This window comes from Aquarana catesbeiana, linkage group LG02 (assembly GCF_042186555.1).
Source record: "Aquarana catesbeiana isolate 2022-GZ linkage group LG02, ASM4218655v1, whole genome shotgun sequence".
In the NCBI taxonomy this organism is placed as follows: Eukaryota; Metazoa; Chordata; class Amphibia; order Anura; family Ranidae; genus Aquarana; species Aquarana catesbeiana.
In genome coordinates, this window is record NC_133325.1 from 37309120 (window position 1) to 37437137 (window position 128018).

The window sequence follows — 128018 nt, forward strand, 5'->3', positions numbered from 1 at the left end:
GGATATTCCCGTTACTGACCACCAATGTTGGGGGGGGGGGGGGGATCCTTACTACTGGCCTCCATAGAATTGGTTTTAGCAGGGGTAAAACAAAAGATGAGAGGCTGCTTTTAAAGGATATCTTGTGTATTAATAAGGTGCGCTCACACATCGGATTCTAAAATACGGACCTCAAGTGGTGATATCTGTTAGTATGCTGAGGCTGGCCAGTCCTTGTACACTGCCCAGCCAAGGGTAGGCTGCAGAGGTCTGTACAGGCATCAGTCTGATTCTGAGGTCTGGTGTTTGAGAAGATAAAGAGGGTAATTTAGTGTAGTTGTCCTTTAAATTGCTGCCTCTTCTCTGTTGCAGGGGGTGAGGCTGGGGTCTGCTGTAAAGGAGATCTACCCAGTTGGGGTATCTTCCTGTGCAATAACAAGCACCTTTTGAACCCCCTGAAAACATTCTTTATTGCCACCTAGAAATTCAGCATTTATCTATACATCATATATAGCAATATTTCACCATTATTGTGTCCACTGGTTTTGTAAGACTACGAGTCACCAGTGTGCCACTGTTGCTTATAGTGCTACAAGTCCAAGCTTCAGACTGGCATCTCTGTTGTCTCCATAAAGCTGCAAAATGCCTCTGTGGCATCCCTATGGTCTCTTTAGAACTACAAGTCCAAGCATACTACCAGGGATATGCAATTAGCGGACCTCCAGCTGTTGCAGAACTACAAGTCCCATGAGGCATAGCAAGACTCTGACAGCCACAAGCATGACACCCAGAGGCAGAGGCATTATGAGACTTGTAGTTTTGCAACAGCTGGAGGTCCGCTAATTGCATATCCCTGCTATACACTATTGCAATATTCTGTCTGTGTAGAATTACAGGTCCATGCATGGCCACTCACTGATGTCTCTCCTGACAATGTACCCTATAGACGTGTGCACTGACAAAAAAAAAAATTGTTCGTTTTTGTTTCATTCGGTTTTTTTTTTTTTTTGCTTTTTTTTGGAAATTCGGAATTTTCGAATTTCGGAAATTCAGAAATGTGAAAATCTAAAAAAAAAGAAAGAAAATCAGTAAAATTTGAAATAATAACTAACTATTAAATTATAGGTATTGGAATTTCCTTTCAAATTTGGCTGTTTGTGAACGCAACGAATACAAATTTATCTCAGGTTACGAATTATCCGAAATAACGAATGCCGCATCTAAACAAATGGAATAAAACAAATTAATAATAATAATAAAAAGGTTTTATTATTATTATTTATTATTATTAGATCGTTACGTTCCATTCGTTTAGAGACGGCATTCGTTATTTTAGATAATTTGTTCAAATACGTTCACTAACAGCCAAATTTGAAAGGAAATTCTAATACCTATAATTTAATATTTATTTTTAGTTAGTTACTATTTCAGATTTTCGAATTTTCAGATTTTCATTCTTCTGAATGTTCAGATTTTCATTCTTATTTTTGGATTTTGGAATTTCGGAATTTCCGAATTCGGACATTTCCAGTTTTGGAAATTTCCAAAATTCGGAAATGAATGAATTTGTCAATTTTGTTAAAAAACTAATTCGGAACTAAACGAATTGCACATCTAGTAACCTACTCACTGACAAGCACACTATGAATGAAGAAAATATACAGTATTTTATTCCCAAATAGAGCTTTCCATTTGGGCAAAGTCAGGCTTGCAGTATATGACTCGTGATGTATGGAGTCATTTTTGACAGTTGTAATGGAACCTGAGTACCCTGCTTCCCTTCCCATATGCCTCCTCAAAGTATATCTGTCTCTAGTCACACTTGGCGTTTCTGGAACTTGCTACAAAGTGCACAAAAAAAATGAGTGTTTTTCGGGAATGCTGCAAACAACGCATCCTGCTTGCGGTGCCATTAATGGTAAATGGTGCCCCAAGCGCGCTTAGCAGACACATGTTTTGCTGTGTGGTAAACCACGTGGTGAAAAGACGTGCCACACCTGAAAAGGTTCTGGAGCTTCTTTGGCGTGTTTGTCATGCGTAGGGCACCCCATTTCAGTGAATGCGCAAAATGCAAGGGGGAACACAAGTGTGAATGCGGCTAAAGACCAAACTTTTTTTGTATTAAGTAGGAAATGGTTAAAACCTGTCAACACAATAGGAAGTATGAGGAAATCTCTATAAAATGGCCATCTAAGCTGGCTGTACATTATACAATGTTCTTCCTTTTAGAATTACCTTCAACTATGTAGTGCAGGGGCCTGCCTGATTGCATGCACATTCAAATTGTTTAGGTTTGACCTCATATTATATGGTTTTGGTAAATCTAAAGCAAAATTGTACACGGAAAATTGTATGGCTAACCTTAGTTTTTAATAAGATTTCCCCTCTATTCCTGTTCTGGTGGTAAATGAATGTTGGAATTTTTCTTACTGTCCTGGTGCGATAAATAGGACAGAGTGGGTAATTTGCAGGGACACAGCAATAAAAACCTAATAGGTTCTAACCCTTCCCCACTACATCTAAAACTTCAAAAAGGAAAAACAAATATTTCTAGCGTTTTGCACAGTGATAGGTCCCCTTTCTAACCCTTTCCCATATCCACTGATACATTTGCCAAGTTCTCCTGCCAATCAATTTTCCTGTTAAATTCATGGGAATTCGTACTTTCAGGTATGGGGTTAGCATGTGATCTCCCCACCCTCCCATCACCCAGCCAGAGCACTGTCATGTTGGGGTGAGGGGAAGGGCATTAACTCTGTGTAAGCTCTGACCCAGTCTAAACAGGGGCAACGGAAAGGTAAGAGAACCTGTCATTCTGTCCATTATTGACTCGGTGATAACTGCTCCCTTTATTGTGTGGCTGTCAAAGGAACACAAAGTTAGGGAAAATTTCCACAATGGGATCATAGACAAACATTTAACAGAATTTCTGATTTTCCAATTCTTTTGAAAAAAAATGGATAAGGCTTTAAAGCCCAACTTTCTCACTTCTCTAACTTTATCTCAGAGGCCCTCCAAAGATATCAGAGCCCCTATTCATATCAGAGGTCCCCCAAACAAATCAGAGCCCTCCTTTATATCAGAGGTCCCTCAAACACATCAGAGCTCTCATTCATATCAGAGGTTCCCCAAACACATCAATGCCCCCCCTTCATATCAGAGGATCCCATCTTCACACCAGAGGTCCCTCAAACACACCAGAACCCCCTTCTTATCAGAGATTCACATCAGAGGTCCCCCAAACACATCAGAGCCCCCTTCTTATCAGGTTCCCATTTTCATATCAGCGTTCCCCCCTTCATATCGGAGGTTCCCATCTTCACATCAGAGGTCACCCAAACACATCAGAGCCCCCTTCTTATCAGAGATTCACATCAGAGGTCCCCCAAACACATCAATGCCCCCCTTCTTATCAGAGGTTCCCATTTTCATACCAGTAGTCCCCCCTTCATATCAGAGATTCCCATATTCAGATTCCCCTTATCAGAGGTCTCTCAAACACATCAGAGCCCTCCTTTATATCAGAGGTCCCTCAAACACATCCGAGCTCTCATTCATATCAGAGATTCCCATCTTCACATTAGAGGTCCCCCAAACACATCAGAGCCCCCTTCTTATCAGAGATTCACATCAGAGGTCCCCAAAACACATCAGAGCCCTCCTTTATATCAGAGGTCCCTCAAACACATCAGAGCCCTCATTCATATCAGAGATTCCCATCTTCACATCAGAGGTCCCCCAAACACATCAGAGCCCCCTTTATATCAGAGGTTCCCATTTTCATATCATATTTTCATATCGGAGGTTCACATCAAAGCCCCCCCCCCCCCCCCCCTTCATATCAGAAGTCCCTCCATCACAGGAGGTTTCCCTTTCATCACAGAGGTCCCCCAAACACATCAGAGCCCTCATTCATATCAGAGATTCCATTGTCATATCAGAGGTCCTTCAAACACATCAGAGCCCCCCTTCATACCAGAGGCTCCCATTTTCATATCAGAGGTCCCCCAAACATCAGAGGTTCACAACCGAGCCCCCCCCCCCCCCCTTCATATCAGTAGTCCCTCCTTCACATGATGTTTCCCCTTCATCTCAGAGGTCCCCCAAACACATCAGAGCCCTCTTTCATATCAGAGATTCCCATCTTCACATCAGGAGGTCCCCCAAACACATCAGAGCCCCCTCTTCATCTCAGAGGTTCCCATTTTCATATCAAAGGTCACCCAAACACATCAATGGCTGTCATCCCAGAAATAAGCCTCTTCTAAAGATGATGCACAAGAAAGCCCGCAAACTGTTTTCTGAAGACAAGAAGACTAAGGACATCAATTACTGGAACCATGTCCTGTGGTCTGATGAGACCAAGATTTGGTTCAGATGGTGTCAAATGTGTGCGACGGCAACCAGGTGAGGAGTACAAAGACAAGTGTGTCTTGCCTACAGTCAAAGCATGATGGTGGGAGTGTCATGGTCTGGGGCTGCATGAGTGCTGCCGGCACTGGGGAGCTACAGTTCATTGAGGGAACCATAAATGCCAACATGTACTGTGACATACTGAAGCAGAGCATGATCCCCTTCCTTCAGAGACTGGGCCGCAGGGCAGTATTCCAACATGATAAAGCCCCCAAACACACCTCCAAGACGACCACTGCCTTGCTAAAGAAGCTGAGGGTAAAGGTGATGGACTGGACAAGCATGTCTCCAGACCTAAACCCTATTGAGCATCTGTGGGGCATCCTCAAACGGAAGGTGGAGGAGCGCAAGGTCTCTAACATCCACCAGCTCTGTGATGTCGTCATGGAGGAGTGGAAGAGGACTCCGGTGGAATCCTGTGAAGCTCTGGTGAACTCCATGCCCAAGAGGGTTAAGGAAGTGCTGGAAAATAATGGTGGCCACACAAAATATTGACACTTTGAGCCCAATTTGGACATTTTCACTTAGGGGTGTACTCACGTTTGTTGCCAGCAGTTTAGACATTAATGGCTGTGTGTTGAGTTTTTTTGAGGGGACAGTAAATTTACACTGTTATACAAGCTGTACACTTACTACTTTACATTGCAGCAAAGTGTAATTTCTTCAGTGTTGTCACATGAAAAGATAAAATAAAATATTTACAAAAATGTGAGGGGTGTACTCACTTTTGTGAGATACTGTATCTCTGTTGCTTGCCTGGTGTCCCGCTGTTACTGAGTTACGACTTTTTCCCTTCCATTATAAGCTAATAAAAAGATCAGTCTGTCCCATTTATGCTTCATATAAATCATCAGCAAACCACAATATAGTAGGCTGAAACATAGCTTGACCTTGCCTTAAGTTTATTACCAGCCCTTTAAGAGGATCTTAAAGGGGCATTCCACCTTTGATCCAAAAATAAATTTAATTCCCAACCCTCCCCTCTCTATCCCCCCCCCCCCCTGTTGATCCTGCCAGAATTTTCTTAGCTGTCCTGTGTCCTCTGCACACTCCCTGCGTGACATCAGAGACCCCCCCGCCCCCTAGTTCTTATCTTATGGATTCAGCTGCCAATTTCTGTACTCCAGGAGCTTCAGTGTAGAGCAGGTGAGACATCAGGGATCTAAAAGACTGCTGATGATATCTCATTACAGAGAACCTGTCACAGCAAAATAGCACATAGGCGACTCTTGGAGGGGTGATGATGTGGGTGCCAAGGGCTGTGTGCCTACAGGGTCCAGTGTCTGGATTTTGCAGTCCAGAGGGTACCAGACTTTGACCCCACTGCACTCCAAACCCTAACAGAGCTGGTCAGATGTGCCCTCCCTTCTTCTCAAGTCTTTGTGATGACCCTTGTGTTGATGGACGTGGTCACTACTCATCTAGTTTAGCTTGGAGCAGGGGTCTGCAAAGTACGGCCCTCGGGCCACATCCAGCCTACTGGGACTTTTTCCAGCCCACAGCTTGAGCCCTCACTCTACTCTGCCGACCTACTCAAGCAATGTTGGGTAGCAGGACCTGGCTGTATACTCACCCCTGGCACTATGCAGAGCAGGTCCTGCAACCTGACAAAGCCCGCCAACCCGGCACCTCACTAGGTTGTTCATTGTTAGGACCGCCAGCAAGGACCCGCTGCACCTCCAGGCTTGCTGTTAGCATCGGTGTCCTTTACCGCTGTCATTTCACATATCACTTGCCTGTGTAACAGCCAGGCGGGAGCCAGGAGATGCAGCAGAACCGCACTGAAGCCAGACACCGATGTAAGTGGGACACAAATCTGACTGGAGCTTCAGGGGGCTTTGATGGGGACACAAATATGCAGGGGGCTCTGATGGGAACACAAATATGTGGGGGGGGTCTGATGGGGACACATATGCAGGGGGCTCTGATGGGGACACAAATATGTGGGGGGGTCTGATGGGGACACAAATATGTGGGGGGGTCTGATGGGAACACAAATATGTGGGGGGGGGGGGTCTGATGGGGACACATATGCAGGGGGCTCTGATGGGGACACAAATATGTGGGGGGGGGTCTGATGGGGACACAAATATGTGGGGGGGGGGGTCTGATGGGGACACATATGCAGGGGGCTCTGATGGGGACACAAATATGTGGGGGGTCTGATGGGGACACATATGCAGGGGGCTCTGATGGGGACACAAATATGTGGGGGGGTCTGATGGGGACACAAATATGTGGGGGGGGTCTGATGGGAACACAGATATGCAGGGAACTCTGATGGGGACACAGATATGTGGGGGGTCTGATTGGAACACAGATATGCAGGGGGCTCTAATGGGGACACAAATGTGTGTGGGGGCTCTAAGCAGGACACAGATAGGTGGGAGTCTGTGATAGGGACAAAAATATTCAGGGGGTCTTTGATGGGGACACAAATGTGCGGCAGGGGGTCTGATAAGGTACACAAGTGGGTGGGGGGGGGGGGGGTGTGTGATGGTAACACAGATGTAAGGCCCTGTGCATGAGGATATGGCATTTAGGTGTGGGCGGAGGATACAGGTGCGTCATTCAGCACTGCTGGCAGCCTCTCAAATTCTATTATGTTTCTGCAGATTCATTTATAAATAACAGTTTGTTTTTTTCGGCCTGAGAATATGTGAAAAAACACAAAACACAAAAAACACACAAAAAAAACACACATTGTGTACAATGTGGTCCTTGAAGTGAAAAGTTTGGAGACCCCTGGCTTAGAGCACTAGAGTTACAAGGTATCAGCACCTTCCAGCATCTAGATCAGAGTTTCTCAACCAGGGTTTCATGGAACCCAAGGGTTCCCTCAGAGGTTGCTAGGGGTTCTTGAACCAATTTCTGCCTCTCAGATAAGTTCCCACTGACACCATTGATCTGTAAGAGGGGAATTCTTCCCAATAACCACAAGATGTAAGGAGCATTCTTCCCACTGACCCTCACACTAATGTATCGTGAGTTGTAGATATAGGAATTTTAGCAGGGGTTCCCTGAGACCGGAAAGTTCTCAAGGGTTCTTCTGTGTTGAAAAGGTTGAGAAAGGCCGATTTAGAAAGTCACAATGGCAGCTTATATACTACCTCAGTAACTACTCCTTTGTGAAGGATTGAGTTAAGCTGAAAACTGTGTGGTTTATTTCCTTCATGTGTACATGTTTTACTCTTTTTATTCCTTATGTTTTCCAGCAGAATGCCAGCGTGCATCGTAAATGGTTGCCATTTTCATTGGTGCGGAAGGGATCCTGACGTCACCCTGCACGTTTCCTTGCAACTCAGAAATGGTAAAGAAATGGCTCCTATAGATATACCATAAGGAGGAAGGCCTTGATGAGTTTGTGAGGAAGATCCAGACCAGCAAAAAAGCAGTCTACCGAATCTGTTCCAAACATTTTGCCCCGGAGTGCAATGAACGTAGAAAATTTGTGAAGATTTTCAGAAAGGATGCCATACCCACAATTTTCCTTTGGATCAATCCGTACCCTTTGGAAAAGGAATGTGAGGACCATCCTTATGCCAAAAAAGCAAAACTTCGTACGAGCCTGGAAGAAGAATATACTGACACCATGTCAAGTGAAGATACAGTGCAACTGTCTACACCGTCTACCTCGAGATCCACACCCACGCCTCAGGAATTTGTCCATCGGTAACTGAAAGAAGTCGCACTAAATAAAAATCTACTCAAAGACTGTCCCAGATCTGTCAGGATGAAGAGCGGAGGAAGGAGCCGGTAAATATGTCATTAACCGGCTCCTTCCTTTTCTGAATGCACACAGTGATCACTGACTGTCCATTCATAACTGTGTTTACGATGCTTCCATTTTATGAAGGGAGAGGAGCCCTGACATCTCACCAAAGCCCCCCCCCCCCCCCAACAGGGTTGATTAAAAAAAAAATAAACATTGTAATTAATATTTAAAAGTAAAATTGTAAAATAATTAAAAATAAAAAACCACTGACACCATACACTCCCCACACCCCCCCCCCCCCAAAAAGAAAGCATTATAAAATAAATATATATATATATATATATTGTAAAAAAATTAATTGTAAAAAATAAAATTGTAAAACAAAATAAAATAAAAATAAAAAACAACTGACACAGTCCACGCCTCATCAGTACTGCATATTAGTGCCACTGTCACATGACATTAAAAAAAGTATTGGTAATCGGTATTGGCCAGTACTTGGAAAAAGTATCGGCACTTGTATTCCATTTTAGAAAAGTAGTATCGGTGCAACCCTAATTCATACTATGCAATGTAATGAGCTGGGCTTGCACCTGAGCGGGATGTGAGCAGGATCTTGGTGAACAGGCCAGCCTGGAGCAGTGTCACTTTGTTTATAGGATAAAGTGTAAGCTCACCTTCTCAAACAACATGAAAACTGTGAACTAAAGGCTCGTACACACGCTTAGATTTTCGGACGACCGAACGTTCGTTTTTTTGTGGCATGCTAGTCTTATGTCAAAAGTGAAGTTACTCACCATACGAAAATTCTTATACCACAGAATACAACGTCAGAAGTGACGTAACGCGTTGAATAGTTTTGTATGTATTCTTTCATTTCTAAACATGCGTAGTCTTGCTCTTAGGATTTTTTTCGTATGAAGACCGTACTAATGAAACGAAAATCAGACGTTGAGATCACATCCGACAAAAATCTTATAGTCTGCACATCCAGCTTTTGTCTGACGAAAAAGTGAAATCGGCTGTCGAAAGCACCGAACTAACGATCTGAAAATCGGCAGACAGCTTGTTGTATGAATTTTTCCATCGATTTTCGTATCGTGTGTACGGGCGCTTAACACTGTACACCCTTCCCCACTCCACCAGTCCCTGCCTTACTTACCTCCAGGGACGATGAGCTGTCAGTGCCTATGCAGCCTGTGCAATGGTCCGGGGGTTTGAAATACTCCCTCTTCTTTCTGCAGCACTTCCAGGACAGAGTATTGCTGTGATCTGTCCCAGAAGCTCTGCAGAGAGAGTAGCAAGGATTTCAAATCCCTGGACCGCTACACCAGCTGCATGGGCACTGACAGCTTAGCACCCACAGAGGTAAGTTTAGAGGGGACCGGGTGGTGGGGGAGGTGTATGGTGTTAGATCACTTTTTTATTTTTTTCTAAAAAAGTGAACTAACCCTTTAAATATAGGCATTTACACTGCTTGCATTTGTAGCGCCCTGATGTTTAGGCAGGGTTGCAATTAAATTTAGTTGCCAGGTATAGTTGCCTTGGCCAATTGTTAGGAGATCACTTGATTTCCCCCTAATTCTGGAATTGCTACACTTCTCTCTTCTGTCACTAGGTGGCCGGGTATCTGGTGACATTGGATAAGACAAGGGCATAGCAAGGACAGATTATGAATGAATGGGGTGTCTCAGCAAGTGGGCAGGGATTTTCTTGGGTCCCTTGGCCTGCTGGGAGAACCTATATATTTGGGTGGAGTCAGGTGATCGGGATTCTGTGCCACCAGGACGGCTATCTGGGTGGACATGTGTCGTATTGCCCTGGATTTCTAGGCCAGAAGCCTGAGGCCTATCCCGGGGACATCTGACTGCTAGGCTGTCTGAAGGCCTATCCAGAAGCAGGAAGAGCAGCGTAGGGTTGGGACTGCGGGCTTGTAGTCCAACCAGAAGTAACGGCTCCGCCGGCCAGGGAACCAGTTGTGGTCGTAGGTAGAGGGGAAGCTGTCGCCATGAAGGGGCCATCCACCTTGTTACCAGAGACCACTGTGAGTAAGCTGAGGCCAGTACCAGAGCAGACTTCTCGCCAGCCAGGGACGGTGAAGAAGTGGGGAAACCTGAGCAAGTGACAAGTCAGGGAGCCAGCGGGACAGCAAAGGTGATGCTTGTGGAGCATCAGTGAGTGCCAAGCCAGGGACCTAGTGTATCAGCAGGGGTGAAGCTTGAAGAGTATGTGTGAGTGCCAAGCCAGGGACCCAGCAGGGAAGCGGGGGTGACGCTTGAGGAAGATACTGAGTGCTACTAGTGGAAGAGCTCAGGGGATCCAGTGGCTAGTGGATCTGAAGTTTAGTGAGAGAAACTGGGAGCTTGTTGAGTGAAGACCCACAATAAATGATGGTGGGGTAAACTAAGAACTGTTCGTGTTACAAATAGTTGACTTCAATTGCCGTTAGTAACAGCTACAAGATTGTTGCCATGGGAGACGGTGGTCCTACCTATACAGAAGTGGTATCCGGCTGGAGGCCTTCACCTGTATAGCTGTCTGTCTACCTATAGACGTCTCGGAGTCTCCCAATTATCTTTGCATCTACCGAAGGGTGTCCTGGCCCTAACTCTCTCTCCCGCAGTCCTGTTTAAGAGACAATAAATCTCTTTGCATTCAAAAAGTGTCTGGCGCCCACCTGTTCATCTTACATTACACCTACCATGCCTTGTAACCCACGCTACACTGAAGGATGTCAGCTGTCCCTAACTCTGGAGGTCACCATTGGGCTTCAGGGGCCCCGGGACTTTTTCTACATTTAAAAAAAAAAATGACATTAATGGATGTATTGATGATGACAGAGCTGCATTCATTTGTGTCTTTTATATCTGCCTGGAGTTCAGCTTTAAAATGAATGAAGAGTGGATTTGTGCTGCACCAATGGGCTACACACAGTGATATTTAGTCTTCCCTTCTTGTTAGGTTGGCCTTCTAGTCTAGTCTGATTGATTTACCATCTGCTGCTTTTACAGCGTGCTTACCCCGTCACTCTGACTGTGTGCCCAGGACGGGCCTTGGCAGGCCCCAGTGTTTACTGAAGTACTTACACAAGGGGACCCAGTGATCACTTTCCCCCACTGACACGATGTAATCCGGAGCACACAACCTCTGAGGGGTGAAGACCTGAATAATATGAAAGTTATCAAAGATCTCCGGGGGGTTCAGCATCCTTATTTAAGAAATTAACCAGCAAGGCCAAACTTAATATTCGGGAAAACTGGGGCCGCTCCGTGTTAACTGCTGTTTTAGTGGTGCTTTTCGGGCGCTAGCGGGGCGTTTTTTAATCCCCAAGAAGGGGTTAAAATGCCTGTGCTGTGGCACATCCAGAGCACTTTTCAGGCACTTTGGAAGTTCTGCCCATTCAATACAATAGGCAGAGGTGGTTTGGGGCGGTGTATACAGGGGAGGTGTATACAGGGGAGGTGTATATAGCGCTCCCAAACTGCCCCAAAGATGCGGCTTGCAGGACTTTTTTCACCATCCCGCAAGCGCACCGCCCCAGTCTGAAAGCACTCAGGATATCACACTGGGGAGGCAAGAGAGGAGCTTTTCAAGAGCTTTACAGACACTACTTTTAGCACTCAAACACCTGAAAACTGCCTCAGTGTGAAAGGGCTCTGAGAGAAGGAATAAAACAAATGACGCTGCAAAAATCTAAACATAGCCCACCTTAGTGGATATTGTCAGTCAGTAGAGCAATGGACACGTCACATCAGAGCCCCCTCCATCACATCAAAGCCCCCATTATCACATCAGAGCCCCCATCATCACATCAGAGCCCCCATCCTCACATCAGAGCCCCCATTATCACATCAGAGCCCCCTCCATCGCATCAGAGCCCCCTCCATCACATCAGAGCCCCCTCCATCGCATCAGAGCCCCCTCCATCGCATCAGAGCCCCCTCCATCACATCAGAGCCCCCTCCATCGCATCAGAGCCCCCATTACCACATCAGAGCCCCCATTACCACATCAGAGCCCCCATCATCACATCAGAGCCCCCATCCTCACATCAGAGCCCCCATTATCACATCAGAGCCCCCTCCATCACATCAGAGCCCCCTCCATCACATCAGAGCCCCCATTACCACATCAGAGCCCCCATTACCACATCAGAGCCCCCATCATCACATCAGAGCCCCCATCCTCACATCAGAGCCCCCATTATCACATCAGAGCCCCCATCCTCACATCAGAGCCCCCATCCTCACATCAGAGCCCCCATTATCACATCAGAGCCCCCTCCATCACATCAGAGCCCCCTCCATCACATCAGAGCCCCCATTACCACATCAGAGCCCCCATTACCACATCAGAGCCCCCATCATCACATCAGAGCCCCCATCCTCACATCAGAGCCCCCATCATCACATCAGAGCCCCCATCCTCACATCAGAGCCCCCATTATCACATCAGAGCCCCCTCCATCACATTAGAGCCCCCTCCATCGCATCAGAGCCCGCTCCATCACATCAGAGCCCCCTCCATCACATTAGAGCCCCCTCCATCACATCAGAGCCCCCTCCATCACATCAGAGCCCCCATTATCACATCAGAGCCCCCTCCATCGCATCAGAGCCCCCATTACCACATCAGAGCCCCCTCCATCACATCAGAGCCCCCATTATCACATCAGAGCCCCCTCCATCGCATCAGAGCCCCCTCCATCACATCAGAGCCCCCATTATCACATCAGAGCCCCCTCCATCGCATCAGAGCCCCCATTACCACATCAGAGCACCCATTATCACATCAGAGCCCCCTCCATCGCATCACAGCCTCCATTATCACATCAGAGCCCCCATTATCACATCAGAGCCCTCTCCATCGCATCACAGCCCCCATTACCACATCAGAGCACCCATTATCACATCAGAGCCCCCATTATCACATCAGAGCCCCCATTACCACATCAGAGCCCCCTCCATCACCACATCGAGTCCCCATTATCATATCAGAGTCCCCTCCATTACCACATCAGAGCCCCCTCCATTACATCAGAGTCCCCTCCATCACATCAGAGCCCCCTCCATCACATCAGAGCCCCCTCCATCACATCAGGGTCCCCTCCGTTACATCAGAGCCCCCTCCATCACATCAGAGTCCCCTCCATCACATCAGAGTCCCCTCCATCACATCAGAGTACCTCTCAACATCAGTCCCCATTTCAGGTTGGTGGGGGGAGGGGACCCCTCAGGAGGTGTTAGGATCATTTACATTACAAAACTTTCCTGTCTGTGCTGGCAGGCCAGGTGCAGTGTCAGTGTCAGTGTCAGTGTCAGTGTTCCTGTCCTAATCTGTGCCCACATCAGAGAACTCTCCCACACAGCAGTGTGTCTCTTGGGTTAGGGGCTGCTAATTAACTCAGACTTCTCGCCTCCAGCCAATGAGAACAAGGGAGGGGTGGGGTCTGGGAAGAAGGCAAACTAGAAGCTCTGGACTGGATTACAGAGCTCAGCTGGGGCCCTGGGAGACACAAGGCGGATCGGACCTGGATTCTGTTTCCAGGATTTTGTGTTTGGAAAAAACAGCGTGTACAAAGAGAGCCGCAGGCCTCCTGTAGCTAAATACGGGGTCGCCATGGCAACTCCTGCACCCCTTCACGCTACGCCAGTGGTCGGCATCATCTGTGTGCTGGCGGTACGTATATTCATAGTCATACAGTACAAAGGTTCATGGGATCTCCTCCCACTTCCATAATTATTACTCAATTCCCCACAGTCCTATTGCTTCCACAGTATATACACTAATCAGCCATAACATTTTGACCACTGACAGGTAAAGTGAATAACACTGGTTATCTCATTATAATGGCATTTGAATGTGGGTGGGATATAATAGGCAGCAAGTGAACATGTTGTCCCTGAAGTTGATGTGTCGAAAGCAGAACAAATGGGCAAGTGTAAGGATTTTAGGGACTATGACAAGGAAAAAATTGTAATGGGTAGATGACTGGGTAAGAGCAACTCCAAAACTGCATCTCTTGTGGGATGTTCCCGGTTCCGTAGTGGTCAGGACCGACCAAAAGTGGTCCATGGAAGGAAAACTGACGACAGGGTCATGGGTGGCCAAGGCCCATTGATGTAGGTGGTTAGGGTAGGCTGGTTCATGTAGTCCGATCCAATAGAAGAGGTGATGTAGATCGAATTGCTGAAGAAGTGAATGCTGGTTCCTATAGAAAGGTGTCAGAACACACAGAGCATCGCAGTGTGTTCTGTACGGGGCTGTGCAGCTGCAGAGTCCATGCTGACCCGTATCCACAGCCAAAAGTGCCTACAATGGGCACAGGAGCATCAGAACTGGACCACTGAGTGATGGAAGAAGGTGGCATGGTCTGATGAATTCAAGAATAGTTTAAGGAACCCATCAACGACTTTGAGGTGTTGACTTGGCCTCATAATTCTCCAGCTATCGATCCAGTTTAGCATCTGTGGGATGTGTCCTGGGAAAACAAGTCCAATCCATGGAGGCCCCACCTCACAACTTGCAGGACCTAAAGATCTGCTACTGACAGCTTGGTGCCTACCACACTATACCTTCAAAGGTCTAGTGGAGTCCATGACTTGACAGGTTATGGAGGGTGGCCAAGTTATGGCTGATTGGTATGTACTGTATATTTCCCAAACAAATTGGTATAATTACTATATCAGCACCACACTATCAGCACCATGTATGAACCCCATGCACACTGGGCTGGAGGGTTCCTTGAGTTCCTGGCATTTGTACCTAAAGTTCATAGCGCCAGGTCCACCATCCAACAGCAATAGCTGTCAGCCTCCCATAAAGTTTGACAGGCTGCCGGCAGTGAGGCTGGATGTTGCACCCGTACCCTCCACTGGCGTACCTCCCAACTTTTTGAGATGGGAATGAGGGACACCTATCAGCAAAAGTATGCAGGAATAGGGCACACCCCTTGCCACGCCCCCTTAAAGGAGAATTGTACAAAAAAACAAGATTGGTTAAACCCACGAGGGCTTTTTTTTACCACTACTATTCCTTTATATTGGCTTTTGGAATTTACAAATGCAGCAATTTAGAAATCAGATGAAAGGTTTAGCGCTTTTTGAAAGATAAAAAGTGCATTTTATATAGATCTATACAGATCAGACCCTAATGAGGGACAAATGAGGAGGAATGAGGGACAGAGGGACATTGCTCCAAATCAGGGACAGTCCCTTAAAATCAGGGGTAATTGGGAGCTATGGCACCTACATGCCGGAGCTTTATATGAAATGCAGTGTACATGGGCCATACTCTGGCAGTGTATAGTACAGGTGGGGAAGCCATCTTCTCCCTAAAGAAAAGCCAGGGCTTGCTCACGCTATGGGAGGTGACCGGCAGTTCTTTGCACAGCCTTGCAGCATCAGTCATCTCAGGGGCACACAGACATGGCAAACAGATGTGCGTTTTTTTGCAAGAAAACGTTAAAATGTTAAAAAAAAAAAAACACGCAAAGCTCAAAAAGGTTCATGTGATACTTTGCCGCATCTGTTGTGTATAGGACAGCTCATTAAAATGAATGCGTGTAGCGCAACAACTCCAAAAAAACACGCATATGCGCAGGTGTGGCTAAAATGAATAAACACTCGATGATCCTGCCAGTAACTGCTACCCCTGAGACTTGCCTACCGGGCACTTTCACCCCCTTCCTGCACAGGCCAATTTTCAGCTTTCAGCGCTGTCACACTTTGAATGACAATTGCGCGGTCATGCAACGCTGTACCTGAATTACATTTTTTAAATTTTTTCACACAAATAGAGCTTTCTTTTGGTGCTATTTAATTGCCACTGGGGTTTTATGTTTTGATAAATTAACGAATGAAGACTGAAAATTTTGAAAAAAAAAAACAAAAACGTTTTCATAGTTTGTTATTAAATTTTGCAAACAGGTAATTTTTCTCCTTTACTGATGGACACTGATGAGGCAGCACTGATGGACACTGATGAGGCGGCACTGATGAAGAGGCACTGATGGGTACTGATGAGGTGGCACTGGTGGGCACTAATGAAGAGGCACTGATGAGGCGGCACTGGTGGGCACTAATGAAGAGGCACTGATGGGCACTGATAGGCCGCACTGATGGGCACTGATGAGACAGCACTGGTGGGCACTGATGAAGAGGCACTGATAAAGCGGCACTGATGAAGAGGAACCGATGGGCACTGATGAGGCGGCACTGGTGGGTACTGATGAAGAGGCAATGATGGGCACTGATAGGTGGCACTGATGAAGAGGCAAGGATGGGCACTGATAGGCAGAACTTATGAAGAGGCACCAATGGGCACTGATGAGGCGGCACTGGTGGGCACTAATGAAGAGGCAATGATGGGCACTGATAGGCGGCACTGATGGGCACTGATGAAGAGGCAATGATGGGCACTGATAGGCAGCACTGATGGACAATGATAGGCGGCACTGATGGGCAGCACTGATGGGCACTATTAGGCGACACTGATGGGCACTGATAGGAATCACTGATGGACACTGATAGGCAGCACTGATGGGTAATGCTAGGCGACACTGATGGGTAATGGTAGGCGACACTGATGGGCACTGGCAGGTGGCACTGATGGACACTGATAGGCGGCATTGATGGGCACTGATAGGCAGCACTGATGGACACTGATAGGCGGCATTGATGGGCACTGATAGGCAGCACTGATGGGCACTGATAGGCAGCACTGATGGGCACTGGTAGGCGGCACTGATAGGTGACATTGATGAGGAAACACTGGTCGGCACTGATTGGCATCACTTTTTCTAGAAGCCAATTATCGGCTCTTTTCTCCTCTTCTCCACACGCCGATAGCGTGAGACGGAGCCGTGAAGAGAGCCAGTAACCGACTTCTGTTGTCATCGTGATCAGCTGTGATTGGACACAGCTGATTACATGGTAGAGAGCCGCTGATTGGCTCTTTACCTCAGTTTTTGTTCAGGCAAACAGAGCGAGCTGCCCGCTGCTGCGATCATGGGAGGCCGTCATATGATGGACATCCATTGGCAGGCACCCGCTAATCGGCTTCCGCTGTGACAAATCTTCCCCCCTACCCGGAAGTGCAGAATCCTGTATATATACGTGATTCTGCACATAATGGCCGCCCTGTAGCAGTATATCTGCTATGAGGAGTTGGGAAGTAGTTAAAGTGATTCTAAATGTAATTTTTTTTACTTTAAAATAACAAACATGTTATACTTACCTGCTCTGTGTAGTAGTTTTGCACAGAGCAGCCCAGATCCTCCTCTTCTGGGATCCCCCACCGGCACTCCTGGCCATAAGACACACAGAGCGCAGCTCAGCAGCCCCCCCCCCACACACACACACACACACTTCCTCCTCACTGGCTGTGATTGACAGTAGCTGCTGCCTCATGTCCAATGAGGAGAGAGAGAGACCGGACAAAGCCTCTGCTTTCGTACACATCGCTGGATCCAGGTCATGCTGAAGCAATAAAAGCCTGGCAGAGGTTCTAAACCCTCCTCGTTGTGTTCAAAATGGCCCTAAATCCCCGATGCCCAACATGTGGCCCGCTGGCTCCTCTTCTACACTCCCCTGTGTCCTGGGCTGGGTCCACCACCTGATGGGTACCTGCTGCCTTTGCAGAGCTGCAGCTTAATAAAACACTGCCGCTGACCACAAATGGAGGGGGGGAGGGGGGTATTTAAAAAACACTGCCACTGACCACTTACCACCAATGCAATTGCCCACAAAAAAAAAAAAAAACATTTAAAGGGCACGTCCACTCAAAAGTGAAATTTTTGTTAAAGGTGGAGCTGGTTACGCTTAGTCATATCTTTGATACTCCACCAATGAGATCTCTGTAGTACCATTTTATTGTTAACGGCATCCCAAACGTGGCAAACAGACACGCGCTTTTTTTTCTTAGAAGAAAACGCGCATTAAGCACACCGGAACATGCCATTAAAAACACACACAAAGCCCATAAAGGTGCATGGGACACTTTTCCGCATTTGTTGGGTGTAGGACGTCTCATTGAAATAAATGGGATGTCTTAGGTATGTAGCGCAGCAACAGCCAAAAATGTGTAGATGTGCAATTCCATTTCCACACGATCATCAGATCGATTGGAGTGACTGCAGCCTAATGATACTCCCATTGACATCAGTTGTAGTTCGTTTTCTGTGATATTTTTTTTTTAATTGGGAAGTCAGACTTTATTAATTAAAGACAGACAAGTAAACATCAAACATTTGACATGTACAAATGATGCAGGCATAACCTCAAGCAGTACATCTGTATACTGCTCCATTCTTCAAATCAGAATTGCTAACCTTAATAAGCGAATCATTCAGTAAGGTTTACACAGGTATCTTAGGTTACTTTTCCTCCCCTCCTCCCCTCCCGCCCAACATATATATATATATATATATATATATATATATATATATATATATATATATATATATACCATACATATGTATTAGAGTAATCAAAATAGTGTTAACAATATTCCTCTAGCTCTATGTACAAGTCTCCCCGTCTTCCAACCACCTGTCCCATATCCTTGAGTACTTTTGTGTACATCCTCTATGCTTATAGATCAATTGTTTGTATGGAAGAGAATTATTAACATCCCTTTTCCAGCTTGATAATGTAGGAGTAATATTCTGCATCCAGGTTTTAGCTACTACTTTTCTAGCCATAAAGAGAACTTCATAGACAAAAGTGGCTTGAAATTTATCAATATCTGTATCCGGGAGAAGGCCCAGGATTCATAATTTTGGGTCCAGTACTACTGGGGACCCCATTTTGTCATGTAGGAATTTAATCACTTGGATCCAATATACTTGAAGGGTAGAGCATTCCCATATTAAGTGATGAAATTTGCCTCTCCATCACACAGGGGGCATGTTAACCTATGTGCAAGTTGAAACTTGGCCATCCTCTTGGGTGTCAGGTATGCTTGATGAACAATATACAGCTGTGTCAATCTATCCGAAAGTTTAGGTGAAGTTGTTTTAACGTTTTCTAATATTTCATCCCAGTCAGAGTCACCGATAGCTCCCATATCCTTTTCCCATCTTAATTTGGCCTTTTGTACCACTGACGTTATTCTTGGCAGTCTAATGATATAGTATAGGTTTGATATCAGTTTTTGAGATTCTGATCCCATAATTATATCCAGAATTTGGGGGCGTTCCAGAGTAATAGTAATGTCCCTAAATTGAGAGCGCAGCGCATGACGGAGCTGTAGGTACCTAAAAATGAATTGGTGCGGAATAGAGTATTCTTCTTTGAGGGATTGAAATGTTTTAGGTCAAGAATCAGTCATTACTTGATGAAGATAAAGTATCCCATACTTAGCCCATATAGTAGGGTCTGGTATTTGTTTAAGCTCTGGTAGATGGTTATTAAGCCATAAGAGGGTGCGGGAATGTATATGCTCCATTTGAAGCTTCTTTAGAGCTATATTCCATATTTTTTGATGGTGCAAAAGCACACCATCATTGTAGTGAGAAGTTCTTTTACTAATTTGACCTCCCCGAAATATAGCTTGTAGAGGAGACGTTAATGAGCTCCCAGGGTTGTTACACACTAACATTCTATAGAGTTGCATTTCGGTCTTATGGAAATAGTACATATGGGATAACTGTGCCGCTATATAGTATTCTTGTAGGTCTGGAAGTGAGGTTCCTCCCATATTGTGCCAGGCCAATTTGTGTCTTTGGTGTCCCCAAACAAATGGATTTAGTATAGATTCCATCTTTTTAAAAAACTTTAGGGGAATATATAGGGGAGCGTGCCACACCATATAAAGGATCTTGGGTAATATAATCATTTTAATGATATTTATTCGTCCCATTACCCCCAGGGGTAGTTTGGACCAGGCTTGTGTTTTGGCTTTCAGCATGGCGAATAGCGGTTCCACATTGTTGACAATGTAATCCTTTAGTTCCCGTGAGACTAACACCCCGAGGTATTTAATGGTGTTTACCCTAGCTAATGGTAAGACCGTGTGTGTGTGTGTGTGGGGGGATGGTCTATGGGGAGTATCTGGGATTTATCCCAGTTTATACGCAGCCCTGAGAAACTTCCCATTTTGTCAATGATCCCCAGCGCTGCCTGAAGCGACGGGCCTTGATCAGCTAGATACAATATAGTATCGTCCGCATATAATCCTATTTTTTCTGTAAAATTATCTAAGCGTAGACCAACTATCTCTGGTGCCGCCCGGATAGCTATAGCCAGGGGTTCAGCCGCCAATGCATATAGTAGTGGGAAGAGAGGGCACCCCTGCCGTGTGCCTTTCTCAAGGAGGAATTGCCCAGATAACCAACCCATTGACAAAGACCCGTGCTTTTGGTGATTGATATAGTATTTGCACCCACTTAATAAAGTTTGGCGCAAATCCGAATTCTTGTAAACATTCCCATAAAAATGACCATTCCACCGAGTCAAATGCCTTGGCGGTATCCAAGGCCACTACCACTCTAGTACCGTGATTATCATGGTGTGCTTGAAGATTTAAAAATAACCTCCTAATATTAATGGCCGTGTTTTTGCCGGGCATGAAGCCAGTTTGATCAGGGTGTATTAGTGAAAGTATGGCTTTATTAAGGCGGGAGGCAAGTATCTTAGCCAGTAGCTTGATATCCACTTGAAGTAAAGATATGGGACGTTATGACTCGGGATAATGGGGGTCCTTCCCCGGTTTGGTAAAACTATTATTTGTGCCTCCTGCATGGAGGGGGGGAGCGTTCCGTTATCAAATATGTTTTGATAGAGTTGTTTTAATTTAGGGATAAGAATTTCCGAAAATGTATCATAAAATTCTAACGGTAGGCCATCCAGTCCGGGAGCTTTAGATTTAGACAGTTGGGACAAAGCTTCGGAGATATCATCTTGAGTTATAGGGGTTTCAAGCATCCTAACCTGGTCTGGGGTAAGCCTAGGAAATTGAATACTATGTAAGTGGTTTTTGATATCTTGTGGAGAGTGTGTACTTTGTGTTTTATATAGTTCACTATAAAAAGATTGGAATCGAGCGGCTACCTGAGGTGGGTCTGTTATGATGTCCCCCTGAGGTGTAGCCAGGGACACCACAACTGGGGGTTTATCATTTAAATGCACTAGGCACGCCAGCATTTTTCCTGCTTGTTCCCCATGTTCAAATACCCATTGTTTGCGAAAAAACACTTGTTGTTTTTTTCAATATGCATTTGAGATACTACTCTAGTTTGCAATTTTACTTTTTGAAGATTGTCAGAACTGGGATCTAGAGCATAAGCTGTTTCAAGTTCCTGCAGTTTGTCAGTCGTCAGTTGCAAAATAAGTTTAGAAGATTGTTTAAATCTATTTATTCTAGATAAGAGTATTCTGCGGGCTTGATTTTTAAATACAATAATAAGGGAATAAAGACGGCGCTGCCCTCAATATGATTGGGTGAAAAAAAACTAAATAATAAGTGAACCCAAACTATGTGTAAATAGTGCAATCTCACTAATTATGCAAAAGTGACCCAGAAGGATCCAAACAGATCAATAGCACAGTAGATGCCGTGGTCTCAGTGCATACGACACTGCTACTAAAGTGGAAAAAAATAATAAAATAAATATAAATGGAATGCTCCCAGTGAGTTATATATATGAATACTCCCAGTGAATTATATGTAAGAAAAGAAATAAAGTGAAAAATATCATTGATAGGCAAATCAAAAATAAAATATATATTTCCTCAGAACTCAAAAGTTTTGGGACAAAATGGCGCCAAAGTGTTGTGCTATAACATAATTAATTCCATATGTGTATAGTATTAATATGATCTCCGTGTATCATTACCATATGTGTGTGAAATAATTCCTACAATCTCCAAAAATATTAGGACACCATAGCATATGTAAACCCCTGCAACTTATTGTGAACCATACACAACCTTTTAGTGACACCCTGTCGACACCCTTCTACTAAGTTAACTGTCAGTTAGATAAAAGAGCATACATCAGCCAAAAACCACATATGCATTTATCATTAATTCCTAAAAAGTCCATGCATGGGGTCATCCATTAGCGACCAGATAGAGAAGACAAAGTTCAACACTATGTTTACTATTAATTATGTCCTCGGGGACACACTGCAGTGACTTCCGTGCTTTACACTCCAACAGTGACTTTCAGGTGCTCACCCCCCAATGATACCCCACTCACCAGAGATGAACACCCCTGCAGGGGTACCGAGCGACAGAGTGGGTTTCCCGGGGCAGGTGATATTTAGGCGGGGCCACGCTCACACGTCATACCAGGAAGTGCTGCTGGAACGCACGGTGGAACGCACGCGCTGAGTTCGCTGTTGGTCACAACCCTGCATACAGCGGCGCTAGTTTTAAAATTAGCATTTCGGTTTTTGGCTTGTACATCTGTGATTATGTGCAATGGGACTCTTGTTTTAATATACTTTTTGTAATAAATTGGATACAACGTACTTCACCAAGGAGGCCCCCTTGTGTTTTCTTTTCCTCTGGTACACTGGAGAGCTGAAGGTGGTAATACGCTGCAGTATCTTGATCACATGAGAATATTGTGGAATAGCAGTGAGGACTGAAAGCTGCAGAGGAACGCAAGGAGACTTGGAGTGAATATCACCTGCCCCGGGAAACCCACTCTGTCGCTCGGTACCCCTGCAGGGGTGTTCATCTCTGGTGAGTGGGGTATCATTGGGGGGTGAGCACCTGAAAGTCACTGTTGGAGTGTAAAGCACGGAAGTCACTGCAGTGTGTCCCCGAGGACATAATTAATAGTAAACATAGTGTTGAACTTTGTCTTCTCTATCTGGTCGCTAATGGATGACCCCATGCATGGACTTTTTAGGAATTAATGATAAATGCATATGTGGTTTTTGGCTGATGTATGCTCTTTTATCTAACTGACAGTTAACTTAGTAGAAGGGTGTCGACAGGGTGTCACTAAAAGGTTGTGTATGGTTCACAATAAGTTGCAGGGGTTTACATATGCTATGGTGTCCTAATATTTTTGGAGATTGTAGGAATTATTTCACACACATATGGTAATGATACACGGAGATCATATTAATACTATACACATATGGAATTAATTATGTTATAGCACAACACTTTGGCGCCATTTTGTCCCAAAACTTTTGAGTTCTGAGGAAATATATATTTTATTTTTGATTTGCCTATCAATGATATTTTTCACTTTATTTCTTTTCTTACATATAATTCACTGGGAGTATTCATATATATAACTCACTGGGAGCATTCCATTTATATTTATTTTATTATTTTTTTCCACTTTAGTAGCAGTGTCGTATGCACTGAGACCACGGCATCTGCTCTGTGCTATTGATCTGTTTGGATCCTTCTGGGTCACTTTTGCATAATTAGTGAGATTGCACTATTTACACATAGTTTGGGTTCACTTATTATTTAGTTTTTTTTTCACCCAATCATATTGAGGGCAGCGCCGTCTTTATTCCCTTATTATTTTATTCACTCTCTTATTGGACCTCTTTAGGGTACCAATCAGGAATAGGCAGCAGCTCTCACACTGTCCTAAGCGCGGACTCCTCCACTTATATTTGATTTTTAAATACATCCCAGGCCAAAGGAACTGTTTCTGTAGTTTTTGGATTATTTAAAATATAATGCAATTCCCTTGCTATTCCTTCAAGGTCTGGTACAACCGAGAGCCAGAATGGATTGAGTCTCCAAATATGGATGGGTACTACTCGTAATATGGATACCGTTATCCAACGCGGGGAATGATCCGATAGGGCTCTGGGGGCAATACCCGATCCTGTAATCATAGGCAGCAGGGAGTTCGACACCAACACAAAGTCAATTCTTGACATTGTGTTGTAGCTAGTAGAATGACATGTATATGCTCTTGCTGACAGATTTTGCCACCTCCATACATCTGTCCATACATCTGTCATAGCAAACTCTGTTAACATTCGACTTAGTCTGGTATGTTGTGTTGAGCTGCTGGAGGAGCCAGTTTGCATTGGCCTATCCAGTGTCGGATTCATGGTCAAATTAAAATCCCCCATCCACACCGCCGGGATCGCCGGGTTCTCAGCCATAAATGCCAAACCTTTCAGGACTACTTAAGGGACGACGTAAATGGGGGAGGGACATCACTTGCCAACACTAGCAATGGGTTTCCTCCAATGAGAGCATTTAAAAACAAGTATCTTCCCTGCTGGTCCGACTCCAATGCGACCAATTCAAAGGGGACTTTTTTGGCCTATGAGTAGCGATACGCCCCTAGACTGATTTGTGTGCGTGCTATGATATACCCAGCCCACCCATGGTCTTTTTAAAGCCACCTGTAAAAGACCTGTAATGTGGGTTTCCACTAAAGCGATAATATCAGCTTTTTGTGACTTAAGAAGTGCTAGGGCAGCGGTGCGTTTAATTTTGTCCCGCAAGCCCCGCACATTCCACGTTAAAAATTTAAGATCAGTCATGTTGCCCCCAGATTCTTAACATCGTGGTCGGACCAGCAAAGCAAGAAAGAACTAATACCCATCCAGCTTCCCCAATCCTCTGTTTCTGTATATTATATTTGTCAATAGTATGTACAATTTGCATGTCTGTACTTGTATAATCGTCAACAGTGCTGTACTTCCCAGAACAAAACAAAAAAAAACCAGTGAACATATCCCGTCCCTCCCAGCTGCGCATCCCCCCAACTTGATGCGAGCATATATTCCCTAACTATCAACATGATATTAAATATCCAGCGGTTCCGACCCGCTGGAGGCTCACTTCTTATCATAAGTAACGTCATTTCAATATGTTGAATAACCATTGTTAGGGGAGCGAAAAATCCACTGTCAATTGTGGAGCGAGGTGATAAGACGGGGTACTAGACCACCACAGAGCTCCCGCTGTTAAGGATATGATTAAGAGCTTCAATCGAGCCCAAAGGTTATCTGCTGCTGTCTCTAATTGGAAAGTGTGGCTATGCATGCATATCAAAGTAAACACTCTGAGACACGCTCAGCACCGTTACTTTTTACACTTCTGATTTATTCAAGGCGGTGCTAATGTTTTATACACAAAAATACGTCATTGCTATGTCAGTCTAATAGGTACATCTCATTGGTTAAGATAGAAAAGAAGATGGAGAATCTTCATAACGAGGTTTGGCTGTCCTTGGTTTTATCTTCAGTTCCGCGTTCTTCTGATGTGTGGGATGTAGGGGGTACCCGCCATCTTGAGAAAATATAGGAACAGAGCAAACCTGTATACTTATATAATGAGTAAGGAGAAAAATATGTATGTACATAAGAAAATAGACATTTTCAGATTATTATTATCTACATCACATTCCTTCGCAGTCCCCCCTAAAATGACTATTTTCTCTTTCCTGTCCCTAATACTAAAGGTCCTACTTTCACCTGGCCCCTTCTCCTCAGCAACTCTTTTAGGCTGTATATAGAATTGGGCAGCAACTTGTTCACTTCCCTCCTCGATACAGCTGGAGAGGTGCAGTCAGGTGCTATCTATCCCTAAAACCCTATAGGATTGTGAGGTTATGGAGAGGGAGTGACTGTAGAGGAGTGAAGGGTTTGTCATCTTCCATCATAAGGGGGTCCTCTTCTTCTTGGTGGAGAAATGTAGGTGTTATTGTCTACAACCTTGCTCATTAACTTTTTTACAAAAGGTAGAATACAGCATACAATCAGGGCTAAAAGAACCAGGATTATTAATACTGTTACCCCTATCTGGGCGAGCACCTTCTGCCACCCACTCATCCAGCTAAAGTATTGATCCCACGGGTCTGTAATACCTGAGTTCTTCTTCAACTCCAATGACAGATCTTCTAAATTCTTTATAGCTAGAGTAGCCTTACCATTTGGGCCAGTATTATCAGGAATGTAGGTGCAGCAGGTTCCCGTTTTTTCCCATGATTTTACAAAACACCTCCTCAGCTAACACCATGTCTAAGGCCATCCGGTCCTGGAATGTCATATAGGAAGTGGGGGCTAACTGGTCAGAAATTCCCTGAAGGGCATCTTTAGTGTAATTTACAAATCTCTGTTGGCTATAGTATGTGTAGTTAATCCAATCTCTTGTTGACAGTTGTTATGGGGATCAAAGACGTAAAACCAGCTTTTACCTGGTCCCTGGCTTTAAACTCATCAGGGACCCCCCTTGTAACCCCTATGACATCTATGTATACATGAGGGTCAAAGCTTCCGGAGAGAGCTGCTCGCTTCGTCCTCTGACTGTGTGCTGGGTCAGTGTATGTATCAGGGGTATCTTCGGTTAGGATATGGGGGGGCATAATGACCTTTGCAAGGGCACATTCACTGGTCCAGATTCCCTCTAATCTGGTCCTGATTTTCAAATTCCCACAGATCCAATACACATCACCAAGGGACTGGACCCAGTTTAATACCTGTCTTCTGCAAAGTCATTCTGCTTATCAGGGGCTTTCTATTTTCATCTTTTCTTGTCTAATGCACTCTGGGGTCACCCAGTCTGGCCCTGTGTTCCAACCCACTGGCCCCCACTGGAACCACAACTCTGTCCCCAGTAACTGTTTGTGCGGCATACTGTCAGGGATATCACTGTACCAATGGCATCACCATGAAGGGTCAAACGGACAAGATACTATGTCACAGTAATCTAAGGTAAAGGTGGTCACATGTGTACCTGAAGAGTTATACCAAAACGTAATTATGTTATCATTTTTGTGATGGCCTCCTCCAGGTCCCCTCCCCCCCAGATCAAACAGAAAAAGGATATGCAGCTTCCGAAAACATGCTCTCCTGCAGTGGTAAGCGTGCATTCAGGTGTTCTTCCTGGCCAACTTGACTGAGGTGGCTGTGGTCAGCAAAACTTGGAATGGACCATCATATCTTGGATCAAGGATCTCCAGACAGTAGTTGGTGTGTTCCTGTATCTAATTCAGGATCTGTAATGGAAGAAAACACCTGGACATGCATTCGGGTTAATTCTCGTGATAATGTGGTTACATAATTAGTCAACACATCAGACTGCAACTGTAACTGTTGTGGAAAGTAACAACCAAGTCCGGGAGCTGAACCAAACAAAATTTCATAAGGGGATAGGGCATGTTTCCCCCGGGGGTGTGTCTGACACTGAACAGGGCAATGGGCAAACTGTCTGGCCAACTCATGTTAGTCTCTTGGGCCATCTTTAACATCCCGTTTTTTTTTTAGTGTCCCATTCATCCTTTCTACCTTCCCGCTACTTTGAGGGTGGTATGGGGTGTGTAGTGCCAACTGAACCCCCAGTGCTGCCTAAATCTCTTTTGTAAGGGTTGCTGTTAAGGCTGGGCCCTGATCTCTCAATATCACCTCTGGGACCCCAAATCTACATACTATATCACTCAGTAGTTTCTTAGCTGTGGTCCTGGCAGTCATGACCACTTCCACTAGGGCGTATTCGAATCTGCCACTTCTTGGCACTTGAGAATGATCAATTTGCATCCTCTGGAATGGGGTATAGGGCTTTTGCCAGGTGCTTCTTCTGTGTCTTTTCTGTGCATCCTGGGTTACATTTGGTGCAGATAATGCATGATCTGCAGAAGTTGTCAGTCAGTGCAGTAACTCTTGGTGCAACACTTGTTGATAAGAGAGTTCATAAAAGTCTTTGTCAAGTGGGCAGCTCCATGTGCCCATTGCACCACGGCTGGGTACATACTCCTAGGTAGACAAGGCTTCTTGTTGCACTCGAATAGTCCATTTCTGAGAGTTGCTCCTCTCCGTTTCCAGCTTTCCTTCTCATCCGGACTTACTGTTTCCTGTAGTTCTTTTAGATAAACTCTGTCCACTGGGAAAGTCTGTAAGGTAAGCACGGGGTGGTCTTCTTCTACCACCCTGCTGTCCACTTCCCGTGGAGCACTTGCTGTCTGTTTGGCAGCTGAATTGGCTAGATGATTGCCTCGAGCTTCCTTTGAGTTCAGTTTGTCATGTGTGCTTTTACTCAGAATAGTCACTTGGGTTGGGAGAAGCAAGGCATCCATCAAGTTTTCACAGGTGTTCCTGCAGCCGTCAGGAATCCTCTGTCCTAGATAACACCATTATCATGGGCAATGCTGAAAGCATATCTTGAGTCCATATGAATGTTGGCTCTTTTTCCCCCTTTACATGCTGTAGTAAGTGCTTACAGCTCTGCCTCCTGTGCAGACATCACCGGTGGTAAGGCTTCAGCTTGTAGAACAGTGTTTTCAGTGGTGACCGCGTGTCCTGTGTGGTATTTGCCACGTTTATCAGCAAACAATAATTGTTAGGTCTGAATTCTGCAGGGATATTTCACTCACAGGGGGGAGATGCGTGGTTTCCAGCTGTATTAGTTCGATGCAGTCATGGGGTGACAAGTCAAGACTCTACTCCTCCTCGTCCTCCTCCTTTCCCCCCTCGAGAAGTGGAAGAAGGGTGGTAGGGTTCAGTGTTTGACAACTTAATAGAGTAATGCTGTCCAGTAGGAGGGAACACAGGAGTCTCAAGTGTCTGGTAGTGGACAAGTGTTTCGGCTGGATCTTGGTTGAATATGGCAGCAACGTCATGGGGAGCAAGCAGAACGAGGCAGTGTCCGAGGACCAAGTTCAAAGTTTTGTCAAGCAAGGCTTGTGTAGCAAAGCCAGCTCGCAGACACAATAGGCCTCCTCTTGCTACTGCATCCAGCCGACAGGAATAATATCCTATGGGGCGTAGGCTGATGCCGTGTGATTGGGTGAGTACACCTGCAGCATGTCCCAGACGTTTGGATACAAAGAGCTTGAGCGTTTTGTCGTAGTCTGGGAGCCCTAGTGCCCGAGATGGCACACTTGAGGGCCTCAAACTTAGATATTTCTTCAGGAGACATCTGGAAGGGGTCTGATTTCAGAACATCAGTAGGAAGGCTTCTGGAATCCATGCTCTGCACTAGGAAATTAGTCAAAGGAAGGCATGAAGGGATTTCTGGCCTTGTGGCAGTGGGATATCAGAGATTACTTGCACCCTGTCTTCAGTGGGGTGTCTTGTCCCATGGGACAGACAGTGTCCAAGGAAAATGACAGGTGTTGAGCACCGCTGCAATTTGGGCTTTGAGGCTTTGCACCCCTGGTTGGCAAGATAGCACAACAGGCTTTTTGAGGTGACTTCAACAGGGGGTTAGTCAGCTGCACAAAGGAGAAGGTCATCAACATGTTGGAAGAGAATCACTTCTGGGTGTTGCTCTTGTCATGTGTCAAGGATGATAGCCATAGCTTTTGCAAACTGGCTTGGAAAGTTCTGTGCCCCTTGTGGCACAACTGTTTAGGTATGTTGCCGTTTCTTTCCGTGGATGAATGCAAAAAGGTACCATCAGGAGGGGTGTGGGTGGACACTGAAGAAAGCGTTTGTAAGGTCCACCTCTGTGAGGTACTTTGCAGTCAAAGGCATCCACAGCAGGTACCTGGTTCTCTTTTAGGGGTTCTTGTGGTTTCCGGGGCAATGATGTGCCCTCTTTTAGCTTGACTGAAACTGGTGGCACCTTTAAGTGACCGTTGTCTTCCGGTCCTGTGGACCATAGGCACGCAGTGATTCTGTCAAGTACTTCCTGCGGTATTGAACTTGAAGTTATTGCTTCATGAAGTGTCATCAGGAGAGGCAGAGAACACAAAGCAGATAAGTCTTCTAAAGATAGGGGAGTAAGTAACTTCATTCCCCTTCAGGCATGTACATGATTGAGGCCTGTAGTCCGGACAACACATCAGCTCCTAGTAGATTCAAGGGACATGTAGAGGACACCACGAATTTGGCAAGCAAATCAGGAAATGTCCCCCTTGGGGTGGCTCAACAAATGGACTGGAGTGGGCACCCCATCCACTCCCACGCAAGAAACGTGTGTGTCTCTTTTCATAGTGGGAGAAACTCAGATCATCGAAGGCCTGTACGAGTCTAGCATGATACTTCTTCAGACTCCCCTTTATCTTGGGTAATATCTTGGATTGTGGTGGTCTGATTCGTCAATTTCTCCTTTTGCCCAGTCGTGGAGTTGTGCACAGAACTCCACGCCTGAGGTGTAGGAAGTGGCACTTGTCAGGCTGGCATCATTGAAAGCCGTCTGCATGACCAGCCAAAAGACATGTCCTGCTTTGATTTGGCATAGGCTGATCAAGTCTCTCCAGGCAGCTACGTAAATTTCTTGTATCTGCACTATACTGTGGTATAAAGGAATTGGCTGCTTCTCTGGGTCAGGCAGACTTGTCACTAAGGCCGCTGCTTGTGATGGAGTAAAAGCGACATACATCACTGGTGCCCCTTCTGGTAACCGAGACTGTTGTTGGAGCGGGGACTGGGAAGGGGCATACCGACAGAATCCAGCGGTCAACCGAAAGATAAGAAAGTCGTACAGTGGTAAGAATATAAATAACTTACCGTACTGTTAGGGCTGCGCAAACCCCCTCTGTTATCTTACCAGTTAACGCTCGAAACGTTATCGCGGTGTGGCTTCGACTGTAGCCTGAAGCATCCGGGTCACGGCACCAGCTGTTAAGGATATGATTAAGAGCTTCAATTGAGCCCAAAGGTTATCTGCTGCTGTCTCTAATTGGAAAGTGTGGCTATGCATGCATATAAAAGTAAACACTCTGAGACACGCTCAGCACCGTTACTTTTTACACTTCTGATTTATTCAAGGCGGTGCTAATGTTTTATACACAAAAATACATCATTGCTATGTCAGTCTAATAGGTACATCTCATTGGTTAAGATAAAAAAGAAGATGGAGAATCTTCATAACGAGGTTTGGCTGTCCTTGGTTTTATCTTCAGTTCCGCGTTCTTCTGATGTGTGGGATGTAGGGGGTACCCGCCATCTTGAGAAAATATAGGAACAGAGCAAACCTGTATACTTATATAATGAGTAAGGAGTATATTATTTGCATATGACCTACAAATCATAGCACAAGCCATTTACAATTCAGTCCACACCGTGCTAATCTTGTGATGCAGCGATGGCCGTGGATCAACACTTGGGGAATAAGTAGTCCTGAACCATCCATGGGAACCCCATTAAGGTAGGTACAGATAAGCGCATCAGCCCCCACTCCACCCCCTCCCCGCACAGAAGCACTCTCCTCCGCATGGATAGGGCAAAGTCAGGGAAACAGGCTCACTAGCCACCATAGTAGAATGAATGTCAGTAGCCAAACTTAGTCACAGTACTCACTCACTGGGGTTGAAAGACACTGCAGACATCAGGCAGAACGACCTGTCTGATCCAGCCATGATGCAGCCACCGCAGGATCCCCAAAAAACTGAGCTCGGCCATCTTTCTCTACCCGCAATCTGGTGGGGAAGAGCATTGCATATTTGAGGTGTTGGGCTCTCCGGCAACGCTTCACCTCTTGAAATTGAGATCTTTTCCTCTGCACTTCGTTAGAGAAATCCGGGAATACCGCAATCTGGCCATTTCCCAGTTGGATGTTTCCTTTCTCTCGAGTGAGCTTCAGTATTTTGTTTCTTTACCAGAAATTTAAAAACTTTGCTATGAAAGTGCGTGGAGGTGCTCCAGGTGGTGGGGGTCTCACTGGGATGCAGAGCGCCCTCTCCACCGCAAACATCTCCTTTCTGTAGCTTTTGATCAGGAGAGATTCCAGAAATGCTATAGGATCCGTGCCTTCCTCCTTTTCTGGAAGACCTATAAACCGAAGGTTACATCTTCGTAAGCGGTTTTCCATGTCGTCCTGATGGGAGTGTATTTGCTGTATGTGCCGCTGTAGGTCCTCTGCAGTGTGTCTCATAGGATGTAGGATATCTTCCGCGTTGCCCATACGGGTTTCAGCTTCCGTAACCCTGTCTTTCAATTTTGAGAAGTCTTGCCGCATGAGAGATATGTCAATTTTCACCTCATCAATCTTGGCGGTCAGGGTGCCTTGCAAAGCCGCAATAGCGTCCAGCACTTTGGCCGTGTCAGATGCATGGGACTTGGGATCCGAACACGTGTCGACGCCATCTTCTGGCTGCACGTCTTTGTCCTGGCGGCGGTATTGTGCTAGTTTGTCGGCCACCCCAGTCGCCCTTTTCGGAGGAGACATTCTCTCTGTGATCCTGGAGTGTAGGAGATTAATTTGGAATAATTTCTGCCCCGGGTTCAACTGCAGGATCTCTATCAGGAGTTTTTGTGAAGGGAGCTCTTTCTAACCATGTCTCACTCCATTACTTGCCAGGCCAGGCCACGCCCCCGTTTTCTGTGATATTTAATTTTATATAAATGTCGTTGTGTCTGGTTTTTATATATTGGTGTGATTACAATGAATAAAACACCTGATGATCCTGCCAGTCACTGCTACCCCTGAGGCTTTGTTTAATAGTGTGTGACCCCCCCAGCTCCCCAATGTACAGCCTGGTTGTCACCCTCCTGTGTGAAGTCCAGGCAGCTGTGCTTCCCCCGCCTGTAGTCAGCGCCCCCTGCTGGTTGATATACGGTAGCTCTGACCATGTAGCGGGTGGGGGGGCGGGGCAGCCTGTAAAATACAACTGTCACTTCCACTGGACAGCTTCACATGTTACAGGCAAAGGAAAAATAACGTACCTGCTGGCAGGATCAACAGATCATACAACTGGTACAGTGCGGACTCAGAAATACAAACTGCTATGTGAATGTTATTGACAGACAGCACCATACATGTCATTTTTAATTTGGCCCAGAGCTCCACTTTAATACGATTCCTATAGGACACAGCTCCATGTCTGTACATAACAGTGCCTGCAAATGTCTGAGAGGTCAGAATAAGAAAACGGTTTGCTAATTGGCTGCTGTGAGTGTTATAGGATTGCCAGACTTCCATATATATATATATATATATATATATATATATATATAGAGAGAGAGAGAGAGAGAGAGAGAGAGAGAGAGAGAGAGAGAGAGAGAGAGAGAGAGAGAGAGAGAGGTGATTGCTGATTGGCTACTATGAGTGTTATAGGATTGTCAGACTTCCAGATAGATAGATAGATAGATAGATAGATAGATAGATAGATAGATAGATAGATAGATAGATAGATAGACAGGTGATTGCTTATTGGCTGCTATTAGTGTTATAGGATTGTCAAACCTGCAATGTGTAATGATCTAAACTACATGGATATGATAATGCTCATCTATATTCCCACCCTACTCCTTTTATCCCATTTTTTTAATTTTTCTTACCCCACCCCTCTCCCCCTCTTATACCCCCCCCCCCCAATCCTATCTTTTTTTCTTTTCCCTAAAAGCCGAATTACCTATATTCATTGTTACATTGATTTATTCTCCATAATATATCATGCTCTTTTAAAATGTAAACTGACATTTCCCATACTGCTGTTTATATGTGAAATTTCATATGTCTATTACTTATTATGTAAGCTTTCAATAGACTTTGATTGTGAAAAAAAAGGATTGTCTCAGACTTATATATATATACATATATATATATATATATATATATATATATATATATATATATATATATATATATATATACCGTATTTATCTGCGTATAACACGCACTTTTTTCCCCTTAAAACCAGGGGAAAATCGCAGGTGCGTGTTATACGCCGATCCCCTGCAATCCCGACCTGTCACATTACTCGGCTAGGTTCGGATAGCTCCGCTCGGGACTACGAGTGGAGCCGAAAATGAACGAGAGCCGCCGGAAAGAGCCGAGGACCGGCTCTGTGTATTTCGGCGCCGGCGGCGCCATTTTCAAATCGCGGTCGGCGATTTTGAAGCCCAGAATGGCTGGGATCACTGGGGAAGGCTGCACTGGGGAAGTCTGCACTGACAAGGCTGCACTGGGGAAGTCTGCACTGGGGAAGTCTGCACTGGGGAAGTCTGCACTGACAAGGCTGCACTGGGGAAGTCTGCACTGACAAGGCTGCACTGGGGAAGTCTGCACTGACAAGGCTTCACTGGGGAAGTCTGCACTGACAAGGCTGCACTGGGGAAGTCTGCACTGACAAGGCTGCACTGACAAGGCTGCACTGACAAGGCTGCACTGGGGAAGGCTGCACTGACAAGGCTGCACTGGGGAAGTCTGCACTGACAAGGCTGCACTGGGGAAGTCTGCACTGACAAGGCTGCACTGGGGAAGTCTGCACTGACAAGGCTTCACTGGGGAAGTCTGCACTGACAAGGCTGCACTGGGGAAGTCTGCACTGACAAGGCTGCACTGACAAGGCTGCACTGACAAGGCTGCACTGGGGAAGGCTGCACTGACAAGGCTGCACTGACAAGGCTGCACTGGGGAAGGCTGCACTGACAAGGCTGCACTGACAAGGCTGCACTGACAAGGCTGCAATGATGGGCATTTAAATGTAAGTTTTTTTTCCCTTCAACTTCCCTCCTAAATTGGGGTGCGTGTTATACGCCGATAAATACGGTATATATATATATATTTTTTTTATTTATTTATTTTAGATTATATATATAGAGAGGTGATTGCTGATTGGCTGCTTTGAGTGTTTTGGAATGTCAGACTTCCATGTATGTACAGGTGATTGCAGATTGGCTACTATGAATGTATTGGAATGTCAGAATCGCAAGCCATGAATGTAGAAATTGATCCATCATAACATTTAACTAGTAAAATGACATTTCAGTGTTCAATATTTACTGATTATCAAAAGCTAATACATCCTATCACTGCCATCAATAATATGCAAACAATGTATCCATAGATTGTTATTCTGCTGTTTTTGTCAATAAAGTTTTCAATCTATGAATGGAAAAAAAAAAAAAACAGTGTAGGAAGCTGATTGACATTTAGAACAATGATGATGTCATAGTGTGTGCAAAGTTGTAAAAAGTGTGCACATGGCCCTAAATCCCTAATGCCCAACATGCGGCCCGCTGGCTCCTCTTCTACACCCCCTGTGTCCTGGGCTGGGTCCACCACCTGTTGGGTACCTGCTGCCTTTGCAGAGCTGCAGCTTAAGAAAACACTGCCACTGACCACAAATGGAGGAGGGGGGGGGGGGTGTTTAAAAAACACTGCCACTGACCACTTACCACCAATGCAATTGCCCACAAAAATAAATATTTAAAGGGCCAGTCCACTCAAAAGTGAAATTCTTTGGTACTTTGATACTCCACCAATGAGATCTCTGTAATACCTGTAATTAGCGTTATCATCAAAAGTAAAAGTAAAAGAAAGAAAACATTTTGAGTTGTCCCCAGAACAATAACATAGGAGAAATCTTCCAAAGGGGACACTGGCTCTGGTGACCTGGGGAAACCGATGGCTTTGCTTAATTTGCAGGGATTTCCTCTCACTTCCTGTTTTGGCTATGCGACAGGAAGTGAAGGAAAATCTCTACAATGGGACACAGATGGCAAAAATAAAAACTGACAGGGGTTATAACCCTCTTCTTCCCCTTTCAAAATGAAAAAAAAAAAGTTTTGCCTTTGGTTCTACTGTAAGCCTTTTCTCACTCCATCCAAATATAATGGACGTCGTTATCGTCAATTTTCGTCGCTGGACGGCGTTATCGACAATTGATATACCCTGGATGGCTTTATCGACAATTTTTCGTCACTGGACGGCGTTATCGACAATTGATATCGCTGGACGGCGTTATCTCCAAGTTTTCTTGCTGGATGGCGTTATCGAGAATTTACATTACTGGGCGGCGTTATTGACAATTTTCGTCGCTGGACGGCGTTTTCGATAATTGACATCGTTGGACGGAGTTATCGAAAATTTTCGGCGCTGGACAGCGTTATTGACAATTTTCATCACTGGACGGCGTTTGCGATAATTGACATCGCTGGATGGCTTTATCGACAATTTTTCGTCACTGGACGGCGTTATCGAGAATTGACATCGCTGGACTACCACCACCACCCAAGGCCCAAATTTTTTGCCATTGTTTAATAGGGGCATGTAATTACAATTTTTGATATAATATTTCAACGCAGGGCCCGTTCCAGTGCCCAAAAAGAGTAACTGTGAGGGCTTACAGTGTTCTGGTACCACCAACACCTAAGCCCCAATTTTCTGCGGAGTATATAAGGCAGGCCATATAGTATACAGTGGGGACGGAAAGTATTCAGACCCCCTTAAATTTTTCACTCTTTGTTATATTGCAGCCATTTGCTAAAATCATTTAAGTTTATTTTTTTCCATCATTAACGTACACACAGCACCCCATATTGACAGAAAAACACAGAATTGGAGAGCGCATGCACGGAGCTCTGTGGATGGCTGCCTGAGCCGAGAGCTCCGCTCCAGCCTGATATAGCGGCGCCCGTAGCAGACAAACCAGAAGTCACACAGACGGGAAATTTTACAGGCAGACTACCTACCTAAACGGGAACACCCCCCAATAGTCAAATTTTATTTAGGAGGGACTCCAGACCCTAATTTGAGTCCGAGGACTGTGAGGGGAAAAATCCAAAATGGCCGCCGATATGCAGAATACAGAACCCAGCGCATTCTGCCTCACAGAGCAAACGCCAGTATTCACCCCTGAGACCCTGATATCTACCTCAGGGCTCCAGACAGGCACTCCTCATGTATTCATACCTTCTTTGGCAAACATTGAAACCCCTTACTAGCCACTCAATACCTGACCATTCCATAGTCTCCTCAGGGCAAAATTTTTCCTCTCAGAATACCTCAGTCCCCTCAGAGGCTCTTTCAAGGGAGCAGGCATTTATATTCACTGACCTATTTTAAAGGTTTTCAGAACTCCTTGATAGAGGACTAACAAATACAGCGGCTAAAATTACCGGAGACCTGAAAGCGGACTTTCAAAATATAGGAACAAGAATTGACGCTATAGAACACAAATCGGAAGAAACAGTGGCTGCATCGAACCAAAATGCGAAACAGTTATACACTGTCCAGGAACAACTAGATATTGCCATTTCCAGAATCGATAAACTGGAAAACAGATCACGCAGGTATAATATTAGGATCAGAGGGCTACCTGAATCTGTTTTGGACATACCATCAGCAGTCCAGGAAATGATCAGAACCATGATTCCTAATATCCCAAAGCACCGCCTAGAACTGGATAGAGCCCACAGAGCCCTAGGACCTCCTAGAAAGGATGGAAAACCCAGAGATATTATCGCCAAGCCCCATTTTTATGCCGTAAAAGAAGAGGTCGTGAAACAAGCCAGATCTGCTCCGCAAATATTCTGCCATGGCCACCCGATTCAGCTTATTGCTGATCTATCCCCCCCCACGCTTCAACGAAGTAGGCCACGGAAGCCACTTTTACTGATCCTCACTCAGAAAGAAATAAAATACAGATGGACCTTCCCATTCGCAGTCAAGTTTACTGACAAAGGAAGATCCTACTCCTTTTCCAGCTTCCAGGAAGGGGAGAGATTGCCATTACAACTCAAACTCATCTCGCAGGAAACGAAAATGGATACCGCCACTGTCTGTCCCAGCCCGACCAAAAGACCCAACCCGACGAGCTCACAAGGCCCACTTTGGAACAAGGGAAGGGCGAAGAAAAGCAAGGATGACTGACCCTCCTAAATAATGACTCTTACACCACTCTTGTTACTTGTCTCTTAAACGGTTTTAGAGACAGCTCACAGACCTATCTGTGACACTTCTTAGGGGCTTTTACCCTCATTTGCTATTCTAGTCCCTTTGCCTGTTTTATAGTTATTCACGATCCTACAGATTTGTTCTCCTTTTAGCCTATAGGTTCCATTTATATGCTTATAGGCTTTAACAGCATATATCAGTCATAGATGTCTAGGTCTTCATGAAAAAACTTAATTCTCAGAGGACTGTGACAATTCATAAGTGTATAACTCAATTTTGTCGTGCTATTTTTATTAATAATTTTCTCCTGCTGCTGGCGTCCTGTGTGGGGCTGGTCCACATGTGCATCCACCTATTCCTTAGAAACCAGTAGGTCTCTGGGGACTAGGTTGTCTGTACCCTTTCAGTCAGACCTCTATTAATTTTTTTCCAGGCTTCGGAGGGTGTCTCCTCTCCCGAGCCCTTTACACTATATCTTATTATGCTCCCAATAGAGGACAAGCTGTCTTTTTTAAGACTATGATGGACACATTAAACCCTATGCTTGCGGGCACAGTCATTTTTGGGGGAGATTCGAATGTAGCATTCGATCAGACTTTGGATAAATCTAAACCCTTAAAGGATCAACTATCTCGCCCAACCAAAGAAAGTCATAAAATTGCAAGAATAATTTCTACTCATGGATTAGCTGATGCCTGGAGGGAACTAAACCCCACTAAACGTGATTTTACACATTATTCACACCCTCATAATGTTTATGCTAGAATAGACCATATTCTGATCCCAACATACCTAATACCTTCATTTTATAGCGCTCACATTAAAGATACAGCCCTATCTGATCATTCAGTGGTTGTCATAACTTTATGGTCTAGTATGCTAAGTAGAAAGTGAGGTCATTGGAAATTAAATGAGTCAATTCTATCTAACCCACACAATGTAGAGATAATCGATAAAGCACTTAAAGATTATTTCTCTTTTAATGACACAGGGGACATTTCATCTGAAACTCTTTGGGCTGCCCACAAGGCCTTCATTGATGTAAAATTATTCAAATCTCTACCCAAACCAAGAGAGAACAAAGAGCTGAAATAGAGCGTCTAGAAACAGAGTTCTCTACCCTCAGAGCACGCCACAAACTAGATCCATCCTCAGTCTCTACTTTCACTATTGGATCTCAACCTAGCCCACACTACGCAAGCAGAAAAGGTGATAAGATGGAGTAGCAATAAGTTTTATTTACATACAAACAAGATAGGGTCATTACTAGCAACAAAACTCTCCCCCCGAGTCAAAATTCATACAATACCCAAGATCAGAATAGCAGGTCAACCCCCCACGCATTCCAAGATTTTAACTCCTATATACATAAAGACCAAGTGGGCTTTATTCCGGGCAGACAAGGCCCGGACCAAATAAGACAAGCAATTAATTTGATCTCCATTCTACAATCTGGTTGGGGGGGAGGAGTGAGACAGGAGGGGCTTCTTTTATCCCTTGACCTGCAAAAGGCCTTTGATACAATTCCATGGCCATACATTTTCTCCCTTTTAGAACGTTGGGGCTTTGGTAGGCGCTTCATAGGCCTGCTTCAATCCCTGCAACTTAAGGCGCTAATTCGTCTACAAGGACATTATTCGAAACCAATAAATATAGCCAGGGGAACGAGACAGGGATGTCCGCTTTCCCCTATATTATTCGCCCTTGCTATAGAAACTTTGGCAATAGACATTCGCCACAATCCAAACATTAAAGGGGTATCCTGCGGAGATCAAACCCACAAATGTGGACTCTTTGCGGATGATCTTCTCTTATTCGTGACTTCTCCATTGACCTCCCTTCCAAACATATGTCAGACCCTTAATAAGTTCTCTAAAATAACAGGCCTGAAGGTCAGCTATACAAAATCCCAAGCCCTTAATGTTTTGCTCCCCCCACCAACTGTATCTCAGTTAAAACAGTCGTTCAAATTCGATTGGATTGACAGCTCCATCAAATACCTGGTTATCACACTTACTGCCCGCTTTGGAAAATCTCTACACAAACAGCTATCCCCCTTTATATAAGAAATTAGAAAATGACCCTAAAACCTGGTCCAAACATGAACTCTCCTGGTTAGGTAAGATCAATCCGATTAAAACGACCTTACTCCCAAGAATTTTATATTTTTTTAGATCTCTTCCCATTCCAGTTAATAAATCTCATTTGAAAAAACTCCAGAGCAAGATTCTAAAATTCACATGGGGTGCCTCTGGCTATCGAATACCCCAACACACCTTATTTCACCACAAAAGTAAGGGAGGACTAGGTCTTCCTGATCTTCACAAATATTATATAGCCGCTAGACTGGCTCAACTATCCATAATTTACTCAAAGCCTGAAAAACCAGACTGGATCAATATAGAGCAACAGGCAGTACCCCACTTATCCTTGGATTATTTATAATGGTGTCCACCTAAGAAAAGACCTCCCATAATGGCCCCAACTATGTCCCAATCTTGCGCACTTTGGGATAGCCTCAGAAATCACCCGACTCTCATTTCCACAGGATGTCCCCTATCACACTTATTCAATAATCCGGACTTCCCTTTAGGCTTAGATAGAAAAACATTCCAATGGTGGGTGGACAAGGGACTATATTGTATAGGACATTTCTTTAAATCTGGAAAGCCCATAACCCTTACCTATTGCGTCAATACGCTGAAACTTCCAGATTCTGAAAGACTCCATTTCGATCTCATTTCTAAATTCTTACACCAAATTTGGAAGGATAAACCCCTTCCACTCCAATTCACAAAATTTGAGATCTGGTGTGAACAAGCTATGGAATAAAAAGGAGGAATTTCTGTGATTTACTAGTGCCTCACTTACCCTACAGCTAAATCCTCCTATATGGAGGCCTGGGAAAATGATCTACAATTCAGTTGGGACTTAGCAACCTGGTATACGGCTTACTCAAAATCTTTCAGGGGAATTCTTGTTTCCCTGATGGAAGCTAACATTAAGGTTATAACCAGGTGGTATTTAACCCCCACCAGCCTTGCAACCATATATCCAACTGCAGATTCAACTTGTTTCAGAGGTTGTCAATTATTGGGAACGATGGTTCATACTTGGTGGGGATGTCCTAGGATCCGACCATTTCGGGAATAAAGTTTTTAACATGATATTTAAGGTGACTGGTCATCAGATTCCTATGTCCATTCTTGTAGCTCTTCTAAATGCCCACATTCCCAAGCACACACAAAAATGAATTCACTTCATACTCACAGGAGTCAAGCTTATAATAGTGAAAGCTTGGAAGAAACCTAGGCCCTTCTTGTCAGAGGTCAGAAGAAAAGTTTCCTGGATAATGAGCCAAGAAAAATTGGCCAGCATTTTAGCCGACAGGACCCCACAGTTTGAAAAAATCTGGGCTCCTTGGGCTAAATACATAGGGATTTCTATTTCGCATGGTGTCACACCGGCCGTCTCTCCTAAGCATTAGGATAGACCCGTATCCCCTTTCTTTCTCTCCTTTTCTTTTCCTTCTCTTTTTCTGTCCTTTTATCTATATGTTTTGAGGTCACCTGGAAATGACATTTGAGGATTCTTATCTCTAATTTTAATTTATGACATCAACATTTATAGATAAGTTTATCTTATCTTCCTTCATGTTAGACTGGAACATTTTTTGACCGGGGGTGGGGTCCCTGGGGAGGTGGAGGGTTTGCTCCTTCGGCACAGTATGATCCCGTTAGGGGTGCTGGGGGTTGGGAATCCCTGTATTTCCTTAGTGCTCTCCACCAGACCGGGTTACCTGTTAAGCTGGCCTAACAGGATTGGAATATCCATTTTTATTTTATCCCCATTGGTTAATAGCTTACTGTCGTGAACTCGTCATTTTCCAGGATTTAATGTTAATGAACCTTTAAAATAATTATTAAATGTATCGTATTGTATTCTATGTTTTTTAAAAATAAAATATTTTGAAAGTGAAAAACACAGAATTGTTAACATTTTTGCAGATTGATTAAAAAAGAAAAACTTAAATATCACATGGTCCTAAGTATTCAGACCCTTTGCTCAGTATTTAGTAGAAGCCCCTTTTGATCTAATACAGCCATGAGTTTTTTTTGGGAAAGATGCAACAAGTTTTTCACACCTGGATTTGGGGATCCTCTGCCATTCCTCCTTGCAGATCCTCTCCAGTTCTGTCAGGTTGGATGGTAAACGTTGGTGGACAGCCATTTTTAGGTCTCTCCAGCGATGCTCAATTGGGTTTAAGTCAGGGCTCTGGCTGGGCCATTCAAGAACAGTCACGGAGTTGTTGTGCAGCCACTCCTTCGTTATTTTAGCTGTGTGCTTAGAGTCATCTTGTTGGAAGGTAAACCTTCGGCCCAGTCTGAGGTCCTGAACACTCTGGAGAAGGTTTTAGTCCAGGATATCCCTGTACTTGGCCGCATTCATCTTTCCCTCAATTGCAACCAATTGCAGTCCTGTCCCTGCAGCTGAAAAACACTCCCACAGCATGATGCTGCCACCACCATGCTTCACTGTTGGGACTGTATTGGACAGATGATGAGCAGTGGCTGGTTTTCTCCACACATACCACTTAGAATTAAGGCCAAAAAGTTCTATCTTGGTCTCATCAGACCAGAGAATCTTATTTCTCACCATCTTGGAGTCCTTCAGGTGTTTTTTTGCAAAATCCATGTGGGCTTTCATGTGTCTTGCACTGAGGAGAGGCTTCCGTCGGGCCACTCTGCCATAAAGCCTCGACTGGTGGAGGGCTGCAGTGAAGGTTGACTTTCTACAACTTTCTCCCATCTCCCGACTGCTTCTCTGGAGCTCAGCCACAGTGATCTTTGGGTTCTTCTTTACCTCTCTCACTAAGGCTCCTCTTTGCTCAGTTTGGCCGGACGACCAGCTCTAGGAAAGGGTTCTGGTCATCCCAAACGTCTTCCATTTAAGGATTATGGAGGCCACTGTGCTCTTAGGAACTTTAAGTGCAGCAGAATTTTTTTTGTAACCTTGGCCAGATCTGTGCCTTGCTTCAATTCTATGTCTGAGCTCTTCAGGCAGTTCCTTTGACCTCATGATTCTCATTTGCTCTGACATGCACTGTGAGCTGTAAGGTCTTATATAGACAGGTGTATGGCTTTCCTAATCAAGTCCAATCAGTATAATCAAACACAGCTGGACTCAAATGAAGGTGTAGAATCATCTCAAGGATGATCAGAAGAAATGGACAGCACCTGAGTTAAATATATGAGTGTCACAGCAAAGGGTCTGAATACTTAGGACCATGTAATATTTCAGTTTTTCTTTTTTGATAAATCTGCAAAAATGTCAACAATTCTGTGTTTTTCTGTCAATATGGGGTGCTGTGTGTACATTAATGAGAAAAAAAATGAACTTAAATGATTTTAGAAAATGGCTGCAATATAACAAAGAGTGAAAAATTTAAGGGGGTCTGAATACTTTCCGTTCCCACTGTATATACTGCTGTTCAGAGTATATAGTGCCTGGTGGCCTGGGTGACCCCAACGCCATTTTTTTTTAAATGTGGGTGCTGGGTTCCCCTTAATATCCATACCAGACCTGAAGGGCCTGGTATGGATTTTGGGGGTGACCTCCACGCCATTTTATTTTTGGTATTTTTATCTATATTGCTGGGACCCGACAATATATTACAGCTGCAAGCAGTTTTGAATTAAATTTTTTCCTTTAGAAATGTAATTTTGCTGTGGCCTGTTATAAACATGGGTAAGATGCGCTACCTTACAGGCATACTAAGGACACCCCCCAGGCACGATATTTAAAGGAATATTTCATTTTTTTTGTTTCACTTTAAGCATTATTAAAATCACTGCTCCCGAAAAAAACAGCCATTTTTGAAACTTTTTTATGCATTGATCCATGTCCCCTGGGGCAGGACCCGGGTCCCCAAACACTTTTTATGGCAATAACTTGCATATAAGCCTTTAACCGCTTCAATACAGGCCATTTTCACCCCATCCGTGCCCAGGCCAATTTTCAGCTTTCAGAGGTGTAACATTTTGAATGACAATTGCACGGTCATGCTACGCTGTACCCATATGACATTTTTATTATTTTTTTCCCCCACAAATAGAGCTTTCTTTTGGTGGTATTTGATCACCTCTGTGTTTTTTTTTTTTTTTTTATGCTATAAACAAAAGAAGAGCAACAAGTTTGAAAAAATTGAAAAAAACACAATATCTTTTACTTTTTACTATAATAAATATCGCAATTTAAAAAAACAAACAAAACAAATTTTTTCCTCAGTTTAAGGGGTTGTAAAGCTTCGTGTTTTTTCACCTTAATGCATTCTATGCATTAAGGTGAAAAAACACCTTGCACTTTCCGCCCCCTTACCTGAGCCCCGAATCTCCGTGGGCGCGATCCCGCGTTGCTTTCCCCCAGCTCTTGTGGGCTCTTCATTGGATGATTGATAGCAGCGCAGCCATTGGCTCCTGCTGCTGTCAGTCAAATCAATAACGCAGTGTGCCAGGGGGCAGGGCCGAGTGATACACTCGGCGGCTATGGCCGCGGACTGTATCACACAGGAGCGCGCCCGCAAGCTAACCCCCTTGGGAGAATGCTTCCCAGAGGAGGGTTAGCTCTTGCGGAGAGGAGCCGAGACAGCCTTCGAGGGACCCCAGAAGACTAGGATTGGGGCCACTCTGTGCAAAACGAACTGCACAGTGGAGGTAAGTATGATATGTTTGTTATTTTAGAAAAAAAAAAATTAAACCTTTACAACCCCTTTAGGTCGATACGTATTCTTCTACATATTTTTGGTAATAAAAATCGCAATAAGTGTATATTGATTGGTTTGCGCAAAAGTTATAGCGTCTACAAAATAGGGGATAGATTTATGGCTTTTTTATTATTATTATTTTTTTTTACTAGTAATGGCGGCAATCTGAGAAAGGAGCACGCATGCTCCACACGGGCTTCGCGCATGCTCTGAAACGCGTTGTTTTTCCCCTGATCCCGCTGACGTCACACGCTGTTCCAGGAGCAGACTGTCACCATCTCCTCTGAAGGAAACAACTGGCTTCCTCTCTGGCTCCTTGTGGCTTTCATAGCCTGGACTTGGGACACCTCTGGACACCAGCAAAACCATCATGAGATGTTAATCTCCTACAAGCACATCTGTACTTACCTACATGCAGGGCCGTCTTTAGCGCAGGGCAAACGGGGCACTTGCCCTGGGCCCAATCTTTGTTGGGGGGCCCGCGCTAGCCGTGAATTGGGGCCCCGATTACAGCTTTGCAGAGCGCACAGAGGACACGGGAGGATGTATTCCTCGCTAGCCAGCTGAGAGGGGGCGGGGCCGGGAGCTCCACTGACTCTCTGACCCCGCCCACGTGCAGCCTGTGTACTCGGAAAAAAGCTTCTGTAGTGAGAGCCAGTGATCGGAGTAGGAGTGTCAGTGGAGCTTCCGGCCCCGCCCCCTCTATACTGGCTGCTGAATACAGAGGTCCGGGGGCGGGCCGGGAGCTCCAATGACACTCCCACTCCGATCACTGGCTCTCACTACAGGCGCTCTATTCCCAGTACACAGGCTGCACGTGGGCAGGGACAGAGCGTCAGTGGAGCTCCCGGCCCCGCCCCTCTCAGCTGGCTAGCGCGGAATACATCCTCCCATGTCCTCTGTGCGCTCTGCAAAGCTGTCATCGGAGCGACCATTCACGGGTGATGTGGGCCACCCAACAAAGCATCAGTGGAGCTCCCAGCTGCTTTAGTGAGAGCAGAGACTGGAAGCCCCGCCCACAGTCCTGAATGTATGTAGTAAGTTTGGCTGGCCAGGTATGTCCTTACAACCATAGAATGCCTGCATGTTTAAACCCTGAGCTGTGTTATTTAACTGTAAAGCTGTGCATTGCTGAAAGTTCTCTGACTATCCCCTGTATAATGTCTGCAGTCTCTGATTGTCTCCTGCAGTATGTCCACAGTCTCTGATTGTCTCCTGCAGTATGTCTGCAGTCTCTGATTGTCTCCTGCAGTATGTCCGCAGTCTCTGATTGTCTCCTGCAGTATGTCCGCAGTCTCTGATTGTCTCCTGCAGTATGTCCGCAGTCTCTGTTAATCTCCTGCAGTATGTCTGCAGTCTCTGATTGTCTCCTGCAGTATTTCCGCAGTCTCTGATTGTCTCCTGCAGTATGTCCACAGTCTCTGATTGTCTCCTGCAGTATGTCCGCAGTCTCTGATTGTCTCCTGCAGTATGTCTGCAGTCTCTGATTGTCTCCTGCAGTATTTCCGCAGTCTCCGATTGTCTCCTGCAGTATGTCCGCAGTCTCTGATTGTCTCCTGCAGTATGTCCGCAGTCTCTGATTGTCTCCTGCAGTATGTCCGCAGTCTCTGATTGTCTCCTGCAGTATGTCCGCAGTCTCTGATTGTCTCCTGCAGTATGTCCGCAGTCTCTGTTAATCTCCTGCAGTATGTCTGCAGTCTCTGATTGTCTCCTGCTGTATTTCCGCAGTCTCTGATTGTCTCCTGCAGTATGTCCGCAGTCTCTGATTGTCTCCTGCAGTATGTCCGCAGTCTCTGATTGTCTCCTGCAGTATGTCCGCAGTCTCTGATTGTCTCCTGCAGTATGTCCGCAGTCTCTGATTGTCTCCTGCAGTATGTCCGCAGTCTCTGATTGTCTCCTGCAGTATGTCCGCAGTCTCTGATCCCAGTACACAGGCTGCACATGGGCGGGGTCAGAGCGTCAGTGGAGCTCCCGGCCCCGCCCCTCTCAGCTGGCTAGCACGGAATACATCCTCCCATGTCCTCTGTGCGCTCTGCAAAGCTGTCATCGGAGCGACCATTCACGGGTGATGTGGGCCCCTCAACAAAGCATCAGTGGAGCTCCCAGCTGCTTTAGTGAGAGCAGAGAGTGGAAGCCCCTTCCACACACATGAATGTATGTAGTAAGTTTGGCTGGCCAGGTATGTCCTTACAACCATAGAATGCCTGACTGTTTAAACCCTGAGCTGTGTTATTTAACTGTAAAGCTGTGCATTGCTGAAAGTTCTCTGACCATCCCCTGTATAATGTCTGCAGTCTCTGATTGTCTCCTGCAGTATGTCCACAGTCTCTGATTGTCTCCTGCAGTATGTCCACAGTCTCTGATTGTCTCCTGCAGTATGTCCGCAGTCTCTGATTGTCTCCTGCAGTATGTCCGCAGTCTCTGTTAATCTCCTGTAGTATGTCCGCAGTCTCTGATTGTCTCCTGCAGTATTTCCGCAGTCTCTGATTGTCTCCTGCAGTATGTCCGCAGTCTCTGATTGTCTCCTGCAGTATGTCCGCAGTCTCTGATTGTCTCCTGCAGTATGTCCGCAGTCTCTGTTAATCTCCTGCAGTATGTCTGCAGTCTCTGATTGTCTCCTGCAGTATTTCCGCAGTCTCTGATTGTCTCCTGCAGTATGTCCGCAGTCTCTGATTGTCTCCTGCAGTATGTCCGCAGTCTCTGGTAATCTTGTGCAGTATGTACGCAGTCTCTGATTGTCTCCTGCAGTATGTCCACAGTCTCTTGATTGTCTCCTGCAGTATGTCCGCAGTCTCTGGTAATCTCCTGCAGTATGTCCGCAGTCTCTGATTGTCTCCTGCAGTATGTGTATTAATGTGCCCCTTTACTTGCTCAATTATTTGGGATTGCTCCACTGCTCAGTGAGAGGTAATGATGTGCATGAACCTCTAGCAACCAATCAGCAAACAGTAGTGATCTGCTTTAATCTCTAGCAACCAATCAGTAAGTGCTAATGATGTGCTGTAACCCCTAGCAACCAATTAGTGAGCGCTAATAATGTACATTAACCTCTAGCAACCAATCGGCAAGCAGAAATTATGTGTTGTAACCTCTAGAAACCAGCCATTGAGCAGTAATGATAGGCTGTAACCTCTGGCAAACAATTGCAATCGCTGCGTGATCTGCTGCAGTAAACTGATTTTGAGTCTACCTGCTATTTTTTGTATGTCTCAGAATGGAGGGGGGGCCCCAAGAAAATGTTTGCCCAGGGCCCAATCAAAATTAAAGACGGCCCTGCCTACATGTAAGTGTTGGATACTTCTATTGTATTTTATTAAACATTGCACTGAGGTGCTTTTCTGTACTTTTTTCCATGTTGATATCCTGAGTTGGCTTCACTCTTGAGAAGAGCTGCCCTTAGTGTTTGTTACCTAAAAGACTCCGCCATCATTATCAGCTTTCAAGATCCACTATCTTCCATAAATGTTTGGACTTTCTAAACTTACCTGTGGACTTTGATTTGATTTTATATCCATGCTTTTATTTATTCGCTTTTATTGAATCCAATTGATTGCGAGCCACTATACCGGTATCCTGAGCGCTAGCATTTGCTGTTTTTGTTCATACGATTTTTATCGTGACTGTGACATTGTGGCGGACAGATCGGACATCTTTTGACACTATTTTGGGACCAGTGACATTATTACAGCGATTAGTTCTATAAATATGCACTGATTACTGTATAAATGTCACTGGTAAAGAAGGGGTTAACACTAGTGGGGCAATCAAGGGGTTAAATGTATTACCCAGGGAGTGATTCTAACTGTGGGGGGGAGGGGACTGACTTGGGGAGGAGACCGATCGGTGTTCCTATGGACTAGGAACACACGATCTGTCTCTCCTCTCCCCTTGACAGGGCGTGGATCTGTGTTTACATTTGTTTGGGTACTACACCTACCTAAACAAATTTTGTTCGGGTACAGCTTCGCACAACTGTGTAATTGTCAGTTAAAGCGACGCAGTGCCATATCGCAAAAAAATGGCCTGGTCATTAGGGGGTAAATCCTTCTGGGCCTGAAGTGATTGAACATGTATTGCAATGCATGCAAACCAAAAATCCCTGTTTCGTGCAATGTTTGGTAGAATTGTGTAAGGGTGTATAGCAGCGTGTAGAGAACCCAATTAGAATTTGTAGTGTTAACATGTGGGCACACTCCTTTAACACCTGATAGCTTATACATATATATAAAACCTATTTGGAGTTGAGCACAGGTATAACTTTTTTCTGATGTCAGTGACCAGACCTGAACCTGTAGCTCTCCTACAACTTGTGTATATCTGCCCCATATTGGCACTATAGCCACTGGAGGATTTGCATTTTGCAGAGTAGAGTAGGGACTGGCCAGAGAGGGATTACTTTGACGCAGTTGGCCAGCTTAAACATGTATTGCAATGTATGTGAACCACAAATCCCTGTTTTTGTGCCACGTTTGTTAGAAATGTGTAAGGGTACATAGCATTGTGCAGAGGGTCCATTCAGAATTTCTAGTCTCCGTGTCTGACACACTTGTGCATGATGGTGGGACCTAGACCCTAGTCACTCCATCTCCTGATCCACATCTATGTCGGCATCTTGGATGCCTGGAGCACACTCATGCTGGGTCCTGTGGTTTAATCGTGATAAAGCTGGGCTGAAGTGGGCTGAATGAACAAAAAGAAAAAAACAAAACAAATGGAGGTGGGTGGATCAATCCCAAATCTGAAACGTTGTATTCTTACATCAGAATTCACTGAGCAGCAGCTGCCGATCCACAAAAGTTTTCCAACATTCCCATTAGGCTTGTTTGTATGAAACAAAGTATTAACACCCGACTTAGAAAGGGGGAGAAAGCCTGCTTGAGAAATGGCAGTGAAATGAAGGCCAAACGGGAAGTTTTCGCCCGGTCTTCAATTCACGCAGACAGGATGGTACAAATAAGCACGGCATCTGATGTTGTTAAAAAGCCTCTCTGTGTCCAGGAATATAACCTTAACATATATAGTTACATAGTAGGTGAGGTTGAAAAAAGACACAAGTCCATCAAGTCCAACCTATGTGTGTGATTATATGTCAGTATTGCATTGTATATCCCTGTATGTTGTGGTCATTCAGGTGCTTATCTAATAGTTTCTTGAAGCTATCAATGCTCCCCGCTGAGACCACCGCCTGTGGAAGGGAATTCCAAATCCTTGCTGCTCTTACAGTAAAGAACCCTCTACGTAGTTTAAGATTAAACCTCTTTTCTTCTAATTGTAATGAGTGGCCACGAGTCTTATTAAACTCTCTTCTGCGAAAAAGTTTTATCCCTATTGAGGGGTCACCAGTCCGGTATTTGTAAATTGAAATCATATCCCCTCTCAAGCGTCTCTTCTCCAGAGAGAATAAGTTCAGCGCTCGCAACCTTTCCTCATAACTAATATCCTCCAGACCCTTTATTAGCTTTGTTGCCCTTCTTTGTACTCGCTCCATTTCCAGTACATCCTTCCTGAGGACTGGTGCCCAGAACTGGACCGCATACTCTAGGTGCGGCCGGACCTAGAGTATGCGGTGGGAGACATGGGAGAGGTGGACTTTAAAATCCAAATGATGAAGCCGTACTTCGTTTCCGGCAGAGTTCGGCACTGGTACAAAAAGGTGTCTACTTATTTCAATTGGTTCTATATAATGCTTTTGTAATTTACAAAGCAGCAGGAAGAAGTGGATCCTTCCTAAAATTTCAGGAAGCGATCATCTGTGGCCCAACCCCCAAATGCAGATGCATGAGTGGCATTTTCTGGATGTCCTTCCTGGTACCCTGACCCAAAAGTCACCCCAAAAAAGAGGTGGTGTCTGTAACAGACAAGGAAAAAGACGAGACACCTGATATTTCTGTCCCTCCTGTCCTTCCATCCTGGTCTCTGCATCAAGGACTGCTTCTGTCGCTACCACACACTAGTGGAATATAGGTATAGGGTACAGCATGGCACAGTCTAGGACACACAAGGGTCTCGAAAGATGCTAGTCAAGAAACTGTCTATCACATTGTGAGAGACTCTAAACTCTAAGGCTGGAAAGTTTACTGTTATGGTTGCCATTTCCTTCTCTTATCTCCCCCCCCCTTTTTTTTATTCATACCAACTTTCTTTCCCCCCTGTCAGTCCTTCTCTGAGCTGGCCGCTTAGCTGTCGGCTAATTGCCAGCCCCCATCTCTCCACAGTGACTCACCTGTTGATGATATCCTGCTCGTCAGTCCTGCCTACTTAAGCCGTCCAACTTAGATGATCTCTGCCTTCGCCTTGGTCAACATCACAGAGACTGCATTCCTGTTAAAGACTTGCTTAGCTAACATTCCTTCTGGCTCCAGATCCTGCTTGCTGTACCACTACGCTGATTCCTGGATTCCTGACTTCCTGGCTTGTCAAACTGTTCCGGTTACCGAACTTTGACTACGTTTGTTTTATTTACTTTTATTATTTAACAAGTGTGATTTAACTGCACCTCTGTCTCGGTCTGATTCATGGTTCCTGATTGTAGGCGAAGGCCATGAATTCAGAAGATGCAGTCAATCCGCTTGTTGGTAATATTTTTTCCAGATTGGATGAGCAGGTTTACCGTATGGATGTTTGCCATGGCGTTACAAACGCTCCTGAGTCGCACGGCTCACCTGGGATCTTCCACTGTGGCTGCATCCGTTACAACCTGAGTTGCAGGCCGTCCCTGCTGCTGCTCCAGTCTCTGTGCAGGCCTCTATAAGAGGTATAAAAAAATTGGTGTGTACTCCACGCCTAATTCTAAAAAAAACAAGTGAAGCTGCTCCCCTTAATGGGTATTATTAATACTCAAGAATGTGATTATAAAATGTGAAGAGGGCGCTGTTTATAATATTATGTGATAATATAAATGTGTATAAACCAATATAAATACCGTTCAATAATATGCAAAAAAGACATTTTTACAATATAGTAAAGGTAAATAAAATTCATGCATGTGATATAAATATTTGCTCATGACAATGTAATGGCAATATAGTCTAATGGAATTCCTTTTATATAAATAGTCCCAAACAAATGTTAATTTAGTGAAAAAATTCTTCTGTGCAAATAGTCTTCCAGAGAAATAGTGAGTATTCCTTCACCAGACACTGTAAAAACACTCCACGTGCTCTAGGAAAATATTCTGCTTACCAGAAGGATTTGAGTTCTTTAATTAAAGCGGAGTTCCACACAAAAATGGAACTTCCGCTTTTCGGAACCCTCCCCCCCTCCGGTGTCACATTTGGCACCTTTCAGGGGGGAGGGGGGTGCAGATACCTGTCTAAGACAGGTATTTGCACCCACTTCCGGCATAGACTCCCATGGGAGTCTACGCCTCTTCCCGTCCCCACCACGCTGTCTCCTGGGAAACGCACAGCTCCCAGGAGAGAGCGGGGACCACTTGGGACGCGCAGCGCGACTCGCGCATGCGCAGTAGGAAACCGGGAAGTGAAGCCACAACGCTTCACTTCCTGATTCCCCCACCTAGGATGGCAGCGGCGGCTGCCGAGAACCGAGCAGGTTCTCGGCGTCGCCTGCCGACATCGCTGGACCCTGGGACAGGTAAGTGGCCATGTATTAAAAGTCAGCAGCTGCAGTATTTGTAGCTGCTGGCTTTTAATATTTTTTTTTTTTGGTGGTGTGGGTGGACCCCCGCTTTAAAAAGAAAGTCACAAGAAGCTTTGGCAGGATAATGCCGGCTACATTTGTGTAACCTGGCTATATATGAGGTGGTACTTGGTCACGTTACTCCACCTATTTCCGGTCCCTCTGGTTATTTCCGGTCAGGTTGGTGGAACGCACGCCAATCACGGAGGTGGAAGTGAGGCTCCATCCAGCACAGACAAGCCAGCAGCCCCAGTGCCGGGTAAGCGGCCACTCGGCTTTTGTATTTTTTTACTACATTTTAATAAATAGGATTAGGCTAATGGTTTCCATCATTTCTTTTACATATCCCATGCTTAATTTCTGAGGAGGAAGAGTTCCATATATCTCCAGGTCAGGGTCATCTTTTCGCATGGGCACACTGGGCAGTTGCCCGGTGGCCCCACCTGCCCAGCAACCCCAGCCAAGCATCATTCAGATGTCACAAAGTTCGCTGCCGCTTTGTGCCAGTGCTGTGCAATGGCGTCACCAGCGTGGAGCCCCATGTGCCCCCCCAAATTAAGTGCTGTACTGTTTTGGTATAACCGAAACAATGGCCGCGCCGCGCCCGCTGAATGACTCATTATTGAGTGGCAGTCTGTCAGGTGACAACGCGTGACGGCTGCCACTGTTGTTCATGGAAGTTGTAGTCCGCGGCGGCGGCTGCGTGCTCAAGCTCCCTGCTCCCGGGGGTCAGAGTCAGTCTGAGGAGAGCAGCGCAGCCAGCCTACCGCGTGCTACAACTCCCATCGCCGCGGTCGAAATCCAGGATATTTTGCCTGCCCCAGTGCCACTGCTTGGCTAGACACTGTGTAAAAACACCACGTGATGTGGCTGGCCTGGGTGCGCCACTTCTGGCTGGTGGTACAGTAACAGTACTGTGGAGTAGATGTGACCCCCGGCCAGGAGCAACATCATCACCCACCCCTCAGGACTGGAGGAAGCCGTGGAGAAGGAGGAAGAGAGGACCTGTCTTGCTGCTGCTGAGCACTGAGTCTGCCGAGCGAGCTGAGGTGAGAGACCCTGACACCCCCACAGGATCAATCATCCCATCGATCTGCCCCCCATACACCTCATATACCTTGACCATGGCCTGTGAATCCTGCTGGGAGCTGCCCACGGCCAGCAGGACTCACATGCCATGGTCGGCTGCCAGCAGGACCCACAGATCATGGCCAGAAGGACCCATAGGCTATTGTCCGCTCCCAGCAGGACCCACATGTCAGTGGCCAGCAGGACTCACAGGTTAGTGGCCAGCTCCCAGCAGGACCCACAGGTCCGCAGCCAGCTCCCAGCAGGACCCACAGGTCAGTGGCCAGCAGGACCCACAGGTCCGCAGCTTGTGGGTCCTGCTGGGATCTGGCCACTGATCTGTGGGTCCTGCTGGCCACTGACATGTGGGTCCTGCTGGCTACTGACCTGTGGGCCATGCTGGCCACTAGCCTAGGGTGACCAGAAGTCCCCAGCACCGCCAGATTACAAATATCTCCCACTTACACGGTTACACATAATTTGTGCTTTTGTACTGTCCCATTTCAATCTGTAATTTCTTGTTTTTCAATTCCTTGCTTTTCAAGTTCGTGTTATATTGTCCAAACGTTGTGTTAATGTTTAAACACTGTAAAGTACCAATAAATATAGTCTTATTGATAATTTGCATTTTTATTCTCGTGCGTGATTGTGTAGACAGGGCCCCAGTGCACTGTATTGCCCGGGGGCCTATCATGCTCTTAAGATGGCACTACCTGGCCGAACAGGAAGTGGGTCCTGAGACTCGATTGGCCGGGAGTCCCAAGACTGTGATATTGGCAGAAGGCACATGATCAGATAGCTCCTGATTGCAAGTATGCATCGGGAGCTTTCTGGTACCTGCTGGAAAATTCTTTCTGTGTACATTATGCATAGCTCCCAACTGTCAATGATTTCGAGGGACTGTCCCAGATTTGGAGGGACTGTCCCAGATTTGGAGCAATGTCCCTCTGTCCCTCTTTCCTCCTCATTTGTCCCTCATTTTGGTCTGATCTATCTAGTTGTATATAAAATGCACTTTTTATCTATTAAAAAGTGTTTCCCAGTGCTAAACCTTTCATCTGATTCCTAAATTGCTGCATTTATAAATTCCAAAAGACAATATAAAGAAATAGTAGTAGTAAAAAAAAAGCACTTGTGGGTTTTACCAATCTTGTTTTTTTGTACAATTCTCCTTTAAGGGGGCGTGGCAAGGGGTGTGTCCTATGCCTGCATACTTTTTCTGATAGGTGTCCCTCATTCCCATCTCAAAATGTTGGGAGGTATGCATTATGGCACCTGCCAGTGGCGGCCGGTGGGTTTTTCTTTTGGGGGGGGGGCGGCGAACAACCCCCCCCACAGTCGGTCGGTGGCAACACACCCCCGGCCCCCCCAGGAGGACGGTCGGGGCATCAAAGCCCCCCGCACTTACCCCATCTAGGAAGCGGGCGCATAGTGTGTCCGGAGAGCGGCAGTTGTCTTTCTTCCTCCTGTGCATTATGGCGGCTTCCGCCGTGCATCTCCTTCCTCCTAGGCATCCAATAGGATCGCCTGTCCTTTCAGCCAATCGGAAAACGTGTTTAGACCCGCGCTTCCTGATTGGTGGAGAGGCGATTCAGTGTTAGAATAGCGAATGAATATTCACTATTCTAACACACCTGGGTGGGCTCCGAGCGTAATGCTCTGCAACCAGAGCCCATCCTATTTTGAAGCCTATTAGAGCATCAGGCTCTAATCAGGTGCTTAAAAAAAAAAAAAAAACACCCCCCCCGCCGCTGTAATTCATGTGACCCGGCGTCCTGAAAGGGGCCGGACGCATGAATAGGGGGCGCCCACACTGGGGGTCCCAGAACAATGACACGCCAACACTGGGGATCCCAGAACAATGACACGCCGATACTGGGGGTCCCAGAACAATGACACGCCGATACTGGGGGTCCCAGAACAATGACACACCGACACTGGGGGTCCCAGAACGGGGATCCCAGAACAATGACACGCTGACACTGGGGGTCCCAGAACAATGACACACCGACACTGGGGGTCCCAGAACAATGACACGCCGACACTGGGGGTCCCAGAACAATGACACACCGACACTGGGGGTCCCAGAACAATGACACGCCGACACTGGGGGTCCCAGAACAAGGACACTGGGGGTCCCAGAACAAGGACACGCCGACACTGGGGGTCCCAGAACAATGACACGCCGACACTGGGGGTCCCAGAATGGGGATCCCAGAACAATGACACGCTGACACTGGGGGTCCCAGAACAATGACACACCGACACTGGGGGTCCCAGAACAATGACACGCCGACACTGGGGGTCCCAGAACAATGACACGCCGACACTGGGGGTCCCAGAACAATGACACGCCGACACTGGGGGTCCCAGAACAATGACACGCCGACACTGGGGGTCCCAGAAAAATGACACACCCACACTGGGGGTCCCAGAACAATGACACGCCGACACTGGGGGTCCCAGAACAATGACACGCCGACACTGGGGGTCCCAGAACGGGGATCCCAGAACAATGACACGCTGACACTGGGGGTCCCAGAACAATGACACACCGACACTGGGGGTCCCAGAACAATGACACACCGACACTGGGGGTCCCAGAACGGGGATCCCAGAACAATGACACGCTGACACTGGGGGTCCCAGAACAATGACACACCGACACTGGGGGTCCCAGAACAATGACACGCCGACACTGGGGGTCCCAGAACAATGACACGCCGACACTGGGGGTCCCAGAACAATGACACGCCGACACTGGGGGTCCCAGAACAATGACACACCGACACTGGGGGTCCCAGAACGGGGATCCCAGAACAATGACACGCTGACACTGGGGGTCCCAGAACAATGACACGCCGACACTGGGGGTCCCAGAATGGGGATCCCAGAACAATGACACGCTGACACTGGGGGTCCCAGAACAATGACACACCGACACTGGGGGTCCCAGAACAATGACACGCTGACACTGGGGGTCCCAGAACAATGACACGCCGACACTGGGGGTCCCAGAACAATGACACGCTGACACTAGGGGTCCCAGAACAATGACACGCTGACACTAGGGGTCCCAGAACAATGACATGCTAACACTGGGGGTCCCAGAACAATGACACGCCGATACTGGGGGTCCCAGAACAATGACATGCCAACACTGGGGATCCCAGAACGGGGATCCCAGAACAATGACACGCTGACACTGGGGGTCCCAGAACAAGGACACACTGACACTGGGGGTCCCAGAACAATGACACACCGACACTGGGGGTCCCAGAACAATGACACGCCGACACTGGGGGTCCCAGAACAATGACACACCCACACTGGGGGTCAAAGAACAATGACACGCCCACACTGGGGGTCCCAGAACAATGACACGCCGACACTGGGGGTCCCAGAACAATGACACGCTGACACTAGGGGTCCCAGAACAATGACACGCTGACACTAGGGGTCCCAGAACAATGACACGCCAACACTGGGGATCCCAGAACAATGACACGCCGATACTGGGGGTCCCAGAACAATGACACACCGACACTGGGGGTCCCAGAACGGGGATCCCAGAACAATGACACGCTGACACTGGGGGTCCCAGAACAATGACACACCGACACTGGGGGTCCCAGAACAATGACACGCCGACACTGGGGGTCCCAGAACAATGACACGCCGACACTGGGGGTCCCAGAACAATGACACGCCGACACTGGGGGTCCCAGAACAATGACACACCGACACTGGGGGTCCCAGAACGGGGATCCCAGAACAATGACACGCTGACACTGGGGGTCCCAGAACAATGACACACCGACACTGGGGGTCCCAGAACAATGACACGCCGACACTGGGGGTCCCAGAATGGGGATCCCAGAACAATGACACGCTGACACTGGGGGTCCCAGAACAATGACACACCGACACTGGGGGTCCCAGAACAATGACACGCCGACACTGGGGGTCCCAGAACAATGACACGCCGACACTGGGGGTTCCAGAACAATGACACGCCGACACTGGGGGTCCCAGAACAATGACACGCTGACACTGGGGGTCCCAGAACAATGACACACCGACACTGGGGGTCCCAGAACAATGACACGCCGACACTGGGGGTCCCAGAACAATGACACGCTGACACTGGGGGTCCCAGAACAATGACACGCTGACACTGGGGGTCCCAGAACAATGACACGCCGACACTGGGGGTCCCAGAACAATGACACGCCGACACTGGGGGTCCCAGAACAATGACACACCGACACTGGGGGTCCCAGAACGGGGATCCCAGAACAATGACACGCTGACACTGGGGGTCCCAGAACAATGACACACCGACACTGGGGGTCCCAGAACAATGACACGCCGACACTGGGGGTCCCAGAACAATGACACGCCGACACTGGGGGTCCCAGAACAATGACACGCTGACACTGGGGGTCCCAGAACAATGACACGCCGACACTGGGGGTCCCAGAACAATGACACGCCGACACTGGGGGTCCCAGAACAATGACACGCTGACACTAGGGGTCCCAGAACAATGACACGCCGACACTAGGGGTCCCAGAACAATGACACGCCAACACTGGGGGTCCCAGAACAATGACACGCCGATACTGGGGGTCCCAGAACAATGACACGCCGATACTGGGGGTCCCAGAACAATGACATGCCAACACTGGGGATCCCAGAACAATGACACGCTGACACTGGGGGTCCCAGAACAATGACACGCTGACACTGGGGGTCCCAGAACAATGACACACCGACACTGGGGGTCCCAGAACAATGACACGCTGACACTGGGGGTCCCAGAACAAGGACACACTGACACTGGGGGTCCCAGAACAATGACACACCGACACTGGGGGTCCCAGAACAAGGACACACTGACACTGGGGGTCCCAGAACAATGACACGCTGACACTGGGGGTCCCAGAACAATGACACGCCGACACTGGGGGTCCCAGAACAATGACACACCCACACTGGGGGTCCCAGAACAATGACACGCCCACACTGGGGGTCCCAGAACAATGACACGCCGACACTGGGGGTCCCAGAACAATGACACACCCACACTGGGGGTCCCAGAACAATGACACGCTGACACTAGGGGTCCCAGAACAATGACACACCCACACTGGAGGTCCCAGAACAAGGACACGCCGATTTTATTCTATGTATTAAACAATGTGGATGATCAGTATTGTGATACTTAGAGGGACATCGTCTCTATGTGTCTCTATGTATACAGTGATAGGATATGTATAGAGATCCTCTCAGTCATTGCAAGTCACATACTGAAGTTCGCCTTCTGTCCTGCTGCCACCTTCAGGCGGACGGTGGAAGTACAATGCCAAGGGGCGTGGACATCATACAGTCACCTCCTCCTACCCCCGGCCTTGGTCGCTATGGTAACGGCAGAGCGTTCTTCCCAACAGGCAGTGCGGCGTCCCTGGTAACCCGGCGAGAACAGACATGGGGCAGGATTACTACTCGGTGCTGGAGATCCCCCGCAGTGCTACCGACACCGACATCAAAAGGGCGTGAGTGTGACCCGATCCTACCAACCACCCCGATATATCCCGCCCCGGTCACCTACATATGTCATAGTAATGGGGTGCAGCCAATAATAACTTCCCTCATCCCAATAAATAATATAGCAAGTGGGTCCAAGCTAGAGTATCTTCCCTCAGTCTGGGGGTGCAACTTCTAATGTCTTCCCTCTCCCCAATACATATAGCCAGGGGGTTCAACCTACAATATCTTCCCCCAGTATGGGGGTTCGACTTGTATTATCTTCCCCCTATCACCCGAATATAAAATGACAGCCTATGGATCCCATCTGTAATATCTTCCCCATCACAGTCAATGGGTGCAACCCATAACATCTTCCCCCAGTCACCCCAAGATTTTATACAACCAATAGTGCAACCCATAACGTCTTCCCCAAGTTACCCCAATATTTAATATGGCTTATGGGTGCAACCCATAACATCTTCCCCTAGTCACCCCAATATTTAATACAGCTTATGGGTGCAACCCATAACATCTTCCCCTAGTCACCCCAATATTTAATACAGCTTATGGGTGCAACCCATAACATCTTCCCTAGTCACCCCAATATTTAATATAGCTTATAGGTGCAACCCATAACGTCTTCCCCTAGTCACCCCAATATTTAATATAGCTTATAGGTGCAACCCATAACATCTTCCCCTAGTCACCCCAATATTTAATACGGCTTATGGGTGCAACCCATAACATCTTCCCCCAGTCACCCCAGGATTTAATACAGCCAATAGTGCAACCCATAACATCTTCCCCCAGTCACCCCAATATTTAATACGGCTTATAGGTGCAACCCATGACATCTTCCCCCAGTCACCCCAATATTTAATACAGCTTATGGGTACAACCCATAACATCTTCCCCCAGTCACCCCAAGATTTTATACAACCAACAGTGCAACCCATAACGTCTTCCCCAAGTTACCCCAATATTTAATATGGCTTATGGGTGCAACCCATAACATCTTCCCATAGTCACCCCAATATTTAATACAGCTTATGGGTGCAACCCATAACATCTTCCCCTAGTCACCCCAATATTTAATACAGCTTATGGGTGCAACCCATAACATCTTCCCTAGTCACCCCAATATTTAATATAGCTTATAGGTGCAACCCATAACGTCTTCCCCTAGTCACCCCAATATTTAATATAGCTTATAGGTGCAACCCATAACATCTTCCCCTAGTCACCCCAATATTTAATACGGCTTATGGGTGCAACCCATAACATCTTCCCCCAGTCACCCCAGGATTTAATACAGCCAATAGTGCAACCCATAACATCTTCCCCTAGTCACCCCAATATTTAATACATCTCATGGGTGCAACCCATAAATCCTGGGGTGACTGGGGGAAAAGTTATGGGTTGCACCTATAAGCTGTATTAAATATTAGGGTGACCAGGGGAAGATGTTATGGGTTGCGCTATTGGCTGTATTAAATCCTGGGGTGACTGGGGGGAAAAGTTAATACAGCCAATAGTGCAACCTTTAACATCGACCCCCTAGTCACCCCAAGATTTAATACGGCTTATAGGTGCAACCTATAACTTTTCCCCCAGTCTCCTCAATATTTAATACAGCCAATAGGTGCAACCTATAATGTCTTTCCCTCAAATCACCACTTTAAAAAAAAAAAAAACAGCTTATGGGTGCCACCCTTAATATCCTCCCCCCCCCCCCCAATCACCCCAATATTGAATACAGTTTATGGGTGCAACTGTAAAATCTTTTCCCTGTCATCCCAAATTATAATACAGCCTATGGGTACAACCGAAAACATCCTCCCCATGACTGTACTACAGCCTGGAGTGCAACCCTTAATATCTTCCCCACACTCAGAACAATATATAATACAGGCTATGGGAGCAATAGATAACATAGCCTGTGGATGTAACCTGTACTATATTCCCCCGGTCACTGCAATATGTAATACAGCCTAAAATACCTTACCCCGATAGTCACCAACAATATAGAATAAGACTCTGGGTGCATACTGTAATACTTTCCCTCACCCCATTTTGTATCATCCAAGGGTGCAATCTAAAATATCGTCCCCCGAAGATGTAATACAGCCCAGGGATGCAAGCAATAAGAAATGCACTATTTTGCCAAAAGTATTGGGACGCCTGCCTTTACACACACATGAACTTTAATGGCATCCCAGTCTTAGTCTGTAGGGTTCAACATTGAGTTGGCCCGCCCTTTGCAGCTATAACAGCTTCAACTCTTCTGGGAAGGCTGTCCACAAGGTTTAGGAGTGTGTTTATGGGAATGTTTGACCATTATTCCAGAAGCCCATTTGTGAGGTCAGGCACTGATGTTGGACAAGAAGTCCTGGCTCGCAGTCTCCGCTCTAATTCATCCCAAAGGTGTTCTGTTTGGTTGAGGTCAGGACTCTGTGTAGGCCAGTGAAGTTCCTCCACCCCAAACTCGCTCATCCATGTCTTTATGGACCTTGCTTTGGTCCGCAGTCATGTTGGAACAGGAAGGGGCCGTCCCCAAACTGTTCCCACAAAGTTGGGAGCATAAAATTGTCCAAAATGTCTTGGTATGCTGACGCCTTAAGAGTTCCCTTCACTGGAAATAAGGGGCCAAACCCAACCCCTGAAAAACAACCCCACACCATAATAATCCCCCCTCCACCAAATGATTAGGACCAATGCAGTCAGGTAAGTACCGTTCTCCTGGCAACCGCCAAACCCAGACACGTCCATTGGATTGCCAGACAGAGAAGCGTGATTGGTCACTCCACTTGGATGCAGCTGCTCGGCCATGGAAACCCATTCCATGAAGCTCTCCACGCATTGTTGTTGTGCTAATCTGAGGGCCACACAAAGTTTGGAGGTCTGTAGTTATTGACTGCAGACAGTTGGTGACTTCTGTGCACGGTGAGCTTCAACATGCGCTGACCCCTCTCTGTCATACGTGGACTACCACTTCATGGCTGAGTTGCTGCTGTTCCTAGTTGCTTTCACTTTGTTGTAATACCACTAACAGTTGACTGTGGAATACTTCACACTCTGGCTGGTACTGGCACAGGCACTTTCCTTCATCTGTTGGAATCTCTCCTCATTCTCACACTTTTCTCTGAACACACCGCTGCTCTCCTTCAGAGAGGCGACCAACTTCTCCTGCTTTTTCAATGCCTCTTCCAGAGACTTCAGCTTGGAGACTTCCCTCTTACTGTTTCCAGACTTACTATGCAGGGATTTCTTTTTCCTGAGATCCTCTTTCATGACAGCAAGTTTCTGTTCCTCTTTAGCAATGCGGTAAAGTCTGTTCACCACTTTATCCTGGAGGACTGGTAAGGATTCCTCTTGCATAGGGACAGGCCCAGGATCCATTGCGGCTTGAGCACACGGAGTAGGCCTCAGTGCCTCTGGAGAGCCTCCACCTTCGTCTTCATGGTCCATGCTTGCCTGGGAAAAGCCTGCATGAGAGGCCCCAGGCTTGCTGCTTCCCTCAGCTGAGAACACAGCAGAGTGAGCCAACAGAACGCTGCAGAATAACACCTGGTGGAGAAGCTCCTCTGGTGCAAAGATTGATGTGACTGGCTCAGTATTCTCTGTACAGCACTGTGGTATATGTCAGAGTTATATAAATGTATACTAATAATAGTGTGTGGCTGTGGGGGGACATTTGAGTGTAAGCTCCTCTGGTGCAGAGACTGATGAGACTAGCTCAGTGTTCTCTGTACAGCACTGTGGTATATGTCAGAGCCATATAAATGTAAAATAATGTGTGACTGGGGGGACATTGGAGTGTAAGCTCCTCTGGTGCAGTGTACAGTGCTATGGATTATGTCGGTGACTCGTTTATTCATTGTCTTTCAGGTACAGAAAGTTGGCACTGAAATACCACCCGCTAAAAAATAAGGAGCCTTCGGTCCCACATCGGTTCAAGCAGATTGCTGAGGCGTACGACGTCCTGAGTGACTGTAAGTTGCCGCGGTCATTAGTGATAGGTGTGCGCTTTATGGGTGATTCCTAGTAGCTCAGTCATGCTATTATTATTAAACAAGATTTATATAGCGCCAACAGTTTGCGCAGCACTTTACAACATGAGGGCAGACAGTACACTTACAATACAAATCAATACAGGAGGGATCAGAGGGCCCTGCTTGTTAGAGCTTACAATCTAGAAGGGAGGGCCAAGTGGAAACAAAAGGTAATAACTGTGGGGGATGAGCTGATGGAGAAAATGAAAATACAATTGTTAGGTGTGGGTAGGAAAGGCTTCTCTGAAGAGGAGAGTTTTCAGGGATCGTCTAAAAGCTAATAGAGTAGGAGATAAGCGGACAGATTGGGGTAAGGAGTTCCATAGGATTGGAGAGGCTTGGGAAAAGTCCTGGAGGTGAGCATGGGAGGAGGTGATGAGGGAGCTAGAGAGCAGGAGGTCTTTAGAGGAACGAAGAGAGCGAGTAGGCTGGTATTTAGAGACTAGGCTAGTGATGTAGCTGGGGGCTAAATTGTGGATGACTTTGTACGTAGTTGTTAGTATTTTGAATTTAATTCTGTGGCCGTCTGGAAGTCAGTGGAGGGATTGACAGAGAGGGGTAGCAGAGACAGAGCGATTGGTAAGGTGGATGAGTCTGGCAGCAGCATTCATGATGGATTGAAGAGGTGATAGACTATGTAGAGGTAAACAAACCAATGAGAAGGGAGTTGCTATTGCTATTAACCAGTGGCGGCCCGTGCATTGTGGGCGCATGGGCGCCGCCCCCCCTATCCCTGCTGCCGCCTCCCTATCCATGCACCTGGCCCCTTTCAGGACCGGACACATGGACTCCTATGGCGGAGGCAGGAGGGGGTGTATTTTTTTGAAGCATGTGATTAGAACCAGAGGCTCTAATAGGCTTCAAAAAAGGGTGGGCTCTGGGCGCAGAGAGTGCGCCCTGATCCCACCCAATTGTGTGACCATAGCGAATGAATATTCGCTATTTTCACACCGCCTTGCCTCCCTGCCAATCAGTAGTGAGACCTGTTTCCTGATTGCCCAAAGCGCCAGGTGTCCCTATTGGATGCTCAGCGCTTTGGCGGAAGTGGGACAGAGCGGAGGAAGCTCACTGGAGAGGAGACCTGGAGAAAAGGACACCTTACCAAGGTAAGTGCCTCCTGCACAGTGGTGTCCCGCGATCCATCCGCGGGGTGGGGTAGTAGGGGGGGTGTCTTGCGATCCATCCGCAGGGGGGCGGTTTGTGAGCGGGGTGTCAGCATGTGATGGGCACACTGGCAGCATGTGATGGGCACAGTGGCAGCGTTTGATGGGCACAGTGCCTGCAATTAATGGCACAGTGGCAGCATTTGGAGGGCACAGTGGCAAAGTTTGATGGCACAGTGGCTGCAATTGATTTTTTTCAATTTTTTTTGCGCCCCCCCCCCAAAAAATTTTGAGCACCAGCCACCACTGCTATTAACATTCCATATATTTAAAGTGACCCTGTCATGACTATAGAAACAACCAAAACTCGTACTTGTAAGAGAGGACTGTGTCCTGTGGAGGTCAGCGGGAGGACTGAGGAGGAGGATACCCCTGGCAGACTTCAGAGGACGATTTCTTAGCATTATAAAGCTGAATGTCAGGATAAGTGATGAAATATGTATATGAGAGCTGTTTTGCCTACAAACATATTTGTATAGCCATCCATCCACACAGCACAGTCCTGTTTGACACAGTAGGATACCTAGGATACGTGATCTTTCTCTGCTGCAGTTTTACTTTCACTCACAGGTCCCCTCCCAACCCCCACCCCATGGCTGGACAGTGGAGAATAAGCAGACTGATGAGCTCATCATTTGTCATTCTGCTCTTTCCTCCTATCAGCATGCTCCTTACACTGCAGAACAACTGATTCGATCCTCGTGCAACTTCTGCCTCGCCCAGTCTGAGCTCTGCTGTGCAGGGACTAAAGTCACATTCAGGTAGTTACACTGTTTGCAATTAAACAATACACTTATGGCCTGTTTACACTATTGCATTGTGGTAATGCACAGCAATGCACCTTGCCTGTTTTGGTGCCCCAGAGCACCTTGTCAACAGATGTGCATTGCTGTATGCCATCCCTGTGCTGTGTACACCTGCTGTGCCCATTATGAGGGGTTCCCACCATCCCTGTGCTGAGTTCCCGGGTCTGTACACCTGCTGTGTCCTTTATGAGGGGTTCCCACCATCCCTGTGCTGAGGTCCCGGGTCTGTACACCTGCTGTGCCCATTATGAGGAGTTCTCACCATCCCTGGTGGACGATATACTGGATTTATATTGTGGAGAATACAACAGATGGAGCTCCTACAAGTGGACAGGAGCAGAGCTGGGAAGTTGATCACAGAGATCCTATGAGCATTGTAATCTATTCCCCGCAGTGAGGAAGAAGGCCACCTATGACAAATTTGGAGAGGAGGGTCTGAAGGGTGGAATCCCAGCCGAATTTGGAGGTGAAGAGGCCTGGACCTCGGTTTACACTTATCATGGGAATCCAGAGAAGACATTCAAAGACTTTTTCGGAGGAGATAATCCGTTTGCAGGTAAGAGCAGAAATGTGTTAAACGAAATCTTCCTATTTTCATGAAATACCTTGTTTTAGACCCAGTAATGTCATCCCTGGGTCTCTGTGCAATGCAGGCAGAGTATGGCTGGTAGGAGGGGCTGTCAGGGTGCAGTGCTTAGCTTCCCGAAAACATCAAAGCACCCCACCTCTGTATTCCTCTCAAGAGCCCTCAGCTCTGGTGCAAGAAATGGGCTGGTTCTTGGGAATTATGCAAATATGAAAATACCCTGATGGGTGGGTGTCGGCCTGGAGAAGTAGGCGTTCCTTAGCATGCTATATTTGCATGCCAACCACCCTAGGTAACACCTATTAGTGATACCGAGCCTCCATGATTGACATTACTGAAATCGAATGAATAAAAGGGGCGGGCCAGGGACAATCAGGCTGGGGAGGAAAGTGCTAGATGATGCTGGACATCCCACAGCCAGGAAATGAGGCTCTGTCTGAGTTGCTGCAGCTTCTAACACACATAATGAGAAGCTCACAGTGTGCAGTGAAATCGGAGTAAGCCGTTTCAGTTCAAGACTGTGCAAGACTGAAGGGGAGTCTGGAGGTCAGATTTAACATTAGAGGTGAATTGGCTGCAGTGTCTTTAGTAAGCAGAACAATCCTTAGTAGATCGGGCCCAATGGCTCCCTTAGTTGGGGTATCACAGACAGTACACACAGCAGCATCCAATCATTTTCTTGTCCTTTTATCCTCATATAAGACTTCTTCACGCCGGATGGCTCGGAGGCGAACACGGGGTTCGGAGGGCTGCGGGGAAGAGGGGTGAAGAAACAAGACCCGCCCATCGAGAGAGACCTCTACCTGTCATTGGAGGACTTGTATTTCGGCTGCACGAAGAAGATTAAAATTTCACGCAGGGTGAGAAGGGTTACTAAGGGATTTGGGGGGGGGGGATTTGGGCTCACACAGGGTTCATTTCCACCCCATCACTGCCTATTCCATTCAACAGACTGGAAATCTTCCCATCCAGAGTACAGACTAAAGTAACAACCCAGGAGAGGGTAAGGAGAATGCAATAGCAGGAGTGAGACTCCCTGACTGATGGAGATTGGGAGATAGATATCACTCTTTGGTAGATGCTGGAGAGTTAACCCCTTCCTCCCCAACAGTTACTTCCAATTCTCTATTTGAGGGGTTCCCACCATCCCTGTGCTGAGGTCCTGGGTCGGTACACCTGCTGTGCCCATTATGAGGGGTTCTCACCATCCCTGTGCTGAGTTCCTGGGTCTGTACACCTGCTGTGCCCATTATGAGGGGTTCTCACCATCCCTGTGCTGAGTTCCTGGGTCTGTACACCTGCTGTGCCCATTATGAGGGGTTCTCACCATCCCTGTGCTGAGTTCCCGGGTCTGTACGCCTGCTGTGCCCATTATGAGGGTATATGTATATCCCAGGTGGAAGAAGCAGAGCCAAGACTTCTACCATTGTTGGAGAACCTCAGCTATGTAGAATCCAGGAGCGTACTCAGCCCATCAGACTCCAACTATAACTGGGAATTAATTTAAAGATGGGTTGAACCTTCAGCCTTTATGTACAAGGTATATGCTGTATGTGTGCAGACAGACATTTGCTGTGTACAGGTGACTACTCGTTCGATGTCTGTTTGGGATCACATGACTCCTTCCTGTCCTCCGCAGGTCATGAATGAAGACGGTCACACATCCAGCATACGGGACAAAATTCTTTCCATCGATGTCCAGTGTGGCTGGAAGCCTGGAACCAGGATCACCTTCCCCAATGAGGGAGATCAGGTGAGGGCCACTTACTGCATCCATCATTTGCTGCTCACAGTGCATTTGCTAAGCAATACTTTCATCTGAACCAGCTACATAAAACACGACCCAAGGTCCAGTAATGGGTATATGGACCCCATATCTCCAAAAGTCATACACCTGTGGAGGAAGGTTTTTGACCCTTTTTTATATTCTAATAAATATCCCATCAAAGTGTCATCTTTATCGACACAACTTTATAGTGAGACACCTAGGGTTATACTGCCACCTACAGGAGAAATGGATGCTAGGCACATAAACTGAAGGCTATAGCCTCACACCTGTCCATTTTCACTTCATGTCCTCAGATGGAAGTCTCTTCTCTGCTGGATTTTTTTTTGTTTGGAATTGAAAGGTTTTCTACTATTAACAGCCACTTGTAGATTAATATCATATTTCCATATATCTGTACAATCCAGTGAGCCAATACATCTCTCTGTTCTCTGCCTTTTGCTGACTTTTTTTTTATTAGTTATTATTGTTCCCCCTGAAGCTTGGTGGACTACAGAACACCTTCACCCCTTGTTATGGAGAAGAGAAGAGGGAGAGTTGCTCTGTAGTCCTGTCCTAGGGTGACAACGCTGCTCCTCCATACATAGAGTCATGGGTGTTGTCACCCTAGGACAGGAAGTGTGTTACTGGCAGGAAAAGATGACCAGTTGAAAACAAAGGGAAAAAGAGAATGTGTGTGTGTGTGTGTGTGTGTGTGTGTGTGTGTGTGTGTGTGTGTGTGTGTGTGTATATATATATATATATATATATATATATATATATATATATATATATACACAGCGAGGTGAAAAAAGTATTTGATCCCCTGCTGATTTTGTATGTTTGCCCACTGATAAAGAAACGATCAGTCTATAATTTTAATGGTCGGTTTATTTTAACAGTGAGAGACAGAATAACAACAAAAATATCCAGAGAAACGCATTTCAAAAAAGTTATAAATTGATTTGCATTTTAACCACTTGCCTACCGGGCACCTACACCCCCTTCCTGCTCAGGCCATTTTTCAGCTTTCAGCGCTGTCGCACTTTGAATGACAATTGTGCGGTCATGCTACAGTGTACTCAATCAAATTTTTTATCATTTTCTTCACACAAATAGAGCTTTATTTTGGTGGTATTTAATCACTGTGGGCTATTTTATTTTTTACAAAAAAAAGACCAAAAATTTTGAAAAAAAATGTTTTTTACTTCTTTCATACTTCTGTTATTTTCTGTCAGTAAATTTTGTAACTAAGTAATTTTTTGCCTTCACTGATGTGTGCTGATGAGGTGGCACTTATGGGCACTGATGAGGTGGTACTGATGAGGAGGCACTAATATTCCACACTGATAGGTAGCACTGATAGGTGGCACTGGTGGGCACGGGTAGGCGGTACAGATGGGCATTGATGGGTGGCACTGATAGGCGACACTGATGGGCATTGATGGGCAGCACTGATAGGCGGCACTGATTGCCAGCACTGACTGGCATTGCTAATGGGCACTGATTGGTAGCACTTGTGGGCATTGGTGGGCACTGATTGCTGGCATTGGTGGGCAATGGTTTGCACTGTTTGTGACACTGTATTTTTTTTTAATCAGAAAAGTTTTTATTTGTCATGAAAAAAAATAAAGAATTACAGAGGTACATTGTGCACAAATACATTGTAAAATCTGCAGGTTATACATTAGCAAGAGTATTATGCCAGTTTGTTGGGCCTTGCACGGAACAAAGTTGTGATAGTTCTAACAATGTATTTGAATCAGGTATGTTCTGTCAAAGCTTATTACATTAAATGCAGATTTATTGAGGATTAACAAAAAATAAAGACAGGAAATAAAAGGAGTATGGTGTACCCTGTGAGAACCATAAAGAGTAACAGTATTTTTTCCAAAACATATAAGTAGAGTTTTATTCAATACTTTAACCCATGTCTCGGCTCTTTTTTCCTTTTGGTTACCTTCTTACCCATGGTGTGCCTGTAAAGCCATTCTGTCTTATTGTGCTAATTTGGCTTGATCGTGTTGTAGTATCTTAGCATACGTGGTCGGGGGGGGGGGGGGGGGGGACCCAGCCCCCGGGCTACCCTGTCACCCAATTTGTTTTTAAGTACAGGTGTCAGGTGACTGTGTCCACCTGTCCCATATTTGCTCATATTTTAGGGGGCAACCTCTGTGTATGTAGATCAGTTTTTTATAGGGTAGTGTATTGTTGACCTCAGCTAGCCAGTGTGGGAACTCCGGAGGATTAGGTCTCATCCAGGCCCTAGCGATGACTTTTCGAGCTGAAAAGAGTGTTTCGTGCACAAAGACCTTTTGGAATTTATTTATTTCGGGATCTGATAAAATACCCAATAGGCAGAGTTTGGGCTGCAGTGTTACAGGGGAGCCCATTGTGTCGTGGAGGAATCTCACCACTTGTACCCAGTATGCCTGGATTTGGGGGCACTGCCACAATAAATGAAAAAAGGTTCCGGTAGCTTGGTTACAAATTATGCACATTGTGGATTGACCCTCCCTGTATTTGGACAATCTTAATGGCGTGAGGTATGCTCTGTGGATCATGAAAAGTTGGGTCAAGCGGTCTGACAGTCTGGGGGACACTAGTTTGCATGCGTCTAGAGCATCACTCCATTCGTCGTCTGCCAGTGTGCCTACCTCTCCTTCCCACCTTGTTTTCAGGGCGTAGGCTGATGAAGTAGCCTGTGGTATCGTTAGCATTGAGTAGAACTGGGAGATTAGTTTTTTTGGGTCAGGGCATTTCACTGCTTCCATTAATGGGTTGCCTACCATGTGACATTCCCCCGAAGGGAACTGCGCGTAAAAAGCATGACGCAATTGCATGTACCTGAAAAGCATTTGGTTTGGGAGCATGTATTCTGTTTTTAGCCTATCAAACGTTTTTAGCCTGTCGTGGTGTACAATATGTAGTAGATAAATGATTCCTCTGGAGCTCCATAGTTCGCTGTCTGGTAGCATATCAAACTCAGGGAGGTTCGAATTGTGCCACAGAGGAGTGAACTCGTTAATCGTTGGTAGTTGGAGTCTATGCATGGACAGATTCCATATTTTGGTATAGTGATAAGGTAGTGTTTTACGGTTGGTGTTCCTGTCTGCCCCTGTGGCTTTCCCCGCTATCGCAGTTAGTGGGTCCTGTGACACCTGGGACCACCCCGGGCACACTAAGTGTAGGTATCTTTTCCTGTCTGTCTTATCCACATGGAATAGCTGGGATAGCTGCGCTGCGATGTAATAAATATTAAAGTCCGGCACAGCCATTCCCGCCAGGTCCGTGGGGTTTTTAAGTTTCTGCCATGCTATTTTATGTCTTTTATTGCCCCATACGAATGGCTTTATGATGGCTTCCATCAGCTTGAAATGCCTAAGCACCAGGTATATTGGCGAGTGCCAGATCATGTAGAGAATTTTAGGTAGGAGGACCATTTTGGTCAAATTTATTCGTCCCATTACTCCCAGTGGAAGGCGGGCCCACACCTGTGTTTTGTGCTTAAGCATTGCAAACAGTGGGGTTATGTTGAGTGTCTCGTAGTCTGCTGGGTCTTTTGTGGTTTTTATACCCAAGTATTTTATAGTGTCTACTCTCTGCAGGGGTAGTTCGGCCCTGTCCCTGGGTTGCGGGAAGCTGTCAAGAGGTAATATCTGGGATTTGTCCCAGTTGATCCGGAGGCCGGAGAACCTGCCGAATCGTTCTATAAGGTCCAGTGCTAGGGGTAAGGAACTCTCAGAGTCATCCAGGTATAGCAGGGTGTCGTCTGCGTAGGTGCTGATTTTTTCGGTCACATCTCCCCTGCTAAGTCCTTTAATTTCGGGGTGTGCCCGGATGGCCTCGGCCAAGGGCTCTGCCGCCAGTGCATACAGTAGAGGCGACAGAGGGCACCCCTGCCTCGTGCCCCTAGATAACAGGAATTGGTCAGATGGTAGTCCGTTCGCCAATACCCTTGCTGATGGAGATTGGTACAAGAGTTGTACCCATTTTATAAAATTAGGGCCAAATCCGAATCTGCCCAGGCACCTCCACAGGTATTCCCATTCTACTGAATCGAACGCCTTGGCTGTATCCAAGGCGACGATTATTCTGGACCCTATATTGTCATGTGTGGCTTGTAGGTTTATGAACAGTCTTCTAAGATTGAAGGATGTATTTCTGCCCGGCATAAACCCCGCTTGATCACTATGAATTAAGGAAAGGATTACTTTATTGAGGCGGATGGCTAGAATTTTTGCAAGGATTTTTATGTCTACTTGAAGTAGAGATATGGGGCGGTAGGACTCGGGAATAAGTGGGTCCTTCCCAGGTTTGGGGATTAATACTATGGTGGCCTCTCTCATGGATACTGGTAGTCTAGAGTCCTTGAATATGGCCTCATATAGCTGTAGCAGTCTGGGGATCAGTACTTCCGAGTATGTGGAGTAGAACTCCGCTGGTAGGCCGTCCGAGCCCGGGGACTTCGAGGCCGGGAATTCCGCCAGGGCTCCCGATACCTCGTCTATTGTCAGTGGGGCTTCTAGTTCCTCAACTTGTTCCGCAGAGAGCTGGGGGATTGTCAGCTCTCCTAGGAATGTTTCTATTGGGGTGGTGTCGGGTGAGGCTGTTGTTGTGTAGAGTTTGTGGAAGAATTTTTTAAAGATATCTGTAACTCTATGTGGTTCTGTTTCTATAGCTCCACTGGATGAACGCAGTGAGATTACCACTGGGGGTCTATCCTCGCTATGTATCAAATATGCAAGGAGTTTTCCCGCCCGTTCCCCATGCTCGAATGACCTTTGCCTATGGAAAAAAAGTTTTCTTTTGGACTTTTCGTAGTGTAGCTGGGTCAACACCCTTGAACAAAGTTTGAGGTTGTCAGCTCTGTCTGCAGTGGGGGCCTCGAGAAATGTCTTTTCAGCATCCCGGAGGCTCTCCTCCGCCTTAATTATAGCCGATTCTGACCCTCTTTTAAGATTGTTAATTCTGTTGGTTAGTATCATACGTGCGTGTTTCTTGAATGCCTCCCACACTACCTGAACCGAGGCGGACCCCTCGTTGATGTGAAAGTAGTTTCCCCACTCCGTCGAGAGGTCATCCTCCTCCGGCAACAGTGTCAGCCAGAAGGGGTTTAACCTCCACGACGTCGGAGGACGGTTGTGGGGGACGGAAAGCATGGCCCAGTAAGGGCAGTGATCCGATAGGGACCTAGGAGAGAAGCCCGCGTCCAACAGTCTAGGGAGGAGCACTTTAGATACCAATATTAGGTCTATTCGGGACATGGCTCGGTGGGACGTGGAGAAGCAGGAAAACCGCTTGTCTGCAGGGTTCCCGGTCCTCCACGTATCCACCAGGTTAAAATCAGATAGGAGTCTGGCAAATCTTGTGGGGTGTGACGCCATTGGTTCTGTAGTCGACGTGTTGAGTCTGTCTATGGCTGGATCTAGAACGTTATTGAAGTCACCGAGCCATACAGCAGGGGTGCCAGGATGCAAAGCCATGAAGTCGAACCCAGCAGCAATGACACCCGCGCTGAACGGCGGTGGTACATAGAACGCCATAAGGAGAAGCGTATCCCCGTGTATCTTAGCTTTCAGTAAAACATACCTGCCCAATGAGTCGACCACTGAGTCCTGGAGCTCAAAATGAGTACTTTTAGCGATTAAAATTGAGACTCCCCTAGATAGTGTAGTGTGCGTTGAATGGTACGCCCATCCAATCCACGGTCTCTTAAGCACTCTATGTGCGAGGCCTTCAGCGTGTGTTTCTACCAGAGCCACCACGTCAGCTCTCTGTTTTTTTAGTATTGAAAACACTGCCGACCTTTTAATTGGCTCCCTGAGCCCACGGATATTCCATGTAATAAATTTTAAGTTAGTCATTTGGATGTGTGCATGTAGTATTGAGCCCCAGGACTCAGATCCCCCCCCCACCCCCCAAATTGCCCAGCACATACACCGAAAAATGTGACCGGTAACAAGAACACCATGAGGTTATTGTGATAGCAATCAAATGGTTTGGACTTTGGGTAGAATAGTAGAACATTCGGAAATCTGAAAACCCCTTCCCCCCTCCCCGCTCTGCACCTTCCAAACCTGGTGCGAGCTTCAATCCCGAACTGCCAACTGGGCATAAACATTGTCCCACCTGTGGAAAAAAGGTTAGAACATGAACATGTGTGAATGGCAGTTGCTATACTAGGGTTACCAATATTCTTGGAAGTCCCAATTCGCATGCGTAGCGTTGCCGGAGATGGTTTGCTCCATTTCAGGTGGTAAACTGTATTGCGTGGGGCGAAAATACGCTGCGTGTCGTTGCGCATTTTAGGACTTTACTCGCCATTCTTGGTGAGTACTTTGTAGACGTTGTCAAGCTCCGTCGGTTGCCTATGTGGACCCAGTTAGGGTGAGTATGGGTAAGTAGCTGAGGTATGTCTTGGTGGCGTGGGGCTGCAAAACGCCCATTGAACAGTTGCTCTAGGTGGTATGTGGTATAAGATCTCATTGTTTGTTGTCATCTGGGTGCTCTTGAAGGGATATATTGCTGCGGTGTTGGTTAAAGTCCGGTCGTAGTCCATGATGTGTAAGGGTATATCCAGTCCCTGTAGAGGTGAAAAGAGGTTATCCGTCCCCGGAGAATAGGAGGGGGAATAAGAAAGGAGTGTAGGGACGGGCAATCCATCCCATGATTTTTTGCGTGAAGGTTCAAACTTAAATTCAATCCGTAGAGAGGGACTGAGTGCAGGAGAGTGGAAGATCCCCAGGGACCACAGGGGCATATAGGTGAGCAAAAGTGAGGCTGAGACTTATCCGTGGTTTTCCCTCTGTTCCAGCCAGGCGATGGCGGCTTCTGGGTCCTCAAAAAAGTGTGCTCTGTCCTCTCCCTCTACCCGGAGGCGGGCCGGGAAAAGCATGGCGTATTTGATGTTTTTGATGCGGAGGCGCCTTTTTACCTCCATAAATGTGCGCCTTTTCCGCTGCACCTCTGCAGAAAAGTCTGGATAAATCGCTATCATTTTGTTTCCCAAAGGGATGTTCCCTTTCAGTCTGCTGAGGCGAAGTATGGCATCCCTATCCCTGTAGTTCAGGAACTTCGCAATAAAGGTGCGTGGGGGGGCTCCAGGTGGTGGTAGTCTGCCCGACATGCGGTGTGCCCGCTCTACTACAAATGTAGGGGAAAAGGAATCTCTGCCGTATGTATCGCAGAGCAGATTTTCAAGAAACGTGGGGGGGTCTCTCCCCTCTGACCCCTCAGGGAGACCTACAAATCTGAGGTTGCATCGCCTGAGGCGATTCTCGATGTCATCTTGTTTCTGAATCAATTGATTCACTTGATGCTGCAGCTCAGATGTTGTATTTTGCAGGGGGGGGAGGGAGTCCTCCATATTGCTCAGCCTGTTCTCTGCCTCAGTGACCCTGCCTTTTAGTTTTTGAAAATCTTGTCTTACCAGTGAAATGTCCACCTTAACCTCTTCTATCCGCGCTGTGAGGGATGTCTGGCATACTGTTACAGCTTCCTGGCATGATGAGATCGCCTCCAGCACCCTCGCTGTGTCAGACCCAGCAGGAGGTTCTTCGTCCGGCGCGGCGGCGCCATCTTGGCTGGAGGGGTCCGTGCCTGGCCGGCGGTATTGCTCAAGTTTTGCGGCCGCAGCAGATGCCTTTTTGGTAGGTGACATGGCTCCTGTAAGTTGCCGGTACAGCGGCGGTATGTTCAGGGCTAAAGAAAGTCGTTTGTCGGTCCCAGGATGTGAGAGACGGATCAATGGCCGGCGGAGCTCTGTCTAGTTGCGTCCTACTGCATGCCGCTCCAGGCCACGCCCCTCGTGACACTGTATTTATTGTAAACATTGATTACATGTAATCAACGTATTGATTACATCCCTAGATGTCCCCCTGTAAGGAGATGCCGCTGATCAGCTCTCCTCGCCTCACACTCTGTCAGTGTGAGGCGAGGAAAGCTGATTACCGGCATCTCCTTGTTTGCATGTGACTGGCTGTGATTGGACACAGCCGATCACATGGTTAAAGAGCCGCTGACGCGGCTCTTTACACAGATCGGGGTCGTGCCGTGTCCTAGCAACACGGCGCGGGTGTGATCGATGCGCGCAAAAGCGGGCGTTCTGGGATGCCGTCATATGACGGCGTCCCAAAACGAGAGCTGCACCTCCCCCGCCGTCATTTGACAGTGGGCGGGCAGCAAGTAGTTAATGAGTGAAATATGTTTTTGACCCCCTATCAATCAGCAAGATTTCTGGCTCCCAGGTGTCTTCTATACAAGTAATGCGCTGAGATTAGGAGCACTCTCTTAAAGGCAGTGCTCCTAATCTCAGCTTGTTACCTGTATAAAAGACACCTGTCCACAGAAGCAATCAATCAGATTCCAATCTCTCCACCATGGCCAAGACCAAAGAGCTGTCCAAGGATGTCAGGGACAAGATTGTAGACCTACATAAAGCTGGAATAGGCTACAAGACCATCGCCAAGCAGCTTGGTGAGAGGGTGACAACAGTTGGTGTGACTTATTCGCAAATGGAAGACACATAAAATAACTGTCAATCTCCCTCGGTCTGGGGCTCCATGTAAGATCTCACCTCGTGGAGTTTCAATGATTATGAGGACGGTGAGGAATCAGCCCAGAACTACACAGGAGAATCTTGTCAATGATCTCAAGGCAGCTGGGATCATAGTCACCAAGAAAACAATTGGTAACACACTACACTGTGAAGGACTGAAATCCTGCAGCACCCTCAAGGTCCCCCTGCTCAAGAAAGCACATGTACAGGCCCGTCTGAAGTCTGCTAATGAACAACTGGATTGGTCATTGGTCAAGAACTGGGTGAAAGTGTTGTGGTCAGATGAGACCAAAATCAAGCTCTTTGGCATCAACTCAACTCGCCGTGTTTGGAGGAGGAGGAATGCTGCCTATGACTCCAAGAACACCATCCCCCACCATCATACATGGAGGTGGAATATTATACTTTTGGTGTGTTTTTCTGCTAAGGGGACAGGACAACTTCAAAGGAACGATGGACGGGGCCATGTACCATCAAATCTTATGTGAGAACCTCCTTCCCTTAGCCAGGGCATTAAAAATTGGTCATGGATGGGTCTTCCAGCATGACAATGACCCAAAACACACGGCCAAGGCAACAAAGGAGTGGCTCAAGAAGAAGCACATTAAGGTCCTGGAGTGGCCTAGCCAGTCTCCAGACCTTAATCCCATAGAAAATATGAGGAGGGAGCTGAAGGTTGGAGTGGCCAAACGTCAGCCTCAAAACCTTAATGACTTGGAGAGGATCTGCAAAGAGGAGTGGGGCAGAACCCACTCCTGAGATGTGTGCAAACCTGGTGGCCAACTACAAGAAACGTCTGACCTCTGTGATCGCCAACAAGGGTTTCTCCACCAAGTACTAAGTCATGTTTTGCGAAGGGATCACATACTTATTTCACTCATTAAAATGCAAATCAATTTATAACTTTTTTGAAATGCGTTTTTCTGGATATTTTTGTTGTTATTCTGCCTCTCACTGTTAAAATAAACCGACCATTAAAATCATTTTAGCAGGGGATCAAATACTTTTTCCCCTCACTGTAGGTTGCCAGTTTACCTCCTGATGGTCGGTGTGCTCATGCACAGCAATGTTTCACAGTTGTATCTTAGAAACACATTGCCTCCTGGGATAGCTGTGGGCCCAGAACAGAAACCCAAAAGATGTAATAGGGTAAAAAATAGAATAACATTTTTTGTACCTTTTCTGTAAGAATGGGGGGGGGGACAAAATAAAAGTTGGAGTGAGTTTAGTTCTGCTTTAATTGATAGGAACTATATGTATCAATTTATTGTTATGTGCTTTACTTATTTTTGAGACGTGGAATTCTGGGTTAGTAGAAACTTGTGTTTTTTTTTGTTTTGTTTTTTTTACTGAATATGTTATTGCTAAAGAAAAGGATTTTTCTATAATTTCTGTGTAACATTGATTTGTATTGCCAAAAACAAGAATGGGGGATTCTTCAAGTTCTGATATGGTTTTCCCAGCTCAGCTCTAACACCTGTACACCCCTTATAGAGCAGAAAAAACAAGCTTTACTGTAAATAAAATGTATATTCTTTTTTTTTTTTTATTTGTGCTGTTTGAAAAGACCCTTCAGGGTCCATTTATAAATCATTTGTTCCATGAATGTCAAAAGCATTTGTGCAAGCCATACAGAAGTGTCACAGTATTTTTTCAAAAACATTGTCAGCGCCATCTAGTGGCCAAAATGCAGTATACAGTAATTTGTTCATTGAGGTATTTCAGAAAACTTTACTGCATTTTGGCCACTAGATGGAGCTGACAATACACATTAATCTCTTAATAAAAAAAACAAAACAGTGAAGCATCATTCAGCTAGCTCAAATGCTTCTGACATGTGTGCAACTAATGATTTAAAAATAAACCCCTTAAATAATGTTTCTGGTACAATGTATACTATATATACATTTTTTTTTCTTGGTAAACGTTTTGTAATGTGTCACTGAAAAAAATACCTCCTGTTAATTGGTCAATAAAATAGGGATTTAAAAAAAGAAAAAAAAAAATGAAAATATATATATATATATATATATATATATATATTTATATATATATATATAATAGGATATTTTAAAAAAAAAGTAAAAAAAAAAATCACATGAATACTAGCTTAGGAGTTAATTAGGACTAATTGGGATTTTTAAGGGGTTAGGAAGGAATATGCCTTATAAAATAAAAATGAAGTTGTATCTCTTATGTTCAAAATCCTTTATTGGTTCATCACTCTTTAGCGTAAGCTAAGTGGTGGTTTAGGTCTGCCGGTCATTCTATTATGTCCATTTGCTGTTTTAGGGTCCGAACATCATCCCAGCAGACATCATCTTCATAGTGAAGGAGAAGCCTCACCCGCGTTTCGTCAGACAAGGGGATGATTTGATCTACACCGCGAACATCGAACTTGTGAAGGTAAAGATTGCGTCGCTTACTGACCAAATAGTAATTTGTAGAAGAGAAGCCGAGATATTTATCAACAATCCAGATAATCCAGTTTATTTATCACAGCTGAGAAACAATCAACATGTTTCAGAGCTCTGAATCCTTCATCAGGGCTTGGCAACGCTGGATTGGAAACAAAGGTCCCTGCAAAGAAGTTTAGGAATGATTTGATTTGATCTTTAAAATGATAAAGATTTTTAAATTCTAAGTTTAGTCAAAATAAAAAATGAATAAAAAATCAGCACAAGGGATGGCACTTTTTTTCAAAGCCAAGTGTCCCTTGTGCTGGTGTCTGCTATGTTAGTTGAAATCTGAAGTCCTCTGCACCCCCCCATATCCCCGCAGCCATAATCGTCTGATGCTGTGGGGATTCATAGAATTGGATGGACCTTTCACAGATACTCCTCAGGAGTGTTGACTATGCTTCGCCTTTTTTGCCTCCTCCCATCCATTCATAGAAGCTGTACTATCACTTCTATTAATGAAAAGCGCTCTATGAATGAAGGAGGTGGTCCTTTCATTCATCTACCCTTCCTCCGTCTATAGAGCATTTCTTTTATGGATGGAAGCTGTGGCTTCTATGAGTGGGGGGGGTGGAAAGGGCGAGCATAGTTTTTTATGAGTGCCTGTCACAGGTCCAGCACTTGTATCAATCTCTGCATCACCGGAAGATTAAAACTACTGGGGTGGGGTGGGGGGGGGGGGGGCAGAGGACATTGGATTTCAGCCATCAGCACAAGCGACACTTTTCATTTAATGTAAGTACAGTCCCTTGTGCTAATTTTTTTTTTTAAATGTTTGACTTTGATTATACCTGAATCTACCATCATATTGGACTCCTGTTCTCACCTGTGCAGCAGCACTCCCAGTGGATGAGGAAAGGGCAGCACTAGGAGCCAACCAAATGTTCTGCTTGCACAGGTGATTACAGAGAACTTACTGACAGTAGGAGAGAGCAGAGGGAGGATTAATTTGTTTATTGCTGCTCCTTCATTGTCCCTTTTAGTAGGCCGTGGAGGGAGGGAGGGAGGTAACACCACCATGCCATTGCAGCTGCTCCTCTTCCTTCAGGAGCAGGAAGGTAACAGCACCAGGGTCATGGATAAGGGGGTACCACCAGTCCTCCTATACAGGGCTCAGGCCAGCAGGGGGGCCCAGGTCTGAAGTATCATACCCGTACTTCAGTCTGTGCATGCTAAACTGCGTGCGTGGGGTTCCCGCAGGTTCGATGTCCGGTGGCCACCCGCGATCGCGGTGAGGAGAGGCAGATCCCCGTTAAATAAGGTGGATCCTTGTTCTGTCAGGGGACAGCTCTGAGATCTGCTATTCCTAGTGATCAGGAACAGCTATCTCTTTGTTGTCCCAGGCAGCCCATCCCCCGCACAGTTAGAGCACACACAGGGAACACAGTTAACCCCCGATCGCCCCCTAGTGTTAACCCCCTTCCCTGCCAGTGACACTTATACATTGATCACTGCATTTTTAAAGCACTGATCAATATAATAATGTCATTGGTTCCCAAAAAAGTGTCACTTGGGGTCAGATTTGTCCGCTGCAATGTCGCAGTCCCACTAAAAATCTCAGATCACCGCCATTACCAGTAAAAACATAAAAATAAATAAATAAAAGTCCATAAAACTATTCCCTATTTTGTAGACGCTATAACTTTTGCCCAAACCAATCAATATACACTTATTGCGATTTATTTTTGATTTAAAAAAAAAAAAAATAGTAAAAATGTAGAATACATATTGGTCTAAACTAATGAATACATTTTTTTTTTTTGGATATGTATTATAGCAAAAAGTAAAAAATATTGATTTTTTTTTTTTTTTTCAAAATTGTCGGTCTTTTTCTTTGTTTTGTTTTATAGCACAAAAAATTAAAACTGCAGATGTGATCAAGTATCACCAAAAGAAAGCTCTATTTGTGGGGTAAAAAGGACATGAATTTTATTTGTGTACAGTGTCGCACGCCCGCGCAATGGTCAGTTAAAGCATTGCAGTGCCGTATCGCAAAAAAATGGCCTGGTCATTAAGGGGGTAAAACCTTCCGGGGCTGAAGTGGTTAAAAAAAAATATATAAAAAATTGAAAGTGCCCCATCCCACTGTGCACGAAGAAGCGAATGCATACGTAAGTCGGGCCCGCAAATGTAATCGGTGTTCAAACCACACATGTGAGGTATCGCCGCGATCGTTTGAGCGAGAGCAATAATTCTAGCCCTAGACCTCCTCTGTAACTATAAACTGGTAGCCATTAAAAATGCTTAAATTGTCGCCTTTGGACATTTTTAAGTACCATAGTTTGTCATCATTCCACAAGTGTGCACAATTTTAAAGCGTGACATGTTAGGTATCTATTTACTCGGCGTAACATCATTCTTTCACATTATACAAAAAAATTGGGCTGACTTTTTTTTTTATCTATGGTTATGTTTTTTTTTTTTTTTTAATTTATTTATTTTTTAATAAATCAATTAAGTGTATTTGAAAGACCACAAAAATTGTGTTTGAAAGACCACTGCGCAAGTACAGTGTGACATAAAATATTACCACTACCGCCATATTATTCTGTAGGATCTCTACTAAAAAAAAATGTTTATATATATATATATATATATATATATATATATATATATATATATAATGTTTGGGGTGTTCTAAATAATTTTCTAGCAACAAATACTGATTTTAACTTGTAAGCAACAAGTGTCAGAAAAAGGCTTCCTTAAAGAGGAACTGAAGTCTGCTCACATAACTTGTAATAAAAACATCTTTGCCATTCTGAAGCTTCCCTCCAACCACTTTGCATATTATTTTATATATATATTGTGATTCTGTACTTGCCAAGTATGCTGCAGAAATCTCCCTCCACCGAGTCTGGCTGCATCCATTTTAACGGTGAGCAGCTGAAGCTGCTGCCTGTTCACTTCCTGGATTTACACAGACATGCAGAGGCACGCCTCCAGCTCTGCAGCTCTCATTGGCCCTCTTATGACTCATCCCCCCTCCCTTCTTGGCAAACTCTCACGAGAGTGATGGATGTGCATGATGTCATAAGGCTAGGCTAATGACCAGAAAAGAAACAGGAAGTGGGCTGTATAAGGGATTTACTGGCAGAAAAAAAATGTTTTACTAACCAAAGGTAAAATAACAACAAGAGCAGAAGATTTAATAGATGGGAAAAATGAAAAAAATGTCTGAAGTTCCACTTTAAGTGGTTAAACAGGTAACCTGTAAACATTTTTAAAGCATCACCTATGGAGATTTTTATGTACCTTGGTTTGGCACCATTCCACGAATGTACACAATTTTAAAGCGTGACATGTTAGGTATTTATTTACTTGGCGTAACATCAACTTTTATAGTTTACTAAAAAATTGGTTTCTATAGTGTATTTTTTTTTCCCCAAAAAATTTTGCGTTTGAAAAACTGCTGCACAAGTACCGTGTCACAAAAACAATTGCAGTGGCCACTATTATATTCTCTAGGTTCTCTGCTAAAAAAAAAAAATGTATAATGTTTGGGGGTTCTAAGTAATATTTTAGCAAACAAGTCTGATCTTTAAGTTAGAAGAGAACACTATTTAAGTTTTTATTGTACCTTCATACAATATTTCTAATATATCATTCTTGTCATAGTAACCACTTCCGGACCGCCGCACGCCGATATACGTCCTTACTTTGAAGAGGAATATCGTTGTTATGGCAGCAGCTAGCTACCATAGCTCCGGTATCCTCTTCTTCGGCCGGCGGTCTGGTTTACGATGAGAGGTCTCTGCGGCGGTTTCGCCTCGAGATCACTTTTATCGGCGGCGGGAGAGGGCCCCCCCCCCTCCTGCCACGCTCCAGTGCCCTCCGCCGCTTACCAGAGCCATCGGCAGCGGTGGAGGTGATCGGATCTTCACCCTTGCTGGGCATGGAGACGAGTGAGGGGAAGATGGCCCCCACCTGTCTCCACAACATTGCAGGGCGGAAGCGACGTCAAAACGTCACTTCCACCCATAGCTCTTAAAGGGCCATTTTTTTTTTTTTTTTTAAATTACAATTTTTTTTTCTTTTAATGCATTTAAGTGTAAATATGAGATCTGAGGTCTTTTTGACCCCAGATCTCATATTTAAGAGGTCCTGTCATGCTTTTTTTCTATTACAAGGGATATTTACATTCCTTGTAATAGGAATAAAAGTGACACGATTTTAAAAAAAAAAAAAAACTGTGTAAAAATAAAAGGTAAAATAAATAAGAAAAAAAAAAAAAATTAAAAGCGCCCCGTCCCTCCGAGCTCGCGTGCAGAAGCGAACGCATACGTGAGTAGCGCCCACATATGAAAACGGTGTTCAAACCACACATCTGAGGTATTGCCACGATCAGTAGAGCGAGAGCAATAATTCTAGTCCTAGACCTCCTCTGTAACTCAAAACATGCAACCTGTAGAATTTTTTTAAACGTCGCCTATGGAGATTTTTAAGGGTAAAAGTTTGTCGCCATTCCACGAGCGGGCGCAATTTTGAAGCGTGACATGTTGGGTATCAATTTACTCGGCATAACACTATCTTTCACAATATAAAAAAAAATTGGGCTAACTTTACTGTTGTCTCATTTTTTAATTAAAAAAAAATGTTTTCCCAAAAAAGCTGCGCAAATACGGTGTGACAGAAAGTATTGCAATGACCACCATTTTATAATCTAGGGTGTTAGAGAAAAATGTATAATGTTTGGGGGTTCTAAATAATTTTCTAGCAAAAAAAAACCTGTTTTTAACTTGTAAACAACAAATCTCAAAAAGAGGCTCGGACCTTAAGTGGTTAAGAATTATACAGGGGGAGTCGCCCCCTATCTATGTATATATCCCCCCTATCTATGTATATATCCCCCCTATCTATGTATATATCCCCCCTATCTATGTATATATCCCCCCTATCTATGTATATATCCCCCCTATCTATGTATATATCCCCCCTATCTATGACTTGCACAGCATACAAACTCTATGAAAAGGGACCCCCGGGTGGGATCTGGGCCCGGGACTTCAGCGCCGAAAAGTTAGAGCAACAGAATTGATCTCCACCAATAAATCCAATCATAGCTGCCAGTGCTGGTAAAATGAACTTGTGTAGAAAATGTGAGAGTTCAGATCAGGGAACCGAATCAGCAGAAATGGGTCATTGAGGGAAAGCAGCGTGAAAAATACAGTAAAACAGCGGGGAAAAAAATGCAGAACGTGATAAAAACGAAAAGAGAGGGGTCATTACTGGGCAGGACAATGAGCTTATTCAGGATGTCCGGAGAGTGACCTAGAAGGAAATAATCTGTAACATTTCTCATTCATATTATTATGTAAGGAATACATCTCTTACAGGAAGGATCCTCCCCCTCTGGGAAATCCTCTCACTGCTATATTGTTAAGCAAAGAACTATGGGAGTCACTGCTGCTTGGCCAATCACAGGGTCAGAGTTCACATAACGCTTGACGGTAACTGGTCAGACAACTGTCCGACCTCACACACCTCTCCTACCTGTGAGAACAGGCTGTTGGCCAGCAGCATCTGTTGGACCTTAGGTCTTCTCTGACCCCCTGACACTCGGACCCCAGAACTCATCGTAGGGATGGTGGGAACCCCTCATAATGGGCACAGCAGGTGTACAGACCCGGGAACTCATCGTAGGGATGGTGGGAACCCTTCATAATGGGCACAGCAGGTGTACAGACCCGGGAACTCATCTCAGGGATGGTGGGAACCCCTCATAATGGGCACAGCAGGTGTACAGACCCGGGAACTCATCTCAGGGATGGTGGGAACCCCTCATAATGGGCACAGCAGGTGTACAGACCCGGGAACTCATCTCAGGGATGGTGGGAACCCCTCATAATGGGCACAGCAGGTGTACAGACCCAGGAACTCAGCACAGGGATGGTGGGAACCCCTCATAATGGGCACAGCAGGTGTACAGACCCGGGAACTCCGCACGGAGAAAATGGAAACCCCTCATAATGGGTACAGCAGGTGTGCAAACCTGAGAACTGGAGGGATGGTGGTAGCCCCTCACAAAAGTTGTACAGTCCCAGGAGCTCATTGTAGGGATGGTGGGAACAACTCATGTTGGGTACAGCAGGTGTACAGACCCCGGAACTCAGCACAGGGATGGTGGGAGCCCCTCATAATGGGCACAGCAGGTCTCCAGACTCAGGAACTCAGCGAAGAGGTCTAGAAGGAAAGAAGATGCGATGGACATACTATACGATATTTTCATAACTAAGTACCCGACTACAAGCCAGCATTGTCCAACAAGCCACTATATTCACTAATGTAATTCCCTAGAGCTGATGGATGGGTTGGGATCTCTGTTTAGCCAGTAGAAACCTTTCATCTGTAAACCATCTGCACCATTTTGATATTTCAGCGCTGCACCTTTATACTTTGACCAGCAGGGGGCATTGTAGTACCGTGTTAACAGTTATCTCTCCTGTTGTATTTTGGACTCTGACCAGCAGGGGGCGTTGTATTACAGTGTTAATAGTCATCTCTCCTGCTGTGTTCCAGGCTCTGACCGGCTGTACTGTGGAAGTCGAGACATTAGACGAGAGAATATTAAATATCCCCATCAATGATATTGTGCAGTAAGTATTTGCATCATGTATGGGTGACCCAAAGGACAAAGAGTTGATGTTTAAAGTGAGCCAGAGCCGGGCCTAAAATACTTTTTAAAATAACATCAGGGACCTTGTGATACCTGCAGGTATCTGTATTCCACCACCTCTGGCTCAGACCCTTTGGTGCCTGCTCACCACAATCACTTGTAAACACAGAAGTCTGGTTTCCGTCTTTACAAGTGACAGCTCTGCACTCTGTATGTAATGCAATCCTGGTATTTAATGCCCCTTTAATATATATATATACATACACACACACACACACACACACACACACACACACACACACACACACACACACACACACACACACACACACACACACACACACACACACACACACACACACACACACACACACACACACGTTTGTGGCTACCTTGAGCCCTGTATCCCTTTGGGACCCCCCTTGGATCCTAAGCTTACACTGTACATGGGGCTCTTCAATCCAAGCCCAGATTAAAGTGAACCTCCTCTCCATCACAAACTCGTCCTCCTGCCTCCTCTCCCTCACCAACTCTGTGTAAGCTATATGAGTATTTGATGCAGCAGCTCTACCCTTGGATCGAGTTGTCCTTTTAAGGAATTCCCACCCCCCCTTCCCAAATGCATCCCACCTGGTCCAATACTTCCCTTCAACCTTGTTCCAGCAGCCATGCTGCACATGTAGCACCCTCCATTCCTATAGAGATCCATACTCCTGGGGCCTCCAGTGGTCCTGCTAAGTACAGTTATTCCCATAGGAATGAATGGGGCCACTGTGTCCATACAGTGTTCACGGGGGATCCACAAAGCACCACACTGGAGCTCAGTAAAATAAAAAAATGCCATTTAGGAATCCCTATTGGTACACTTCAAAACATTAAAAAGCAACAACAAATGCTAGTGTGTATATAACACTTTTTTGTGTAATCAACAATAAGTTAGGGTGTAGATTTATTCCAGCTGGTCCAGGGTGGCCCTTTACCAACTATGTTAATTCACCTTCCCTGTTCTCACCCCCCACTAGTGCTGCCTGATAAACGTGCCACTAATACCCCCAAATACCAGTTGGCAGGACTAGGCTCTCTCTTATTAGGCTGTGTCCCCCGTGTCCCTAAGGGCTCGTTTATATTTCTAGTGGGCGGGGAGGTAAAATGACACGGTCAAGCTGTACTTTTACAGCCCCCTTTTAAGCTGCAAAGGCAGGAGATAGGGGGTGTACACACATGGCAAGAGTTAAACCCCCTGTCCGCGGAGCACGACTCAATCAAGTGAATGGGGCGGTGCTGCAACTGCGCATAATACACGCAGGTGCAGTGCAGCGGTGTACGCATTTTGGGGTTAAAACGAGTAGTGAGGAGGCAGCATAATGCCTCCCCATCGCCTGTGCAGCACCCTTTGAAAAGCGATCCATGTCGCATATACTGAAATATACCATTGGCCCGTTTTCAGGGCACTTCCCATGCGTTACATTGCATTAATAAATGCTGCCCAGTTACCACCCCTAGTTGTCATTTTCTATTTTCACAAGGGGAAGTGAATGCTATAAACACTTAAAAAAGATGCACTGAACGCATACAAAAAAATGGGCCTATAACATTTTTGACGTTTTCAGAGCATGTTTTTGAACTGTTGCCATAAATGGAGGTGGCAGGTTGTGGCGAAGCCTAGAGAATGGGACATCCCCTAAAAGTGTTGATGTAACGCGGGTGTATACTGTCCTATCTGACCAGCATTGTTTTAATGACCTAGCACGGTGGTTGTCAGCTTATGAGCTAAAGGGGGCTTCAGATGTGGCCCCTGACATCATCAAAGGGCCATATATAATGTTCATTATATGCAATGCTTGAGAGGACTTCAGAGACTGCAGATCTAATAGAGGAAATGAGGGTCGGAGAGTGAGGACAGGATACATGGTTGGCTGGGGATATGCTGCAGAAGACAATACAAAGCTGAGAAGATGTTACAAGAGGCTAGGAGAGATCAATGCTAATACTCTAATCAACGTTCCCACTACAGGCTGCTGAAATCTGAGGGCCGCACATACAGTATACCATAGGGCCACATATTGGGCACCAGGGACCTAGCCTGTTGGCATGGGTTATGGCATTGTTCAAAAAGCAGCTGAAACTCAAATTTTTGCTGCATCACAAAGTCCACGTGGAAGAGGCCAAACTCTACATTTCACATAGGGGTGGGATCTATGTGAACTGCAGCTAATTCAATCCTCACACACATCCTGACCCTGGCCATGTCTCATTCTCAGTAACCAGTTGCTCATTCCTTTAGGTAACCCATTGCTGCCAACAAGCATTTGAAAGTCTTCAACTTTAGGCGGGCAGCACCAAGTGGGGGGAAGTTTTCACTAGTACAGTGGGTTTAGGTTCACCTTAGTGGGATGCAGTGGGTAGATCTTTACAGATCCTATAATACAAATGTGCTTTTTCAAGTACATAAATTGCCCTGTTTTTAATGCTGTCCTGTTGTATAGACACCCCCAATGATCTGAATTTCTTCCCTCTACAGCCCCAAGTACAGTAAGCTGGTTCCCGGGGAAGGCATGAGGCTGATCGGTGACCCCAGTCTGAAGGGTGACCTCATTATCCAGTTTGATATTCAGTTTCCGGAGCACCTGACACCACAGAAGAAGCAGCTCCTTCGCAAAGCCCTCGTGTCTTCACCCACCTAACAATGAAATTCACAGATAGGTATTTTTTTAAATGTTCAATGTTTTTTCAGTAAACAATAAAATATTAGAAGAATGAGTGTCAATAGATCACTACTTCTGCTCTGGTCATCACCAAAAATATGGTAAACATCAACTTCATTCAAAGCTATGAAAGAAATAAGGTTACCTCTGTATTTAATTTAGAAGATGAGATGTTAAAGGGTAAGACCACACAAAAGTGATATTCAAGTTATAGGAGGAGTTCTGTGAGTCAGTCCGTGGCACCATATGTATCCAGGATACCCCTACAGGGAGATCTTCCCAACTCGGTTGCTGTCCACCTGGGAGTTCTGGCAGTTCCTGCCCACCCGGATGGTGGGGACCCCTAATCATCAGCACAGCAGGTGTGAAGACATCAGCACAGGGATGGTGGGAACACCTCAAAATGGATTCAGCTGGTGTATAGATCTGGGAACTCGGCACAGGGATGGTGGGAACCTCTCAGAATGGGCACAGCAGGTGTACAGACCCAGGAACTCAGCACAGTGATGGTGGGAACACCTCATAATAGGCACAGAAGGTCTGCAGACCTGAGAACTCAGCACAGGGATAGTGGGAATCCCTCATAATGGGCACAGAAGGTGTACAGACCTGGGAACTCAGCACAGGGATAGTGGGAACACCTCATAATGGGCACGGCAGGTGTACAGACCCGGGAACATAACACAGGGATGGTGGGAACACCTCATAATAGTCACAGCAGGTGTACAGACCCGGGAACTTGGCACAGGGATGGTGAGAACCCCTCATAATGGGAACAGCAGGTGTACAGACCCGGGAACTCAGCACAGTGATGGTGGGAACCCCTCATAATAGGCACAGCAGGTGTACAGACCCAGGAACATAGCAGAGGGATGGTGGGAACACCTCATAATAGGCACAGAAGGTCTGCAGACCTGAGAACTCAGCACAGGGATGGCGGGAACCCCCATATAATGGGCACAGAAGGTCTGCAGACCTAAGAACTCAGCACAGGGATGGCGGGAACCCCCATATAATGGGCACAGTAGGTGTGCAGACCCAGGAACTCAAAGCAGAGATCTCACCAAAAGAGTTCCTTCCAGGAATCTTTGCCTGCAGTGAAGAGGAAATTTTCCAGCAGGGTGGTTGTACAGATGTGGATCGGTAGATTCACTTCTGAACAACCGCATGCCCATACACGGATTGAATTTCGACCGCTCCCTGCTGAACCGATGAGATTTTGATTCATCTATGGCCAACTTAAGGGTTAGGAGTGTAAGGCTCGGCTTCCTGTGTAGGCAGGCCGGTCTTCTGTTGCAGAATTAAATTTGCCTGAGGTTCCCCTCTGGGGACCCGTTCTTCTGGAGAGATGACTCTGTTTTTTTTGGGGGGGTTTTTTTGGCCGCATCTTGTGGGTCCGTTCTTCTTCCTTATTCAGATAATTATGTTGTATATCCACCACTAAATGACAGGTGCGCTTTAGGTCTATGGCAAAAAGTCATAATAAAACTATTTATGGTGGGGAGGAAAACTGGACTTTGATTCTTGCAATAAATCAATCTTCATATTATTGCGGTGATAACATTCAAAGGTCGGTTTAAGATGTTTTGCAGAACTTTTATCTCTTAGTATTAATCTGCTACTTTCTTAGTAAAGCTGTCCTCTGTTAGCAGTTCAAGTTCTGAGAACAGTTCCTGCTGCAAAATGACTAAACAAAACAGGCAACATAAGGTGTACATAGCGATCGTTTCACCAACATAAGGTGTACATAGCGATCGTTTCACCAACATAAGGTGTACATAGCGATCGTTTCACCAACATAAGGTGTACATAGCGATCGTTTCACCAACATAAGGTGTACATAGCGATCGTTTCACCGTACGTCTCTTGTTCTCCCTTCACACTGCCTAACCACCTCCTGTACACTGTTGGATGCATTTAATTGCACCGAATACCAGACAAACTGTTACATTTGAAGATTATCTTGCTTATTTTTCTGCCCCCAAAATCAACATATTCATGAATTTTTTTTAATAAAATCTGTTTTCATTACATAGTGTATTTTAGAACCAGTGATGTCATCTTCACTATGCAGTGGAGGCAGATAATGGTTGGTAGGAGTTGCCGGCAGGGTGCTGTACATAGCTTCCTGAAGACATCACAGTACCCTTCCTCAATACTCCTATCAAGAACTCCTATCAAGAACCCTCAGTCCTGATGCAAACAGAGGAGTTATGCAAATAATAAAATGCCTTGATGGGTGGAAGTCAAGTCTGGAAAAGTGGGTGTTCCTAGGCCGGCTGTATTTGTATGCAGACCACCCTATGTAATGCTCACGTGTGATGATGAACATCCATGATTGAAAGAACTGAAATCCAATGAATGAAAGGGCCATAGAGGAAAGATGAAGTAGCAGGGGCGGCCCGCGTCCATTAAGGGTGCACGGGCATGGGCACGGGCGGCACCCTCCCTATGGTTAATGGAGAGATTCATGCATAGCATAAATTTATCCACAGCCGTCGCGGCCACCCCCTTTCAGGATGCCAGGCGCCTGAATTATAGCGGGGGGGGGGGGTTATTTTTTTTTTTTTAAGCACCTGATTAGAGCCATAGGCTCTAATAGGCTTCAAAATAGGGTGGACTCGGAGCGCAGAGCGTTGCGCTCGGAGCCCACCCAGGTGTGTTAGAAAGGCAAATTAATATTCACTTTTCTAACACTGAGCCACCTCTCCGCCAATCAGGAAGCGCGGTGTCTAATGCCCCTTTTCCGATTTGGCTGAAATGTCAGGCGATCCCATTGGATGCTTAGGGGGAGACGCACAGCGGAAGCCGCCATGATCCCAGAAGAGAAGAGGACACGGGAGACGCTGCCAGATGCCCACTGCAGCCTGATCCCCTGCCCGACGTGCCCGCCGCCAATGGGGTAAGTGCGGGTGGACTGGCAGACAGTGTGGGGGGGTTTGAGTGTGCTCGTGAGCTGCTATGTAAACAAACAAAAAGCTGCCAGCACTCCCCACACTTCCTATTTATGTGATAATGCAAAAACAAATGACAAATGAGTGCAGCGCTGAGTGGACATAAATGATCGATGAATGCAATATGTGGCCCTCCTGTCGTGGATGGTCCGTGGTGTACAGTGCTCAATACAATCTATCAATTCCTGAGTAAAGTGCAAGTGCTCAAAGCTCCACGTAAATTCCCAACCATAAACAAAAAATAACGTAAATGAATAAATACAGTGATGTAGATAAGAATTAAACGATAGTCTTATAAACAATTATTAAACGCCGACTAGTCCAATCTATGGTGAATATGGACAATATAATAGTCTCTATAGTGAATAAAGATGTGATGCTATAGACGGAAACTCGTCACTTTGATCCACCGCTGTGCCGCCTAACAGCGCCCATCAGTGCCGCCTCATCAGCGAAGGAGAAAAAGTACTTATGTACAAAATTTAAAACATAAACCAAGAAAAACTTTTTTTTTCAAATTTTTTTTGTCTTTTTTTTTTTCATTTGTTTAGCAAAAACTAAAAAACCCCAGTGGTGATTAAATAAAATAAAGCTTTATTTGTGTGAACAAAATAACAATTTCGTATGGGTACAATCTTGCAATTGTCATTGAAAGTACGACAGCGCTGGAAGCTGAAAGGGCAGGAAAGGGGGTGATGGCGCCCGGTATTGAAGTGATAGTGATCACTTGCAGTGTGACAGATTCGGTGCTTCTGTTCTAATCACAATTTAACTTGCTTCCATTGTCTCATATGTTCCAATGGCAGCAATTGGTCACCCCAAAGGGCTGAGTGGGGGGGAAAAAAAAAAAAAAAAACTGAGCAGCTCAAGTGGAGCCGCTGTACTACCCTGTTTCCCCGAAAATAAGACCTAGTGTGATTGTCAGTGATGGCTGCAATATAAGCCCTACCCCCTAAATAAGCCCTACTCTGTTTCCCCAAAAATAATCCCTACCCTGAAAATAAGACCTACAAGGACTTTAACTAGGGCTTCTTTGGGGGGTAGGACTTATATTGCAGCCATCACCGACAATCACGCTAGGTCTTATTTTCGGGGAAACAGGGTAACTATCCAATGTTAGTACAACAATCTCCACGCTGAGCTTTTGTGTCCCCCTGCCAAACACATCGGTCAGCACTCACATCCATTGGCTCTTGCTGCTGTCAATCAAATCCAGCGAGGAGGGGGCAGGGCTAAGCCACACAGTGTGTCTGTGGACACACACAGCCCGGTTAGGGATTGAGCCGGCAAATGTGCCCCCATAGCAAGTCTCCTATGGGGGTATACAGAGAAGAAGAGGCGCCAAGATCGCTGGCAGGGGGGGGAGACCCCAGAAGAGGAGGTTTATCTGAAATGTAATCCATGCTGAGATTGCTTTTCAGAGCTGTTTGATGGGTGGTAAGGTGGCGATGTGATGCCTCCTCACCATCTGTTTTAATCCCATAATTGCCACACAAACACACCACAACCGCATGCATTGCACACGGCACTCCCCCATTCACTGGAATGGATTACGTTCAGCACGCTTGCTGCCTGCCGATCGTGATCTGTTGGATAGCTTTTGCCACAAGCACAAAGCATTATGACTGCGGCATGTGAACACCCCCCCCCCTCCACTGCCATTGCAGCCTGGGTGGGGGTGGGGGGGGGGTCGCTAAAAATGCAGCCCAGCCTCCCTTTAACACCCCCCAATTGCAAATCTATATGAACCTTAAAGGGTCTGTAAACCCTCAACTTTTTTTTTTATAAAAACGGACATGCCTATACTTACCTGCTCTGTGCAGTGGTTTTGCACAGAGCAGCCCCGATCCTCTTCTGCTGGGGCTCCAGGCCCCTCCTCTTCATCGGTGCCTCCAAGAAAAGCTACTTTCCATAGGGGGGGGCACCCATGTGTGCTTGCTCCCGAGTCCCGCTGCTGTGTCCATTGGCACAGACAGCAGGACTCGCCCCCCTGGCTCCCGTGGCTCCCTTCTTTTGACAGCAGCAGGAGCCAATGGCTCCTGCTGCTATCAATCTGTCCAATGAGAGGAGTGACAGCAGCTGCGCTCATGCACATCGCTGGATCGGATCAGGCACAGGTAAGGTAGAAAAGGAACGGGGGTGGGGGGGGGGGGGGGGTCTAGGGGGCACTACAGCACAGACAGTTTTTAAACTTTTTACAACAACTTTAAGATTAATTAAAGCTCACACACATCAGGGTGAAGTCTCACTTTAGGTGTTCTTACACGTGTGTGACAAAAGCAGCATGCATTCAGGTTTGTTTTTTTTCCTGTTCTGAATGCAGCCTATTGCTTTCAATGGGACTGTACACACCAGTGCATGATTATTAGTAAAATAGAGCTGCATTTATGTCAGTAATAAAGAAGAGGAAATATGTAAATGTCCAGTATTATACATGTAAATCACACCTAGCATTCTGGGAGCAGGAACTTTTAACAATGAACACACCACACATTAATAAACAGATTACACATAACAGCAGAAGACCCCGGCATCAGGTTGTTTTGCGCTGATTATAAATCATCTGCTTGAGTCCGAGTGGGTTGAAGCCGTCAATGTTGGTTTGGGCACAGAGGCCCCAAAATCTGTATCCGGGTCCTCTAGTTCTCGGAGTGTGTGTTCTGGGGAGACACGGACTTGAATCCATCCGAAACTATATAGTAGGTGAGGTTGAAAAAAGACACAAGTCCAACCTTTGTGTGATTATATGTCAGTATTACATTGTATATCCCTGTATGTTGTGGTCGGTCAGGTGATTATCTAATAGTTTCTTGAAGCTATCAATGCTCCCCGCTGAGACCACCGCCTGTGGAAGGGAATTCCACATCCTTACCGCTTTTAAAGTGGAGAACCCTCTACGGCCCAGGGGTCTCAAACTGGGGGCCCTCCAGCTGTTGCGAAACTACAAGTCCCATGAGGCAATGCAAGGCTGACAGTTACAAGCATGACTCCCACATGCAGAGGCATGATGGGATATGTAGTTTTGCAACAGCTGGAGGGCAGTTTGAGACCCCCTGCTCTACGCAGTTTAAGGCATAGATCCCAAATGTCCCCGATTTGGAGCAATGTCCCTCATTCCTCCTCATTTGTCCCTCATTTTGGTCTGATCCATATAGATGTATATAAAATGCACTTTTTATCTATCAAAAAGTGTTTTCCAACGCTAAACCTTTCATCTGATTTCTAAATTGCTGCATTTGTAAATTCTAAAAGCCAATATAAAGGAATAGTAGTGGTAAAAAAAAAAAGCACTTGTGGGTTTAACCAATCTTGTTTGTACAATTCTCCTTTAAGGGGGGCTTGGCAAGGGGTGTGTCCTATGCCTGCATACTTTTGCTGATGGGTGTCCCTCATTCCCATCTCAAAAAGTTGGGAGGTATGGTTTAAGGTTAAATCTAATTTTAATGAGTGGCCATGTGTCTTATTAAATTCCCTTTCGCAGAAAAGTTTTCTCCCTATTGTGGGGTCACCAGTACGGTATTTGTAAATTGAAATCATATCCCCTCTCAAGCGTCTCTTCTCCAGAGAGAATAAGTTCAGTGCTCGCAACCTTTCCTCATAACTAAGATCCTCCAGACCCTTTATTAGCTTTGTTGCCCTTCTTTGTACTCGCTCCATTTCCAGTACATCCTTCCTGAGGACTGGTGCCCAGAACTGGACAGCATACTCCAGGTGCGGCCGGACCAGAGTCTTGTAGAGCGGGAGAATTATTTTATCTCTGGAATTAATCCCCTTTAATGCATGCCAATATTCTGTTTGCTTTGTTAGCAGCAGCTTGGCATTGCTAAACCTATCATCTACTAGGACCCCCAGGTCCTTCATCCTAGATTCCCCCAGAGGTTCTCCCCCCAGTGTATAGATTGCATTCATATTTTTGCCACCCAAATGCATTATTTTACATCTTTCCGCATTAAACTTCATTTGCCACGCAGTCACCCACCCCATTCATTTGTTCAGATCTTCTTGCAAGGTTTCCACGTCCTGCGGAGAAGAACTTCTCCAAAAGGTCCCCCAGGCACACACCTCCCGAAGAATAGAGCCCCTCAAACACCAGTCAGTAGGCAAGAGACTAGCCTGCAATCCCCTCCAAAAGCCCCTGTCGGGTCAATCACAGAGCCTAAGGCTTTACACACACACAGACTTCTTACAATACTCTATGCTGGACCTCTGAGGGGCTGGTTAAAAAAAAAAAAAAAATGTTTTTTGGCACAAAAGTACACATTTATGAGTCTGGTTTTTAGAAACGCAAGCATGCAAACTCATTCTATTGTCTAGATGCTCATTTATTCTGGCCACCGGCATTTACACATGCAAGTTATGTGCAAAAAAATTTTTGTCAGTAAGAATTTCACCAAATGCAGGTTTGAAGCTATTTTTATGCCCCTGAGCTCTGCTCCAATATAGGTACCTAAATGTGATCATAGGGATACATTGGCTGAACTAGTGGTGCTTAGTGGCATTTAAAAAAAAAAAAACTACCCCTTCATGGTCTCTTTAGCCATGTGCAAAGCCCAACGCCATCTTTAGAGTGGTAAACTGATGGCACTAGAACCTTAAAGTTGACAGGGAAAGCCCAGAACTTAAGGGCTTTCAGTAACGTTGACTGCTGAAGCTGAATTCAAGAACGTGTGTTTAATATACAGGCATGTAGCTAACCACATGGAGAACAAATTTGTAAATGGTATACATTCATATAATTGTTCTGATTAAGGCTGGGGGGCCCAAGTACATTTATACTCTTTACAAGGGGGGGGGGGGGGGGTGTACCTTGTGAGCCTTTTTGATGTAAAAAGCCAACAAATTGATTAGGACATTGATAAACAGATGGCCATTTAGCACCTATAAATCACTTCCAGAGTTCTCTGGGAAAATGCCTTTTCACAGCTGGAGTTGTGAATGGAATTTGACCACAAAACCAGTTTCTACAAACATCCTGCGATCAAACATTTGTAACAAGTGTATCCGCTTAATCGAAATACATGTTTTGATAATCCTAACTAAACGTTTGATTAATAAATGCCTATTCCATTTCCCCGATCAAAACGCAACTGAAGAAACAGCAAGCATGCAGGCTTTTATTGCAGGAGAGTCATGCACTTCTGCAATAAAATGCCCCAACCTGCCATCTTCTCCAGCACTGTATAGGGCTGTGACATCATCCCCTACCAGCCAATGGAGAGGCCCAAAGACCAGCACCAAGATGCCAGTGGACAGGCATGTTTTCACCCTTTAGTGCCACTTGATTCAGTACTTGAAAGTTTATCAATACTGTACTAAAGTGTCTCTAAGGGGGAATCTGATCATTATGGGTCTGCTTCTGTGCATATTTCAATCTAAAAAACAAAGTATTAGGAGTCTATTGTAGCCAAATCCAGCTGCTGAACATTAGCAAGTTCATTTGCTATATCAGTCCATATAAGCCTTGATGAAGGAGGGCAATGTGTAGCCCTAAAGTGTATTGGCACCAAATATGTATGGCTTTAAACCTCTGTGGCATTTTTTGAATTTAAAGTCTAACTAAAAAAGGCAAAACTTTTGTTTTTGGATAGAGTGGAGAGAATTAGAACCCCTGTCAGTTTTTATTGCTGTGTGCCCCCGTTAGGGGTATTCACCCTCTATTTGTCCCGCTTATCATTTAAAGTAAAAGAAAATTTCAGGTTGTTCCCAGAAAAGTAATAGAGGTGAAATCTTCCAATGGTGACATTCGTTCTGGTGATATGGAATTCCCTTAATTTGCAGGGATCTCACATCCTGTTTGGCTATGAGACAGACTGAAAACACATCAGACAGGGGTTATAACACTCCCTTACTCTATCCAAAATGAAAGAGTTTTCCTACAGTTCTACTTAAAAGCCAATTTTAGGCATAGGAGATGGCACTGAATTATGTACACATTAGGAGGTAGCTTGTAGTACTCTCCTATGCAAAGATGTTGTAGCTTCTTCAAGCCACTCCTGTTCCAATGAGTGTCAGGAAGATACTAATTTCTATCTCAAACCAGTGGCCCAAAACAGGAGGAAAAAAAAAAATGCTAAAATGTCAAGACTCACTCAGACTCTTCCTACACCTTAAAAAAGGTAAAACGAATAATAAATATCTCCATTCTACAAATTGACAATTTGCACCCTCAGCCATTTGGGTTGAAACATCAACACCTTTGCAGACGTCCTGACACCAAGGGATGGGTTAAGTAACTAGAACAAGATGGTTCTACAACTCCCATCCTTGCCTTGGAAAAACCATTTACACACTCCATGGCGATTAGAATAAGGTGTCTGTGCTACCGAGTGGGTATAAATGCTGGGGTACCTTCCTGGCACTCAATAGAATCAAAGGTTTGGAGAAGCTCCAAAACATCTTCAACAATTCCAGTTGAATGTGACCAACTACTAGATATACCATGACCTGTTTAAATGAGAGCCTTCAGACAAAAGAGCAACTTTAGACCTCTGAACATTAGGCGTCTGACCATCACACCAACTCATCACCATCCCCCTGCCTGTCAGGTGGAGTTTGGGCAAGTCCCATGAGACATTGCAAGACCCTGACAATCACAGGCATGACTCCTAGAGACAGGAGTAATGGGATTTAGTTTCACCACAGCTGGAGTGCTGCGGTTGCCTACCCTTGCCCTAGTTGATGGCAGAAAAAAAAAAAAAAAAAGGGAAGTTACACCCAAGCACCAAACCTCCCCCCCCCCCCCCCAAAATGTAAATGCACATGGCAGGGACAGCTAGAGATAGGGATAAGAGTTTTGTTTTTTTTTTTTTAACGAAAAATGTATTGCATTTGTTTGCCCTAAAATAAAAAAACTCCAGTTTTTCCTGACTTTTGCATTTTAGACTTCCAAATTACAGAATAAATAAAAAGGTCAGTCTTACTTTTGGGGTGCTTCAGAATTCTCTGCCTTTAGGCCCCCCTGAGATGTAAATCCAGCTCTTTTGGGACCCAAAACTGACCAAACAGGGTAAAAGACAGGGCTACAATATAACCTGCCTTGTTTACGCAAATAAATCACACAGCCACAGTCTCCGGACTTTATTGAAAATCATGCAGTCTTCCATACAAAAGAACACAGTACAGAACATATAAAAAAAAAAATACACCAAGTCATTTGGTCTGTCAGAAGGTGAATAGAACCAAATTCACTTTACAGAGAGAGACTAGTGTCACGTCCCGCTTGCGGTTCTCAGCCCACATGAGGAAGTTGACTCAAGTCTGACGGACTCAGCAGTTTCAGGAATGTGAAGTCAGTACACGAACAATGAAAAAGCAGAAATTTGTTTACCGATCATGTGACTTGCAGAAATAGAAAATCACAAAAACAGAAACCCCAAAGTGGAAACTGATATGCCATTTGTACTGCAAAGTGATTTACAGACGTCACCCACACAGGGCGTACCCATCATTCCGGGTGTGCAGTGGTTACAGTTTTACTTTTTTTATTCAGATTTTTTTTTTTTTTTATTATATTTTGAAAAGGCCAACTTCTACACCACAGTGGAAATGTAGACTGAATGTTTAAAATTACATTGGCAACATTAAAATTTTAGCAAGCCGTACAAGAGCTACAATTTGTATTTGAGAGGCAATGCCTTTGAGTAGATCTCTAGCCAAACTGTAGACCGTTTATCTTCTCAAAAGATGTTTGAAACAAGATGGCTGCCGTATGGCCAAGGTGACAATCTCTTCAGATGGAACAAGCAGACTTGAAAGCAGAAGCACAATGCCAGACAAAAGGCTTTCATCTTTGGATAGCATTAGGAAGGGTTAGAACCTCCATCAGGTATTAAATACTGCCAAAGTAGCCCAGAGGGGACTTTCAACTTTTGACATTATCTAGACAGGAAGGGGAATCTGCTGGAAAAACCCAAGGTTCCCACCATTAGAAAAAAAAGGTTTAATTGGCATCTACCTCAACTGGTCTGAGAGCAAGAAAGTTGTCCTGGACGGCCACTCACCAATACATCAGCTGTCTGCCCCTTTTGTACAGTATGGACCATCCATTTTGGATTTTTTAAATCTTGAATAAAAGTGTTGCATCGGTGTGCAGACATCCAGGACTTTCTTGCTTTGATTCACTGCAGAGCCTGCACCTGTGTGCCTCACTGGAGTGTGTATTCCATGGAGCTCTTGTCTGGGAGCGTCAACCTCTTTTTTCGTCTAAAATCTGGACTATACCTCAACTGGTCTGGTAGATGTAATGGACAGGATTTACAGATCCTCCAAACAGGGCCATATACAGAAATGATAGGGGATTCTAATCCTTCCTTGCTATTTAAAACCAAAGTTTTTGCTGGCATTGGGCTTTACTAGCAACCAATAGCTCATTATAGCTGTGAAAAAAAAATTGAACGGCGTCCCAGTTAACGGTCATACTAAAAGGATTTCTTTAAAATAAAGGTGCAGTAACTTTAAAGATGAAGAGCTTTAAACAAAAGTAAGTCTAATCCATAGAAGACGACATCTGGCACAGCAGCTGCTGGAAGAATGGATCTCTGGTGCCAAATGTTGTTTACTATTGGATGCCAAATTATCCATACACATTTGTAAAAAGTGGTCACTTCTCTAGAAAGGAGAAAACAAACGTGGGGATTGGACAGAAAGTGTAACACGAGGTATAGACACCTAAAATAAAAAAAAAAAATAAAAAAAAAAAAAAAGAAGAAGGTGGGGAGTGGAAAGCGTGCCATCATGTTCAGAAAGGGGCCTCCCAGGAGACACGAGCAGACATCATGGCTCTCTTCAGCTGTTCATATGTGACGAACATGACGATGTTCCAGGATCCCAGCCTCAGGAAAGATGGCATGAATCTGTGGGCACAGAGGAATAAATCAGTACCTGGCAGGGCATTAACACACAAGTATGAAGGAACCAGTCCAGATCAACCAACATGTTCCAGCTGTGTCGTCAATGTGGAATTTTTAATGGTGGCCCTGTCAGTATGCATCAAATAATGGGGTTCTATACAACCTGACAGGGTCCACTCTGAGCCCCATGGCCCTAGTTCTGGTCCTGGGGGGGGGGGGGGGGGGGGATGGGCTGGGGGGTGAGAGTCTGGTCCTGGTGACCTGTTGGAGCCTGGGCCAGGACAATGGCAGTACCCACTTAGCAGCCCTGTATGCTGGATACACATTTGAAACTTAGATAGCAAAACTTCAACCAGGATCACTACCCTTTTTTGAAAGTCAGTGGCCACCATTCTTCATGAATTTTAAATTAAATCATGCTGCCATTTTACCTAAAAAACAAAAAACCATGCAATGTGTCCAGTTGTCATGCTGGCATTGGTTTCAATACAGCGTGAATAACCATGTGCCAGACCCCAGCACTGAATTACCAAGTGACTTTTCCTGAACTAGCAAGTAACCTAGTGTGGTTTAATACACCAGTACACTTTCAGGGGCCAATTGAAGCTTGGTGAATCCATGCTAGGCGTTAATGACCTGAGAATTTTGTGGGTTACCATTGCCGAATGTAAAAATGCTGGTAGTCTAGGTGCAATGTGGCCTGGAACAAGCAAATAGGTTAATTTTCCATCCTTTGTTTACTCTATGCTGGTTCCAAGTCTAGCCAGACAACCATGCGTTTAGCATTACCAAAAGCTGGTCAACAGTGGCATTGAAGGGGCATTCAGGGGAATCAATTTACTGACAGTTACAATACAGCCTGGATGCAAAGACCGACATCAGCAGGGCAACTATGGAGCTTTGTGACGTGTGGTTGGTATTATGAAGTGAAAGCCCTTTAACTCAACTCACCCTTTGTAGAAAGCCAATGGTCCTTCCTTCTGGAACATGGTGAAGGCACAGTTCAGAGCACTCCGATACTGCCCCTTGGCAGAGTTCATGTATCTTGTCTTCACTACATCAACAGGGGAGGCGATCACCGTGGTGCAGAAGCCAGCTCCAAATGCAGAGGTGACGTGACATGGGAGGTTGTCTGCAAGAACGACACAAGATTAGGATTGCATAGGAAACCATACTAGTCTAGTTTATTAAAAGTCTTAATATATGCCATAATATTGCTGTATGGGGGATGAAGGCGAATCTGGCTGCTATGGGCACATTTTCTTGCTCTAGGCATTCTGAGGGGGTATTGAGAGCCAGTTCACACCAGCAATCCCTACTGAATGCAAGGCTGCTGGAATGTTGTGTGACAGTTATGTGCCCATTCTGGTGACATTTCAATAGTTATTTCACTATGGCAGTGTTGTGATGCAGTACTTTTCCCCAACACACCCAAAACACAAACTGACCATTAGAAGCCAAGCATTTCTCATTGTCTATGCATTGGTTCTGTGCAGGTAAAACCCAACAGTTCAGCCCCACCACACCTGGTGTGAGTGAGTCCCAAGATGTGCACAAGATCAAACTGATAACTTAAGTGCAAACATGAAGGTGGGCATCAATCTGGCATGCAGCTACCGGACACCCAAGTTGTGTGTACCCAACCCTGAACCTTTCAGTTGGCCCCTTTTGGTGGTTAAATATACCATTGAAAGTAAGCGGTTTCATTTTGGCAATAACTGCCTCTGCTCAATGATTAGGATTTCAGGCTTTTATGGTTATTGCCAAGGTGTTAGTCATGCCTTCAACCCAATAGAGGACTTGCCAAGTGACCTCTTTAGCTAGCTTTACACCAACTGAAATGTTCAGTTCAGCAGGGACTAGCTTAATGTCTATCAGTGTGTGGGCTCCCTTGTTTGACAAAAGTAGAATGTTTAATAGACTGTTAAAGGGACATGGACAATTCTCTAAAGCCACCTGGTTTGTGGATGGAGAAGTCTTTGTTCAGCCTGCTGGCTGAAGGAAACTGTATGGCCAGCTTAACCCTCACCCGAGGGTTAATAGCGGTTCTTTAAAATTTTGAAAGGGAAGCCAGTTTTGCACTGGCTGTGGAGGGCAAATATCCAGAAACTCACCACTCATAAGGTTGTACGAAAGGAGGGCATCTTTGATGAGGTCATAGGTGACCAACTCGGTACAGTTCACAAGGGCATTGCGGGTGATGTTTGGGGCGGTACCTGTGGGGAAAAAAAATAAGCATGTTAGGATGCTATTTAAAAGGATACAGTCTAATGGCAGAGATGTCATTCTAAATAAAACGTGTCCAATTCTGCTTTTACCAGAACGTAGTTTGCAAAGCTCATGCAGGAGCAGAACAGAGAAGCTCCTACTGTATTATGGTGGCAAGTTTTTTTGTTTAATACAGTTCAGCTAGGGCAGGGGTGTCCAATCTTTTTTCCAAGAGGGCCAGATTTGATGAATAGAACATGCTTGAGGGCCGACCATTTTGCCTGACATTCTTAAACCATTAAAATTTGGTCTAAGTGTGTCCATCCGAGCACTAATACACGGCCCAACAAGAATTCTCTTGCCTTTGTGCTGTGTGTGGTGAATAGATGAGCTTGGGCGTGTTATTTGGATATACCGGATTTAATCTGCTTATAACACGCACCTTCACTTTAAAAATGAAGTTTCAGGAAAAAAAATCTTAAATTTTAAATAAAGAACTGTGAAGCAAAATAAGGGTCAGTGCCCATCAATGCAGCCTAATCAGTGCCCATCTGCGGCCCCCACTCCATTGCCATGAATGTGGCCCCCACTGTATTGACATGAATGCAGCCCCCACCGTATTGACATGAATGCAGCCCCCACCGTATTGACATGAATGCAGCCCCCACCACATTAACATGAATGCAGCCCCCACCACATTAACATGAATGCAGCCCCCACCGTATTGACATGAATGCAGCCCCCACCGTATTGACATGAATGCAGCCCCCACCGTATTGACATGAATGCAGCCCCCACCGTATTGACATGAATGCAGCCCCCACCGTATTGACATGAATGCAGCCCCCACCGTATTGACATGAATGCAGCCCCCACCGTATTGACATGAATGCAGCCCCCACCGTATTGACATGAATGCAGCCCCCACCGTATTGACATGAATGCAGCCCCCACCGTATTGACATGAATGCAGCCCCCACCGTATTGACATGAATGCAGCCCCCACCGTATTGACATGAATGCAGCCCCCACCGTATTGACATGAATGCAGCCCCCACCACATTCACATGAATGCAGCCCCCACCACATTCACATGAATGCAGCCCCCACCACATTCACATGAATGCAGCCCCCACCACATTCACATGAATGCAGCCCCCACCACATTCACATGAATGCAGCCCCCACCACATTCACATGAATGCAGCCCCCACATTCACATGAATGCAGCCCCCACCACATTCACATGAATGCAGCCCCCACCACATTCACATGAATGCAGCCCCCACCACATTCACATGAATGCAGCCCCCACCACATTCACATGAATGCAGCCCCCACCACATTCACATGAATGCAGCCCCCACCACATTCACATGAATGCAGCCCCCACATTCACATGAATGCAGCCCCCACCACATTCACATGAATGCAGCCCCCACATTGACATGAATGCAGCCCCCACCACATTGACATAAATACGGCAGCCCCCACCACATTGACATGAATGCAGACTCACCATTGCTGTCAGTGCAGCCTGATTCATGTCCATCTGCAGCCTTGGAGGAGACAGGGAGGGGGCGGGACGAGCGCCAACAGATATACAGGAGAAATTCCTGTTTACACGGCGGCCTCTTTAATTGAAAGTCCCGCCTCCTATGATGGACAAAACAATTGTCCAATGGCAGCGCAGGAGACGGGACTTCCTTTTACACAGGACGCCGTGTAAACAGGAAATTCTCCTGTATCCTGTACGGCGCTTGTCCCGCCCCCTCCAAGGCAGCCAGCATATCTATCTTTTATGGCCCCCGGCGCTCGGGGATTCGTTGGGGGCCACAAAAGATATATATGTCAAAATTACCAGGCGGGCCGTCCGAAACCGGACCGCGGGCCGCGATTGGCCCGCGGGCCGGACTTTGGACATGCCTGAGCTAGGGTATGCCAGGGTCAAATGTGGGGTTTTTTTTCACACTTTGTTCGAAACATGGGGTCACCTTATAGGCAAAAAGACAGCTTTAACTGGCAATGACCTTTATTGGGGAGAGCTCCATCAGCTTTTCCCAAGTGCAGTGAAAGCATATACAGTATACATAGCGTGTACTGTGCTCAGCAACACAAAGCATGTGCATGCCACAGGTTTTATAAACCATGAACCAGTACAAGGAGCCCTTTTCCTTAACCCCCAAAAGAAAAGCTACAAGGAAGTAGTTCAGTGATAAGATCAGGGTGTGCCATAAAAATAAGATGGAGCTGGTTAGACCAGCATTATCGGTTAGGAGTTTAAAGAAATAGGGCTTTATAAATACTGCTTCCCCTAAACAGGAAATCACATGTTCCTAAAAGTACAGATGGCTGTCAGATCTTAATAAGACTACTAGTAAGGGCTCCTTCACACAGGCGTTGAAAATTTGCCGCTTGGTCACTTTAACGTTCCTTGAAATATGCCCTTCTATGCATTTGGCCTTAAAGCCCAACCCCAGCAAAAGTTAAGTGTGGCTGAGTCAAGAGCTGTGTGCATCACTGCTCCCATTGAGGAAGATTTCCCTTCACTTCCTGTTCTTCCCGACACGGGGACAATAGGACACCTCAAAACCAGATATTTCTTTAAACATTTATGCAGTAGAGTGACGAGAGATTAACAGAGCAAAAGGAAGGGGGGGGGGGAGGTGGCAGAAGAAGTTTGATTTTGCTTATGTAGTTCAAACTTGTCACCACGCAAATTCAGTCTTAGATGAACTGGCAATATCTCAAGCTTTGCCTCTTGGGATCTATGGGTAGACTTTGTTCTATGCCTCTTACTTATCCCATCTCTGATAATAGCCAACTTGGCCCCCTTTGATAATGGTAATCATTTCGAAGCATAGTCCTTTCGCTAAAACATCCAACCCCAAGCATTCAGCGAGGAAATAAAAGGAGCTCAACAAACCTTTCCAGAGGCCGCGCATGCCTTCTTCCTTAGCAATGGTTCTGTAGGCTTCCATTGTTCCCTTGTACCTCTTAGCACTGGAAGTGTTGGCCTGAGCCTGGAATCTCACTTTGACCACATCTGTGGGCTGGGCAATTGCAACCGCCATGGCTCCGGTGGTACAGCCGGCAAGCAGCCTGCTCCCAATTCCGACATCTGTAAGAAATAGTCAGATCAAGTAAGCCCATTGACAACCCAATTTCACAAATATGGCCTGACAAACATTTTCTGAATTGGCCATGTCAACTCACAAAATTACTGCAGTACTGAAAACATAGCCTAGACAAACTGGTACATTGATTAAACAATAATAGACTCTAAATTGCCAGAGTAGGTCATACAACACAATGTAGAAGAGCTCCCATGCCCTTGATTCAAGGGGACCCCCCCAGTCATGACTCTTCCCCCTTCCAACAGTATGTATGCTCACATTTTTTTCTCTAGTATGCATTTCCCTTCACATATTTGCTGTATAAGCCTATAATAGACTTAGGACAAGATGAAATGTTAAATAAATACCACCTTCAGGTCTCAATAGGGCAGTTAAAACACCCCACACATAGGGAGAGCATTTTAGTTCTAGGGAGGGCTAGAAGAAAGCCATATGTTCCAGCCCACACAATGTGCCCCCAGACAGGTCCACTTGGGGGAGGGGGGGCAGCTCTTCAGTCCCATCTCTTTTCTGTGAGAATAGCCACTTTTTATACTGGCCTCTGGATCTTTTGAAAGCATAATCCTATCCCGAAAACCAACATTCAGCTGTACGTTTAAGGCCAGGGAAATGGGTTTCCATGATGGACTTGATTAGGGATGTATCCACTTACGTTCTGATCCCTTGGTGTAGAATTGCTTGACAGAATCATAAAGTCCAATACGGACAGACGCAAAGCTCATCTGTCGCTGGAGACCAGCCACCAGCCCATTGTACAGGCTCCTGGGCCCTTCTGTCTTGACCATGGTGGAAATGGTTCCAAAGACTCCCTTGTACTGAGCAGTCTTAAAGTTGCTAGATGTCTTGCTCTCTCCTTGGATCTATGCAAACAAAAAAAATTTGTACCAGTGTAAATCGTTTGAATACATTTGTCTGAGTTCCTAGGGGACACCCAAAAGGTGAGCCTTCTAGACGAAACCTGATGAGGCTGGGTCAGACCCCTGCTTCTCACTCCAAATAATGAGTTCTCTCTGCCACAATTTCCAGCTCTGTTCCTGTCCACCTTTGTGTTCTAGCATTTCCCCTTACATTCTTCATAATATAAAAATACATACAAACCCATTAGGGATGTGGGTAACCCCTCATAATGGATGCAGTAGGAGTCCAGACCGGGGAACTTCAATAAAGGATGGTGGAAGCCTTCGATGGGCACAAGGTGTACAGACCCAGAAACTCCAAGAACAGATAATGGGAACAGCTCCTAATGGGCACAGCAGGTGTGCAGATGAGGGAACTTTGATCAGGGATGGTGGAAGCCCTCATGATGGGCACAGCAGGTGTGCATGGATAGTGGGAACCCCAGGTGTACAGATCCAGGAACACCCGAGCACAAATCTCACCAAGAGAGTCCAAGACATAAGAAACTTTAGTTTGTTTAACTCTCCAGCAACTAACAATGAAGTATCAGTTTTTGGCAAACTGACCCTTGAACAAGGCCAAGAGGCTTTAAGTGCAGCAACCCAGTTCAGGTTTACCGACATTAATCCCAAATCATTTCACATACTAAATGTGCACAGTGATGTGTCGAATAATGTGCAAATGTTCAAACCGTGTTTTTTGTTTTTTACTAACCTGCAGTCGGACTTTGGCGGTGTCCAGGGGGAAGGTGAACAGGTCAGCTATACAAGCTGCTGTGCCAGCACCAACAAACTTCACAGCCGCGGTGGGCGGGACATCTGTGGGTTTGAAGCCAACCATTTTGAGGTGTTCTACTTTGATGTATAAACCCGAAAAGGACTGGAATGTATGGGAGATTTGTTGTAGTGACAAGATAAACGAACTCTGCCGCTGGAGTCTGGAGGAGAAAAGAAAAATGTAAAGGCTTGTAGAGCTACATGGAGACCAACACTGGAGTCAGATGTTTTCATAACATTAGGGTACAAAGTGATGACCTCCTGTTAGGTCACAATGGTTTATTACCTACAACACTGCATTTGCTAAAGTTTGTGATCTACCACAATCCTAGAAAAGTCTGTACAATCAGATTGTGTCAGAGACTACAGGCCACATGTTCCAATCAGGTAGGCCCTTATTCTTGCTAAACTGAAAGTTTGCAGTGTAGTATAAGGGTCTACATAAGAGAATCCAAAAACTTATATGTAAATCAGATTTGGCACTTAAACATTTTTTTTTTTTAGATTACCAGCTTTAAAGATTCAAGTTGTAGTGTGTGGTCATCTTAAAATGTAAACTCCAATCTTATCCAGCATGTCTGGTCTCAGGTCAACCTAAATAGAGTTTTCCTAAAACTTGAACTTAAAGGCAAAGCTTCTCATTCTGGGCGAGAACCATTGGGAAGAATTCTATTCACTTCCTGCCCATAGCCAAAAAACAGGACGTGAAGAAATCTCTGAAGTAAGGGAGACACTGGTTGTCACCATCAATATACAAAAAACAAAAGCTTATAGAACTATAGGTAAAAAACTTTTCGTTTTGGATAGCGCAAGGAAGGGTTATAACCCCTGCCAATTTTTTTTTTCAAATCTGTGTGCCATTGGAGAGATTTACCTCAACTTCCTGTCCCATAGTCAAAACAGGAAGTGAGGGGACATCCCTGTAAATTAAGGCTCCCAAAAGCTCCCATTCCTCCAACCTCTAGTTAGCTTAGATAGTCGTCAAAATTAAGAATGTGGGTTAACCCAGCTATAGCGCTAACCCAGATTCCAAATGCATTTTACATGCGTTCTGTTGCGCAACATTGCCCACACCCCACCTGTTTCACAAGGGGAAGGGAAAGTGGTAAACAAAAATGCACGCTAAATGCTTATACTGTTTGGCACATTCAGCACACCTTTTTGAAGCATTGCAATTGAATTTAATGGCAAACAGGCAAAGAATGTCCTACAAGTGATGTGAGGAAACACCAACACAGGTGTATACGTCCCCATCTACTTGCCATTGTTTTCATCCCCTAGTTAACATAGGTCGATTCTCTAAAACCATGTGAGGCCTCTGGTGTATCAAAGAGCTACGATTCTACCACCAGTACTACAGCCCAGGCTGAGGCCTGTTAAGGCCATTGTGTCCTGCTGGCCGGTTGCTATAGTTACAAATGAACTAACAGCTGAGTCTTAGGTCTGGTGTAATAGGAGACCCTGGCCTTTTCAGGATGTAGACAAGGAGATAAGATCAGGATGTGTGGTGTCAGGATACAGATATTAAACACTTCCCATCCAGGCCAATTCTGACATTTCTCCCCTACATGTAAAATTCATAATTTTTTGCTAGAAAATTGCATAGAACCCCCAAACCTATATTTTTTTTTAGCAAAGACCCTACAGAATACAGTGGCGGTTGTTGCAACTTTCTCGCACGGTATTTGTGCAGCAATTTCTCAGGAAACACACTAAAGTTAACCCAATTTTTTTGCATAATGTGAAATATGAATTTACGTCGAGTAAATAGATACTCAACATGTCACGCTTCAAAATTGCACATTCTCGTGGAATGGCACCAAACTTCGGTACTTAAAAATCCCCATAGGCGACACTTTAAATTTTTTTTGCCATTTACACGTTTTGAGTTAGAGAAGGTCTAGGGCTAGAATTATTGCCCTCGCTCTAACATTTGCAGCAATACCTCACATGTGGTTTGAACACCGGTTTCATATGTTGATGGGACTTGCGTATGCGTTCGCTTCTGCTTGCAAGCACACAGGGACACTACATTTTTTTGGGTTAATTTTACTTTAGTTTGACACGTAAAAAAAAAAAATTTTTGATCACTTATTCCTAGTACAAGGAATGTAAACATTCCTTGTACTAGGAATATGGCATGATCGGTCTCTTTACAGCGAGATATGGGGTCAATAAGACCCCAAGATCTCACCTCTAGGCTGGGAAGCCTGGAAAAAAAAAAAAAAAAAAAAAAAACCACACAAACGATCTCGGCTTCCCAGCCAAGGCGGCGCCATTTATTTGAATGCAGAGGCCTAGCGTGACGTCACAACATCTCACCCAGCTGCCGAATGATCATAGAGACTCCGGTGACCATCTGGTCCGCCGGAAATCTATGGTCACCATCTGGGGCCGCCGGATCTCATCTTCGACTCACTGATGGAAGCGGTGAGTCGGTAGAAGCACCGAAGGGCAGGGAGTTCCCTCTCGCCACACGCAAGAACGATCAAGCGGCAGAACAGCTGCTATGATCGTTCTTATGGTGTAGGGAATCAACGACTGAAAAAGACGATATCTGAATGATGCCTGTAGCTGCACCCATCATTCAGATATACCCGCACAAAGTCATGGACGTCATATGACGTACCTTGGGCGGGAAGAGGTTAAACAAAGCCCACTAAGGAACAAACCTACGAGTAAGTTCAATTTTAATAGACTTAAAAGGCTTCCCACACTGCTTTACAGTTCAGAAGCTGGGCACACATTTGTCAGACCTCCAACCACCATGAATCAGGCTTTTAGTTTATAGAGCTGGAGTTGCTGCATGCAGGCAGCTTATGCAAGTCAATGGAGACGCAGCCACTAGTCCTCGAGTATGTCCGCGCGAACAAAGCCAAAGCGTACACCCATGTTGAGGGCCGTGTTTTTGCTTGCATGGGATCAACTTGTGTTCTGTACACCCCCATGCAGCCAGTTCCATTCATGTCAAATGGGATGCAGCGGCTGCACAGACAGCTTCTAATTTAACAGCTGTGTGGGTCCCCAAACACACACACACTGCTCAGGGACCCGCTGACTTAAAATTGAAAGTAGCAGCTGTGTCTGAGCAGCCGCTGCATCCCAATTGACATGAATGGGACAGCCTGCACAGGGTATACAGAACACCTGTGCATCCCAGGCAAGTAAAAACCATGGCGCTCACAGGAGTTATGCCTTGTGTGAATGAGGCCCAAATTTGACAGATATGTAGGCAAGGGGCTCTGAACACAAACCATGCGTTTGTGGCTGCCTACCTGCAAATCTGTTGGGTAGAGCTGCTGTGTCCAAATAGACTTAAGGGCCCGCGTTGCGTGTTTGTGCGATTCACATGTGGTGCGATTGGAGCCCACTAATTTGGAATGGGCTGAAATTGCAGCTAAAGTAGTGCATGCACCACTTTAAAAAAAAAGCCTACTGTAACCGGAGCGTGGAGTACATGCAATCTGGTGGAGGCCAAAAAAAAAAAAAAAAAACGCATTTGCAATCTGTTTGGAGTGTCACTAACTTAATATTGGCATGTTGCTACTGCACTTTCCAACACACAAACGTGAACCTAGCTTTAACCTCTTGGCACTGGCTGCACACAAATATGCAGCCTCTCGGCGGGCTTCTGCACCAAGCGGCTGCATATTTGTGTGCAATAGTGCAAACACAGCTGTGCCGAGAGCACACCCACAGAACAGTTATCAGTAGCTAACAGAAAGCTCCCGATCACCGCTTGTGATCAGAGTTTTCCGATCATGTGACAGCCAATCACATGACCATAATTCCCCCAGCATTCTAAACCCCTTAAAGTACTGGCAGGTGCCAAGGGGTTAAGCTGGGTATACATTAGAATTCCATGCAACCTTTTTTCGTTATAGGAATCTTGCAAGAACATTTGGCCATGTTTCTTTTCAGTGGGATTAAACCTATTTCAACCGCACAGATGAGCACAATGTACAAATTTCGAAGAGTGAATGATTTTCGTTCAGTAAAGTCCATTCATTCTAAAATCAAACATTAAACGCGAACAATCTTTGAACATTCAAATGTCCTGAGAATTTTTTTTGTACCAATTTTTGTTCAAACTGCTAATAGTGCAGGGATCTTCAAACTATTTAAACAAAGGGCCAGTTTATTGTTCTTCAAGCTTTAAGGGGGCCAGACTGACAAGTGGGGAGAAAAAAAAAAAAAAAAAAAGTCCTGGTGTCCATAGGAGGAACAGTGCTCCATTGTGGTGTCTGGCCTCCAGGCATGTTTGGAGAGCACTGTACTAGGGTATATCCAGCTAAAGTCTGAAGACTAATAAAATGCTCCAAAATTGCAGAGAGACTTTAGGAGGCTCATCCTGGAGCTACACCAAGTCACTCTACTCCACAACCAGATGGCCGGCCAGGGACATTGATCAATGTTTAATGATCCAATGTTTATCTAACATCTTAGAGACAGAATGCCTCCATCTTCCGGGTGACCTCTCACCTACATTGAGCAGCCATGATGAGTCAGTCTGGTTATCTTCATGTATTACAAACCGTGCTGAGGAACCGGTTACAAGGACACCACTTTATGCAATAACCCATCCAGAATTCTCTAGCCCAAGATAGTAGCAATATTTAATGCACTTGTAACAGTTAACATTGTCTTATTTTCACCAGTTTCATTTTCAGGACAAGCGTAAGGGGTATCCCTTATGGTACAAGGAGTACCGCTTGGACTTCAGAAGGGAATACACCCCAAAATCTTGTCTTGAAAATTAGCACCCATTTACACTGGCAGCAAACCTGGTCGCTCCTCTAAAAAGCAAACCAGATGACTGGACCCCAAAACATGCTGACCGTACCTTAGGTCCTCCAGCTGGAGTGGCGATGGTTCTGGAGATCAGGCTTCTCTAAAGGCGTCCCGACCGTCACATTTGCCACAAGCAGTGGGTGAAGGATACCCGTTATTTTCCATAGAAAAGTGGTGGGAAAGATTTTGTATAAACATAATACTTATCCTGGAAGACAAAAACGAGACAAAAAGTCAGTGATTGGTGACAAAAAAAAAAAAAAAAAAAAAAAAAAAAAAAAACACAAATATTGTGGCATAGAGGGAATGAATCTTTACGATAGACAACTTTCTGTCTAGCATCTTCAGGAAACCTGCTCTTCAGACTACTTCTTGTAACATTACTACACAGCAACATGCAAACTACATACATTGAATGGGACCCGCAAAGGAAACTTGTGCTGAAGAAAACCTGCCACTCCTAACATCTCCTCCACAAAAAGCTAGTTGCCTGGCTACCATATTCATCCAGCAGCTTTAAACTTGGATCATCAGCACACAGGCAATTGACAGCAGCAAGGAATGTGCCATCGCCAAAGTAAGCCAAATTATATTAAAGCTCTGTAGTTCGAGTACAGGCCTAGAAACAATTGTGTTGGCGTTACCCTGGAGCTGGAAAAGCACACGCGTTTGTATGATTAGTGTAGGCAGTTGACAGGATAGCGGTTGTAGGGTTGAATTTATAGGGCCTTGGATCTACAAGAGTCCTCCAACAGCTGACCACACGTTACAAACTAAGATTTGTGCAATCTTCTCGCTTTGTAGTATGGAAGACCTGCCTTAACCATCCGTCATTTACATCAAAATTAGGTAGGCCCCACTAAATAGAGATTGTGGGGTCAGAAATGCTAAAAGTGGGAAAATCTAATGCCTTAGAAGATGTGCTTGTTCGATTTAAGCAAAAAGCATACAGTCCAGTCAAAAACATCCAGTCTTCGATAGTGTGAAGAATTTAGAATCCCTTGTATTGCTGTCTGTCATCTCATATGGTCAAAAGAGCTCCACTGGGATCTCTCTCTCGATCGAGAGAGATCGAGAGAGATCTCTCTCGATCTCTCTCGAAAACTCAAACTTGAGGTTTCCAAAAAACAAAAGTCAGTTTTCTCCAAGTTATAAACCAGAACCATTTTTGGAGCGCCACTGAAAGACTGTTTAGCCTCTTCGACAAGCCTAGTCCAGACCAGGTTTTTAACTTGAAGACATTAGAATGATCTTCTACAGCATTTGTTTTATTTCCCAGACTTTGTTGTTCACTCCATAGAGAGGGGGTTGGGGCTCTTTTGTATCTTCAGGAGGTTCCTGCTTAGTAGAAACTTCTAAGCAATCACCATAAAGATAATGACTCAGCAAGCTTCCCCTCCCCCATCAACTGACAGCACCATCCACAGCCAAATACATATGAATTGCAGTCTACAAATCCTTTCAGGTTATAATCACACTTTACAGGAGAACCTTGGTCTAAAATTCCTTTTGGTAGGCCAATACCAAGCAAGATAATCCAGAATTCTAAATTTGCATCCTTCGGACAGATCGTGAATCTAAACTGGTCATACATCTAGCAATCCGATTCTCCTTTAGCTCCATTAATGGCTAAGTATTACAGGAGCCTGTCTGACGCGACACAAATGATTTAGGTAGAGCTACTAAAGTTTTCATAGAACAGATTGTACAATCAGATTGCAAAAAACGGCCAGCTTTGGAGGAACGTGTGTTAATTGAAATCAGCCACTGCACGGCGAGATTTCCAACCCAGGCACTGACCCTTCTTTCCATGAAGACAACTGGACCAGGACTATTATGTATGGGACTACTTGGCAGTTTCTGGCACAGTCAGGACAGACCTATTACTATGAATGGGTGGTTGGGTGCGGTCTTTATACGCGCCCCCCCCAAAAAAGTAGGAGCCACACACATTAAAATATATAAATAAATTGGAGCGGCAATCATTAAAGCGTGTTCAAATTATTATTTCAACAGGATGGGCAAGGATTCTGAGCTCTAGAGAATGGAAGGCACTTTTAATTATCATGGCAGATGGAAGACATAGCCAAAGATTAAGATTGGTACAAAACTGGCACCATCCTCAGGAAAGAACAGTCTGGAAAAGTGAACTTAACCTATGGTTCTAACCAAGTGTCCTTCAGCCAAGTGACAGTCAAAGCCAACTGAAAAAACAAATTAGGATCAGTTCAGAGTTATGAGCACCTCTATAGACAGCACAGCCTACTCCACAATGTCTGGATCACATTTGCACAATGTTCCATCTTGACTACAGAGGAATACATGCAATTGCAACCCTCAACATGTCCACGATCACCCACATACATGAGGTTCCTCATTGTCTGCTCATTGCAGGCAGGACTCATACCAGTGACTCATGGAAGCCTTCACATCTACATATTAAGACATCATAATGTCAGTCATCTTTAGTACCGGAACAATGATTAATGCTACAGCGGGGCTTTCACAAGACTTTAGCATTTTGATTAAACCCTTTTCACCAGAACGTCAAAACCACCAGCATTTTTCTGATCACCTACTACAGGGCAGATAACAGGAAGCCAAGCAAAAACTCAAGACTTTAAACTGATATTGGAGACTTTAACCATAAGTGTACAAAGGGGAATCCAGTTTATTTTTTTGGCAATCAGCCCAAAATTTATTAGAGAATTAACACGACCCCAAGTACCTTCCACACTTAAGATACCATGATCTGGAACCAGAGCAACAAAAGTGGAGAAAGACATTTGAGGCACAAGTGTTAAACTAAACTTGGCCATGCACATGAAATTTCAGCCAATTCGTGTTGAATCGGCTGAAATTTGCTCCAAGGATGCCCCTGTTCACACCTGGATTGACACAAGTCAATTTTAAACCCGCGTGGGAAAATTGGATGAATAGCATCTGCATCTAATCAGGGCAACCTAGAGAGCAAGTCCACCATGATTGGGGCCAAATTCACACCACAGTTGGCCCTGTCCACCACGCTATGTGATCAAGTCTTTTCTCCCACTTGGACTTGTCAAAGGAGCCAGGTGGAAGTTAGATGGCCAAAATGTGCATGCAGGCACTGTGCGGGTATCCTGACAGCTGGTGCAAGATATTCATCCATTTGCACCGTTAGCAGATAAAACGCATGGTGCTGAAACAAAATAGTTCTGCGCAACAGGGCCTTTTTTTCCTGCATGTTTCTCACATGTAGGGAAGCCCATTGAAATGAATGGTTGCCTCTATGCAGAGAAACACCTGCATGGTGTAAATGGAGCCTAAAAGCTGAATACACACTGTACAACTTTCCGTAGATTTTTTCCCCTTCAGATTTACCAAAACTATATAATATGAGGTCAAACCTTAACTTCTAGTTTGTATGCAATCAGGCAGACCCTTGCACTACATGGTTTTAGTACATCTAAAAGGATATCAGACAACAAAAGTTGTATAGTGTGTATGGGGTCTAAGACAATCCATGTGCTATGCAATTTTTCTTCCTTCAACCATGGTAAAGCCACTGGATGTACTGAAGTCGATCAACTTCAGTACAGCCAGTCTGCCCATAGATGGCTCAAACGTCTGCCAGGTCCGGTTGAGCTGGCCAAATTTCAATCTATGGCCAGCTTTAAGCCTAGTATACACTAGTTCTTTCTTCCATTCAACCCAGCTCCAGTTGGAGTCACTGAACCATCAATCCAATGTTATTACAGCAATCTTCCCTGCTGTTCTTTGTTTTATGACGGAACAGAACAGAATACACCAGTCAGCTGCTGGTTTTCCAGCATGCACAGCTGGTTTCTGTTGGACCGCCTGCCATACACAGGCTGAATGCCAGCCGATTTTTATTGGACCAGCAGATGTCACCCAACATTTGGCCCATGTGTATGGGGCTTTAGACATTATACGACTGGTAAAATAAGCTTTACCAGGACAAAACAAACTTAGATTGTAAGCACATTGAGAGCAGGTATTGATGCAAATTTAAAAAAAAAAAAAAAAAAAAAAAAAAAAAAAAAAAAAAAAAACCCCCACACACCACTAATAAAATTTAAAAATACTACAAGACACAGACTCAATGGACCGCTTGGTCTTTTTCTGCCATCACACTTTAGGTTTCTTTGTACGTAAAACACAACCAAATTCATAACCAGGAAAAGAATTTCTATAAAGTAACAGCTTAAAAAAAAAAACAAAAACAAACAAATAAGCACTCTATAAAAGTCAGCATACAGCACAGAAGGCAGGAGAGAGGTGTTAGGTACTTACCTGTAGGAAGATAAAGGGAATCAGATGGGGGGATCCTTGGGGGGGTCAGATGGGTGAGAAGTGACCAGGCTGGGGGGGGGAAGGAAGGGGAGATAAGTGCTATCTGTACTCAGAAGTCTGAGAAAGACTGAGACTGAGTAGAGCAGCCTGAGCCATTATATAGACTGGGAGGGTGGGGGAGGGGCTAGATCCCCCCCCCCCCATCCTATGTATCAGCACCCTGTCCCTCCCCCATCCCAGCAACAAGCAGGTGGCTCCATATCACACTGATGATGATGAAACTGCCATTTCCTCTAAAAGGTTACATTGTACAATCATTTATTACTTTCACATTTGAAAAGCCTATTTATATTTTATAATGTGATCCTATAAAAGGTTTGGTAACTGTAATAAAAAATTAAATCGATGGATTCCCCCACACACTGTAAATAAAAATTGCACATACACTTAAGGGGTCCCGCTATAGGGGGGCCGCCATTACTGATCTCTCTTCAGAAATACTCGTTTCCTGGCTGCTTGTTTTCTGGCCGATCGGTGAGATCGTTCCCAGGGAAGCCGTTGGATCGGTGTCACTGCCGGGAAAACAGCGTTTTCAGAGGACGAGGTCAGCGATGATGGCGACAAGTACCAGTTTTGTATAAAGCGGGGATCGTAAAGAAAAAAAAAAAGGTCAAAAATGCCCCTCCAAGCGCCCGTCAAGGGTCACACACATTTGTGCAGATTTGTAACACTTGTTGATAGACTCGGGGTCACCACACATGTTACAATCTGACCGTACAATCTGTGTACAATCAAATGTAGATATGAGAAGCTATCTGAACTTGGTGTTGAGTTATTCACTTTACGGTCAACACAGAGGACAAGGGGGCACAAGGGGGCACTCTTTACGACTGGAGGAAAAGAGATTTCATCTCCAAATACGGAAAGGTTTCTTCACAGTAAGAGCTGTGAAAATGTGGAATAGACTCCCTCCAGAGGTGGTTCTGGCCAGCTCAGTAGATTGCTTTAAGAAAGGCCTGGATTCTTTCCTAAATGTACATAATATAACTGGGTACTGACATTTATAGGTAAAGTTGATCCAGGGAAAATCCGATTGCCTCTCGGGGATCAGGAAGGAATTTTTTTTTTTTTTTTTTTTTTATGGTTGGACTGGATGGACTTGTGTCTTTTTTCAACCTGACTAACTAACTATGTAACTATCTAAACCAAACAACCAACCTGTATCCAATCAATCCAATTTTGCTGTGCGGACCCCCTATTTAATATACCGTATATTTTGTTGTGTGGATCCCCCATTTAATACACCGTACATTTTGTTGTGCAGACCCCCCATTTAACATTCAACAATGGGCATTTTGTTGTGCAGACCCCCCCCCCATTTAATATACTGTACATTTTGTTGTGTGGATCCCCCATTTAATATACCGTACATTTTGTTGTGCGGACCCCCCATTTAATATACCGTACATTTTGTTGTGCGGACCCCCCATTTAATATACCGTACATTTTGTTGTGTGGATCCCCCATTTAATATACTGTACATTTTGTTGTGCGGACCCCCATTTAATATATTGTACATTTTGTTGTGCGGACCCCCATTTAATATATTGTACATTTTGTTGTGTGGACCCCCATTTAATGTACTGTACATTTTGTTGTGCGGACCCCCATTTAATGTACTGTACATTTTGCTGTGCGGACCCCCCATTTAATGTACTGTACATTTTGCTGTGCGGACCACCCATTTAATGTACTGTACATTTTGTTGTGCGGACCACCCATTTAATGTACTGTACATTTTGTTGTGCGGACCCCCCTTTTAATGTACTGTACATTTTGTTGTGCGGACCCCCATTTAATGTACTGTAAATTTTGTTGTGCGGACCCCCCATTTAATGTACTGTACATTTTGTTGTGCGGACCCCCCTTTTAATGTACTGTACATTTTGTTGTGCGGACCCCCATTTAATGTACTGTACATTTTGTTGTGCGGACCCCCCATTTAATGTACTGTACATTTTGTTGTGCGGACCCCCCATTTAATGTACTGTACATTTTGTTGTGCGGACCCCCCATTTAATGTACTGTACATTTTGTTGTGCGGACCCCCATTTAATGTACTGTACATTTTGTTGTGCGGACCCCCCTTTTAATGTACTGTACATTTTGTTGTGCGGACCCCCCATTTAATGTACTGTACATTGTTGTGCGGACCCCCATTTAATGTACTGTACATTGTTGTGCGGACCCCCATTTAATGTACTGTACATTTTGTTGTGCGGACCACCCATTTAATGTACTGTACATTTTGTTGTGCGGACCCCCCTTTTAATGTACTGTACATTTTGTTGTGCGGACCCCCATTTAATGTACTGTACATTGTTGTGCGGACCCCCATTTAATGTACTGTACATTGTTGTGCGGACCCCCATTTAATGTACTGTACATTGTTGTGCACAGACACTCCTTGAGGTCACATTACAAATGAATAGACCGATGCGATGCGACGCGCACTTTAGGAAGTGTACAGTACAGTCTGCACCGCTCCCCTTCTGGAATAAACTAGTTCTCTGGCTGTAATTCTACTCCAATGCACCTTCAAAAAAAAAACAAGCCAGCAGCAGCCCCCCCGCCCCCACCCCCGTATATACAGTATATAGCCAGCCTAAGCTGCAGTACTGGAGTATGTCTACTAGGTGGCAGGCAGGAGTTATTTTACAAACCATTGAATGCACTGTATATGGAAGGTGAGGATCTGCAGCCTTGGCAGGACTGCTGACCTCATAGAAGTCTTCTGGGAACATTCTCAGCTTTTATCTTTGTTGTAGAAAACAGTGACACACAGAGATCAATTGTGATCACATAGTAAAATAATAATGCAGGATACAAAGTGTTTACAGGGGTCAGGTTCTGTTCCTGGAAGGCATTGCGCAGACAGTGGGGGTTATTTACTAAAGGCAAATCCACTTTGCACTACAAGTGTAAACTACAAGTGCAAAGTGCACTTGAAATTGCGCTGAAAGTGCACTTGGAAGTGCAGTCACTGTAGATCCGAGGGGGACATGCAAGGAAAATAAAAAAACAGCATTTTAGCTTGTACATGATTGGATAATAAAATCAGCAGAGCTTCCCCTCATTTCAGATCTACCCCTCAGATTTACAGTGACTGAACTTCCAAGTGCACTTTCAGTGCAATGTCAAGTATACTTTGCACTTGTAGTTTGCACTTGTAGTGCAAAGTGGATCCGATCGCCGGCGGCTGTGACAGGGACATCAGTCCTGATCGTGGAGTCCCGATCTTCTGTGCCCACCACTGCCACCTACCAGTGCCCACAGTACCACCCATCAGTGCCGTCTTATCAGTGTCTATCGGTGTTGCCTTACAACAGTTGGGGAGTCTGATGGTAATCTTAAGTAATGAGAGGTGAGCACACATGTGAGAGACAAGTACCTTGGAGTCAATGTTTAATAAAACCGATCAGCGTGACATTTCCAATTTTGGTAACACCACAGGTGCTCCTTACACATGGAAACATTTCTTAATGGATAAAATCATCAGTGTTTGCGGAATGACCTTTCAGGGGAAAGTTCTTCCCTTCCAAGATAAGCTGATTTTAAAATGTCTAGCTGTAAGGAGATTTACAGTCTCTTGAAAAAGTATTCATACCCCTTGAAATGTTCCACATTTTACAAATTACATATTACAACCAAAAAACATAAATGTATTTTATTGGGATTTTATGTGATAGACCAACACAAAGTGGCACATCATTGTGAAGTGGAAGGAAAATGATAAATGGTTTTCAATTCTTTTTACAAATAAATATATGAAAAGTGTGTGGGGTACATTTATATAGTGCCCCCCGGAGTCAATACTTTGTAGAACCTCCTTTCACTGCAAATACAGCTACAAGTCTTTTTGGGGATGTCTCTACCAGCTTTGCACATCTAGAGAGGGACATTTTTGCCCATTCTTCTTCTTTGCAGAATATCTAAAGCTCTTTCAGCTTGGATGGAGAACGTCTGTGATCAGCAATTTTCAAGTCTTGCCACAGATTCTCAATTGGATTTAGGTCTGGACTGTGACTGGGCCATTCTAACACATGTATGCTTTTATCTAAACCATTCCATTGTAGCTCTGGCTGTATGTTTCGGGTCGTTGTCCTTCTGGAAGGTGAACCTCCGCCCCAGTCTAAAGTCTTTTGCAGACTCTAACAGGTTTTCTTCTAAGATTGCACTGTATTTGGTACCATCAGTCCCATCAACTCTGACCAGCTTCCCTGTCGAAGAAAAGCATTCCCACAACATGATGCTGCCACCACCATGTTTCACGGTGGGGATGGTGTGTTCAGGGTGATGTGCAGTGTTAGTTTTCCGCCACACATAGCATTTTGATTTTAGGCCAAAAAGTTTAATTTTGGTCTCATCTGACCAGAGCACCTTCTTCCACATGTTTGCTGTGTCCCCCACATGGCTTCTCACAAATGGTACTTCTTATGGCTTTCTTTCAACAGTGGATTTCTTCTTGCCACTCTTCCATAAAGGTCAGATATGTGGAGGGTACGACTAATAGTTGTCCTGTGGACAGATTCTCCCACCTGAGCTGTGGATCTCTGCAGCTCCTCCAGAGTTACCATGGACCTCTTGGCTCTTCTCTGATGAATGTTCTCCTTGCCTGGCCTGTCAGTTTAGATGGACGGCCATGTCTTGGTAGGTTTGCAGTTGTGCCATACTCTTTCCATTTCTGGATGATGGATTGAACAGTGCTCCACGAGATGTTCAAAGGTTGGGATATTTTTTTTGTATAACCTAACCCCGCTTTAAACTTCTCCACAAAACTTATCTCTGACCTGTCTGGTGTGTTCCTTGGCCTCCATGATGCTGTTTGTCCACTAAGGTTCTCTAACAAACCTCTGAGGGCTTCACAAAACAGCTGTATTTATACTGAGATTACAATACACACAGGTGGACTCTATTTACTAATTAGGTGACTTCTGAAGGCAATTGGCTCCACTAGATTTTAGTTAGGGGTATCAGAGTAAAGGGGGCTGAATACAAATGTACCCCACACTTTTCACATATTTATTTGTAAAACATTTTAACCACTTCAATACAGGGCACTTATACACCTTCCTGCCCAGAACAATTTTCAGCTTTTAGCGCTGTCGCAGTTTGAATGACAATTGCGCGGTCATCCAACACTGTACCCAAACTAAATTTTTATCAAATAGAGCTTTCTTTTGGTGGTATTCGATCACCTCTGCGGTTTTTATTTTTTGCTAAACAAATAAAAAAAGACCGAAAATTTTGAAAAAAATAAAAGTTTTGCTTTTGTTTCTGTTAAAAAAAATTGTAAATAAGTACGTTTTCTCTTTCACTGATGGGCACTGATAAGGCGGCACTGACAGGCACTGATACGGCGGCACCAATGAGCGGGCACTGATGATGGGCACTGATATGCGGCACTGATGGGCACTGGTAGGCGGCACTGATGGGTGACACAATTATGCAGCACTGATGGGCATTAATAGGCGGCACTGATGGACGCTCATGGGTGGCACTGATGGGCACTGATAGGTGACACTGATGGGCACTGAAAGGTGGCACTGATGGACACTGATGGGCACTGATAGGGTGGCACTGGTGGGCACTGATAGGCGGCACTGCTGGGCACTAATACGTGGCACTGATATGAGGCACTGATAGGCATCCCTGGTGGCACTGGCAGTGGTAGGCATTGGAGTGAGCATTGATTGGCAGCTCCCTGGGCACAGATTGGCAGCTGCCTGGGCACATATTGGTATTTCCCTGGGGGTCTAGGGGGGCATACCTGGTGGTCCAGTGTGGTGGCCATCCTGGTGGTCCTGGGCGGCTTCCCTGGTGGTCCTGGGGGGGATCCGAGGGGGGAGCCGATCGGCTCTCCTCTACTCGCGTCTATCAGACGCGAGTGAGGAAAAGCCGGTCACCGGCTCTTCCTATTTACATCGTGATCAGTCGTGATTGGACACGGCTGATCACGTGGTAAAGAGTCTCCGTCAGAGACTCTTTACCTAGATCGGAGTTGCGGTGTGTCAGACTGACACAGCGCAACAACGATCGCTGCGATGCGCGCCCCCGGTGCACGTCCGGTCAGGATATTGAAACCACTTTCATTTTGCTATATGGCGGGTGGCAAGTGGTTAAAAACCATTTATCATTTTCCTTTATGACCAACTATGTGTTGGTCTATCACATAAAACCCCAATAAAATACATTTACGTTTTTGGTTGTAACATGACAAAATGTGGAAAATTTCAAGGGGTATGAATATTTTTTCAAGGCATCATAAATACCTATACCCATCTGTAACCACCACTACTGTAACGAACACTGAATAAGACAGATGACCAATTCACAAAGACCACAATGGTAAAGCCTAGGAAGACACCTGCTGTGGTCAGAAATTCATGGCCTTGAGCAAAAAGAGATGGTGTCTTGTCTATAGAAGGAAAAAAGCAAATAGATCACACCCATATTGTTGTTTAATCACAGATGTTTCCTGTAGCTCTATTCATGAACAAAACTGGTTATTCATGGTACAGCAATGGGTGTGCCACTTACCCAACGTTGTGCACTCACCTCATGTTGTGGCCCAGAGGCAGAGTATTGTGAATAGAGCTCCCAGCATTGAATCAGTATTTTTACATAAATAGAAAGTTGAATACAAGCTTTTTTCAATGTGTTATAGAGGTGTAAATAAATGTAAATTTTATTTCTGTAGTACCAGCGTGTTCCACAGCCCATAAACTTCTAGAGGGAAAATCACAACATGAGCAAATAAGGACTAACACAACAATCATAGACTATGAAAAAGGTTGTGAGGGCCTTGTCCACAAGAGCTTACAGTGTAAATAGAATGAAGGTGATAAGACATTAGGAATGGTAATGGGCTAATCACATTTAGCAAACATCATGTTATAATAAAACTGCATGAACCCATAAGTGGTTGGGGGCAGAAGGTGGGGTTGGCAGGAGGAAGGATAATGATAATAAAGAAAAGTAGGTACATCTGCTTGGTGTTACCAATGACAGTGTGATGTTCTAGAAAACCGCTGAACTGTTTCAACTTCCAAATGAATTTCAAGAAAATTGTTTTATGATGAATACACCCTTGCCAGTGAGATTCTTGTTAAGGGCCGCTTCACACTGCTGCGAATTCTATTGCGAATTTGAGCCGTTGCGATCGCTCAAATTCGCAAGTCATTTTAATAACATCGTTTTCCATGAGTGCCGTGCACATCAATGCGTTGCAAATCTAAGCTTCGTAAAAAAAAAGGGTCCTGTCCGAGTTTGATCCGTGTGCGATGCCAATTCAGCACCATAGACTGCAAAATTTGCAGTAGAATCGCAAGAACACGTAAAGATTTCGCAATGCAAATTCGCAACGCAATCGGATCAAAATCGCAATAAATTCGCACTGCAGCTGTGTGAACCGGCCCTAAGACATATGGACTGCAGCAGAGCCTGATTGGCTGTTAGTGGTTTCTTTTCTGCCACCAGTCTGAGTGATGCTGTGCAGGGGATAACAAGAGACAAATTCAGGGGCTGACATTACGTACATGCATAAGTCAATGTAATGTTGTTTTATTGAATGCATTGCTGCATTAGTTGTTTTTTTTTCTGCTTGGAGTATAGCTTTAAAAGCCCATCTCAAGTCTAAATTGTAGTTGTCCAAAAAAGGCATTGCCAGTGTTAAAAACAATAGCTGCACACGGGCCAAATATCAAGCGATATCAGCCAGTTCAATAGAAATCAGGCCCGTGTGTGCGGCAGCTGGTCCGACAGAAGCCGGCCGAATGTCCGAAATTCTGTCGCAGGGGCATGACTGAAAAAGGTCTGCCGATAGGCATCCGATCAGCACTCTCAACCCATGGCTGAGCCGTCCCTCTGTCAGAACACAATAGTTCAGTGGGGGAGATCACTGCACTAATATTGGATTGTTAGTACCAGTGTCGGCTGGTTCCCCCCCCCCCCCGCCGGGTCTGCACTTACCCCTTCCAGGTCTAGGCTTCCCCGGCTTCTCCTCTTGGCCAATCCGGTCTTAAGACCCGCCTCCTGTCCTGATTGGCCAGGAGGAGAAGCCGGAAGACAATAGCGAATATTGATTCGCTAATGTCACAAGTGGGTGGGCTTGGGGGCGCAGTGCTCTGCGCCCCGAGCCCAACCTTTTTGAAGCCAATCAGAGCCTCATGCCCTAATCATGTACATCAAAAAAATAAGAAAAACTTGTTGAAATACATGCGTCTTGCACCCTGCATGAAGATTATGGGGGCAGTGCCCCTGCGCCCCTTATGGACTGGTTGGTTAGTATGGGATCTCCTCCTGAGGTCTTCAGTTTTTTTTCGTTTAGCACTTCTAGTGTGTACCAAGCTTTAGGCTTCAATACTCGACTTCATTCCATGGCTATCCCCCGCAATACCTCTTCTTTGCCACAAGATGTCCCCAGTTTTCCACTCACCTGAAAGACTAAGCACATACTGTAAGTGCAGAGTGTCATGTCTCCGCCCCCAAGGAGAAATCACCATGATGCCCTTCTTTTACTGAGTAGTCTCAGTATAGACCACCCAGCCTAGAGAAAAGGTAATAAAGCATGACCAGCCTGAACTTCTACTGTGCCTGTACTAGTGCTCGAAGAAGCCTTTCTCAACCACTCTAACAAGGAGGAACCCTTGAAATAGCTTTCTGGTCTCAAGGTGCTAATAATTACTATATCTACAACTCACGCTACATTAGTGTGAAGGCCATTGGGAAGAATGCTCCTCACATTTGTGGTCATTGAGAAAAAACCCACCTCCTACATATAGCTAAAAAGATCATTGGCATCAGTGGTTACTTATTATCTGAGAGGCAGAAATTGGTCCTTGCTCAGGGAACCCCTTGCAACCTCTGAATAAACCCTACTTAAGAAAGTTAGGCGTAAAGCATTAGCAGTCCCTTATAGAGACCCTCTAGCCCTGGGACCCTGGTAGTTCCACCTATGGGGTGTCTATGCTCCCAAGCAGGGACTACAAAGGTAGGAAATTGACCAGCTGAGGCTCTCTAAGATCAGACATGCATGTGCACTATGGGCTGGGTGAGAGGATGCAGGAGGCCACCTGATAGTATTACAATGGGTACCCATGCACATGATGGTCTGGGCATGAAGATACAGGAGGCCACCTGATAGTATTACAATGGGCACACATGCACATGATGGTCTGGGCATGAAGATACAGGAGGCCAGCTCATAGTATTACAGTGGGCACACATGCACATTTATGGGCTGGGCGTGAGGGCACAGGAGGCCACCTGAAATTACTACAGTGGGCATATATGCACATTATGGGTTGGGCACAAGGAATTCATGGGACATGTAGTCCTGAAGCAGGAGGTCACATGATGCAGGAGGTTGGGGTAAGTACTGCAAGAAGAAAACTGTCTTTAGGTGGCCAAATATAAGGCTTTGGTCTAAAATTCTTACTGACAATTATTAATAGTAACATGGAGCTAAAGGGGAAAATGCTTTATACAGTGAGGGTTTAATACATCTGTCAGACATCTGGTTGATTGGAACTACAAGTGCCAGCATGCCCTGTCACCCAGGATAACAATCTTCTTTAAGCATATACAGTCTCATGTGGTACGTTAGTCTTTGTAGACTCTACCCTATGACACTTGACAGAGTTTATTTAACATGATGAAACAATATTGATGGGGGGGGGGGGAATCCTCTTCCAGTTCCTTCTCACCAGTTTGATGTATTGGTGGAGCAGGACAGCGCCCCTAGCCAGGCAGCCAATAAGACATGAGGAAAGGACACCTGCCTCTGACGGACAGCGTGGCGTGCTATTACAAGGCGTACAGTAAACAACCTATGTAAAGCTTGCATCACTTCTGACCTTGTTGGCTAATCTAGATTTAACCCTATAGGCAGCCATCACTGCAAGCTATAGGTCTAGTACAAGTACAATACTGCCACTTTTAGGGCCCATTTACATATTATCAGGGCATTAATGGACATGTGCTAATGTGCATTATGTCTTTCATTAGTGTGCAATGCATAAAGACAGCCCATTGATAAAATAGGCTACTTCAGACATCCCAACCTGCAGAAACTAATTTCAGGAAGGTGGCGCCCCACCCCCCCGCGGCAAAAGCCGCGGAATGAATCCCAAAGGTACATATAGAGTCCCCTTTCTGCCCCAGACCCCCTGTTGAACCCCCTGTTGAACTGATGGGGTCTGGGCCCGGTACAAAGGGGCTGGATCTACCCCCTTATCGGCAGCCTTGTCTTCCATACATTTGTGGACCCAACCATTCAGGTCCGACCACAGGAGCCCTCTCTCTACTTGTATGTAAATATGGTACAGCAAAAATGCATATAATGTAAAAGTTGCACCAAAAAATGTTTTTTTTTTTTAATGCAAAGTACAGCCCAGAAACAATACTGAAAATTTTTTTTTGTCCTACCTAAAACACACTGACACTGATGCTAATTAAAAAAAAAAAAAAAAAAACTGCACAAAATATACTGACCTGATCTTGATCTTTGGCCCTGACTTGACCCAAACACTAACCCTGGCACTGACCTATATCAAACCTTGATCTAGGAGGTTTTTTTTTCTTTATTTTTTTATTTTATTATTCATTTATTTACACACACTTTTTTTTTCCTCTCTGCAATGAAAGAGAAAGATACATTTACAGAGAAACACAGGGGCGGGCTTCACAGCGACTGATCACTGTGGTAGCCAACCAGAGGCTACCACAGCGATCAGGTGACCTTGAATAGGGAGTTCTGGGTCCCGATAGTTGGAACGGGGCCCGGGGCTCTCAGTGAGACCCCGATCTCTGTGCTGGGAGCACGCCATGCGGTGCGGTCCTAGCACAAAGGGAGGTACGCATGTATGTGGCCCCATGGAAGAAAGCCTGGGGTACTGAGGCTGCATATTTGTGTTACATCAATGGGAAGGGGTTAAAAGAATATTTTTTCATGTTAGATTTTGTTTGCCTCTTAGTGCTGCTTATATCCTGCAGCCTCTTTGCAGCTGCTTCTTGTCTACATGCACTTCAGTGATGACTGCATGGCATTTCTCAGGGCAGGTTTCCTAATGGTGACAACAGTGGCCCATGCCTTTGTAATATGTGTTGCAACAGCCACTTGTAGTCTCCGTAAAAATCCTCTGTGTCTGGGTGACAACGCAGGAGCACAACTGAAAGACAGAGAGTGAGCGTTGTCACCCAGAATGTTTTTTTTCTAGTATTTTAACCTCTTTGCGCTCCCGTCCTCCCGTTCTTTCGGTGCTTGCGCCCCTCCCCCCTGCAGGGTGCGGGTGGCGCGCTCTGTGATCAGCGTGTCCATGAGATACGGCGGATCACACATCGGAGTAAAGGCCGATCCCGGCTCCTTGCCACCTGATCAACTGTCAACCAATTACAGCTGATCACGTGATGTAAACAGGAGCCAGTAATCTGCCTTTTTTTTCCGTATGCTGACAGCGTGAAAAAAAAAAAAAAAGGAGATTACCGGCTTGTGTAAATGGGACATCGGTCCCGCACACGGGCACCCACTGCCGCCTCATCAGTGCCCACCAGTGCCACCTACTAGTGCCCTAAGTACTGCTAAGCAGTGTCCACCAGTGCCAACTATCAGTGCCCACCAGTGCGACCTATCAGCCCATCAGTGCCCATCATCAGTGCTTCATCATCAGTGCCACCTATCAGTGCTGCCTATCAGTGTCACCTACCAGTGCCTATCAGTGCCCATCAGTGTCACCTATCAGTGCCCTTCATGCCGCCTATCAGTGCCCTTAAGTGACGCCTATCAATGCAGCCTCATGAGTGCCTCCTGATCGGTGCCCACCAGTGCCGCCTCATCAGTGCCCATCAATGAAGGAGAAAAATTGCCTGTTTGCAAAACTTTATAACAAACTGTGAAAACAGTTTCTATTTTTTTTTTTTCAAAATTTTTGGTCTTTTTTTTTGTTTGTTTAGCAAAAAATAAAAACCCCAGTGGTGATTAAAGGCTTGCCGACCAGCCGCCGTCATTTTACTGCGGCAGGTCGGCACAATCCCACGAACCGTCGTAGCTATACGTTAGTTCGCAGGATCGGGAGAGCAGGATGACAACGCGGGCGCGATGCACAGTGGGGGTGCCAATGCTCGTGGCCGGCGGTCATCGTGACCATCGGCCACGAGCAATCGCGGGCACGAGAGGCAGAACAGGGGCGTTTGTGTGTAAGCACACAAATCCCCGTTCTGTTCTGTGAGGCGTGACAGATTGTGAGTTCCTAATAGCTAGAAACCACGATCCATCACTTCTTCTAGGTCAGTCCCCTCCCCCTACAGTTAGAAACACCTCCAGGGAACACAGTTAACCCCTTGATCGCCCCCTAGTGTTAACCCCTTCCCTGCTAGTGACATTTTTACAGTAATCACTGCATTTTTATAGCTCTGATCGCTGTATAAATGTCAATGGTCCCAAAAATGTGTCAAAAGTGACCGATGTGTCCACCATAATGTCGCAGTCCCAATAAAAATCGCAGATCGCCGCCATTACTAGTAAAAATAATAATAATAATAAAAATGCTATAAATCTATCCTCTATTTTGTAGACGATATAACTTTTGCGCAAACCAATCAATATACGCTTATTGCAGTTTTTTTTTTTACCAAAAATATGTAGAAGATTACATATCAGCTTAAACTTAGAAAAATTTTGCTTTTTTAAAAAAAAAAAAATGGGGATATTTATTACAGCAAAAA

At 45.4% G+C, this 128018-nt stretch overlaps 2 protein-coding genes across 2 annotated transcripts; one reads left to right on the plus strand and one right to left on the minus strand.

The window, feature by feature from the left end:
• Window positions 1–58482: 58482 nt before the first annotated feature.
• Window positions 58483–87354, plus strand: DNAJB13 (DnaJ heat shock protein family (Hsp40) member B13). Its single transcript, XM_073612794.1, has 8 exons — window positions 58483–58641; window positions 62504–62607; window positions 65031–65192; window positions 65925–66082; window positions 66862–66975; window positions 77840–77953; window positions 84526–84602; window positions 87144–87354. Exons 1-8 carry the CDS (start codon window positions 58574–58576, stop codon window positions 87304–87306), a joined length of 960 nt encoding a protein of 319 aa, XP_073468895.1. The 5' UTR covers window positions 58483–58573; the 3' UTR covers window positions 87307–87354.
• A 9989-nt stretch (window positions 87355–97343) lies between these two features.
• Window positions 97344–115358, minus strand: UCP2 (uncoupling protein 2). The gene is made up of 8 exons (XM_073612795.1): window positions 115236–115358; window positions 110992–111147; window positions 106087–106309; window positions 105128–105335; window positions 104265–104459; window positions 101245–101346; window positions 100082–100262; window positions 97344–99133 (listed from the first exon to the last, which is right to left on the minus strand). The coding sequence occupies exons 3-8, from the start codon at window positions 106210–106212 to the stop codon at window positions 99019–99021; spliced, it is 927 nt and encodes a 308-aa protein (XP_073468896.1). The 5' UTR covers window positions 106213–106309; window positions 110992–111147; window positions 115236–115358; the 3' UTR covers window positions 97344–99018.
• Between the last annotated feature and the right edge of the window lie 12660 nt (window positions 115359–128018).

Coding starts and splice junctions, on each gene's coding strand:
- DNAJB13 (XM_073612794.1), top strand. CDS start 58,574: ATGGGGCAGGATTACTACTCGGTGCTGGAGATCCCCCGCAGTGCTACC. Junction 62,608..65,030: donor GTACGACGTCCTGAGTGACT/GTAAGTTGCCGC, acceptor TATTCCCCGCAG/TGAGGAAGAAGGCCACCTAT. Junction 77,954..84,525: donor CGAACATCGAACTTGTGAAG/GTAAAGATTGCG, acceptor GCTGTGTTCCAG/GCTCTGACCGGCTGTACTGT.
- UCP2 (XM_073612795.1), bottom strand. CDS start 106,212: ATGGTTGGCTTCAAACCCACAGATGTCCCGCCCACCGCGGCTGTGAAG. Junction 104,460..105,127: donor CTACACCAAGGGATCAGAAC/GTAAGTGGATAC, acceptor TATTTCTTACAG/ATGTCGGAATTGGGAGCAGG. Junction 100,263..101,244: donor TTCGTACAACCTTATGAGTG/GTGAGTTTCTGG, acceptor TCGTTCTTGCAG/ACAACCTCCCATGTCACGTC.